The sequence below is a fragment of the Lichenostomus cassidix genome, chromosome 2 (genome assembly GCF_008360975.1).
Source record: "Lichenostomus cassidix isolate B80296 chromosome 2, HeHo_3.0, whole genome shotgun sequence".
Taxonomy (NCBI): Eukaryota; Metazoa; Chordata; class Aves; order Passeriformes; family Meliphagidae; genus Lichenostomus; species Lichenostomus cassidix.
The window spans coordinates 59,384,179-59,506,074 of record NC_139482.1 but is presented as its reverse complement, the minus strand read 5'-3'; the positions used below and the strand labels follow the sequence as shown (position 1 = coordinate 59,506,074).

The window sequence follows — 121,896 nt, the reverse complement described above, 5'->3', positions numbered from 1 at the left end:
AAAAAATCCTGGACTCCACTGCTTAGAATTAGAATGAATGTGCTTGAGCTAACTTCTGTGTTTTGAAATAAAGCTAGAAACATGACCATAAAGTGGTGCTGACAGTCAAACCAAGCATAAAGCTATTAGTATCTGATAAAAAATAAAATGTCAGAGGGAAGGCAGAAAGGAAAAAATCTTACCTCTCTTTTCTGTGCTAAAACACAATGCAGCTTTTAACTAACTTGCGGCACCATCTTTTTATGGCAAATGTTTTCTAAGGTTTCCAGTGTCATAAATAATATCCATTAGCATCATCCCTTTGGTTTCCTTAGCAACTGAGACAATCAATTCAATGATAGTTTCATCGGCACAGAAAAGCACCAGCTTTCCAGAGTTATGGACAGAAGTACTAAAAGCAGGTAGGCTGGAATCTGTTTGTCTGCAGACAAGCTTTATTTCTTTTTTTCCTCTTTCTATTTTATGAGTTGCAAGCCTTTAATCACAAATTAAGCACAAATATCTCCAGACTCTGCTGTGCTTGTGCATCAGTGATGGTTAATGCTGACTCTAAGGGTTTCTCAAATCCACTCAGCCCAGCTGTGAGAAGCTTGATATTTTAGCTTTACAGCTGGAAAATCTTCTTAATTTTCATATTTTTGATTGGGTGTGTATATATAACAGTGGTTTTTTGAGTATTAATTAGAAACTTGCAACATCAAGGTCATGTCTTGGCTTCTTTTGGTGGATAGAGTAAAGGGGCCTGGTTGCTGCTGATGCTTTCTACATTCAAAAGGGTCATATGCAGTTTGTGTTTCCTGTCACTCAGGTCATCTCTGAAGAAGAAATTCAGAAAGCAAGTAGGAGTGGCAATAGGCTAGTGTTCATAAATTGTTCTGCAGACTTCACTTGTGAAGGAAGATAATATGACTGGGAGATGTATTCTTTTTAAATGTCTATTATGGTTATATATATTTTTTTATTTTCTAGAGGAGCTTCTTTAGTGTCCTGCTGAAGCTTCAGTCAAACTCTGTATGATTCTGTCTGCAGAAAGCCTTAGTTCTCTTAATTTGCCCTACATTGTCAGTACCAGAATATCAGTAAGGAGAGAAGTAGTGCTATAATAGTGAGTTATTGGACAAGATCTATTATATTTACATGAAAAGTCTTTTTTTTTCATAATTTAATTTTTCTTAATTTCTTCAGAGTCTGACAACTGGATATATTCTGAAGAAATACAGCATGTAGGATGAAAACATGTATCAACCGCTACTCCTGAAACACAGATAAAAGTGTTGTTTTGTTGCTTTTGTTCATTTAGATACTTTAAAAAAATTATTAAACACAAGGTTAATATCAAGCCCCTTGAAGCAGGTGCAGAAGGTCCCCTAGGTTCCTGTGGGAACTTCCCAAGCTAACTAGAGAACATAAAAATTTATTAAACAATAAATTCACTGCATGCATTACTTAGTTCTGATGACTGTTGCTCCTAAAATCCAACAGTTTTTGTATCAGTTCTACCAGTCCCTAAGCCCACAATCATGAGTAAGATTTCTTGCAGGTTTCCAAGTTCAGTGTTGGAAAAATCAGGTGGACAAGTCAGGCTTGCTCACTGTCATGAGTACTGGGAATAGTGCTCGCCCCCTGAAGTAACAGGACACTGTAGGATGATTCACTGGCTTTTTTGGGATTCTGCTTTCCCCCAGATGCTTTGTGATTCAGTTCCTATAGTTGCTGTGAAGGAGTTGTGACAAGTTCAGACTGATAGCCACAGAGAACTATATTCCAACTTAACTCAGGCCATGAACTTTTTTGGAATGTAAGAATGTCATCATAGTTTCACTAATGTAGGTTTTGGAAGCTGTTTAACAGTCGTCCACCACCATTACCTTAGTTCCAGTGGAGCTCCAATGTGGCACTTGCCTGCTGGGATTCCTATAAGGATGTAAGCTCATGTGATCTGAGGTGGAAGAAGAAAAAGGCATGGCCTCTCTTAGGCATTTTAGAGTTGTTGCTCGATATCTCATGTGAGTGCTGACATTTGTCATCAGTTTTGGTTTGACCCTGGTGTAAGGTAGAAGTATTCAGTGTGTATGCAGATTTTTTTCCCCTTCCCTGAGTTTAACAGACCAACTAATTTACATCTAGTTGCATGCATGTGGCTCACCTGTCATGACCATATGTCCCTCTTGTGACTGTATAAACTTTTTTCCCATACACAACTTCTTTTTTCTTCCTCCTCCACTTTTTTTTTACCCACCTTGATGTTTTTGTCAGAACTCAACAGAACAGATCTGAATTCACTCCTTTCTACTGGTCATCACTGGGATATTTCATTGTGAATCACTTTCCCCACCTGGAAGCTGAGGTTAACAGGACTGATCTCTTTTGTGAAGTACTTTAATATCTACTAATGAAAGAAATAGGTTGACACATGGGCTGCTATAAAACTACTGGGATAAGCAGTAGTTGCAGGGAATTGCATGTTATGGATTTGATGCTTTTCTGTTCAATGAACATGCTAAGTGGAATTGCAAACAGGTTAATATTGTGAATACTTGGCTGACAAACACAGGTATCCCCCAACTAATTACCATGCCCAGAATTAGATTTTTGGTTCAGGAGGCATTTGCAGATTTGAAACTTAAAACTGTTGTTCCCTACTCAATTCACAGGGTGTGGTGGGGGGTGTGGAGAGAACGCAATTTTGACACTAAACTTACTAGGCTACAAACACAGCATTTTAGATATATGGGAGAATTTGGAAATTTGTTCATGGACAAACTGCCATGTACTTGAAAGACCCCAAATAATATTTGGCTGAGTCACTTTGTGAATGATCTCTCAAAATTCAGGGAAACTGACAAAACCTAATAATTATTTTGAGATGAGATGTACTTATCTCCATACACTTTAACCAAAGCCACCATTGACACTTTGGGTTTCTGCACTGTCCCTCTTCCACGGTGACAGAAGAGTGTAGTTTGTAGATAGTTGATGCAACGATGAAAGCAATCAACGTATGTTTTCACTAGACATACAGATACCATGGTGGTGGTACAATTCGGTGGTTGCTCCTAAGAAATAGCTAGGTATGTGTTAAAATGCATCTTGACCTTCAGTGCAATCCACATGCTCAATTAATACTTTTTAATTGCTAATGCAAGTAGAGGGTGAAAGTGTGAGCAGCACAACAGCAAGTGACTCATGCTCTATTGACCAAGTGACATAGGACTGTGTGTGTATATCTTTGTGAAAATAAAGGCTTAAAAGAACTTAAAACCAAATTAATTGAGCTAATATTTTTTTTATTCTGTTAAAGTTAGGTGGTTCTTGAGTCAACTATTACAATACGCACGACTTCTGATAATTAGGACAAACCACACATTATGAGAGTTCTACTATGGTTAGATACCTAGTGGCCTGGAAAAGAATTCAAAGGATCCAAACGGAATTGAAGTTTAAAGGACCTTCAAGGCAGGAGAAAGAAAAGATTTTCCAGAAATGGTTGTGAAAACAGCCATGATGAGTTCAAATGTGATGGCCCCAAGTCAAAAGCACATTTGGAAAATGGGAGGAAAAGTTCTGTTTAAGAATTGTTTGAACTGTCTTTGATTTTCATCATTAATGCTTGAAAATATCAACTTTGTAGAAGCTTTGTATAATATTTAATTTCCTTACATTATAAATATTTATTATATAAAAAATTACATACCACATAAAATCAGGACATATGCACTAAACTGGTCATATCAAGGGATTTATTTTCCCCTCTTCAGATGGTTTTCCCTCATGGAAATAAAGTGTAATAATCTTATACCACATAAATGTTACTGAGAATATGTTAGGTGTGCAAGGGCTACAAGAATTGAAAGAATAATTTCAAAGTGAAGTCTTTACCCAGCAAATAAATCAGCAAGCATAGTTACAGTGCTGTAACTAAAATTCTGTGTGAAACATTGTATTTAAGAAATACGAACAGCATCAAGAGATTTCATTAGCCTTTCAGAAACAGAGGAATGTTGATACTAGTTTTCATATCTTGTTCCACTCCACTAGCCTTTGTAAGCTACTTTGTATGGCACTACTTGTGTCAACCACCTCAATATAGATTTGATATTAAAACAACATCAGCCTAAGTGCTTTGAGCAGTCATCCTTATCATGAGAGGATCTGTTAACTATCCCATGAAATGGACTTCTTGGAAGCAAACAGCCTGAAATAGGGAATTAATTACTTGCCTGCCATCAGCCCTCCTTTGACAGTGTACTCAGATTGAATTCTAGTCTGGCAAAGTGTGATATAAATTTACAGCTTGCTTGTGTTCGCAGGCACTCTTCTCTGCAAACAACTCTGCTGGGGAAGAGCAGAGCAATCATCCTGCAAACAACTCTTTTCTTGTAAGGCATTTCCCATGTTCATCTATAAAGCATTCTTATTTAAAAAAGTAAAAAAAAAAAAAAAGTGTAGTGGATTTAAAAACAGCAAGAAACACCCCCCCTTTATTTTTTTGTTCTTTTTTTTTTCCCCCTTCTAGGAAGCCATTACCTGGCAAAAATTGGAGTCATTGCATTCCTACTGTTAGAAGCCTGAAACATGTTTTGTTGCCAGGTGAATGAGCTGTGCCCAGATACCAGCAGACACATCCTGTTCCTGTGCTCTCCAGGAGTGGCTGTCCTGCAATGAGAGAGTAATTTGCTGGGATGTGTTTGCTTTTAGCTTTCATGGCTTCCTTTCTATTTGTCCTGTGCCTGGGTAGACATTTCCATATACCACCCCGATGTGCTTGGGGAAGGAGCAGCTTGCCATCTCCACCACCTCTCTCCTTGTTGTGGAACATTGTGTCTGACACTTTTACAAGCACAGAGAAAACAGAGCCAGGACAGTCACTTGTTTCAACTTGTCTTGCTGTCAAAATTGGTTTTAAAATCTCCTGTCAATTAACCTCACTGAAACTACTAGCGAACGTTCTGCTAACTCTATCCTCATAGCTCTGTTAATTCATTTCTGATTTGGAGATAGGTTAGTAGAAGTGGCAGTGGCAAATTGACCTCCTAACACTGCAACAGAAAAGGTAAAATTGTGTGATGCCCCATATACTGCAGGCTAGGTAGCCTTCCCCCAAAGAAAAAGACAGGGTACTTTAAATTAATATTTTGTCCCTTGAAATCTGCATGCCATATTAATAAGACAATTTCATTGCTATCTATACAGCCTGGCCTGATTACGCAGCACCTTGACTGCCAGAAACTGAGCAGTGAGACTTTCCTTACATAATACCGGTAAAACAGATGAAATTGGTGAAGCATTCAGGCTGATAATCCAATACTTAGTCACTGCAAGATTCATCTGTCTTGGTTTCAGAGACCCTGGTTTCCTATGATACTGCTGAATTTAGCATTTAGCTTAATTCCACTTTCGTTCAGCTTCAGCCCCCAGTGAAATATCATTGCCCACCTACAGGTTCATTTGACAGCATGAAACAGCAAAATTATCCCTTTCCAGAATAAGTATTTTAATATTGGATTGCTAATAACCATAGCACAGTCATCAGTCATGATGTGATTATTTGGAAGTGCCTGTGGTCTCAGCAAGCCACAGAAACCATCAGTGTTTCATGAGTTCACCAGAGTGCTAACCTTTCCACAGGAATTTCCTGCTCACTTCTTAGAACAGGACTTCAAAGAAGACAGGTACTTATATTTGGAAGCAGGCTGAGAATGAGATGTTCTTGCTTGGGCTGTATCCGGGTTCATTCATGCTTTTGAACATCAGGGACTTGATTTGCAGAGTAACTTGAATGAAATGAGGCATTTTCCAACAGAGGTTCCTAACAGTCCTTTTTGAAATAAGTGTAGTGGCTGATGGCTCTCAGAGCTGTAACTGGCGAGGCAGTGTGTTTTAGCTAATGTAACAATGGGGTTTGCCTTTGTTTTCTACCACAAATTATCATCACACTAAAGTATTTTGTCAAGAAACACTTAACAATTATCATAAACACTGTTTAATCTCCCTGCCTTTCCAAAGAAGCTTGTATTTGTTGTGTCTGTAAAGACTGGAAATTGAACGGGCTAATGTACATGGATGTTTTTTGACTAACAGAAGAAACTTGCTTTTATTGACCATTCTTCAATAGCTTTTTCACCAACAGAACCTAAGATGTGTCTACATGGAAAATTTCTGTGAGGGTAATATGGACTTTTAGAAGAAAGAACTGCTAGATACTTCTCTGCAGTTGCCTTTTATAGTATTTAATTCGTTCTCTAACCTCAAGGCAATATCAAAGCCTTTTTCAAGAGTGTTGCAAGCAGTTGCATAAGTGCACCCTTTGAATGACAATATCTGCTGCTCTTTGTTTTGTTCCCTGTACATCTGTGGCACCCAAGAGGCAAAGGTGTCTCCTGAGGGCTGTCTGACAATGCACTGTCACAAGCATGCACAAACATGACACCCTTACTGTGCATTTCCGCATGGCATTAGACACAACACCAGAGTATGAAGAATGAAGACACTTCTCACAAGATAAAATCAGATGGGTTTTTTTTTGTAAGAGATATGGGAGATGATGTGTACTCTTTGTTAGCTTCTAATATGCTCTTGATAACTTTATATTATTTATGTAAATTATATTATGTAAAAACTAGAAAACTTGGTTCCTAAAGGCTCTGATTCCACTGCACCACAAATTTGAGCTGCAGTTGGTTTCTATAGAGTTCCTGCATGTATTACCTCCCTACATGAATTTGACATCAAGGTTGTAGCCAAGAAAGCAAAAAAAGAAAGACTACAATGTGGTAGGGAGTGCCTTGGTGTGTGGGAGGGCCAAACCATATCCTGTTGGACAAAACAAATATTTCATTGTGAATCACTTTCCCCACCTGGAAGCTGAGGTTAACAGGACTGATCTCTTTTGTGAAGTACTTTAATATCTACTAATGAAAGAAATAGGTTAACACATGGGCTGCTATAAAACTTTAGAGTGAAATTCTGCCTCAAATTAGAAGTGTTTCTATTACCTTACTTCCCTAAGTATATCAGTTCTACTGAGGCATCAGCATCTTTATAGGAATAGATATGATAGATCCTTAATTGCCAAATTGAATTTCACTGTTCCAAACTTATTTTTCCATTAGCTCAAGCACCTAGTAAACACCCAAAATGTGTTCTTGAGCAAATGAGTTCTTGGAAATTTTCATGTTGCAGTCGATGGACTTGTACTTTATTTCAGAAAGGAACAGTGAATTGCATCTCCTGAGGCTAAAAAGCCAGAAAAGCATTAAAAAAAAAAAAAAAACCAAAAAACTTTAGTTGTTTGTTTCGGGTTGGTTTTTGATCTTTTTTCCATGATGTAAAAAATGCCCCTAAGTGTTCTTTAGGAACATTTTTACTTTGTGTCAGAATAAACAACATATTGATCTGCTGTATATTTGTGGGGGTTTTGTTTTTATCTGTTTGGGTTTCCTGTCTGTGATTGGGGTTTTTTTGTTTGTTTTATTTTTTTAAGCATACAAGAATTGAACTAAATGATATATGAATACACAGAAATTAGACTTTTAAATACCAGGTAGTCATAAAAAAATGATATGAAAGGGGCATCATCCTGTTTCCATCAGAAATCTTGGTTGAGCTAAGGCCTTATTTCTTTAGAGACGTTAGAAATTAGGTCCAATGTTAACATTATTTGTGTGAATTGTATCTGTTGAACTCATACAGGTGAACAGTCTTTCAGCAAGTATAGCTACAGAGAAAAGTAGTTAGAGTAGTTGGGAGTTAACAATCTTGTCTACTAGAGCTGTTAGGGACAAAAAAGAATCAGATTAAACATATTCATAATAAACTTCCATCAGTGCTTTTATAAAGCCACAGCAAACAAGGTGTGACACAAAATCACAGCCATTTCAGATTGTTTATGTAAGAGCTCTGAATAAATGCGAACCTGAAATGCCCATGGATGTTTAAGAAACAAACAAAGGGACCTGAAAGTGTTGCTTCTATGTAGCATTTAAATGCATTAGACTTAAATTAGTTGTCTTGCAAATAAAGACATTCGTGTAGATGTTGTAATTGCTCAGATAGGGTCTGTGGTATGAAGACCCTCTTCAAAAAACTCTTATTCAAAGGAAGACCAGGACTTGGGAGAGGAGGGTGACTCTGCCTATGTGAAAGGCACCAAAATGAAAATCTAGCATGGATATGTATTCAGGGCTAATTAGAGGTCAATTAATATTAAGGTAGATGGATGACTTGTTTTTCTTTTGTGTGTTAAATATAGAAAAATGCTGACTTAGGCTTTCTTGCAACATTAGGGTTTTGGGTAGTGTTGCTGATCTGTTTTTCCTTATCAAGGTAACCATTATGTTAAGAATAAGTCTTAAACAATTTCCTAGGAAAAATTTGAGCTACCAGTTATATTTGGAAGATATGTAAATTCTGGTCCCCTTAATGAGGTTTGTTTAGCTTAGTTCGGTCTTTCTACATTCCACCAGGTTCTATTTCAATGCAGTATTTTAATATGTAGAGGCTAAACGCCCCTACCTCTGATAAATCAGGTCCAGAAGATTGCCTCAGCTAACCACAGTCTGAACTGAACTTTAATCATTCAATGCCTGATAAAACTTGACAGTATGTTGGAAAGTTTTTCTTTGAGTTTTCATGTTATTACTCAGTAAAGTGTTCAAATCTCTTTGCTGCTAGGCACGGGTAGTAATAGAAGACTTGAAGTTAAAAAACTAGTTCAATTATTTTTGTAGCATTCTGGGTCCATTATAAATACAGGATATAAGATTGTTAGATTGATTATAGCATAATATCTTTTCCCATCAGAAGCACTGGAAAATAGGATAGCTCTGGCAGTGCACATCTTGCACCAAGAAACTGTCAGGATATAGAAAAAGACTGTTTGAAAAATGGTAGCTAATTTTTAAAAATGTAATATTTTTCCCCTAGGCACTCGGAAAAGTATCTCCAGGAACCAGGTTTTTCTCTGTTGCGGTTTGGAGGATGTTGCAGCAGACTTTACCCTAGAGCTTCTCTACCCAGCCCGGTTCAGCGCCTCAGTGCTCCAAACCCTCTGTCCCAGGGCTGGACACTGCGCTCTCACCGGCCGGGGAGCCATAAGGCTAGCTCTGGTCCGTCTGCTTCCACAACCGGCGATGATAAAAGAGGCGAGGAAGGTCTATGCGTTGTGTCCATGGAAGATGCTTATTCGCATGGTGCAGCAGAGGCCAACGACCTCCCCGAGGCAGAGATGCCTCGAGGGCGAAGGCCTCACATGCACAGCCACATGTGGTGCATAAACACACGTGGAGCATAGACAGCAAGATGGCGGAGGGTAAGGGGCTTTATAGGGAAACAGAGAGGGGCAGGGACAGCACACAGGCCCAGTGACCTCTGGGTACAGGGGAGGTACAGGGGCGGAGTTAGGAGTACAGGAACTAATAGGGGAAACCCGAGGGAGTGGCCAGGGCCACGTGGGGTTAGGGTATAGGAACCAATAGGGAAAACTGGGGGCGTGGCTAGGACTGTGTGGAGTAGGGAAGGCAGGACAATAGGTGACAAGTACAGTCGTTAAGAAAGGGGTGTGGGGAACTTGCAGCCATTATCACAATATTTCCCCATTTTTTACTAAATTAAAGAGGGAAAGACTTTTCTTAAAAACTTTCATAGCAAACTTTTAAACAACAGGAAAATGGTAAAACAACATACTGTAAAGCAATGAAAAAATTAGTTTTGCTGTGAGTATGGGGAAAACGATGATGCAGCTGGCTGATTTTGATGTTGGAATTCAGTAGAGGCTGAATTTTCGGACTGCAGTCATGTTTGTAGTTTGTTTTTCTTTTGCTGGGGCTGCTAAGATGAAGGCAGGGTTTGCAGCAAACGGGGCTGTCGCTGAAGTCTTTTGCAGCTTAGGAGAGGGAGAAAACTTTGGACGCAGCACAGCTCCACTGGGTGACACACAGCTCTTCCCTGCTGTGGCTCTGCCGGGTCTGGAACAGTTTTACTAGGCTCCAGCACGGCCAGACGGCAGCACAGCTTCAGGGACTGCTCTGGTGCAGCTCCACCGGGCTCCGGGGGCAGTGTCTGCCGCGGGGAGCTAGAGGTGCAGCCCCACCAGCTCCTCCGAGCCTGCCGTGGGCAACTGGAGGTGTGGCTCCGCTCTCGGCCAGGCCATAGCTGCTTCTGGCTGAGAGGGAACACCTGAGAGGATGGGAGGAGGGGCCCGCACCGAAGAGAAACACTCAGATGGGGAAGGATTTGTAACTGAAGGGAGCGCTCACCAACACGGGGGGAGGGGCTACAACGGAACACGAGGAATGCAGGGGGCGGGGCTTCGGCAAGCCCGGGAAAATTTCAAGGGGAAGAAGACAACATGGCGTGCTTGACCATGCGGCCGGCGCCATATTGGAAAACACGTGGAGTCAGCTCGGCTGAGGTTTGGGGCACAGGAAAGGAGGTTAGCAGGGATCTCGAGTTAAAGTGATCAGTTCTAACCCGGGAAAGGGACAGGAGAGGCTGAAAAACGTACGATCAGCTGTCTCCTGAGGGACAGAGGGGGAGCACGAGCTGGTGGAGGAGGGGGTGCCACCAACACATGGCCGGCACCATGTTGGGGGATACATGCAGGGGAAGGTGCTTATTAGGGAGAGAACAAGGGTTTTTCACTGCCAGATAACTAAATAAAACAAAACACAGATTAGTTTACTTTATCTCTCGCGCTCAAAAACTTCCCACACAACAGCTGATTCCCCATTCCTTATAAAATATGTCTAATTTTATAAGAAAAACTTCTCCCAAAATGGGGGCACAAAACTTAGGTCTCCCCTTGTTAGAAGTGGGTTTTTTCTTGTCAAGATTTCACATGGAGCGCGACTCCCTTCACCTCGACAAGACGCCACCTCTAACCCTCCACCCACCCCGAGGCAAAAAGAACAAACTAAAAAGAAAAAAGGGACCCCCGTACTAAGCCGACCAGGCCTTCACCGGCTCCCCTCCCAAGGGGCTTTCCAGAGGGCTTACCAAGCACAGAGAATCAAAATAAAAAGCACTCGGGATGGTCCACCGCCGTTCGGCCGACCTCCTTGAAAAGCGTGACTTTTTTCCAGAGGCTACCGGCCGCCCCTTCGGTCTTCTCGCTGAATGCAAGCTTCTCGTCGGGGAAATGGCTTCCCAAATGCGACTACTCCCCTGCCGCAGTTGCGGCTGCAGGGGGACGCTTTCCAGGGTGGCTTCTGCCCCATGTTGGGCGCCATTTGTTGCGGTTTAGAGGATGTTGCAGCAGACTTTACCCTAGAGCTTCTCTACCCAGCCCGGTTCAGCGCCTCAGTGCTCCAAACCCTCTGTCCCAGGGCTGGACACTGCGCTCTCACCGGCCGGGGAGCCATAAAGCTAGCTCTAGTTCGTCTGCTTCCACAACCGGCGATGATAAAAGAAGCGAGGAAGGTCTATGCGTTGTGTCCATGGAAAATGTTTATTCGCATGGTGCAGCAGAGGCCAACAAACCTCCCCGAGGCAGAGATGCCTCGAGGGCGAAGGCCTCCCATGCACAGCCACATGTGGTGCATAAACACACGTGGAGCATAGACAGCAAGATGGCAGAGGGTAAGGGGCTTTATAGGGAAACAGAGAGGGGCAGGGACAGCACACAGGCCCAGTGACCTCTGGGTACAGGGGAGGTACAGGGGCGGAGTTAGGAGTACAGGAACTAATAGAGGAAACCCGAGGGAGTGGCCAGGGCCACGTGGGGTTAGGGTATAGGAACCAATAGGGAAAACTGGGGGCGTGGCTAAGACTGTGTGGAGTAGGGAAGGCAGGACAATAGGTGACAAGTACAGTCGTTAAGAAAGGGGTATGGAGAACTTACAGCCATTATCACAATATTTCTCCTTAACCATTTTATTTCCTTTTTCTTTCTCTACTTTGGTGTTTTCCAAAAGTGCTGCCTTGGACAGAGTTCTCAGTCATAAACAAGTTGCTGTTGTTAATGTATTTTTGCTATTTATGTTTCCAAAAGTGATTATTTTTTTGTCAAGACCCCAGCTATTCTCCCTATGTCAGAGGGCTTGCATGCTAGATTTTTTCTTTGTTTTGTTTTTGTTTGCTTGGTTTTTGTTTTCTTTGGAGTTTTTTTGAGAGGCTGAAGAAGGAGAAGGAATTTCACTAAGCCCTTTCTTCAGATGAATCAGGGAAAAAGAGAGAATCTTATAATGTTGCCCAATAAAATGGGATCTGGACGTTCTAACCTATTTTGAATCATTAATTAGTAGTAATTTGATGAGGATTAGTTGCCATAAACAGACTTTAGGATTTTCTTATTTATCTTTTTTTTGGATAGTATCTTTTCAAACATATTAGCCAGCACTGACTTCTATTAAATGTACCCAGCTGTCCCAATCATTTGGCTCCATCCTTATCTATGACCATCATCACACTAACAAAAGCATAATCAATTGTGGATACTATCTCTATAGGATAACTAGTAGCATATTCTCATGCCCATTTAGTAAATGGCAGCACAAAGATAGGATAAAGACGATAGTGACATAAAGATAGTGATGACTGTGGTGTGTGGGATACCATGAAAGCATAGAGGATACCACTGAAGAGGTATATCTTGGTTTAAACCACAAGTTTAGCTCACACTGTTATTACTCTTGGTTTATTTTCTGGATTTTTGATGTCTTATTAGGTGGAACTCCTTTATCCTTTTTTCTCAAATGTAAAATGTCTGTTTTGTTGTGTGGTTGGTTTGTTTGTGGGATTTTTTGGACAGTTTTTTCCTTGGGAGGTAATCTTCCAGAACTTTTGCCTTTTCCAGCTAGAAGGGTGAAAATGTTATGGGCTGGGGTGCTACTCCTAATAAGTCTTTTTAGGCTTCTGTCATGGAAGCAGTTAATTATTCAAAACCAGAATTTCACTGAAGAAATTCAGCGAGAATATTTTATTTACTAACCCAGATTTTCATAGCTGTAACCTTTTTGGTGTTAAAGTAGGAAACAGAGAAAAACAAGAAGCCAGAGTTTGAGAACCAACAATGATAGTACAAGATCATCCTTGGTACCTTGTTTTCACAGTGCTGGGAACAATCTATTCAGTTGTCAGCATCAGGGTGGCTGTGACCTGTCACGAAAGTAAAATTGATACTGCTGATAGGACACCTCTGTGCTTCAGAGTTGGAGACATGCACAGCTTGGTGCTGAGCATCTACTGGTCTGCTTTTGTGACCCGAACTAGAAATTCTGCCCATTTGTCTGCTGGGTCGTATAGACCAACTTGCTCCCAGAGTATCCATAAAGACAGGGCTTTGTGGTGCAGCAAAATTGATCCAGCATCTAGAATTGCAGCTTGACTTCTTACCTTGGTGTTTTCTCCATCCTTTGTCTCTTGGCAGCTCTGACACATAGTGCTTCAAGGAGGCCACAGATTGAAGAACTGGCCTTGGAGCAGGGTTTTGTTGCTTGTTTGTTTTAATTGTTATTTTCATTTTTTTGACAATTTCAATTCTATCCTTATAGAATTCTTGCATTATTTAGGGGTGTGTGTATCCAGAGAAGCATGAGAAAGTACAGGCTATGGGACTACTAAATGGTTGTCTTCCTGGTAGAAAATTTTTTGGGGAGAGCTACATGTGGATATGTCGTGGTTTAGGAATGGTATTCCCTAATTCAGTGTTCCCACTGAAACCATTCCAAATTACACACCACTCACTCACTCCCTGCTTCTTCTCCCTCCTATCTCAGGGGAGGAGAATTGGAGGCACAAAAGGTAAAAATCATGAGTGGAACACAATTTACTGAAAGCAGCAATGAGATAAGAAAATGAACAGGAGCAGAGACAATATTAATGACTAAAGTGTAAAAACACAAATGCTCACTGTGATACCATGCAGAGCCCGACAGTTCCTGACTGCTTCTATGTACCCCCACCCCTGTTCCCAGAAAATCATTTCAGGTGGTATTGAATAACCACTGTTTTTTAGCCATGCACACTCCTGGCTACTGCAAAAATTAATCATCCTGGCTGAAACCAGGACAGGATAATGTTATTTTTCTGCAAATAGGTACATAAGCATGCCTGATGTACTAAGTTGTCTGAAATTGTCATACCTAGCGTCACTTAAGACCAGGGTTACACTAGAAAAGGTTGGCTGGTAGACTTCTTTTCACAGAATCAGAATATTCTGAGTTGGAAGGGACCCTGAGGATCATCAAGTCCAGCTCTTAACTGAATGGAGCTTATGGAGATTAAACCTGTGATCTTGTTGTTATTAGCACCATGCTTTGACCAACCGAGCTGATCTCAGGCCTACCTTTCCCCTTTCCAACGCAAGCCATTATGTGATTCTATGATTCTGTAGCACAACTTGGAGTCAGGAAACTCTGGGCTTCTCTGGACTCTTAGCCAGAGCCTAAATGTCTTAACAAATCTGGTTTCCACTATTGCTTGGTGGTGATAGCTCAGAAAGCTAGCTTGGAAATGCTCTGCATTGGGATAGCTCTATATTGGGATAGTGCAGTGACCCCCACGGCTCAAAGATGACCACCCCCTCACTTTGGGGAGATGGAGAAGCTGACTTAGCTTCTTTTATGCTGCAACCAGCAAACACCTTTTGGTATATGCAGTCTGGAGGTAAAGTGTCCCCCATAAATGTGAATACAGAGGCTATGGTATTTAGGCTCACAATCAGGGAAGGGAACTCTGTTAGCTACAGTGCTAAGATCTGTAATTATTCTGTAACCCCAAGAGTATCCCAGGAGCAATGCTATTGACTTAATGGTCCTGATCTGGGGGCTTGCCTTTGTTTTTGGAACAGTTGTTTGTTTTCCTTGCCTGCACAAGAGCTGTAGGTGTGCACAGAAAGTTGTGACTAGAGCTGTTCAAACTAGAGAAGGAAAAGAGGGAGATGTCTAAAGAGGCAGTTAAAAAGTGCAACCCCCTCCCCACCTTCTCCTCAGATTTTCCTTGAATTGTTTGTTTCTTCCATCAGAATAGATAAAAGGCTCCAGTTGCAGGAAGAACTGGGGATTTCTAGGCATTTTATACCAGCTGAGCTCATGATGCTGTTTTAATAGCATATTGGAGATGACTCAGCCAACTCAGACTTTGTAAAATCATCAATTATTTATTTCTAAGTTTTGTGCATTGCTGGTCTGTAGAGATCATTAAGTCTGGGTAAAAAATTACTGGAGAGAGGTGGTGCCTTGCTCTCTTGCCACATCACTAAAATTTTCAAATAAAGGCTGTAAACAAGGATGGTCCTCTAGAGAAACTGCAATCTGATCATTTAAGGGACTATTCCTAATTTAGTATTCTGTGTTCTTTCTCTCTGCTTACCTAGCCAAACAGCAATGCTTGCTGTTGCAGTTGAAAAGACCTAAATTCATCCGCATGTAAATTTTTGTGCTGCATGTTACAGTGGCTTGGTTTCCTTAATTATTCTTCCCCTCTGTTGCACAAAATCATGTTACTCAGCTATGACTCACTGGATTTCTGTTCACGTGTCACTTTGCTATTAGAAATTAATTGAGATAAAATGGGGCATTCTCTCTTCTGTCTTCTGGTCTGGGCACTGTTGTGATTTGCAATTTTTAAGAAATTATTTTTTTTCTTCTATTTTAGTAGAGATTTTGCAGTTGCAGCTGTGATGTGTTTGAATAGAGGTTTGTAAAAATTACACAGTTATTTAGCTAACTGATGAAGTTGCAGTACTTTGTTTTCTGGGTGCAGTGAGTCCTTCCACAGCATCCACAAAAGCTACAAAGTAGATGTTAGTAGATGCAGAGAGTCTTCTTTTGCTGAGAAACTCATTCAAGCCTAGATCCTCTGAAGTGGAATATGCAAGAAGTGTGTGTAACACCTGTCCCTGTTCTTTATCTGCAGCTCTTTTTCTATGTATTTTCACTTTTAACAGAGCATCTGGTGTGTAAATACACAGAAATTTAATTCTACTTTGACTAAATGGGGAACAATCTACTTAAACAGTGATACCCAGTCTGCGTCAGATCTTGTCATTACAGCTAGGTCTTCAGAAACATCATCTACAGTTCACCACAGAATACTTCTGGCATTAGTTCTTGCACCTCTATCTAAGATTTTAGTTTGTCTTTGTCAATAGGACTTATACTGTAGCAGTTAGAAATACAACAGTGCCCAAAAATTATTCCCTTGGCTTCAGGATAGCAGAGGGTTTAAGGCTGAGCCTCAGTAATATTACCATATGGAACAAAAGGCAAATAAATTTAAAAAATCCCAAATTGGGGATCTGGCTTATTTTTGACTGCTGCCAAGATGAGTAGGGGATAACTCAGCCATCAAGTTTTGACACTCTATTTGGGACCAGATTCAGTTCCCATTACGTAGCATTAAAATGATACTTTGCATATGCTGGTTGTGGGTGTTTGTAAAAAAGAAGCTGTCTAGAGGATTTTATAGTACCCTGAGACTAAGAAATGTCTAAATAGTGTTATGTGAGTGATGGATTTGAAATAGGAAGATATCTGAACTGTAAATTGGTAATGCTAATGCCTGGAGCGATTTCTCCTGTACTCTTACAGTTTTCTCCTAAAGTGGGAAGGCTCTGTGCTCTCCAGCAACTTTACAGCTTCAGTCAGGCTTTGCCAGGGATGCATCTTGGTATTGTCCTAGGTCAGTGAATGTTGTAAGGGATTTCAACCTTACCTCTAAATTTTGAGAGGCAGAGCTTGGGAGCTTGAATTTCCAAATTTGATCTTGGATTTATACTATGAGGCTTTCTTGTGAAAGTTGGAGCAACAACATCAGAGCAAGAGGAGGTATTTACTTTCCGTGCATGTGCTTTTTTCCAGAGCCTGCATACTGACAAAAGCTCATCAAAATGTGTGTAATCAAGCACTTGCAATGAATCATCAAATGCCATGAAATGCCATAGTAAAAAATTATTCGTGGGACACTTGCTGAAATCATTATGCCTAATGATCTCCACTGGTAGGCATGTGGCAAAACAGAATCATGAAGTGGAACTGCAGAAGATGGAATTATATCTTGTGTGACTTCTGCTTCCCCTCACTTACATCTCCCAAAGTATTATTGTCTGTCATAAAGAAGATTGTGTTGTCACTTGTTCTTTAACTCTGCATCACTGACCATCCAGGAAGGTAGAGAAAGATCCCAGAACAGTCCTCCTAAACCAATTTGTAGAGAGAAGTTGACCATTAATACTTTTACACTGATGTAAGATTGATGTTTCATGTCATGGTCCAGATACATAAGTTGTTGCTCATAAGTCAAATAAGGATGACTTATCAGCAAAGCAAAATATTTCTGCATCAACTTACAAAAAGCTACCTGACATTACTTGCCATAATGCTCCCAATATCATATTTAAAATCAGTGTAATTTTTACAGAATGTACCATGTATGTAATTTCAAAGACTCTCAATTCAAGTCACATTTTGCTTGATTATAAATAAGACTTACCCTATTGCACAATTCATTATTTGTTTGTCTCTTATAAGAAAAAACAAAACCTCAACCCTAAATGTAACCTAGCCAGACAGTCAAGGATCAGGAACACCAAGGGAAGAAACTAGAAGGGACAAATTATGATGATGGTCTGTTGGTCCAGCATGTTCAAAATTGATTTTCATGTAGCTTTGCTGCTGGAATGCCTCATCATGTTCTCTTTGTCCTTTTGTGCTTAAATTGGTCCTCAGAGACCTGGGTGCTTGTGCAGCAGCACGCTTGCTGTGATCTCCAATGTTGTCAAGGTTTTTGCAGTGCTATCTATTTACAGGATGCAGTTTTTCATCAGTGCTGTCGTGTGGCAAAGAAACAGGGCTCTGAAGGGAGAATGGAAAGCAGCAGAGTGGCATTTTTCGTTTTCATCATCTTTGACAGCTGCTTCATACTGAGAGCAACTAAGAGTACCAATGACAGTATTTCTAGCCAATACAAATGTGGCAGCTGCCTTGGGGGGAATTCTGCATCACAATTGCTCTTCTCCAAGTTTTCCTGCCTCAGACGATCAGTAAACAAGTGATACACCATTCAGAGGGAGGATGAAAGTACCTTGTACCTTTCTAAATCTGACACCCTTACAAATGTAAAGCAACACCTGTGTGTTCAAAGAAACTATAAACAACCTCCAAATCTTTCTGAAATCCAGGCTGTATATACAAATGCCCAAGTAAAATGGCTTTGCCTTCAGTGTCCAAATTTCCCTGTATCTGTGCCCTTTCTGATTATTAGTGCCTGACCCTGCTGCCTGAGGCAGATGCTGTCAGAGGAGCTGACTGGGCAGCCTGGAGCCTGGTGGAGAGTGGCTGCATTTTATCTTCTCTTGCATTGCCTCTTGCTTCAGCTGCTGCAGCATTTCAAAAGGCAGGCTTAATGAGCTGTAAGGGGGGATGATACTCAGACAAATCTTGATAATATGCTTTGATTAATTCAAGTGCTGAAGGTAGCTGAAAAAGCTTTTTTTTTTTAATCCAAGGTGTTACTTTAATGCCTAACATTGCCCTTAATAGCACAGTGTATGTAAACACCTTTCAGTAGTGCACAAAGGAAAATGGTTAACAAGGATTACATCTTTTCACTAACTTGAAATATGTATTAGGCTTTCATGTAAAATCTGGTTTTCCTTCCCTCACAGTGGGTATAAAACAAACAATCAAAACCCTCAGCATAAACCAGTCAATTTCTCATTGTAATCAATTTGGGAATTGGGTACTTTCCTGAGGTTTACAAGCTCAAGGGGAATTCAATTATGCCTAGTATTTTTTTCCATGTAATGTTAAAAAGTACATTAACCACCCTCACCAAAATCCAGTAGAAAATGAACTCTTACCTTTCATTTTCTATTTCCTATCCCATCCTCCATTATTCCTTCTTGCTTATTTCTTTGAAGTGTTGAGGTGTATTTTTCTCAAATCCAAGGAGGAATGGGAAAAAATGAGCCCACCTTTCTCTGTGAAATGATACTATTTTTTTTTTTTTTTACCTGGGAAGACTTCTTTTCAAACTTGGTCAGACACAGAAGTGCTTTTACTCCTCTTGTACTGTACAAGTGGACCCAAATGTTTCTGGACCTGTGTGTCCAAGCCTTGTTTATGGAGCCAATGTTTTTAGTGATTTTGTGTTTGGGGGTGGCTGTCTGTCTGTTTCTCTTGGGTGGTGGCCACTACACCTCTACTTTTAGTAGTAATAGCAAAGCAGAAGTTGCCTCCTCCAATCTGAATGTCACCACAGTGGCCTTCATTTGTTTTCCATTTGCTCAGGTTTGGTTTTTTTTTTTGTTTTGTTTTGTTTTTTTTTTGGGGGGTAGTTTTTTTGGCCCAACCTACTGCTCTTTTTGTTGCTGCTTCAGTCAGCAGCTTTTTGCAATCTGAGCAAGCCTTCCATTGTTGTTCTTTAAAATACCTAATATTATGTAGATTAAAAAGAAATCTGCAAAGATCTATCTTAAGGTACTTATAAGCTGTGGAGCCATGTGATATCAGCTTGCACATGCTGGCCAATTGGCAAGCTGCTGGTTTTTGTCTCTATGCAGTTGTTGCCTTCTAAGCGATTATTGCCAATATAAATGCTGACCCTTGCTGCTCTCATTCTGCATGACCATGTATAATTCTTCTTTTGCTTTGCAAGCTCTGCTAAAGAGGAGTGGGGATATATGAACATAGAAATTGCTTTAAAGGCTCAGATTATGTTATTTCTGATAATGCTTGATGCTTTATGGAATTAAATGTAGCCAATTATGAGACAGAGTGATTTGAATTTTTTCTTGATTTTTTCAGAGGTTCACTTATGCCCTGAAAAATAGGAACATTTCTATATTTTCACCTGCTATTGAATGCAGTTTTATTTATTCTTATTAGGATTAAATAGTTATAAAACGTCTCTAAAATCTTCTAACTCTTGACTTCATTGATACCTTTTATCACCATTTTTACAGACAAACTGCACGACTTTCCACCTTGAAAAAAGCAGAGATACACAATTTCTATATTTTAGCAAGCTTATGCTTCATGCTTGCTTGAGTTAATGGCAGTTTTCCTGTACTGTATCATGTCTCTTTTCTATTGATATTTAGTAAGCCATGTTTTTTCTCCCATATGTGATTGAGGAGCATGTGTTTTTTTAGTGTTGAACTCTGTTGAATACTCTGAAGAGAAATTGTGTGGAAACAGCTTCAATTGTAAGGGATAAACAATGTGTTCCTAGCCGATTGCAAGGCTAGGCATGAGATGTTGCATTCGCCTTCAGTCAGCAGCTTAATGTGTGTCCTGGCAATGTCTCAGTCTGTCTACACCCAAATAACACAAGCATCTGTAAGGTGTATTTATATTCAGTCCTTAGGGAGGAGAGATTTAAAGCAGGTATTTTGGTTAACAAAAAAGTCTGTGTGTTACATTGGTCCTGTGGAAGTGTGATTTGACTTTTGAATTTGAAGGAAAAATAAGTACACAAGAATAAGTGGGTCCCAAATTGGCATCTCTAGGACTGAATCCTAACAAATAATGCTGAATTAATGTATTTGCTTCTATGGTTTTATGCTATGCCACTGAAGGGTAATGAGGTTGTCTGGTTTCTGTACTAGTGCCATCTGGTGACTAAATGTTATTATGGAGCCCTTCCTTCTGCAGCTGGAAGGATGCAGGATGAGCTTGGCCAAGGACTGAATTTGACTCAGTTTTCCATCAGGAGGATCAGCAGGAACCCCTCAAGAAGGTGTCTTGAATCTTTGCAGAGGGGTTAATTGTCCACTTCTGGTAAAAGCAGTGATGAGACTGACATTGTAGAGAGGCTGTGAATTAATTTTAATGCTTGAATGATTATCTGAACTACTGAAGTTCATAATCTGTCAGAGCTGAATAAGATACCTTCAAGGTAATCTGGGCTGAGATAGCCCATATATATATATATATTCCAAAATAAATTTTTGGAATCAGTGATCATCACCTTGAATTTCAGCTTTTTTTCTGTCAGGTACCAGGTTCAAAGGATAGACTCCTTGCTACAGATTTGCAGTATGTTTTTTTCACTAGGAAACAATTCTCTAAGCCCTTTCAGACACCTTCCTTCACTCATCAGTTAATAATGTACTGTCCTTTCAGTCAATAGCACACATATGTGTTTTGCTCACTAACTCTTTGTTAAAGTCAGTTTAGGGTTTCCAAGAAAAAACTGGATTTTGAAGAAGAGTTCTTTCCACAACATGGTCCAGGAATGGTTTGAAATAGTTTTAAAATAGGAGTCAAACAAAATCTCAAATTTCCCATCCTCTGTACTAAAATACTGTCTTATATTTTTCCCCCCTAAGCACTAGTTGCAGAAAACAGTTCTGTTATCACGTTGCAGGCTTGGGTTATACCACTTCAGCACACCCAGTAATTGAACCTGTAATTCCTTACTGTTGTTTCTCCTGTCTTTTCCTGTATTAATTTCAGAAAATCCAGGGCAGAAGAGAACAAGATACCTGGTGAAGTACAAGTCTAGCAGGAAGTGAAGAATGTTATAAAGTGAGAGTGGAAACAGTAACTTCTTCCTTCATCTCCAGAGGTAGAGTTTCATGCCAAACTGTTTGCCACAATGCTCAACAGACAGTGCTGGTGGTCAGTTCCTACACTCCTGGAACCTGAAATTTCCCATTCAAAGGCACAAAGAGAAGTCTGCCCTGGGCTACATTTTACCTGGTTTGGGTCTGGGGTTGAAACTGTACAAAAAACCCAAACCAGCCTGTTCTCACAGCATAACTGAAACCCTGCAGGCTTTGCTGGACAAATGAGAGATGGGTTTATTCGAACTGCTTTGTTAATCCCTTCTTCTTATCTTCAGGGAAAATAACTGATTTGGATAGCTCCAGGAAAATAAAACATACATGTGGAAGATATAGATAGATGATAGATAGATAGATAGATAGATAGATCGATCGATAGATAGATAGATTAGATAGATAGATAGATAGATAGATGAGTGTGTGATAAAATGCTCATAACAAGTACCTGCTATATTATTATGCAACTTAACAATATATTGTAAGAAGTGACACCTCTCTCCATTAAAATTTTGAGAATAGCAATTTCTTCCTGAAAAAATACTTGTGAGTTTATAGGTGTGTATTGTGCAAGTTCATACACAACTGTGTAGGAGTATGGATACACACAGACACCTAGGCAAGGCCCAGAGTTTCTCAGAAGAAAGCTTGGCCTCAGTTGTCAAGTGCAGATGCTCAGTGCCTTTTGAAAACTGCTTCTTCAAATCCCTCAAGCTGAAGAGTCTTGGTCTGCAAGCACTCAAAATCCCTGTGCTTCTGTGGAAATTCATAGCCAAGAGATCCATAGGGTCTGTGTGCCTGAACAGAAATTGTGAAAATCACATATAGTATCTTGTATTAGCAGATATGTGTTGTTTCAGCAATGTGGAACCAAAATGGAGCCTGGAAAAAGTGTTAACTGAAGAGGATATTCCCTTCTGTGCTGAGCTCAGAAATAGAAATGCTCATTTCCAAATCTAGTTTGACTGGAGCCTGGGATAATGCTATGACTGCACTAGGTTTCCTGACTTTTAAAATAATTTTTGCTAAAATTCAAAAGAGGTTTCTATTAGTTTTGTATAGTGTTTTTAATAAATCTTAGCCAATGAATGAGAATACCACTTATCCAAGAGTAACAGCATACATTTCTTACTTACAAAGGTTCTCTTCAGAAGTTTATCATCTTCCATAAACAGTGCTCACTGGATTTAATCAAAAAACATGATTTAAAAATGCATTCCAGTGAGCTTTTTAAGGCATTACAGTGGCATTTTTTATTGCACACCCTATAACTCAGCTTAGTCTGATCTTAATTTCTTTGTCCTTCTGTCTTATTTGGGTTGAAGGGATATAGGCAGAGTCATCAGGGTTTGAGTTTTGGGGGTTTTTAGCTCTTGTATTAGCTATATATGACATTTGTTTTTCAAACACAGCTCAGTTCATCTTCATAGAGGCAAAGAAGATGAGAAATGTGGGGAAGAAAGGCTGTTGTTCCTACGGAGGCAGCCACCCTTGAAGCAGCATTAATCATCCCCACCATCTCTTGGTGGTGGCAAAAGCCAGGGCTTCAGCTCTCCATGCCAGTCCTGATGGGCAGAAACAATTCTGGGGCTTGTTCTTTTTCATCCCTCTGCTTCTTCCCTCAGACAATGGCCCTGGGAGAAGAGTAAGCTGCTTCAAGTGCAGAGGAATTGTTGTGGAGGCAAGCCTGTGCAGAGGCACGGTCCTTAAGGTAAAGTCAGCTATAGGTAAACAAAGTTAATGAAAGGAAGAGGGAAGCAAAATGCACGTATAACCTTACTGTGATGCCTGAGAGCTCTCTCATACTCCCACACACAAAGCATTTAGACCTTGGAGACTCCAAATTCACAAGATTATTTAAATGCAAATAATCAGGCAGAGGCTGGGCTGTCTGAATTTGGGCTTTTGTGCATCTGCATCTGTTCCCTTCAAAATAGGAATTTCTTGCCTGATGGCCAGAGTTGAAGGCAAAGGATAGCACCAAGTACTTGTTACATTTTTGATTCAGCTGTCAGAGATTCACCTGCCAGCCTTTGCACAGGGATCTGTAGAAATGCTACTGAAGTCCACAGCTGCGCCATTTCTTAACCTTTGCAGCTGGACCATGATGTTTTTGACTGTAAGTAGCTACCTATTTATAGGAATAAGAAATCTCCAAAATAGTGTGTGAAAATGGTCATGAATGAGACTTTCTCATATGTTTTGGAAGAGGAGCAGGCAAAATATTCAACTTGCTTTTATCCAGGCTGTTTGTAACCTACTAATGAAGAACAGAGGAGCAAACAAATAACAAAAAAGCAGCTTCCTAAGCATAGTCAACTTTTAGAAATATCTTTGTCAGGCTGACAAATACCTATGACTACCATAAATATGAATGCAAAGGAATGACTCATTAGACCTGAAAATCTTGTGGGTCAGAGTAGATGAGTTGTATTTTCAAAGTATTTTCGTAGAGCTGCCTTTTTTTCTCATACAGGCCTATCTAAGACTTGAAAATTCAGACATTGAATCAGAGAACGGTTTGGGTTGGAAGGGACCTTTAAGATCATCTAGAAAGTTTTGTGTATTTGTTTATTTCTAGTTTAGGGCTTGATGATATCTTCATTCAGACAGGCCTGAACTTTACTGATGTGTTGTACGTGTGAATGGAGTGCTGAAAATGACAGGAGCAAGAGAGTTGCTGCAGCTATGAACTTTTCTTAACTGGCAGATCTAACAAGGGGGAAAATTCTTTCCTCAGAGTTCACCCAGCAGTTTGTAAGCCATTTTCCATAGCTGTTATGTGAAGTAAGGACTTATGTTGTTGGAAGCCTCGTGTGAATATTTCACTTGAATGGGCTGCATCCCTCCTGATTCCAAAGGCTCTTTGGGAGGAGAGGAAGGTGCTTGGATATGCAATTGTACATTTGTAGACTCAAGATCCATATTTTAATCCAGTGCTGCAGCAAACTAGGAGGTAGGATGTAATTTCAAACCACATATGGATAGGATGTTGCATACTGGAATAACCATTCTTCTGACAGTCGTCTCACACATTAAAAAAAACTTTCCTCTTGCACAAGTGAAGAAAGTGTCTTTTACACAGGGCTTCCTTTTGCTGTGGATCACCTTGTTCCCATCTGCAAGTGCCCAGAAATAGACAAAGCACAGAACTGTTTACATTAAAAATGAGTTGTTTGTGAAATGAAATGGACTGAGGATACACAGAAAACTGTACCTGATTACTGGCAGCAGACAATTATGCATCAGGTCCCTACCTTTCTTTTTTTCCTTTTCCCCTCTCCAACTCCTTCCCATGGCAGGGTTTACAGTCATTCTAATATTACGTGGCTTCTTACTGACCATGGATGAATGCAGAGGATGCCCTTTTCCTTGAGCATCTCTCAGTCACTACATTCAGCTGCCTGCTTTTATTAGGCTGTGTTTGCTGTGGCAATGTGGGACACAGCCTGTGTCTGTCAGATGAACTTCCTTCACGGTTCCCTGAGGAATCATCAGGTCACAGTGAGCATCTGTAACACTGCCATCCCTGCTGTGCTGACTTACCCCCACTGCTTATCAATGGAGAGCTTCAATGACAGTCAAAGGGGCATGGGGAGCTTTTGCTATTTTTAAATACTTGCAGTATAAGTGAAATGTATGAATAAATCAATATTTATACAAAGAAAGAATGAGAGCAAGGATATAACCCCAGTATTGTATGTGTGTCCCCTTCTGGGTTTATTCTTCTTTTTATCCATGCATAGCGAAATAATAACAAGGGGAGAAGCTACAACAGCCAAGAATGAAAGAGAGATACTTTCTGCCTGGCTCTGGCCAGATGTGGGGAACAGTTTTCTATGGTGGAAATGCTGAAGTTTAATCCTATTGTCTTTATCTCACAGGCCAAGGGGTAAATGTCTTTATGACCAATGCTTATGGGTGTTTCTCCTCTGTGTTATTTGGTGTAGGACTGCCTCTCATACCTGATAGAATATTTTGACACAAAATTCCTTTAAACCCAGAAGGGAATTTTTTTTTGGTTGTGTGTGGTTTTTTTTGTTTTTTTTTTTTTTTTTGTTTTTTTTTTTTTTGTCTAAAGTCTTCAGTAGGTTTTGGCAAAGTCTGTAGCTGGATAAAATCCTCCAGCCTTCCTGGATGGGTAACTAGATGTGTAAGTCTATAGACAAATTCTGCCTGCTCATAAAAGAACAAGTTTTAGCTTAAATTCAGAACTATGTTGTTTGAAAGAACTGTATTTCATCAGTTTTAAAAGTACAGTTTTATGATGACTAACTCTTAGATCTACTTCAGAGCAATTTAAAAAGTGGCAGAATGTGGGCAGGTACCAATTACCTGTCACAATTACTGTGCATCTTATTGTACATATTTAAGAAATTAATGACAGTAGGTGGTTAGAACTGTCTCATTACTACTAATTAATATCATAAGTCTTCAGTAGCCCATTGGCAAAATAAGAATACCAATTAAATGTGATGTCGATAATTATTAATTATAGGAGAACAGATATACTTGAAGTCCAGTAACAATAGTGAGAAGCTGTGCTTTCTTTCAGAGACATTTCAGTGCATCTGCTACTTGAAAAGCAAGTGTATATTTTATCTGAAATATTTATTTAAAGGAAATCATGCCTAGGAAATGCATTCAGTTGCCCTTGAATACTAGAAATTGAAATTTTGTGGCTGCTCAATAACTTTCTCATCATCCTTCCTGTATTTGCACCATTTTAATGTTGTTACCAATAGGATGGAATAGCACATATGGAGAGTTTACATATAATATGCTGTATATATATGCTGTAAGTACCTGGCTGATAAAGACTCACGATAATGTTTCTCAGTGTATCTTCAGTTATGATCTCCTCTTTTTAGTATTTACCTCCTCTTTCCCTACAGTAGCAGCTATTCAGAGTGGAAGGAACAGAAAGTCCTTCATGTGGACTTCTGGGAGAATATACATACAGATTGTATAAATTGACCAAATATGACAAAATTACTACAGAAATATTAAAAATCAGAGTAAGAACAAGGATGCTAGAAAAAAAAAAATCTGCCTGATCTGCCTGATGTTTACTGTTGGTGCCAGTTTGCACCTGCTTAACCAAACCTGGATGTCGCTGTTGAGCAGCTAGCAGAGTAATGAATGCATCGGTTCTCAGTGGCAAGAAGGAATGACCTTTATTGTTTTGATTTCATCACATTTATAGAGTTCTCAAAAGTCACCCAGATTGGTCAGTCAGAAGCCTTTCCCCAGGCCTGATTGGCCAGGCCTGCACTGCCCAAGTTCTGGGACACTGTTCCAAAACATCCAAACTTTATCTTTATTTACAAAACACAAGAAAACCTCTCATGGGAAAAACTGTGCTAGCCACACCTGGTGGTTTGATTTTCCTTGGGACTCAGCACCTACAGAGGAGGAGTGTCACAGGGTAAAGTCTCCAGTGTTTGCTGGAGCACTGCCCCTCAGCTGAGGCATCAGCCCTGAGGCAGCTCCAAAGGAAGGACACAGCCCTACAGGGCTGGGGACAGAGAGATACCCAGGGCCTCTTGCTGAGGTGAGGGCAGCAGGAGATGATGTCCTTGCCTGCACACGGTGTGCACTGATAGAAGACCTCTGCCACTACACTGAGGTCTGGAGGAGGTCAGCTTATGTGCACCACTGGGGAAGAAAAAATGAAATTGAGAGGATCTTCAGAGACGCTGTGGAGATTAGAGCCTGAACTCCCAACTGCACAGAGGAGAGGCAACTGGAAACTGTCTGGTTTGATGAAGAAGACTGGAAGGTTCGTACTTTTTTTACACAAGGAGAGTGGCTGCTTCTCTAACTGCAGGTCAGCAAGTGCAGGGCAGGTCTCATGTCCTAGCAGCTAATGAAGGGCAGAAAGTCACATCTCAGTAAGCACTGAAGTCACCTGAGACTGAGCCAGGCAGTGGAGCAAGCATTGCCAGTACATTGAGGGAAGTGATTATCTCTCTCTACTCAGCATTTGTTAGGCATAACCTAGAGTCCTATTTTCCTGCTCCACTTCAAATGTAAGAAAGATGTTGATGAACTGGAGCAAGTTTCGCATCCCTTAAGATGGTGGAGCACTTGTCCTGTGCAGCCTGTTAGAGAGAGAGCGCTTCACCAGAACCTCACAGCAGCCTGTCAATACATCTGAGGTGCTTATCAAGAGGATGGACACAGGATCTTCTGTAGTAAGTCACAGAAGCACAACAAAAAGATATAAATTGACCTCCTGATGTCTCCTCTGATCTTAATCTTTGTATGATTCATTTTCTGTGATCATAATGAACTTCTCCTCACCACAATGACCCATCTCACATACTGTGAGCTTTTAACTGATCCTTTTGCTGATGTACAGTGGGCCATGGTGGCTTTGACACTGCTGGTTTAGGAGAAAGGGGGAGAAATGTTGAGGCAGGAATGGAAGGGTGAAATAAGATGTTATAGGGAAAGGACTTGCAAACTGATCGGATTCTGGAGGTAGGAATGGAGTAGAATAGTTGAAAACCATTAAACAAGGGAAGTGTCTTGGTTTGAAAGACAGGTGTCTGCCAAGAGAGGTTGAACCCTCCCTTAGGACAGAGAATGTGATTTTTTCCCCTCCCTCCGAATTATTTCATTTTGTAAATCAAGGGCTTTCAGGCAAAGGTATGGGAAAAAAGGAATATCAATTCTTTACTAGTATCTATAAACAAACAATAACAATAATAGCAACCACAACTAGAACCAGAAAACCAATAGCAGATGATTTGTGAGCTGCTGAGCCTTTTCCCATGTGGTGTAATCACGGTTGCAAGCAGCAGGGGCGCTGTTGAGCTCCCTGCCGGGCAGAGCAGGCGTGATGACTCCCGAGCGGCTGCAGGTGGCGCTGTGGCACAGGGTCAGGTCAGCCTCAGGCAGCTGGATGATGGCGGACAGGCTGAGATGCGCGGAGGGCAGCAAAGCAGCTCGGAGCAGCGAGAAAGCAGGGCGGCAGGAGGGTAGGAGCTGGCCCTCTCTCTCCCGGCCAGCCAGCGAGGCAGCAAGGATTTCTGCAGTCACAGCAGACGCCGCGGTCTTGTGCGGCAGAGGGCGGGGGCAGGCGGCAGAGGCAGCCGGGCTCCCCGGCAGCAGCTGCAAGGAAACGCAGCCCGGGGAAACACGCCCCTCCCAGTGGGAAAAAAGGCCGAATCAAAAGCTCACCCAGCCAGGAGAAGAGAAAAACAGGGCACAGCTGGATTTCCCCCGGTGGCAGCCGAAAAAGCAAAGAGAGCAGCCTCTCCTCCCAGTGTCCGAACCACGAGAGAGCATTCCCAGGGCCAGCTCTTCCCTTACCGTGCCCTGCCCAAGCACACCTTTTGTCTTTTACAAAAGACTTGATGGCTCTAAAACACCCAACAATTTGTTGCTTAGTAACAGGAATGGGAAGAAATTCCAAGTGTACTCAACCCCCGACAGGAAGTGTTCACAGAATTCTCTGGTTTGAAAGGGAACCACAAGGATCATGAAATGCAGCTCTGAAGTGAATGGCCCACAGACAGGATGAACCCACAACCTTGACCTTATTAGCACCATGCTTTAACCAGCTAAGTGAATCCAAATGTTTCCTTTTGAGGAATAAATATTGTTAAGAAATCCTTTGGTTTCTGTGAGGGTCATAATAATGTCAGTTGTAATATGTGAGACTGCATTATTAACATTCTGCTGGATGATTGGACATGAGAGAAAGACCTGCAAGTAGCATTTCCTGGTGGAGGTGGAGAGGCTGCCCATAAAGCTGCATTCAGATGGCCTTCCAGATGTTATGACAGTGTCATTTCACGTAATGGGATTTCACTTTGCGATTTTGTCAGCTTACTTCATAATTTTGTTTTCATTCAAGAACCTTCCATTTAGCTTGGCAGCAGAGTAATCCCCCCCTCCACACTTGGGTTTCTTTCTGCACGTGGTTTTGATTGCTGCTGCTCAAATGTTGATGACTTTTGTATAAATGAGGTTTCTGCTGTGAGGGTAGCCAAGGAGCTTTTTAACATTTGATTAATTGATAATCAGGACAAAAGCTAGACTTCTTCAAAGGGGTCAGTGTATCATTCCTTTTCTGTGGTAAATTACAGTGAAGCCATTGTTATTGAAAGAGGATCAGCAGTCACCCACCAGCATCTTGAAAAATTTTCTTTACTGCTTTGACCTCAACTACCACCCTCCACATGGTAGATTTTAAATGATCTAGTTTTGCACTAGTTTTACTTTTGCTATGTTTACTTCAATCTGATGGCTGCAAATGTTCCTGAACACTTGCAGAATAGCTGATTAGTGCCATGCAAATGGTGGGAAGTGAGAGAAGCAGTGAAGACATGATTAGCTATTAGACGTAATTCTTATTCCTGTGGCTGAAAGCCCTTCCATCTGTCTGAGGCTTTGAATGTAGTTCAAATAAAGGCATCAAAGGTGGAAAAATATGACATAGCTACTGTAGCTTTTGTGATCACTCTGGAACTTCTTTCGTAATGCAAATAGTGGGGTGGTACCAGGAAACAAGGCTGGATGCACAGAATTTCAAGCAGAAAATCAAACTCAGCTGAAATTATTTCTTAATGAAGACAGAAGCCAGTGGACAGCAGGACAGGTGTGGAGATGAACAGACTGGGACAATATCTCAAAAACATTCTGCTGTTGCTGCTCTCTAGATCAACTAGAAACTAAGCAATGCTAGCCAAAATCTTTTGATTTCTTTTTTTCCTTGCTTCCTTTCTTCTCTTCCACATGCCTTCCTCCTCTTTTAACTAATCTAATGTTTTGAATTTCATACCCAAACAACAATTGGATATGATCTTGCATGATTTAATACATCACTTTCTGGGTGACGTATTACCAAATGTTATTCTATTTTCGTTAGAACTTAATTTTTTTGGCAGCTCAACTCAAATACTTAGACTGACCTTCAGACTGGGACTGAACTAGAAAGATTGTAGCAAAAAAAAGTTTGGGGTAAGACCTTCAGCATGGTGAATTGTTTGTTTTTGGGGGGCTTGTTTGTTTTCGTGGGTGTTTTTTTGTTGGTTTGGTTTAGGTTTTTTTTTTTTTTTATCCCCAAACTAAAGATTTGTGCCTGGAAATTTAGTCTTAAAAATTATCTATATGTGACTTTATTTTTGTATAAATAGTCTCAAATAGTTTCTTCAGAGGTTATATACCTCTGAACAATACTATCACATAGGATTAATCTCTTCCATATAATTCTAGTGTATATTTTCCTGCAAGTCTTGTCTTATAAGTCTGCAACAATAACTCTTCCTGATGTTCCCCAATTCACCCTTCCTCCACTTCTTCCTTACAGCTCAATGCATTTTCCAATCCTAGTAGTCAGTTAGGTGGACAACAAGGTATTTGGGAAAGGGCATTTTTGTCTCAAGGTTGTCAAATGCATCCTCGATGACAACATAAGGTGGTTCTGTGCAGTAACTTGGATGGGCAGAAAAATTATTTTTTTTAATAATGTCTAATCACAGCAAATACCCAGTAATATAAAGTCAGGGACAGTGGTACAAGTGAAATGCAGAATAGGTCTTGGTTGTCTCGTGGAATTTTTTTCCATCTTTCTGGACAATAGTGTTTAGACCTTATGGCTCTTTTTTAAAAAAAACTTTCTTTAGGGAATTTAGTATCAAATGCAGTTACATAGACCCAGAAATTATCTAGACTTGCATTAATTCACTATCAATGGGAGGAGAATAGTTAGTAACTCCCAGACTCTTTAAATACCAGACTTGCTCAAGAAAGTGGAATTGTGAATATGGCAACTGGGTCAGAAGAGGAACAGCTCCCCTGGGTTTGAAGAGAGCCAAAACCTACAGATCGTACCAGTCAACATGTACCGAGCACTCCTGCAAGGGTGGCAGTCGGGTTTTATGTCCTTTTCCCTGGCCAGGGAAAGATGAGAAAAGCTTGTACTGAATCCAAAGGAGAGGGAGGCTTGATGAGTCAGAGATGGGAACTTGTACTACTACAGATATGGAGACACCACTGAAGTGTCACTCTGTAGAGCTGAAATAAACAGGATTTATCTTCTGGAGGGGAAAGGGGAGAATGTTTTCAGGAAATGATTTCTTGTCTGGGAAGATAAACATGTGAGACGTGTGTCTAGGTAAATTCAAGGGCATACTTTCCATGCCTGGAGAAGTGAGAAAGATGCTTAGTGATGGGAGAGGCTAGGGAAACACCTTCTCTTCTGCATGAGGAGAAAGAAGGGGATCAGCTTCTCCTTGCAGCTGGCAATCTTGAGATCTTGAAAAGTGATGGCTAGTCTGGTATAGAAACAGGTGCTCCTGAAAAATGGAAAAACTGTTTGCATATTGATGCCCCTCACAACTCTATCCCAATTCACTGCAGATGGTTCTGATTTGAAAATTGGTTTTGTATTTTCCTTCTTCTCTGTAGTTTAACAGACACACAGGATGAACTCGTAGGGTGTCGCTGTTGAGCAGCTAGCAGAGTAATGTATGCATCGGTTCTCAGTGGCAAGAAGGAATGACCTTTATTGTTTTGATTTCATCACATATATAGAGTTCTCAAAAGTCACCCAGATTGGTCAGTCAGAAGCCTTCCCCCAGGCCTGATTGGCTAGGCCTGCACTGCCCAAGTTCTGGGACACTGTTCCAAAAACATCCAAACTTTATCTTTATTTACAAAACACAAGAAAACTTCTCATGGGAAAACCTGTGCTAGCCACAGTAGGGTAGTCACTTTAAGTAGAACTGTTCCTTCCCTGTTTCAACTCAGAGTGGGAGGTCTGCCTTTCTGTTGTATGAATGCAACTGCAGCCTCAAAGAGTGTTTGTTATGGCTGTATGAAAACTGTATCTGAACAACCTTGGTGCTACCAAGCTACTCTGGGCAACTCTGCTCTGTGCTGCTCTTGTCCCTCTGCTCTGTTTGGCACTCTGCTCCATAGATGCATGTTGGCTTTGTCTCCCTGCATTTTTCCTGCTTTTCAATTGTCATTGTACCTACTTGAGCTACAGCGACTGCATACAAAGCAGTGCCACAGGCTAGTTAGTCCTTCCTGCTGTCTGGAGCACCAGAATTTCCCCTTGCAATTTTAAAAAGGCATATGTCTGTATGTGTGCAACATGTAATGTCCCGTGCTGGCAGGCTCTTGTCCCCATGTCAGGACATGAGCACACACAATTTCTGGGCTTATTGTGAGCCTCTCCTAGAGAGGTCCTTCTAAGAGGCCTTCATTATAAGTGAAGCTTTTAAGCTTCAATTAAGTGAATTTAATGCAACTTCTTCTAGCATTACACTGTATTTTCCCTTATTCGTTAATTAAATACTTGCTGCCATCTACCTTTCATCACTGGATTTCTTAATTTCCTAGTATTTGGCTATGTAAGTCAGTCTATGTTCTGTTGTGTTGTATAAATTATCTTCAAATTATTGTAAAGCCTTTCCTACAGTCTGCATTGCTTTCTCTTTTCTCAGAAGGTTATTCTGTTTATAGGCTGAGTTCTTAGAAGTTGCTAATGCTCAGTCTGACCTAAGCTTTCAGTGTTTTGATTGACTTAAAAAAAGTGAAGCCTATGCTAAATGTCTAGCTAAATTGTCCAGTGATACATTATGGTTTCCATTTTACAATGTAATCCAGAAGCCTTTAATCTATTTAGCTATTTGTACTGATGGCCAGTAAAAGAAATCCCTGTTTTGCTTTTGCCTCCCATGATCTCTCACTGAATTGCAGCGCTGATATTGCAGATGCTTTTGGTCCTTGCATCCTATTATTTTGTGCTTGGGTGAAGCTGTTTATGTTTAATATAAAAGTATCTATTATGTAGAAGTGGAAAAACATATCCTGGACTTCTCGTAAACAACACATTTGTTATATAAATGAAGTGATTTAAAGGTTGTCTCCCAGGTCATCTAGGAAAGGGTTTTTTCTCTAGGTCTGTATCACATCTGTCCTATTCATGCCTGATGCTTCTGCCCGTGCAGGCTGGGGGAGTCTCACTGGCACAGAGTGACACAAGTCTTTGGCCAGTGGGTCTGACATGGTTTGCTTGGGACTTGCTGACTGGGCCAAATTAGGATGGTGGCAAGGCAGCCCAGCTCAGGGGGAGTTATCAGAGACTGTAACCACCCCTTTGTAGGGAGATCACGAGAATTTCTTCCTCTTGCCATGCACATAGTGTGACTCCTGACCCTTTCAGTTTCACAGTTTTGCCTAGTCTAAAATTAAAGACTCTTTTGAGTTTTATTCCTGTCATCAACCAAAAAATGAAATAATCCCAAGAAGGTAAAATAGTGTCAGGCAATATACTCCTCTAATGGAGTAAACTTAGTAGTTTAGAGTGGCATAGGAGTTAATTTAATTTCAAAATCCTGTGTCATACTGTTAATCATTTAACTGATGGACAAAAAAAGCTTTACTAAATTCTCCATAATGTTCTATCTTTGATAAGTGTGGGGTTTTAAAATGGGGATATGTTCTCTTGCTGCCGCCATTTTCCTCTGGGTGATTAAGAGAAAACATTAGGTTAGCATAAAAATGGGATAATTACATTAGTGTTAGCAATGAAAAATCAGTTTTTAAACAGCTTTGGAATACCTAGTGAGTTTGACTGCAGGGAAGGTGATGTTATTTGCTAAAATGTGGAAATTTCAAGTGCCTTGCCTTTGGTCTGCACATCTAGTGCTAGCCTGAAATTTTGGAGTACCTGATAGGACATGAGAAACTGAATCCACAATAGTCCCTTTTCAACAGCGCTGTACTCCAAGTGATGGAATAAAATTGAAGAATAATCTAAAAAGCATGAATATTCTGCATAATATTAACTAGTAAGTGTTGTTATCAGATTCATTTGTTTCTGTTCGTGGGGTTTATTTTTGGCATTGCTTTCCATCTAGAAGCTCTTTTAACTTCTCCCAACTCATGTTCTGTGAAGGACAAAAACTCTCACATCCTGGGCTCAACACTCGCCTTGGCAATTATTCACTGAGTAACTCTTGTAATGGGGCTCAGGGTTAAAAAAGCACTTAAACATTATTCACATGCTTGAATATTTTCCAAAACAAAAATGCTTATCATGAGCAGCTGAACTGAGAAGATAATCTTTGGTTTGCTGTCAAGCTGTCAGCACTCCATCAGCGCCCTGGGTGTGGGGGGTTTAGCTGGATTCTCAGGGTACGTTCACTCACTGAGCTCACAAATATTCTTTGGTGTTAACTTGAATGATGGCAGACACGACAGACATGGCAGAGAGCTTGGCCTTCTGCTTGCTGTTGGGAATTCACCAAGGCAAAGCTCAGTTCAGTGGTGACCGATTGGCCCAGCTGATCCTGCTGAGTTGGAGGGAAGAGGCAGGGGTGTTATCTCCATGCTGACAGCACTGAAGCAAGAACCAAGTGTGTATAACAGGTTATTGGATTCATATGGGTGCTGAATACAATGCTTGAAAAGGTTAAAATGCTCTGTTACAGGAAGGCAGCTGCTCTTAGTGCAGATGTCAGAAATCAGCCAATTTAACCTTTTCTTAGGGAGCAAGACCTGCAAACATGGACAAGTCAACTAGGAATGTGCTTCACAGGTGATTACATATTTGTTATTGTGTATCATTGGTCTTTGTGGCTTCCTGAAATTAGGAAGGATTACTGTAGGACAGGAGTCACTGTATCATTGCCAGCCATTTTTAGGAATTCTGCTGTAGATATACATGTACTCAAATTCAACACGCATATCATCTTCATCTGGTGCTGTTGTTTTTTTCATTCCTCTTTCCTTTTTTTGTTTTTTTCTATAGGAAGAAATATGAAGTTCCCAGAAAAGTAGAAGGAGATCTGGGACAGAGCAAATTAACTTCAGTCTTTTAATCAGTGGATGTCAGTCACTTCTGTATAATGTTCTTTCTTTTTAAAGCTATGTGATTATTATGTTCTAAAGTTTTCTTGACTGTCCTACTTTACTTGGAGCATACTCTTTCTAGACTGCAAATAAATAACAGGCAAAGAATACAGTCTACATGCACATAATTGACCTCTGCCTGGTGTTAATTAAAACTAGTGACTGAGCTATTGAAATACTACAGCTTATAGAATTCACATTAATCTGTTTACACTAATAGCTTTGACTTTTATACTAATAAGAGGGCAGAAGCAATTACACCTCTGCATAAATAGTAACAATATATATGTGAGTACATGTCAGAATTGTACAATAGAAGTTGTGTTAATTCTGTGTGCTTAAAAAAAATTCTTAACCTTAGAAATTTTGAAAGAAGAATTTTTGAAATTCTTAACCTTTAGAAATTTTGGACAAGAAAACTGGTGAGTTGTGACTGAATGGGGTCCTACTTTTACTGTGGCATTCACAGCTACCTCATAATACCTATAATAAGGTATGCACAGATACCTAATATATACCTATACCTCATAATAATAGTGTTTGTTCCACAATATGCCTGATATATATTCAAAAATACTAAAGGAAAAATGATTGTTTGGTAACCTTGGCAACATAAAGCCATTATTAAAAAAAGAAAAGGAGAGAGTAAAAACCCCCCAGTAGTGACATGTCTGATTAAAGGCAGATGGAAAGATGATCTGCTTTCAGAATAGAAATTTGAGAGCAGATAACCTTTCCAAATGAAATTATGTTCCTTGGTCTGGTATATTGCACCCAACTTGACTCACAAAGGAATTTGAAGAAAATCTATCTGGCAAACATTTGCAAAATGGCTGGGGAGACATGATAGAAAATGGTGAATGTTGTTGTTATTTTGACAGTAGGAACTCAATACTAACCAAAATCCATGGCAGCTCTGGGCTGGGAGCAGCTCTGTGGCAGTAGAACTAGTTGGTACTTTGCTAAGGGTGTCTTTGTTCCTGATATATATGTACATGCTGAAAAAATAGTCAGAATTCAATTTCAAGGGAGCTTTTAGCTCTGACTTTGCAGTTCTTGTCTCTCTCTCTCTTTTTTTTTTTTTTTTTTTTTTTGTCTTACTAAATGCACAGAGGAGGAGAGGTGGCAAGAAGGCTGCAGGCATTCAGGGGAAGCTCCTTTGGCTCACCCTCCTGTAGAGGACATCACTGTTTGAAAGTATTGCAGGCTGTGACTTTCATTGAGGACTTTGTCCTTGAGCAATCCAAATGCAGCTTTCTGCCATTTGAAGTACTGCAGAAAACTGTTTAAATCACACTTTTATACCCCAAAAATGTTATTCTGGCAGGGCATATAGTCTTTTATTGGATCTGTATTTGTAAGTGATTTAAGACATTTACTTTTACTAGGGGCATCGAGAACATGCACTGTTTTTAAATGCATCTACTCCTGTAACAGTAATTCCCCTGTGAGCTGTAAAACTCTTTTATTTAGGAGGTAGAAAGAATGTAAGGGCTACCATGGCAGAGACAGCCCATCCCTTCCTTTTTGATAAGGGGTGTGCTCATCGCTCCGGTGTTGCTGCTCGGGATGTTCACAGCTGCCTACCCCATTCTTGTCCCAAAAAGCTGCTTCCCTTTTGTGGTGAGGATGGACCTAAAGTTTAATTGTTGTTTCCCAAATTTAAAAAAATGGTCCAAATCTATGTGTTGTTGCTCTGGGGACCGAGCTCTTCCAGAGGCCAAGTCTGAAAAAACAGCAACTTGAATTGCTGCATAAATCAGAAAGAACAAGTTTTGTTCTCCTGTCTCAGTGTATTTCTTGTTGAAATTTGTAATTTTGTTTTTTGTAATTCCACTTTTCCTCATATTTCACTTCTTCTATTCTGCAATTCTCTGTTCTGTTCTTTCTTGTGGCCTCATCCTGCTTTCTTACCTAGACCATTTATCTCACCCTTTAAAATATTAGAAAGAGGCTGCATATTGTTTGGGTATATTTGAGCATATATGAAATGACAGGCGTCTGCAGAGACAGACCCTTTCATATGGGAGAACTTTTTATCAGTGCATCAAACTCATCCCCCAGCTTTCCTTGCCCACCCATGTCTTCCCTCTCAGTGTCAATATTACTGCTGGTGGCACTTGTCCATGCATTTGTAAATAACTAAAATCTTTTGTTTTACTTTAAGATTTTGCACAAGCCACTTCTGTTGTGCCAGTGTAAAGATTCTTTAATCTAGCATATTCTCTGAGCACACCATGTGCACTGATGGAGGTAGTGGAATAACTCAGGCTTCATTCTTTCTATTTCTTGTACCAGATATGATAGAAGCTTGTTTGACTTGCCTTGTCATGCCCAGGTCTGGTTGAATGCCACTTTGGAGACCTCCTTCAGCTTCAGTACAGACTCTGTGGCTTCTGTTACTCAAATTGCAGTTGTGTGGTCATGTGTTAAAATTGGAGTTCGGAAGTGACACACCTGCCAAGTCTGCTATGATGGGGTTTCCCCGGAGCACACTCATCCCTTTTCCTGACTCCCTTTTGCATTTGTGAGATAGGCTTCTAAGCTCTGTAACACTTTGTGACTGTTTTGCTCTTATCTGCTTTGTGTCTCCTCCAAAATGATTTGTTTTCTGGTAGCGTGCAGTACTCCTCAAATTCTTGTAATTCTGCTGCATAGTTTTACCTCTTGCTTGACTTGAAAAGGTATTAAGATAAACAAGACAGAGCAAGCTTTATGTGCCAGTTAGTATCAGAAATTAATTTATCTTGGTTTTGTTTTTCTTCCTGCTTAAGGACACAGCACTGCTCTCAATCTGTTTCTGTTGTCCTCTATGCTTTCAGAGACCTTCAACTCTCATGAAACATTTTACTGCTCAATTACTCTAATCAAGCTGTTTCCTTGGCTATGTCTAGACTCTGTGGCAGGGATATGCCTCGGAGCCTGCCTCTCAAAGTGAGACTGGTGACATGGCATGCACCATGTCTCTTGCTTGGCCTAGCAACAGGAGTTTTTCCCAGATTTTAAAAAAAGGAGTGGGGAGAGGAAGATAAAACCCATTTCTGAAGCTGACGGTAGCTGAGGCTGTTGTTAATAGATACCTTGGGGGATCTAGATTAGAATGAAATGACACTGAATGACTAGTGTTTGTGCATAAATATAAATATTTATATACATGTATGTGTGTGTGTGTAGGGTTTATTTTAGAACCATTTGGTTGCAATGGAAAGGAGGTATGTAGCCATTTTGTTATTATTATCTATAGTAATATAAAAATATAAAAATATAGAGATATCCCTTAAGAAAATATATAAGGAAAATAAAGAATGAGAAAGGAAGGATAAGAGTAGATAGTGAAGAGGAAAGATATCACCACCCATTGGATTGAGCGATGAGACTTGATTGTTGTGATTTTGATGTCTGCTGGTCAAAGTGATTGTTGCAGTCTTGATCTGTCTCGGGTGAGGGAGGCCCATGAAACACAGAATTTAGCAGGTTAATATATGTTCAGGTTCAGGTGGGAACTCCCTGGGAGGGGTGTGTGTGCTTAGCACTGCTGCAACCCTTTGGATTATGCACAGTCCTCTGGTGGAAGGCCCCAGAAATGAGTCTGGGTGCACTTTGGAGGTTTTTGATGGTTTATGACAACTTCTAAGTTGTCTGTCTAACTTCTAAGATGTGCAATTTAACCTCATCCTTCCTGCAGCAGCCCTAGTGCTCCCTGGATCCTTTGCTGACATAATTTGACTCACTGAAAGGGCAGAAAAATGCACATTATGTATAGAGCAAAGGAAAGAAGTTTTTTAGCTTATGAGACCAATTTTCCAGGAGTTATAGTATTTGAAGTACTTAAGCCTAAATTTCAAAACGTTTTTGACTTGTGTGCTTGCAGTGATAAAATTATGTGATCATATACCATGTGTTCTGAGGCCTACTGTCTCATTCAGTGGGTGGAACAGGCTGGGTGAAATAGAACCATGGTACTGCTGAACTGTCCTTCCTCCTGCAGCAGCTGTGTCCTGACTGGCAAGCTATCACTGAAAACACATACTGTCTGTTGTGTCCCCCCAAATCTGAGTTCCTTTGTAGCTGAGTTTGCTGGAAAATTGGGCTAACATTTATCACATTGTGTACCAACTGAAAGTGAGCAAAGGCCTTATTTTCCCGGCTGTTCATTGTGTTATTTCATATCTTCCATGGAAAGAAGAGAGCTGCTGCTTAAATGTAAAAATGATTTTTTTTCCGATGGATCCAGACAGCACTTTTGGGGAAATCTCAATTGTAAGCCAAGTTTCTAACTCACCTGAAAGAGATGCAGGGTATGTTTTTGCAGACTAAAGGTAGATTCAGTGCAGAGTGCACACATAAAAAATATTACCAATTCTCTTTACTTGCATATAATTTGCTGGTGTGTAATTGTGCTGATTAATCAGATGTTATAAATGATCAAAAGCAGTCTTGATATTTAAATGATAAAGGCCTTTTACAGATGTTTTGCATTTCCTATTTTTCATAAGAAGATAATTTTTATTTTAAAGTGATATATGTAAGAATATCAAAATTCTTGAGTCAGATTCATTCAATATCTCTGCTCTTTTTAATTTTTATGCAGTTTTCCCAAAGAAATGAACACATTTGGTGTTGTGGTGTATTCAGGCTTGATTCTTCTGCTATGCTATTCTTATTTTCATGGTTTGGCTTTTAGGTGTCTGCCTTCAGGAAACATTCACAATGCTATACATCTGTTTGGGTTCCTTCCACACTGCTCTTGAGGACCCTTTTGCAAACAGTGACAGAATCACCAGAGAGATTTCTTCATATCTGCCTTGTGGGTCTGGTCATCTCCATTTTCTGTAAATGCATCCTTGGGAGCTGCTCTAAGCCATGTGTTACATTCATGCTTAGAGTGACTCTACCAGAGCTCACCTTTAAAATTTAGGTATAAAAGTGTCTTGAATTGAGAAGACAGGTAAGAGACAAATTCTCTCTCTCTTCCTAACTCTCTGACTTGCTGCTGTTGTTCTCCACTCCCCACCAGACTAATTCTGGCCCTGTTCTTCCTATATCCAAAGCAACAGGAGGAGGAACAGGTGAGGCCTTGATCTCCCACACATCTCTTTGCTTTTCCCCCGCCAGCCTCCCAGCAAAGTTCTGTTGCTGTGCTTGGATCAGCAGCAATACCACAATCTGATGTTTTAACTGAGTCAGGCAAAGTGTGTAGAAGATTGTCAGTGGCTGCTTCCAGACTGTGGGGGACCACTGTGGGGTTTATTGCCTCCTTTTGCTAGGCAGAAGCTCCTAGTGCCAGAGACTCCATTGTTTCCTCACTGCAATGCACCCATGGATGCTGCATACTACTATTAGAATTGGGCAGCAGGTGGTGAATTAAAGGATTCATTTGCCAAGAAGAAAAGAAATGTTTGGTTGGCTTTTTTTTCTTTTCCCTATTGCTTTGTGTTTGGTGAGAAGATGCAGCAGGTGCTAAAGCCACTGCTGCTGCCTTGTCCTGCTTCTGTTCCTGCCTCTCCGCTGTTGCCTTGTTCTTGCTGCTTATACAGCAGTGCCTTGTGCTTTGCTGGGAAAGGGGGTGGAGGGCTGACAGTATTTTGGAGCTGAATAAAAGACAAGAAGCCTTCTCTTGTATCTGTTTGGGTTTTTTGTTTTTTTTGTTGTTTTTTTTTTTTTTGTCTTCCTTTTCACCCATATGTTTCTTCTTCTTGTTTTTGTCTTCTTCTTGTTTTTGGTGTCACTTAACTGTCTCACACTGTCCCCAGCCAAATTCATGTCCATGTTCTCTTAAGATTTATCCATCCAGACACAGTAATGCAACTGAGAAAGGGTTCTTTATTATTTTGCTTTCCCTCTGAATTAATGTCTAAATGCTAATATCAATGCAGATGCTAAATTACCAAATAAAATTCTGTATTTTTACTCCATCTTCAATACATGTTTCTACAATGTTCCCCGATATTCTAAGCAAACACTGTCTCTCCTTTCCTTTTTTGTCTCTGTTTAGGCTAATGGTTAAATTTCTGAATTCCTTCCTATCAAAGTATCTCCAGTCAAGTGTCCTAGGTTGCAATATAGATGTAGTTAAGTATTCTATTACCACCAGCTGTGGGCCATTAGCTGCTATCACCTGCTAATGACCCACTCCGGATGACAGGCAATGGGCCATCCGTTAGCTGTTATCAGCTGCTAACGACCCACCCCGAATGACAGACAATGGGCCATCAGGGACCCACCGTGTGACTCATGGACTTATCTCATCCCATTGTGGGATACTCTGCCCAGGAGGGAGGAACCAGGTGTTCCCACCTGGATATAACCTGGCCTTGGAACTGCCTGAGCTAGCCCTGTCTACTGGGTTCCCAGAGGACAAGAGCTACCACTGGATCTTCAGCTGGAGACCAGATCTTCACAGGATCACCGCTTCAACTGGACTACTTCAGTTGGACTGCTACTACCATCCTAACAGGGTGTTAGGTTGTATCTGACTTTGTCAGTGCTTTTCCTTGTATTATTTCACTTATTTTTAATTTCAGTCTTGACTTGTGATCTCCCACTGGTTTGTTTTCAAACCAAGACATCAAGTAAGAAGGCTTTTTTTTTTAAGAATAGCTGTCTAATTATTTTGGCTGGTGATAGCTATAATTAAATTCTGTGGTCAAGTGACAAGTGCAGTTAGATTTCCAGTTTCATGGTATAAGTTCATCGCCATAGAAATGAGGGAAGACTTTTTATGTGTAGGATGTTGGGACATTGATTAGAGTAATATTTTATTAAATATTTAAATGTGGCAATTCCTGTCCTATTGTTATAGCTGGTGGACACATTTATATTATAGAGTCAGATGCTATACATATTTGTGGTGGCATATTCTCCAGTACTCTTGTGGAACCTGTTTAGTTCCTAGTGATCCTTTTGGATTGGGATTTTAGGCTTTGAATGAGTTGATGTCTTACTAACATCATCTTCCACAGGAAATTATCTCTGATTAGTAGCTGGTTTAAGCCCATAAAGAAGAAACAAAGGATATCTATGGGTCTGGGGCAGAGGAATGGAAAATGACAGGAATTTACATATCTTTAGTGCTGCACAAGAATAATTTGCTGTTGCACAGAGCAAGTCTGGACTTGACACAGCCCTGTAGGCATCAAGAATATAATGCAGAATTAAATCAAACCTTCAAATAATTCGGTAGTTCTGGGATTGATCTAGATTTGCATATCAAAATTCCAGTGATAATCAAATGAAGGATTCAGCCTTTTGTGTCTATGGACTGCATTCAAAAGCAGTTGCTCTATTTCTTTTTGAAATTTAAAAGTAATAACTTTGTAAGAGCACTAATTTTTTCAATAGCTATGTTCTAAATATACCATTGCACAACATAGCCTGTGCTTTCCTTCCAATACATCACTAATTTGGGACTAAACTATCCCTTGAAACATCAAGGGAATTTCTCTAGTCTTCGCTCAATGAAAGACAGAGGAAATATTTTGGAGCCCTCTGACTTAAACACAAGGAAGTCTGAAAAGACTGAAAAGTGTATAAATACACAATATATAGTTTATTGTATATTTGTTTGTGTTTTAGTGACTGAAGTCTTCAGACCCTTGTGAGAGTGTATAACGAACCCTGAGAAAGATAAGGCCTCTGTTTCTCTGGTGGAATGAAATTTGATGTTTTTTTGGCATTGGTTTTACCAAGGTAATAGTCCTCTGTGTTGCTATGTGATGGCAAAATGAGGAACCTGAAGCCCTGCGTCCAGAGCTGCTCCAAGCTGATGAGTCTGTGGGGATTTCCTCCTGTTGCAGGGATATTGTTACTTGTCTATTCCTGGTATAATTCTTCAGAGCCTCAGCATGCCGATGGTAGTGAAATTAGTGGTTAATGACAAATTGTATGCATGAAGGATTTGTAAAGCCCTAGAGCATGATTAGACAGATTGTCAATTTTACGACTACAAAGTGATCTCTCAACATAAATGTACCTTCCTTTGAGAGTATCAGTGAAAGTAAAATACCTTTTGGCTTTATTGTAACCTGTTATACCCAGGGGAAATTAAAAAAAAAAAACAACAAAAAAACCAGAAAAGACATTATGAGCTGCCTGAGTAGTTGGGTCTGCTTCAGCACTGCTTCCATGCTTTGAGTACATGGTACAAGATGTAGGGACAATGGTAGGAACTGTTCCTCCTGTCCCTTGCTCTTGGAGTTTCTAGTCGATAAATGGAAATGTTGATCCTCATCTTCCTTCCTGATGCTTGCAATTGTGCAAGCAACATGATGGTGCTGATGGCTGGAGATCTGTTCCCGTGGGCACTGTGTGGTGAAGGTCACCTTGAGGGAACTCCTCCTGCATGCAGAGGGAGCTCAGAGGTCTGCAGAATTATAAGCAGCTGCAAAGGAATCGCTTCATTAGAAAAGCATGTTTTGATTCAAGAGTTTTTGATGGTCTGCAAAAGCCTCCAACAGTACTGAGCTCACCCACATGTGATGAGGATGGCATTTATCCTCAAGTGATGTCACAGGGTCCGGGGGGGCTGCAGAAGCTGGCTCCCCCCGGAACAGGGTCCCTGGTCAGCGTATCTCTACTGGATTTGGGGTGGGTGGCCCCTGGGGTCCGCTTGGCATGGCGTGAGTCTCGTAGCCTCAGAAATTCAGCAGGAAATATAATGGGACAAAGAAACAAACTGGAATCCATCTCTATTCTGCCAGGGAGGTTTATTTGGGGTAAGGAAAAAGGGTTGAAGGGAAGGAGGGGGAAAGGAAAGCGAGGGATGGTATCAGGGGCTAGCAGCTCCGAGATGAAGACCTCGAGTGGATGCAGACATCAGCTTATAAAGGGAAAGGAAGGGAAGGGACTGTCTCCCCTAGAGCCAGTCCCGGGGAGTCTGAAGGGAGGATTGGCAAAGGGTGCACACCAATAGGTTTTAGGTACAGCAGGATGCATATTTCAAAATGAACCAATAGCATACAGAGCAGGGAAACAAAGGGAGCACATGGAATCCTAAAAACCCACATTGCTACACTCAAGGGTCAACATTTTTCATAAAACCAAAAACGTATGTGAGCCATGTCAGTCCAAGTTCTTGGAAAAAGGCTTTTGTTGTAGGCTTAATATTTTTAAACAGAATCTAGGAAGATTTTTTTTTAATTTTAGTTTATTATTGTGAGTGTAAAGAGAAAGGTCTTTTAGGCTTCTCAGCTGCAGACCTGTGACTCAGAGATATCAAGAAAACCTGATTCCTTTAAATGTGGTGGTGATGTGGGCATGAATAAACAAGAGAAAATCATCCCACTGCAGAACGACTCATTTCGTTTTGTAGTAAATATTCAGTATTTTGTCCTGATAAATTCTGTTATTCTTTCTGATGTCATTTTATGTGAAAACAGTAAGCTGGAGTTAGCTCTATTTTAAACAAACTAAGCTACAGAGTCAAAGTGAAACAAAAGTTTTATATTTTTATCAAATATAAAGTATACAAAAAGGACTTTAGCCACTTCTCAGTAGAGGTAAGTTTATCATCAAGGAAAAAACTCCTTGAGAAGTCATTTTTGATTGATTAAGACACTTGCAATTTAATGTGCAACTGTAGCAAAATTTAAGAGCACAATAGATTGTAAGAAACAGATTGTTGTTCAGTTTTTTGGCAGTTCTGAAAAAGAGAAAAAACATTTCAGAAATGAACATTTCAAGTGCATTGCAATTTGTTTCAGGTCCATCACCACTTCTTTTGATCTGACATGGATTATTTGGTTCTGATTTTTCTCTTGAGTACTTTTAAAAACAAAAAGTGAGGTGCTTGATGTGAAGAAAGTTATTTTTTGACTGCTTCTTTTTTTTTAATATGGATGATTGAACAGAATGCTTGAACTGTTTAGTTTTGTCTGTTCAAGTGTATAAATGTATTCTCTGCTCATTTGCTTCTGTAGAGGAAAAAGGTGAAGTCAAAGAGAAAGTGATATACTTCATAGCAAGTGTTCATGGGGGATTAATTTATTCTGTGCTGGCTGTGTAAAAGAAAAGAAAACAAAAAACAAGAAAAAAGTATTTTTGTTAGATTTTTGTTACCTGTCTGAAGGCTGTTAAACAGTGCCATGTTAGAATATATTGAAAGGATCAAAGTGAGAAAGATAGAAAAAGATGATTACTGGAAGAAGTAATGCGTTTTAGGAATGCCAAAGGGAAATCCTCTCCCTAGGACAGTGGTTGCTCGTGTTAGGTTTGCAGGTCCACTCAATATTTGGCAGCTAGGGAGTTTGGGGTTTGCTCCTGAACAGAATTGGGACAGCAGTATTTTAACAGTGAATGGAATGACAGTGATCATATTTGGGTACATGTAACAAATCAGCTGATTTTTACTGCTTTGGTTTTAGTTCTGCTTAAAAAACACCAAACCCATTAATTATCTTGCCTTAAACCCCTTTACTTATGGATGTCCTGATTCTCATCTAGACTGCCCAGGTTAACTGTTGCTGAGGTGTGAGTGTCATGTATATAACTGTAGCAAATGTACTTTAGAGCCAGAAGGGTGCACAAAATAATGTCAGCATTCACCAAAGTATCTATAACATTTTGGAAACAAACTTTCTATAGTTTGTCAGACCCAAAATACATTCCTGCATGAGGCTGTGAAGAAGACATGTTGATAATCACTCTGTGTGATTTACCTGTTTTGCTCATGCCTGCAGCACTTGTGACTTACTAAGAGACAGTGAGTCATTCTGCCATTAATTGCATCTTTGGAGCGCTGTGCTCTGTTACAAGAGCCAGCTGAAATATGAACAGCTGTATGACTCTTTCACAGAGCCTCCCTAAGAAGCAAAAATAGTCAGATTTAACCACAGGTTAGCAAAAGTTATGTAAAATAAAAAGTGGAATTTGGTGGAAACTTTGGTAAGTCCAAGTGGTTTTAATTGCATTTGACACATCCATTTGGATAAACTGAAATCTCAGCTGTAGCTTTCACTATATCTCTCCACATTGCTCTGGCTGCTCAGGACAGAGGAGGAGGAGAAAGGCAGGTCCCAGAATGTCTGCTCATTAAAGGAGGAGGAGGAATTGGTGGTTTTGTAATGGTCCTGTCCCAAAAGGATGCTCATATTGCACAAGTAAGCCTGCCTATGCATATTTATATATACACACACACATTATGTATATATTTAAGAATTTATTTCAGTTGATTCCAGCTAAAAATAAACCATTTTTGGTAACATAATTTCAAGTGGGTGAATTTAAACTATATGCATACTTCACTGTACTCAGAGTATCAAATGGAAAATGTAAAATCTTCTGAAAAGTCAGTGTTACCAGTTTTACATGATTTCTTTAAAGGATTTGTGATTTCAGATGCTGGGATTGGGAAGGGGGGGAATATTTCACTGGGATTCTAGGGACAATCATGTGCAACATTTTTAAAATAGGAGGAAAAAGGGTCATCCAACTGAGTTTCCTCTGCTATCCTTTCTTTAAATTTACCTGCAGATAGTTAATAATTGTTATGTATAGTTTTAAAACAATACGTAATTCACTTACTGAAGGCTGTTTTTTCTCAACTATATTCTGTGACATTTAATTTAAAAACAATTTCAGTATAATTATTACAGATGTTTAAAGTAAATCCCTTGTAAAATTGAGAACAGATACGAGAAAATGAAGTTAAGTGCTGCTATTGCGTTTTCCGTTTGGTTGAAACTTAGCTGTGCGCATTACTCCCATGGGAGCACAGTAAATGGAGTGGAATTTTCATTTCATTTGTTATGAAAGACAGCCACTTCCTCAGATACTTCTCCATCTACAATGTCCTTTGTTTTACCAGTTGTAGCTACTCATTGCTAATAATAGTGTATTTTTTTTTGTACTGTGCAATGCAAAAATCATATTTGAGGTCAAACACACCACTGCTGAAATGATTTTTCTCTTAAAACCTGTTGTCATAATGAATCCTCTTTCTCCCACAGGGTTTTAAACAAAGGCTTAAAAACATTTGTGCCCTGAAAGTTAAGGAATTCCTCTACCTGGCTTGTGCAGTGCCATCCTCATTAAAAGACAGCTCTTTATTAGCAGGATGAGCATTTGTTCTTCTTGGTCAGGTTTTAAGTTTAAATTGTGAATTTAAATGAGTATGTTGTTGCATTGGGAAGAAATGCTGGCAGTTACAGAATTTATTACCTTCCTTCTTCTCCATAGCCTCTATAAAATGGATTCATATTTCACCTACCTTTGTGTGCTCTAATAGATGAAGAGGCATTGTATAGATGCTGTACCATTGTAGGAACAAAGCACTTTCCAGAGACAACATTATCATTCTGTACTAATGGAGAAGTTCTCAAAATTGAATGGGAAATCTTTATGGAAGGTTATTTTGTAAACACTCTTATAACTGAACAGAGAATTTTATCTCTTCTGTGGAAGCGCTCCAAAGATTTTTTTTTTAAAGGAATGAATTCTGCATAAAATTCTTAACCCTTGGTTAATGCTTTTATCCCAGTGAAACTCCATTGTCTTCAGTGGAGTTATTCGTATTTATGTTGTGATAGGGATAACTTCCTCTGAAACCCTTCATTTCTATGGAAGGTGATTAATTGCCTCTTTAAATTTGCTGGGCTTCTCCCTAAGGGGTGGAGAAAAGAGGAAGGAGTGGACATTAGTAACTCTATTTCACACTTGTAGTATTAAGATATGATGCTCTGCAGAATATAAAAGAAACATGTTCTTCATGCCTTCTCTGCCTCAGAAAATACTAACTTCCTCTGCCTGGCTGATTGTGACCTGTCAGGTACCTGCTTGGGTCAACAATACCAAGAAAGGACTGATGTGCCTTAGTATCGTGGAAGCTACCTGCTGTCTCCTTTTTCCTCCAGCTCTCCTGCTATTCTTACATATTGGAAAGGATCTTTCGTGGACATTGCTCTGTACTCTGCTGGCCATTAGCAACTAAGGTAAGCTGTGGGGATGGGGGAGAGAAAGGGGTGAGTTTAAAAGGACATTTGTTCTGGGACAGCTGCACCCACAAGTGAAGAAGGTAAAGGAAGGACAAATGGCAGAACTATTGTGGCCTAGGTGTGGCATTTATTGTTGATGATGGTAAAGATGCTTCTGTTGGGAATCCCTAAATTAACATTCTTCTCACTGAGAAACAGCACTTGTGATGGAGGCAACTGAGAAAGGAAACATCGCTTAATAAGGATGCCTTTGGCAAGAGGCCCTTTAAAGAGGGACTTCTGAAGCCTGAACCCAGGCTCCTGCTACTGTAAACATCTTCCAGTGCTTAATTGCAAAGACTAATCACAGCATGATAACCTGATGTTAATATAAATATTTGTGAAATAATTTTAATTTTTTTTTTTTATGCGGCAACTGAGAAAAAACTAAAAGGAAGGTGTTAAGAAACCATGGCCTGATAGGGATGACGAAGAGAATGGAGTTTGTTACCTAATAGCTCCTTAGCTATTTCTGTTATAGACTATATAATAAGAAGCAATTCCCAGTCTTTCTTACTTCTTATGAGAGGGAGAAATTAACCTTATTTATGTTTATAAAGTGGAAAATAATAAGCTTCCATTTAGTTCTGATAATAGGAAAGAAAACCTTCTACCTTTTTGCCTGATGAAACACTTGGGCTACATGGGGAGTGTTTGGTTGATGCCAAAAAATATTCATTATCAGGTCAGAGCAGGTGGTGGCTTGGGTCATGCTTGAAACCTTTTCCATTTCTCTGAGCCTTTCTTTGCTATCTTTGCTAGCTTGAAGTGGTTAAATCATACTTATTTGACAGCTGTGGCTTTTACCTTCCATAACAATTTGGTTGAAGGCAGAAAAGGCTGTGTAGAAAGTCTTTTAGGGAATACACATGAAATTAATTCAAACCACAAAATCTGAATAACCAACCAGAGATTCAAGATCAAACTTCTCCATCTGAACTGCTGTTTTTGTTGGGATACACTACTGCCAGATAAAACATAATTAGTGAATTTTCCTCTCAAAGTTAACTAAAAAATCGGGTTCTGTGTAAATTTTTTTCCTTTCCAACAATATTTAGATGAAATTTGGATTAGTCTTCATTTCTAGAGTCTTTCTCTGTATCCAACTAATTGGTTGATCTGACTTGTTTGCCAGATGGTGAAAAAGAGGCAGATTGTGTGATTAAACTCATCTATTTAAAAAAAAAAAAAGTTAGAAAGAGAATGGACATTTTCTGGTTTCTCAAGAAGACAAAGTAATATAAAAAGTGCCAGTTGCCTATTAGTTTTGAAAGGTGAATGCCTCACACTTTCCTGGCAGACAGAGTTTGATAATGAGTTGTATCTAAGGTTCCTTTGGCAAGGCTTGCTTGGAAAGATTATCCCCACGTATCAGATGGTCTGCACATTCAGTATTGTGCAGGTCCCTAGGGCATGGAGTTGGACACCTGGGAAGGCCTGTCAGTGTGAGCACTGCCAGTGGTGGCAGAAGAAGGGCTGTGGGAGAGGGGATACAGGCAGGAATGGTGCAAAAAAGGACATAATTCTGTGTAGAGGCTTCAGGTAACTCAACAGAGTTTGGATAAAAACTGAAGGAGGAAAACTGCCAGTTCTCTGGAAGCAAAACAACATTTTGAAGAGGCAGACTACGTGCTGCTGGGATACAGCCTGACATGAGTAAATTGCAAGCTGAGATAAATATGCCTGGAACAATCAAAAAGCGAGCTGTGCAACATGCACAAGGTATGATTAGCCATCCATTACAATTCATGACAGTCCTGCTGGTGTAAATGCTGGAGCAGCGAGAAGGGCATGCTGCTTTTGCAGTCAGTCTTGTTATGGGGAGCAAAACATAGGCAAATACTTAGTTAGTAATTTTAGCCTCTGTATATGTTAAAAAATACAAGACTTTCCCACAGTGTTGGCAATAAGGTAATACTTATTCAGGAAAACGCAACTGGCTTTTGTCCACAGTGTTGAAAACACCAAGAGAACATAGCTCATACCTTGATTCAAAATGCCTGTGCCCTGACAGGGCCAGATTAAACAGATGTGTCGGAGAGGCCGCCGGGAAGTAACACACACATCTCATAGAGATAATGGTGTTATTCCGTTTATTTCTTCTAAGACAGGCATTATTATAGAAAACAGGTACAGGTTCACGCAACAAACCGGCACTTATGATTGGCTATTTGGTCTATGCACACATCTATCTTAGCTTTCTGATTCGCTGTGGTCTTTAGGCACATTTCACTTAGCTAAAGTTTTACCAGCATAAGCTGAATTACTGACTGTGTGATTCTTTCTCTATTTTGCTTATTTCCTCTACATTGGATACAATCCTAGCTCTATTTTCTTTTCTATCTCTTGGGAAGACCATCTCAAAGTTATAGACAATAGCATCTTAGAGTTAGGAACAATAGCACCTTCAGAATTTAGAACCATAGCTGGTTTGTGCATGCTGCATCTTCTTCTGCACGCACACTTCACCAATATGGCCTCGTTCTGCTAACCATTTTCCAACACAGATGAACTTTTAGAGCAGCACATAATGCTTGTACTGTTTACATAAAACATGGCAATTTATTATAGAGAGCATCATTTAGGCGTAAGTATCTGGAAAATGATTTGGATTAAAGTGATGACTTTCACAGCTTTGCAATCAAAAGCAAATGGACTCACAAAAACAAACTGCAGAAAAGTCTTTTACTGTGTCATTATATGCCTAAAAAAGATCATGTCCCACTCTTCACTGCAGAGTGGGCTATGGCAGAAGGAAAATCTTGGGAATTGTTGCTGCAATAGAGAGTGCTGGAAAGGAATTAATGGAGTAGAAAAAGTGTCAACTGTCATCTTAAGGGAAGCTGAACCCTTTTTCAGCCTGAAATACATTTCTGCCAGACATGGTACCAACTAGACTGAGTGAATCATGGCCAATTGCAGTGTTTTAAATGATCAGTCCCTCAGATTCATTTCAGTACAAAAAGACTCAAATCCCACAGCACAGCAAAGTTGGGAGCAGGTCTTGAAAGCCCCTGGCAGGGGAGACAGAAGACAGTTTAATTCCATTGCTTTACAAATATCTCTCGTTTACTACCTCTTTCAAGTACCCAAATCTCTTCTTCAAGCAGGAACTTCAGTTGGATTAAATAGTTTTCTTTACTGGGAATTCCAGCAGCTCTGCAAATGGACAGCAGGGAAATCCAAGGTGAGGATCAAAGATGGCACACTAGGAATCTTGTGACTTCAGGAAAATGGGGCTGGATAAATGGTGGGCTGCAGATTGCCGAATTGTTACTGAAAGCATTAAATAGACGCTCAAATGTTTGGCAAATGAATCACTGTCTGGAAAATTTGCTTGTTGTGTACTCCTGCTTGTAGAGAACAGAATGAATCTTAAATATTCTCAGTGCTTTACACAGGTTGTAAATCTGCTGCTGCCAGTCAAAGGGAAGGTTTTTCAGGTTCCCTCTAGTACAGTAACCAGACACTTCAGTCTCTACACAGAACAACACAATTTTTATTCTCACAAATGGAGAATTTTTATTTTTCTATTTCATGCAGTAGTTGGATCTGAAGAAAAATGAAGATCATGTGGAAAGATTATAATAAATTATTTTTCTCTTAATTTATGGCAAACCAGATTATCTTTATTTTTTTTCTGAATCTAATGCCTACAAATCTCTGGCTATGTGTTGCTTTTGATGCAGTCTCTTATCTTTTGCTTGACCCTCTGAGATGGGACAGTATTGCCTGAAACAAACATTAAGAATTTACATTTCTTTTGCACTAGAAGAATGGTATCTTGGCAGCAGTGGATAAAAATCCGCCTGATTTCCAAAGGCTTAATGGATTCTCAGGGTTTTGGGATCACTCCAGTATTGGTGCAGTTAACCATCAGTGAAGCAGCAATAACTTCATTTTATGCAGGTGCAGATCAGATACATGTTCTTGCCTCTCAGTAGCTGATACAGGGGGCTATCAACACTGACAGAACCACTTTTATGTTATGCAAGTGGCTGAGTGCCTTACCATGTTTATCCCATGCCTAAAATGTCTAATGTTTCACAAGTCTACTTCAGTCTAGTTCATGAGCTGAAACTGGAATAGCAGGATAAGTGAAATCCAAATATAGTCTCTTATTGACCTTTCCAGTACATTTATAGGAAGTACTGGAAAAGCGATGAGAACTGACACAGTTCTCTTGTTTTGTCATATGGCTGTCCTTAGTCATGTTAGCAGTCAGGCACTGTAGGTGCTACTGTAACCTGTTTTAACACTCTAATCCTGAAATAAGATTTGCCATATGTTCCCTTTCCTCCAAATAGCAACCATTCATAAATGTAAAGCATATTTTTCTCAGCTCATGAAAAATCCGGTGCTGGCTGAGATGATATTCATATCTATGGCCCTTCTGAGAAATGTTGTCTTTATTTTAAGCAAAATTTTGCAACATGAGCACATTGCCATTTACTTACTAGGGCAGGATACTGACTTTTCTTCAGTGCCCCATGCTCTTTTTAGTACAACTTTATATTTAGAAGAGTTGAGCTCTGAGGAATCTCACATAGTCATTACACCATCAAGTTGTGAGAACAAATTTCCTGCTTTGCAATACAGGGTCCTGCTTCCTCCTCTATAAAATGGTGTTGCAAATGAGATGCTGACTTTGTGGGCAAGCCCCATGGTGGTCTCTTGCGGAGAGGATGAATTCGCTGGAAAGCAGGGATTTCCCAAGGCATCCATGTAATCATGGGTTTAACTGTGGCTGTCTGGTTTTGTTGGTGATTGTTTTGTTGTAAGGGCTACGGGGTTCAATTTATAAATAAAAACTTCAAGTTTGTTCTGTTATAATTGTAGCCAGGTAACAGGGTTGTAGCCAGGTAACAGGGTTGTAACCTGTGTGCGTGCCTGCGCTTCAGTCTTTTAATAGCCTGGCTGTTCCAGGAATCCCTTGGTTAGTCATCTGTGCAGAGGAGATAAAATGGACTGGTCTGGGACACTGAACTGATTTAAAACTCGGTATTGACTGAACTACTAAATAACTTCACAGCTAAGAATTTAGCTTATACTTAGAGTAGTATTTGACCAAGTATTTGGAGCTTTCCATGTGGACATTTCAGACTTCCCTAAAGATTTTCCCTAGGTAGCTATTCTTGTGTTTAGACCAGTTTCTTTGCCTAAATATAATTATTAACATCCTGGCTGAAGAATCTGGGTGTCCCAGTGACACCCAGGTGGTTCTTGCTGCAAAACAGACCAAATTGGGCAGTGATAAGATGCTTGTGTATGAGTAGAAACTGTTTCTACAGATGTAGAAGTGGTCATGAAGTACAGTATTTTTTAGGTAGGTAAGATAGGTAGAGGGTGTTTTCAACAAAATTTGAGACAATAGAAATGGATCATTCATGTACTGGATCTAGGCCGTGGAGCAGCTGGGGAGAAGGAATCTGCAGAACCACAGTTTGGGGAGCTTCACTTGGCCCAGGTGGAGATGTCGCTTGAAACAGACTCCCATCACTGGGACTCCCATCACTGTCCAAAGCAACTGACCAACACCTTTGACAAATTCAAATCCCCAGGTGTGAGTTATCCCATGCCAGTAGTAAACTTTTTTTCCCTTAACAAAACAGTCTTTGGGTGTCTGAGTAACAGTTTACTTTTCTCAGTGTCCTTAAATTTCTGAAATTTGGATCAAATCCACAGTTGACAAGTTTGGGATTATTTTTTCATCCTCTGTTCTTCAAGAGATTTATAACCTGTTTGTCATCAGCTTCAAAGTAGCACTGAATTGTTCTAAGCTTCAGGTGGTGAGTAATTTAGGGAGCAGCATTATACAGGTGTAGAAATTATCTCAGAGAAGATATAATAAGATATAATAGTCACTGTTTGTTTATAGAAATGCTTGCTTAAGTATACAGATATACAGGTGTCTCAATAAAAAGCATAAAGAATATGAATCCACTTTATAAGCAGGATTATTGTGCTCGCTGTTGCAGAGATAGGCATGACTGCCTAGAGACAAAAGAAGAATTCTCGTATCTACAATGAATTTTGTATCTAGACTCTAAGATATATTTTTCATGGGTTTTGTATAGTGACTTCCTTATTTAATTTATTGCAATATTATTTTTTACAATTGCCATATAAGTCTCTGTCCACTTTTAAGACCTTCTATGTCTTCCTTTTATTCTCAGAGTTTAGCAAAGCTCTGCATCATTTTAACTAAAGCCCTGCCATTCAAACCAACACACTTTAGTGTATGTTCTTATTTTGTTTTAAACATGATTTCTATTTGTCCCATTTTAAAATTATAGATACTAACCATTAATTATTTCTAGTTACTCTAAATGTGACAGAATAGTCATTACAATGGAGCTTAGCAAAGTTTTGGAAGCAGCAAGATGGAGAGTTAGTCACACAAGAAATCCAAGAGAATATGAAATCCCATCTTGCTACTCTTCTCATATGATTTACAATTCTTGCAGCAGAAAAAGGGACCTTTACGGTTTTGGCTTTTGCTAATCCCAGGTGAATTTGCAAGGACAGGAGGAGAGACTCTCAGAAAAGGCTTAGGTTTTGCTTTAATTTTCAAAACTATAAGCTACTCAAATTGGGTACAGTGTCTTCAGCCAGAGTAGTCGAGGACTTCATGTAGGGGTAGGTGGTAAGGGCAGGACTGGGCTGGAAACTGTAAATTCTGTTTCTGTGTCTTTTCTTATTGTTTTCTTAGTCAGTTGTTGAGACACTTCGGTAATGTTATGATAACAACACTTGTCTCCAAATTGTACACTTATTCTACTCTGTGAACCAAAGTCCTTGTAACAAAGGCATTTGAAGTAAATTGCGAAGAGATTGAGTTATTTTTAGAATGTTTTTCTATATGAATTGTTTGTAGACAAACTCCCAGCATTCCTGCCTTACAATTAGCAATTGTAAGGCAGATTTGCACTAGAATTTATAGGTATAGACTATCATTTTTTCCTAGCTTTTTAGTCAGTTTTTTTTTAACCATATCAAATCTCTGCTTATGATTTAAACTTAATCCCTATTTGCACAATTCTATAAGGTAGGTTTTTCTCCATAATGGGAAAATCTACCTTTTGAAACAAGGAGAGAACAAACTGATAATCTAAACCAAAATATCTCTGTGGTGGTTTAAATGTAAGAAATGGAAATGTTTCAGTCATGAATTTGGTGTGTAGGCACGTTGTTATAAAAGGACATGCAGTTTAATCAGATCAATTTTTTGACAGGAAGATATTAATTCTAATAAAACATTTTTACAAGTGCTGTGGCTGCTTCAGTGTTTGTAGCTACCTGACACGAGAAGTCTTATCTGTTAAAGATGGCATCTTACCAAAGAAACCAAAACCAAATCAACACCTTTTCTTGGCATTTTTTCATCGTGAGGCTGGGATCAAAACCTACTGCAAGTGCTAACTTTTTCATTGAAAGGGGTTTCCTTCGTCTGGCCAGTCCTGCTGAACAATTTACTGTTAGTGTAGGCTGCATTGTTTATTGCTCAGACTAGTCAGGCATTGACTCAGGGTGAGCCCAAAATGATCAAATCTGTGGAGCTGATGTCTCACAAAGGATGCATTAGTTGCAACTTTTCAAATACAGGAATTTTTATTGAGTACTATCTCCTTTGAATAATTCCTCAGAGATTCTCATCCTGTAATATAACCTTATCAACCTGTAGTGAAATTGCCTAACTGTATGAAATGCAAGTTCAAGAAAAAAGAGATATCATAGTTCTTATGTGTAGTTTTGCCTCTTCTAAAATATTTTTATTCCTATTGTGTGGGATCATCATTTTTAGCCATCTGCAAAGAGCTTATAAATATGAGGGAAAAGGAATTCAGAATAGGAAAACTGTAGTACTGCTTAGATCAAATGATCTGTTTTCAATAGAAATTAATGCTGGATGCTTTGGAAAATGTTTATGAACTTGACCAGCATATGATAGCAATTTATTGGTGTATTCTACCCGTCTCACTTTAGCCCCAGTTTCAGATTTATTCCTATTCATTACACACTCTACTATCTCCACTCTGATATCTGATATCTTGAGAAGGAATGCATCTCCAAACCAATAATGCTATTTGGCATAGTCCATTAGGACTTCAGGTTCAAGATTTTTTAATCTTTTTCTTTCAGTTGAAGTGGGGTTTTTTTGGGTTGGTTATTAACGAGTATCTTGAAATAAGGATCTAATTTTAAAGCACCATTAAATATAAGGAAATATGTTGGTGGATTCATTGTGTTTCCCCTGTGGTACTGCCATAGATGTGAGGTGGTTTTTGAGTGTTCAGTTTGACTATAGGATTATCTTGTAGTGCATTGATTTATTGCTTGCAGCCCTGGGCAAAATAGTCCCCCAGACTTGGTCTTCATTCTGTTATGCCATTTCTATTTACTTATTTATTTAAAAATCATTAGTGTTTGCAAAGTGCTTGGAGGGATGAAGTGCTATGAACTGAAAGTGAGAGGCAAGCAAGGGCACTGTTGGTGGTTTGAAATGCTCTGCTACATGTGGCAGGAGTCCTGCTTTCTTGTGTGGAATCACTTAGTGGTGTCAGAATTGCTTTAATGGTCTCAGGCTGATTTACCTCTGTGTGTTGCTCCATAGCTCAACAAAAGCATCCTTGGAAGGTGGGACTCCACATCTTACTCCACCAGTTAGACTGTCAAATGTTGCATCTACTGGTTTTGTCTTTGACCAAAATGTGAGATTTCCCCTGCTGGCAATGCAATTCCCACAGAAATGCTATCTCATGTGAGTGTCTTTTTCTAGTTTCTTTATGTAGCAGTTATTTTTCCTTCATTACTTTTTATAAAGGATTTTGGTAAATAACAATTATAAACTCATTAGTCTCATTATTCTAAATGGAGCAGATAAGTGGATATTTCTTCTGACAAGGGTGCATGTAGTAAATGCCTGATAGATGGAGTTTAGGAGAGGTTTTGGTTGAGATATTTCACAGTAATTAGTCTACCCGAGAAAATAATTTACTCAGTCGTATTGACAGGAAATTGGAAGCTTCCATTCGACAATCTATTATGTAATACACTTAGACATGTTGATTGTGATATTTTGCTTCAAGTATTTTCTCTAAGCATCTATGATTAAATTGTGCAGTAATGGGCTTAATGACAGCTATTGAAAGTGATGACCTTTTGCAGGCCAGTAAACAGAATGTTTTAACAGTCTAGGTCTCTTGACTCTTGCAAAATTAGCAGAAACTGGCTCATGGAACTAGCATGAGTAAAGGGATGTGTAAAAAATGGGGGGCAAAAAGTCTCTTGTGAAATATGGATCTGTCTTTTCTCGAACTTTGCTGGATTTCAATGGCTTTGGATAGGCCCAAAGGACAGTCTTCTCATGTCTTGGTAATTCTTCATCCTTTTAAAACATACCACAGCAACACCTCTGGGAAGTGTAAAGTCATGTCTAATCAAAGAGTAGACAGACAGTAAACAGGAGTGATAAAGGATTTTGCAAAATATCTAGCCGGGGGTGCCAGCTGTTGACAAGGATGGAAAAGATTTTTCAAGGGGGAGATAGTGGAGAGGCTATTTGAACAAACAGGCATAGGGAGTGGTCAGCAGTAGGCTTAACCCCATCACCTCCCATTATCTGCATAATGTGTGGAATACACATTCCCTTATCACACCTTGTGAGCATGTCCCTGTGGGTCCTGTATGTAGATATATTGACCTTGCTTTTAAGGCTGAGCCTTTTGGTTGATGATTTGGTTTATTTAAATGGAACTATTTATATGAAATTTTCATGAATTGGAAGCTTAAGCTTCAGAAATATAAAAGTAGATTTTTGTACGCAGGCCTGCAGTTTAATTGAATGGGATTACTGGAAATGGTTTCTACTGGAAATGAAGTACATGAAGTAGAAAAGCAAGGTGCATATTTACACTGAGGCAAGAAGTTTTCTGTCTTAGCTTTCTTTCATGGGTACCTGTGGAGCTAGATGTCTTTTCTATGTTCAACTTGAAGCTTTTAGACTTCAGTATGGTATGAAAGGTGGAATCTGGACATGGCCTGAAAATCTACAGATTTGGTGCTTTGGCCCATAGCTGACAGTGGTATAGAAGCCCAGCCAGCCCCCAGTCTGACTCTGTCCTCTCACTCTGGAGAACTGTGTGGGTGATCCAGTCAGCATTTTGCTTCCTTTGGTGAGGCTGTTCATTAGTGGTGGACTGCGGCTGTGAAACAGGCAACTATGCACTCACTCTGTAAAGTGACTGAGAAGTTGAGAGTGTGGGTAGATTTTGCAAACTGGGGAAAATGAGTGTAAATAATTGATTATAACTAAAATAAACTCTCCTGGTTTTATTTCTGACAGATTGCTGTGTCCCAAAGCAGGAAGAGAAGAGAGGGTCACCTGCTCCATGGGAGACTACCCAGGGGCAGGATGTTGGGTGCTGGACCTTGGGGAGTGCTAGCTTCTGGGAATGTCGTGGGAAGTGTTCCAAATTCACCCCTTGGGGCCCGAGGGCAGGGAGAGAGCTGTGCCTAGCTCTGGAAGCAGTTGTTTGAGTTTAAACTCTGTCTTGAATAATGGAGCCGAGTTCATGCCAAGCTTGGAATTTCTGGTTGAGGAGATTCATGGAGCAGTAGAAACTTAAGCTGCAAACACAACGTGGATGTGCTATACGAGCACATACTGCTAAAGGCACAGTCAAAACAAAGGTCCTCACACATGCTAATTTTTCCTAAACAACTTGGTGCATTAGTATTGCATGCGTTTTAAAGTGATGATGTTATGCAAAATCCCTTTACTCTAAGATAATAAACAACCACCTTTTTTTTTATTTTTTTTTAAATTTGAACATTGCTGACCTTCCCTGCAAGTGTATGTGCTTGTTTGAAATGATTGTTTTTACTCTAGTCCTTCCTGTCTTCCCATTCCAAAGGCAGCAACATGGGCTATGTAACTACATGTTTATACACAGTTTCCTGTCATGGAACAGATATTTTCAAGCTTTTAACAAAGTGATGGAAAGGTCTCCAAAACCTTAATGATTGTGAAAACCTAGGTGAATGACTTCAAACTATAACTCATAGACTGTGGACACTTCTCTTTGATTAAGTTACTGACAAGGTTAAATATTCCTAGGGGAAAAAAATATCAAGCTTCAATAACATGTAAGCAGACTGCATTTCTTTCAGTCTGAGAAACTTGTAATTTTTGGGCACTGGAAAAATAACTAAATGACGGAAAAGGAAGTATTTTTCATTCAAAACTGGTGATCTCTTTTCTTTCTAATTACATTTATAAAATTAGATACTTGAATTTTTAGTAAATTTTTATAAAGTTCTGTTTAGATCATTATAGGGAAATAAAATCAGAGCCTTTTGAGTGCATAAGTTACAGAAAGTCCTTTTGCTTGTAAGCAAACTGGATTCAGTAATGAGTAATCAATGTGCTTTTCAGGATCGTTAGAGTCATCATATTTTTGATTTCAGAAAATCATGTCTGGCAGTGAAAGTCAGAATGCCAGCAAATCTCAAAACTCCATCTCCTGAACCCCCTCTGCTGCCCCTCTGCTCTGGGAAGATAAAGGGGCAGGGGGATGGTGTTCCACTCTCTGCACCCTCTCAACTCCCAGTCTCTGGAATTCTTCCCGGCAGTGCCGCTGGATGGCAGCATTTTTCCGTGCAACTCTGCACAGAGGCAGACGGGGAGAGGCTCATTGAAGGGAAAAAACAATTAAAGAAAAGAAAAAAAAATGGGGAGCGGGGAAGGAAGATGAAGCCACGTTGAAAGATGCCACTTCGAAGACCAGCATGCATCTCTGCTTCAGTGTAACTTGTGCAAATCTCCTGTATTTGCCTCTCTTAATTTAATTCCCTGACAGATAGGATACATAAATTGAAATGAGGAATTCAAAGGCAGGATCTGACCTTCGGGTTTTTTCCCCTTTGGTGCTTTTCTAGTTATTAGGGATCTATTCTAAAGTGGGAAGCTGGCTCCCATCTCTGATAAGATGAGCAGTGTTTGTGAGTTTTCTCCATGCTCTCTTTCTTTACTGTTAGAGCCAACGCTATTTTTGACTGTTTTGGCGTGTGCTTCAGAAAGTGGACTTTATTGTCTTGTGGTTTGTCCAGGCACTTACATGCATGATCGTCAAATAAGCAACTTAGTTAATTTCCATCGGCTCTTGGGTTTACCTTAGGAATGACGTGATAACTTCTCTCCCACTCTTGGTACATAGGAAGGAAGTGATGGCCCTCTTCTTTCTTTTTGTGTCCTTTGGGAACATACACCTTCAATATGTCCTGCTTCCAGCATGCCCTTGGCTATACAGCAGGCTGTTACCAAAGATAACTGAAATCCCTCACTTAGGGTCCCCAGGAAGTGGTGCATGGCAGCAGTTCCTTCGTGGTGGATTCCTTGTTTGCCTTACAAGGCTGACCCCAGCTTCTGCCCAGCTGTATTTAGCTTTTCTGTAGGCTCCCAATCAGGTTATGTGTTGGAAGGCAGCATACAAAGTAGGACAGAGCTCAAGCTAGCAAGCTTAACAAAGGATCAGGAAAACAGGTTGTCATAAACTCTGTGGCATTATATTCCACTGAAGATTTATGAAGAGTAATATATGTAACCTACTGTTGTAAGTGTGTGATTATACATGTATACACACAGACACACACATATCTATCTAATCTATCTATCTATAGATATAGATAGATATTTATAACTCAACAATTGGTATAATTCAAAAACAATGGATCACATAAACTGACCCAGGCAATGGGAAAATGAGGAGTTAGCAAAGTTTCGTGCTTTAGATGTTTTACATGTATGCATATTGATGTGTATATATACGTATTTAATTTTTTTCTCTGTATCTTCCTGCAGGTAGGAAGATGACATTTGGTCTAGTCCAGAGGAGAAAAAAAGCAACAGTCAGATCAGTTCTGCTGGCCACGACATGAGGTGGAAATGGATGTGCCTAATCAAGGGTAAGTATTTCAGAATATGTGATCATCTCTAGCTTAGACCCAAGCAAACTCACTTGTGGATTCTTGAGCAGAATTCACTTGCTTCTCTTTGGAGAGCTAGTGCTCATGGTCTGTTTCAGTACTGCAAAAAAAGTACTCTTACACTGTTTTAAGGCTTGTTGTTTTGCTTTTGGCTTAGCTCTCCCCATCCCTCACCATGGGCTATGCTTGAAAATATTTGATTCTAGACAATGTGGTTTCATTTGGGAAAGGTTAGTGGTTTAGAGGAATGGCACTGTTTACTTCTTCAAGGGGTATTGGAAGGTCAGAGAGGGGAAATAAATTGTCCTTCCATTCAACCATTTTAATTTGATTTTTATTAATTTTTCTGTGTTCCTGTAAGTTAGCTTTGCCTAGCCAATCTCTGATACCACAAGTGTACACAACTGATTGGTGTCTGCCAAATGCTCACTCCTTTGCCATCTCAGAAAGACTCTGTTTCTTCATCATTGATACCTACCCTAATTTTAAACAAAGCTCTGCACATACTAGTGGCTTACAGGTTATGATACTTTGTCTCTTGTGGGGGACCACTGCTAGCATTATTGCTGAGCATTCAAGACTGCCAGCTTGGATTCTCAAGCTCCTTTTGTTTTCTCCTTCTCATCCTCTGGCATGAGGTATTTGGTCTCATTTCTTCTCTGCTCTCCTTGTCCTTCTCTCCAAAGATATTCAAGTTGAGCTGACCAGATGTTTTTCTACTCTGACCTTGTCTGGGCAGCTCTAGAATCACAGATAGCAGAGGGAAATCTTGCTGCAAATACCCTTGACACTGTGCCTCTTATTTGATCCTTAGGATGAAAGGAGGAATGGGTAACATAAAAGTATGGGTACCAGCTCTAAACGAAAGAAGACTGCAATGCATTCCAGGTCTTTTAAAAGTGAAGAATAGCCTGGGAAATTTTCTTTTTAATTTTTAATAAAAATGTCACTTGAGAATAGGGAAGCCTTTGAGTGATGTGTCTGCTGTGCTGTTCAACAACAATACCAAGAGCTGGGTGACACAGTTGGTGGCCCTCAGCTCCTAAAGCTCTGCTGGCCAAACAAATGCAATGTATGAGGCTGCTCCTGTGCCACCATATGACCTGGCTATTGCAGGGCATGACTTACTTTCTGAGAGACCAACCAGCTGATTTCTGAGGGAAGCAAAGAGAAACTGACAAATCTGTAGCATTGAGGCAGCTTAATGGCTCCTTGGCTGTTATACCCTTAGAACAGGGAGGGCTGCTGGAGGCAAAATTAATGATGTTTTGACTGGGCCATTTATAGACGTGTGGTTTGTGGTAAAAATAAAGCACCAAATTAGTAAGAAAAGTAAAGCTGTGGAGTTAAAAACATCTGCTTGTCTGTGTCGTGGAAACCTAGACTGTGAGGAGAAAATAAAAATTACTGATATGTCCTTGTCTTAAAGGTTGATGTTGATGTTTAGGGATCAAAATTACAAACCAGTATACTGGACGTTTTAAAAGAAAAAGAAATTGTGCTCTGTGTAGATGAGTAGAGCATTATTTCTGTCAGCCACAATGCCTTATAAAACAGGTAAATTTGCTGATAGCTGGTTAATGTTGGCTCCCCCTTCTCCTCATCCTCCACCTGTTATGTCAGGGAGGTGCATGTAGCTGCCTTGCTTGCAAGGCCACTTAGAGAAACTTAAAGCATAAAAGCCAGTGACTTCCAAAAGACTGTAGGCTTTAATTATAGCAGCACAGCTTTAGGTCTCTGAGAGAGCTATCCCTGGGAGGATGGTCTGTACATATAGTCAATACTGTCTAGACACTGTACATTAAGTACAAGTGTGATATGGTTAATATTTTTGAGGCAGACTCCTCTGCTGTTAGTGATCTGCTTTCCACCCCACGGTTTAGACAGGCTTAGTGGGATGTACTTGATTCACAGACAGCTGCCTGTTGGATTGGGTTATAATTGTCCAGCTTGGTGTCATATTCATAACCTGATGGTGTACAACACTTTGGAGCGGGGCAAAACTGGGTCTGTGTCCCCTGTGAGTGGGAGGCACTGTTTACTTCTTCAAGGGGTATTGCACACCTTACATTAGTGTGGTACATATTCTTATGAATTTTATTGCAATGAGCCATAGTACATAATTTCATTAAGCTGCACATGTCACAGTTATTTACTGTTATTCCCAAGACCTCTCTATGCAGTTTTATCAGTCTCAAACGGCAATGAGATAAAAAATAAAATAAAATAGAATAATGCCTAAATACATGCAGAGAGGTCAAGGGACCCTATATGCTGACTACAACAACAAATTTATCATCTCATTTATATGTGGGCAGGGGAAGGCAGCAATTTCTTCACTGTATTTTAATTAACTGTGTTTCACTGTGCAGTAGTAAAGATAATAACCATAACATTAGTGCAACTACTACGCTATCAAATGCTTGTCACAGCCTAATATTCTCCAACAATATAGCTTCACAATGGAAACATGCACAACAAATGAGCAGCTTGTTTTGTTAATTTACTGGGGCAATGTGTTTTTGGAAGGCCAGGATATATTTCTGTGAGTCTGATTAAAATAGAAAGAAGTGTACATAGCAGAGAGTAATATTTTTACTGGTGTGGGATTCATTTAACAAAAGTGTTCCTTCAGGAAAACAGAACTAAGATGCTAATGTTATACCTCATTTATTGCCAGCATATTCAGTGACATTTCATAATGTACATCTGTCAGCCAGAGATATAAATGAATGAGGTGAACCATGCAATTTACCCTCAGGAAGTTCCATTAGAGCCCCCAAAGTATAATATTTATGAGGTCAGAATCAATTAATCAGATAGCTGTATTTGCTTTTCAGCTCAGCATGCTCTTCTGCACCAAGCTGTTGCATTGAGAAAGTCTTTCCTGTTTGGTAAGAGGAGTCAGTTTGTATGTGCTGCATGTAGTCTGTTTTGTAAATCAATTGCTTTCCTCACACAGCTTATTCTACAAATACAAACTGTAAATTAAGATAATGAAAAATAAGTCTCTCTAAAAATACATATCAGATTAGAGGACTCAGGGGTTTCCTGCTCCTTGCAAATCTGCTAAAAATGACAAAAAGGCCTGGGAGTATATGGTGTACCTCATCCAAACATGACTCCAGTAAACAGAAAATCTTGTGGTGAAAGTAAAAAATAGTTAATTTAAAAAAATCTAAAACTACTGATTTAATCAAAGGAACTCACTCAGCTTTATGAAGAAAACTCAGTACATTTTGAGATGAATCACCAAAATGGTTTTCCTTTGCAACTGTGTTCTGAATGCTCATTACTTTAATTTTTTAATTTTTTTTATTTTTTAATAATATTTATTATTTTTAATTATTTTAATTACCAAGACTGACCATTGGTTTGTCCCTGTGGAAATGTGTGTCCCATCATTTTTGTTGTAAATTGCAGTTGTTCCCTGGGCTATTTTCAGATGTGTTGGGAACTTCTGGCACTCTGACACCAGTGGAGGAGCAGGCTCTTGGCTGCCAGAGCTCCTGGGAGGTGCAGGTGCAGCCTGGTCACTGCTCCAGGTGTGGACTCCTGATTCCTAAATGGAGTCCGTCTTGCAAAGAGATTTTTAAAAACTGAACTGTAATTTTGATCATATTCTGATTTTTTTTTTTTTTTTGAGACAACAGATGCAAAATATAAATTTTGGTAGTAAAATCTGTGTCAATATATATGCACTGTCATAACTGATGCCAAGATGTGATCCAGCATTTCTTTGAAAATGAGTTTATTTAAGATGGTTCAAAATTTGCCTGTTATCTAATCAAATTACTTTTCTCTTTCCAGAACATTTCTCAAGGATGCAAGTGAAAGCAGGAGGGGCACATCTGAAATTACTGGCAGAATTATTCCTAGAAAAGAATTAATTGGGGAAAAGTCCCAGAACAACGCTTTGCCTTCACAGTTTATAAGTAATATCCATAACAACCACCATTTTGTATTTAAAGCTTCTCATTTTGTTGTGGGAGTTTGGATATCTAATACTTCAGATTTGATATTTTGCTCTAAAAGAATGTGGTTGATAAGAGAAGGTTCGGATTATTTTCAACCAAAACTACTGTCAGAACGTGCTGTTACATCCCCAAACCAATACCTCCCAGCGTGGGAGATCTGAGCAAGAGAGGAAGGAGGCATGAGATCCCTGTGTACCCCATAGTCCCATGTTTGTAGATACTCATTTCAGAAACAAAGAGGAAATGTCCACACACATCAGAAAGCCAGGAGACCAGTTTGGAAGAGGAGCTAGAGCCTAAACACTGTGGATTGTGGTAAGTGCAGTCAGTTCATCAGGTACTTCTGGCCAAAGGGAGAGTAAGAGAGAAGAAGTTTAACAGTTTCACTATTTGAGTGTGGCAGAGAGCTATTAGCCACAGAAGAGATCAGTGGGCTAATTTATCAGGAGCATAGAAGAGTGAGTTTATATACTTGTTTTATAGATATTGGTGCCAGTGACTTGAATGCTGCCATTTCCATTCCCAAGTGAACAGCCCAACCATCCCTTGGGGAGTTTCTCCTTTCTTTCTGGGCTCTTGTGCATCAGAATAAAACAAACGACAAAACCCTGAAGCCAAAATCTGCCTGCCTGTGTGGCAGCAGAAAGCAGAGCTTGGAGTTCAGGCGTTCTCCACTGTGGTAGACATGGCTCTGTTCTTATGCAACAGCCAGCTTATCAGCAAATGCAGTATTTTTACAAGCATGGTGTGTGCAGAGTCTGATTTGTGTATATTTATTCTCAGTACCTACTTGTATCAAGACCCTGTGAACATCAGTGTGTTTCTGTTTGCTTGTTTTTATTTTCTCTGGGCTAGTGAGCACTACTGGTGGGATATCACTGACCAGCTGGAATTCATGATATTTTTCTGCTGTGTGATTTTGCTACTGAAGCCTTGTAAACAGAGGGCAAACACTTGTGGAACAAGAGTGAATACCCTTGTTTGCATATGAATGAGTATTTGTACGGGCCCTTATTCTCAGCATTTATGCAACTGCAAACTCATACACGTGAAGGAGTGTAGGAAAGGGAACAAAAAAACAGCATCAAAATGAGAGGCTGGATTCATGGAAATGTTTGTTTTCCATTATTTGTGTTGTTCCCTTCATCTTTTCTATTGCACAGGGTTTCAAAAACGGCCCACACCATGTGTGAGAGTGTTTTTGGTGTAAAGCTTTCTGATTTAACCAGATAGCAGAAAGAAAGAATAGCTCATCTGAATGGAGGAAATGTCAGGCAATTGTTTCCAGTCAATACTCCTAGTTTTCCTAATCTCCTACCATTGTAGGGCAAATAGAGGGACCAAAATCAGTGATGATTTTAGAAAAACATGAGGAGGTAATAGCTTCTTTGTCATGTCAGGCTATGGAAGGCTACTCTATGTTAATAGATAAGGAAGTTTAGATTTTGCCTTCTTCTCCTGAAAGTGGCATAGTAAGTAACTTTTTATCTGTGCAGGGGAACTCTTCTGCAACCAGCCAGGGCTGTCTCATGTTGTTGTCTATTCCTAAAGTCCCTGCCAGACACTGTCCTGCACCATGCATCTGGGAACTGCCTGGGATACTGCAGCCTGGTGAAGATTCAGGCTGCAGGGTGGTACCAAGGGTAATGTCCTTGATACATAATTTTTGCAGATAGCTGCTCTCCCAAAGTAGAGCAAGAGCAATAGAACGATCAATTAGCAACTGAATAAGAGAAGCTGCAAATGGCTATGTCTGGTATTTGCATAGTGCTTTGTGGCAAGACCTGAAGTGAGTGACGTGAGGTGCTGTCTCTTAATTTAGTACAGATCCTTCATTTCCCTCAGGACTACATATGGAGACCCTTTTAAGGTAGTTTATATGTGCCTCCCTTGGGTTTATGCACATTTATTATGGAAGCATTTATCTTTTCTTATCCAGGCCTGCCTTTTAGGTTTCCACTTTTAAAATTTTATCTGGTTTAAGTTTTCATGTTAACATGTACAGCAATTGTTTACTGAGATATTGCAGGATTCCATCTGGTAAATGAAGATATGCTTCCTCTGTTTAGATCTATTTGCCTTCACCATGTCAAAATCCCATTTGCAGTTCACATGTCCTGTGACTGGGGATCAAATGTCCATTACTCGTGTATGCCATGACCCCTTTTAACACTTAGGATTACTAGTTAGCTCCCTGTGTTACAGCAAAAGCTATGACACAGCCACCTTCCCAAATGTCCTCCAGAATCCCTCTTGTGTACTGTGAGCAGTTCCTGGTGGTTCCTGCAGACACTCTCAAGCTGTATCTTAAACTAATATTTGACTTATGAATGACAAAGAGGAGAGGAAAAAAGGAAACCTGTGTCGAGGGGGAGGAAGATGGGAAAATCCAATCATAACACACTCATTAAACAAGACCCCAGAAAAGTTAAATGATTGTATTTTGGTTGACTAAGAAAACTTATGATCTCTGTGTGGAAGGAAATCTTAAAAAGACCTTGGAAGTTAGGTAAAAATAGTATTTCTGGTCATGTTTCATCCTGAAAAAAAGAGAATAGTGCTAGAAAGTTTGTGAAGGTAAGAAAAATAAAGCAACAAAGTTATTGCTAATGAACATATTTTTTGGCCATCTGGGATGGGGAATGGTATCACAGGAAAGGAGTATCTGAAGATTGAAATCAAATAGTATATGACATCAAGCTTAAATGAGGAGTCAGGCAATTGTAAAGAACAATGAAGCAAAAGCAGGAAATCTAGTTACTACACGCAGAGAAGTAGGCTGAACGAACAAACAAAAAAGATATTACTCAAAGGTTCTTTTAAATGAGGGTAACAAAAAACCTCCTCTCTACATCTAAGGCAGTGTACAGTGAGAAGTATTGAAGTATTTTCCGTATCTATCTCTCTAGTTCTCACTCTACACTAGAGAGATGGGTAGGGAAAATACTTCAATGAATAAATAAAGATACACTCTAAACCAGAAAGGTCTACCAATACTTTTGTGGGGAAGATAATTTCTGTGATTGTTCAAAAATCAAAAATATAAGCCTAAGGGAGTATACCACCTCTTAATGCTGCTGAGGATGGTCTGGGGGGTTCTAAAAAAGCCAAACCAAAAGAAAATCACGAAAAAGAACACATGATCTGTCCTAGGTTTAGTGCTGTCCATGTGATTTGGTAGGGAAGTCAAAAGATAGAAGAATGCCTTTCCATTTCAGTAAGCATGAAGCTGCAGAAAGTGAAAACAGAAGAATTAATGAAAGAAAAAATATCTAAATGTTGCTAACACTGTGCTAAGAAGTGTAAAGACACAGCTGGAGAACAAAGCTGCACTAACATAGATCTAGCATAGATATGGGGCTTCTGTACTAGAGGCAACATGTACCTGGCACAGAATACACTGAGTCTATATGTACAATCTACAAAAGACTGTATGGATAAATCTACCTCTATTTATCTAAGATAATTCTGAAAGAAAAATAGAAGTTCTATGCAAGTTGTGTGAGGTTTCTCGCTCTGGAAAAAGTGGCGAGCCCCGAAACCCCACGAAAGAAGGCTGCCGCGGCGAGCCTCACACACGTGTCGGACCGGGCGCCGCAGTGGGTGCCACGGGGGCGCGAGCGGAGTGTTCCCGAGACAGAGGCAGGCAGGAGACACGGCGATTAAGGAGATGTAGTCTCTGTGTTCTCGGAATGCAGGGTTTATTGAGGAGCGGCGGGACGGCGAGGGTGCGCGGCGTCGGGAAGGGACAGAGGGGACAGACCGAGCCGGGTTCCCGAGCGCGCAGAGCGCACAACAAAGGCAAACACGCGGTTAAGGGGGGGGGGGGGCAGGATGGGAGGAGTTTGCATGGGAGAGCCAACCGGGACCCGAGGGATGCAGGATTGGCAGGGAAGCCAGGGAATGGGGATACAAGGAGGGAGGGTACAGAACTTTGAAAACCAATAGTATACCTCGGGTAGAAGGAACAGAGTAGAACATTCTAGCTATTAACTCCATATAGGATAAAGAGGAGGAGAAATCCAAAAACCATATATTGCATATTGAGGAAGCTGGCTGCAAGGTGTCTTGGGGGAACATATTTTTGTCACCCTGAGCTAAAGGTCTCCTCAGACCCAGGGCTCTTCTTCAGGTATATCTGCCTCCAACCTCCTCTGAGCTAAGGTCGCTGCGACAGTCGTGCAGGAAGTTTGTGTTACTTTTAAATTAAACAACACTGATTGAAATTTGTCAAAAATTTACTGTAATGTGATTAGCATATTATATTGTTAAACCAACCAAAGCAAATGTCTCTCTTATGCTGATTTATTTGAATTAGAATGTTAATTGAGTGATTTGTTTTTTATACAGTGAGGTGAGTTCAGACTAGCCTGTAGTTTGAATTTATTCCATGTTCTTTAATAATTTCCTAAAAGAATGGCCTTATTCCAAACCAGCTTAATTTTCTGAGGTAATTCCTTAGGTGAAAAAGCTTGTATTTGATTCAGTACTTTTTTTTTTTAAATTCAACTATATATGAGAATTTGAATTGTCAGAGATCAGAGCAGGATCATGAACAATGAGCTGATTTATTGCTCCTCTTCCAGTTGAAGATAATGTGAAAGGATCTGAGTAGCCTAATTAAGCTTTTTATAAAGACACAGCTTAAAGCCCATCAAAAAGCCCCATTATGTTATAGCTGGTTGAATGCATTTATTATCCTGTAAATGTAATTGTTTGTTAAGCAATCAGCTGGGTTTTCAGAGTGCTATCACCAACCACCTTTCCTTGAAATTAAGTTGGTTTTAATACATATTCTCATTTCAGGACTATCTCTCTTCTAGCTTTTCTAATGTTTACAGCAGCAGAAATTCCACTGAAATCTAACAAGCCTCCGTATTTAATCTGAAGCAACTAGCAGAATAGAACTGGGCCTGATATTTTGATGTGTGCATCATCCAAGTTCTATACAACTTGCACCATTGTGTAATACATCAAAATTCATCAGAATGTTGGTACTCCTCCTGTCTCAGAGTATTTCAAAGGAGAAGTTGATACCTGTGCAATGATGTCTTAATTAAAGATGCAGTTAATTACTTGTAACCAAGGCAGGGGAATGGGAAAGCTTCACTGAATATGGCTTTTTTTTTTGCATGTTTGGCTTCTTCTGAAACCATAAGATCTCTCTCTTTTTGTATAACACTCCTGATTGAATAATGCAGCTGGTTAGAGTCAGGTCTTATTGGCCACCGAAACTCTTTAAAGAATGTAAAATGCTTGAAAAACTTTGCAGAATAAAGATCTTTTGAGAGTTATCATATACTGTTCATTAACTGGTTTGTTTCTGATTGCTATTATATTTTAAACAATTTCTTAAATGAACCTAATATGTCCTCTACCAGAAACTTCTCATTTAACTTGACCTGTAATATATATTTTTATGTGCTACTATATGTATTTATTTCTTTCGCAAATATAAACAATTCCCTTGACTTCCTAATATGAGTAAAGTTTTTAAGTAGATGGAGCTTAGACACATGAAATGACTCGGACTTTAGGAGCAGATTCTGCCAAGCTGAATCTTCAAAGGTTGATTTAAACTGTTTACAGATTGTGGCTTCATCTTGAAGTTGAGGTGTAGCATTTGTAGTCCTTGTCTCCAGATCATGAATGTAGCATGGGTTTCTCTCCTTTGACTTATATTGAGGTGTCTGCCTTACCTAGAGCAACAGCTCCCCTGATTTCTAATGTGATTGTATGCAGAACAAAGCAGATTTTGAAAAGTGTCAATCCAGTGGGATGAGACTGTTGGTGATTTGCTTTTTGTGCAGCCTCCAAGAGAACCACCTGCCTGCCTCAGGCTCTGGAACCTGGGCTGCCACAGGATGGCATGGTTAAACTGAAAGGAGATGGGCAATTCTCTGTGTGCTGCAGTGATATCAACTACTGTGGGTCATTCTGTGGTCTCTGTACCTTGAGAAAGCAGCACATATCCTCATTTGTGCTGGGGAGGAGACTAACAAAGAAGCTGGGAGGTGATGGGTGTAGGAAGGATTTCCTGCAAGCTTTTCCATCTGGGCTGTGTGCTGAAGCCTCGGAAGAAAAGTAAATTGCCAGATGGTACACTTGTCACCATCTTGTCCTCCTTACCATCTGATAGGAAGTCTTTGCAGCTCCTTACTTCGTTGATGACAGACTCTGATATGATCCGGCCTGTTTTAAGGGAGTAGGATGTCTGGGAGGTGGGGTGTGCATGCCTGTGAGCTGGATTTTAGAGAACCATACACAGCATCCTAGGAGTATGCATGTGCAGTGCCTTTGCCCCTTGAACAGCAGCTTGGACGGGGGTTTGGTAATGTGCTGGTTTTGTCATCTAGATAAGATCACTTGCAAATAGTAATGTTGCAGTATTTATTCAATGTAGTTTCTGAAGCTTGCTTTGTGGAAATATCCTTTTACCCTCTTGAGGTCTCTGTAATTTTAAGAGGAAAATTATCCCAAATGGATGTCTGTCTAAGAGTTGTGGGGTATGTTTTGGAGAGGCAAGAGCATAAATTCAGACTTTATTCTTGCTGCTGCTATGAGGCAGATTAATACTTGCATGAAGTTTGAGACATGATACTTAATTCAGAGAGCCATACAGCAAATGCGTGAATATTTTTTTCATGCAGAGACTAGCTCTGCTGAGGCATACCATGTGGGGATGTGCTGTTGCTGTAAACCAGCTTTTGAATTCACGGTCAGGAGGTAGTAGCACCTTACAGAAGCTTGCTAGGCTTTAGGTGAGGCTGTGGGGCCATGGCTCCCCGCATCCTGTGGCAGCTGGGGTTCACTGATTCTCCAGTAAACATCTCAGACTGAGTACGAGGTACCCCATCTCCTGCTTCCTTCACTTTCATTTAGGTTGAATTGGGCAGGTCCTGCTTTATCAGATATGGAGAAGGAAAGACCTAGAAGCATGCTGAATGGTAGAGGTTCATGGAACCTTAGCATTTAAAATAAATTATATGAACATTGTGAGTGGTCTCCAGCCTTTCTAAACTTATTGGAATAAAGGTTTATGTGTGCAGTGGCTAGAGGAGGGGGTCCTCATTCCTGGCTCAGTCTGCTGTAATGCAAACAAGAGATACTAATCATGGGAAAGGCAGACTGCATGTGTTTCAGACACCTGTCTAGCCCATCCCTCACTAACCAGCTCATAAAGCTCCCCAGTGATGGGGATTCCACATGTCAGACAGGACTCTGTAGTGAGGTCCTGGATGATCTGCCCTCCTTACTGCTTTACCTTCCCATCTTTTGGCATACCTGCTAATTTTTGCATGCCAGCATTTTTGCAGACATTGTTGATTTTTCTCATTCACTCACAGGGCTATTTGATCTGTGTCTGACTTCACAGAAGACCCAGTGTATGTTTTATACTGTGTGAACAGCTCAGTGCACTTTAGTGGTCAAGATCATAGAACTCTTTTGTAAACTGAGAGAAAAAAAGGAAAGAAACAAAATAACCACACAACTCTTTTTAATTTCCTTGAAAGGAGCCCTTAAAACGAAAATAATGCTCTTAATGCATATAGCTATCTTAAAAAAAAAAGAAAGAGAAAACACCTTCTTTCTAATCTCTACTTTATCCTTGGAGTTGGATGATGAGTATTTCAAAGTGTGTTCTGTCAAAGCTTTTCTGACAAGTGGTGATATTTGCTGTGAATCTTAAACTTTAAAAGATAGGAGTATTTAGTAAATTAATTCATTTCAAAGGATTAGATTTTCACTGCAGCTGTTTTTGTCTGCCTTGTTTCCCTTGAATCTTATAATTGCATCTCTCTCCTGTACCTGCAACACATTATTAATCTTCATTTGCTTTCATCACACTCCAGTAGCTTTGGTTTGTTTTTATCAGCTGCTTCTGATAGTTTTGATTTTCTTTACTTAAATCTGAAATGGAAGCATCAGTGGCAAGGTAATATAGTAAGTGATAATAATATGCAATGATGCCTTCAATCTCCTTTTTTCTCACCTTCCCCCTTACACTAATGACATTCACATAACAGCAGAAGTAAACAAAGAGCACATGCATACAAAAAAAAGGGAAAGTTCTTTATATTTTTCTGAGCTTTTGTATTGCTAAATACAAAATTTTTCTGAGCTTTTATATTGCATATATATAGCTGATATGCTAAATGCTAAATTGATGCTGGCCTCTGTGTACATGCAATGGAGTGAGATGGAAAAGTCTAGAGATCAAAGGCTGCAATAGAGTGCTCACAGTCTCTGTAGTTTGACTTCCCATATAGCTGAGATTATATTGACATTCTTGCACCAGCCTGGAGAAGGTGGTAGCTGAGAGCATTTGTTACATTTTTCAGAGTTTTGTTTTCTAGGTTCTCATTCTGGAGTGGACAGATGCCCTCACCATCAGGACATTTGCAGTGCCGCTCAGGAGCAAAGGTGCTGCAGCAGGAGAGCCAAACACCAGCTAAGGTCAGTTCTGTATTGGTGCCAGAGTAATTGGCAGATCTGTCTGTCACATAAAGGTCAGCAGTTCCTTCACCAACAAGCACTTCAGAGGGTCCACAGATCCTGCTGTGGCTCCAGGGCTCCAGGCCACTCCTCAGACCTGGATGGGTCCTTGATTTCTCCTTTGGTTGTGCTGCCATTGCCTTCAGTTTAGCCTCTCCTTTCTGTTCGTCTTTTGTGAATTCTCTGGTGATTTCAGTGAGTGGGGTTTTCTTCCTTGGAAAAAGGGAATTTACCTCCTGTTTTCCAACCACTGGGAGATACAAGAGTAATTTGATAGGAACACTGAATAAACTGTACTATCACAATAACCTGGGACTGTGATAGTTATAAGTAAGGTTGCTACAGCACTTTGATCTTACTAGTGGATGTGTGTCATGGTTTAGGGATCATGTTCATGTTCAATACTCCCACTAAAAAAACCTGCCCTTCTGCTACAGGATGTTCTTTGAAGCTTTGCTTTGGAAGTGCCATTACCTGTCTCAGGAAAGAACTAATAAAAGCAGACTTCTTTCTGCAGACAATTCCAACACCCTTATTTATGAAAGGTCCCATTATTTATTCCTGCTGTTTTTATTGCTGTGGTTCCTAGAAGCATGGATCATTCAAAAGAAATTTAAATTTAAAGAGAAGTATTTAAACCCAGTATTTAGTTCTAAACCCACTGAAATCACTGAAAAGTTGCTAGTGATTTGGATGGGACTTTTGCATCTTCAATGCCCACCTAGCTGAGAATGGACATGATTTATGTATCCAGGCAGTGACTGTATGAGCTATCTAAAGTTATGAACATGTGGAACGTTTTCAGTTTGGGGTTTCAGGAGAGAATGGAGTTAATTTGTATATAGCAGGATATTATAACAACGACTTAACAATGCTCTGACCATGTTTCATAAAAAAAAATTTATGGCCGACAGAGAATTTACTCTTTTCTTTTGTATTGTGGTGGACTGCAGTATTCTGTCTCTGAATGGGTTGTGCTCTTTTGTTTATCTAGGTACTTGTGTTTAAACCAATACACAGGTTCAGTTTGTTTTACATGGGCAGTGTGTTGAGTAGTTAATGTCAAGTGTTAGAATAAACTATTTACAATAATATCTGAATGGATTTTAACACTATTTAATTAAGGGAGAGATTTCTTATCTAAGATACAGGGTATGCATTTCTGCTATTGCGTTGTCAAAGAGTGGATTGAAAGTTTGTATGTGATATCTCATAATTTTTTTGGCTTTCTCTGGAAAGTGGCCACTTCTCCACAGCAAGCATGATGACTAAAATATATCCCTTAAGAACTAACTTGAAGAGAGAGAAAGAGAAACAAAGGTTATCAGTCTTGAATACAGGTGAAATATAAAAGACATGTCTCCTATAGGCAAATTAATTGGATTTTTCAGTGTTAAATAATGGATGTGGCAGTTTTTATAGGGTTCGAGTGTTACTCAGTGGATTGACTTACACTGTTTTTTTATATAATAAGTGAACCTGGACTACAGAAAGCACTCATGGTGTGGTGGTTTTGATTGGCCCAAAAAATCAGCAAAGTATCTTTAACATGTAGGGGAAAGTTAAACCCCTCAGAAGCTGTTGTAGTAGGCCTGAGGAAGTGTCTGGGGGTGGGGAGTGGCACAAAGATGGCTCCTGTGTGTCCTGAGTAAAAGTTCTGGAAGTTTTTCACCAAGTCCAGCACAGCCAATCTCTGATGGCTCTGAAGGTGATGGACATGCTGCTAGCCAAGTGTGAGCCAATTAGAGGTGCTAGTTATGCCTCTGTGAAAACATATTTAAGAAGAAATCCAAACAAGGTAGGCACACACTTCTTTGTAGTTAGAGGAGGAGGAGGGGGAGGTGAAAATATGTGAAGTGAGAAGAGCATAGAGACACCAAGGTCAGTGAAGAAGGTGGGGGAGGAGGTGCTCCAGTTGAAAACTCTCTGCTAGCCATGGTGAAGGCCATGGCGGAACAGGAAGTCCCCCTGCAGCCCATGGAGTCCACAAGGATGCAGAAATCCACCCACAGCCCATGGGGAGGTGCCCACGCCAGAGCAGGTGGATGCCTGGAAGAAGCTGTGATCCAGTTGGAGTCTCATTGAAAGAGTTAAAGCTACAAAGGCCTTGCAAAGGAGAGAAAGGCTTTGCTCCTGGGATGGAAGCAGCCTGGCCTCAGCTCAGGAGAGTCTGCACAGCAACCTATGGACAAAGAGACTCATGTTGCAGCAGGATTCAGGCGGGATGTTGCTTGTGAGATTGGACCCACGCCAAAGAAGTTCCCAGAGGACTGTCTCTTGTGAGAGGGACCCCATGGCTAAGTAGAGAACCACTCTCCCTGATGGACTGACCAGAGAACAAACCCCTTACCCTGCCCCCTGTCTGTGTTTTTGGTTTGGAAAGAGGGAAGGGGGGTGAGTGGAGAGACTGCTTCTTAAGGGGGGGGGGGGTGTGAGAGCAGAGAAACTGTTTGGAGAGAGAGAGAGAGAGATAAGTAGAGATAAAGAGTATTTGTAGTAGAAAAATTGTGGTGATGAATAGATTTATGGACCTGGTCTGTGGACTGAGAAAATACCCCACACACTGCCCCCCTACCCGAACTGTTGGTTAGAAGGAAGAGGAAAGGGGGTGAATAAAAATGAGTTCGTAAGAGGGAGGGGGGTGAGTGAACAAAATAGTGTATGAAAAGTTTATTTTTGCCTCTCATTTACCCTCCAACTCAGTTAGGTAATTAAATCACTTTGCAACTTTAAATTTAGAGCCTGTCTGCCCTTTCTTCCGTGCGTCCTCCTACCAGTGTCCTATCTCACATAACTCATGAAATTGGTGTGTGTTTATACAGTTTATTTTTCTTTCCCCTCTCCTGCACGTCTGCAGCAGGAGAGAGCCAGAGTGCCTGGCATTTAGTCCAGGTCAAACCCCGACACATGGGAATATCAGTTTTCCTCTTTTTAGGATAGTGGAGGATGTCTGAAGCTGAGCAGGCAGTGGAATGTTATTTTGATTATGATGCTGTTCTCTGAAATATATCACAATAACAACAAAAAAATTAAGAAAACACATTGTGTACATTTCTTTTTTTCCATGTTGCCTCTGACTGGGCTTGAAGACTTCACTTTTCAAGGCCATGAATGTTTCAGAAACACTAGACTAATTTAAAATTCAAACAAGTTTCAAAAGGTGAATAAACACATTTGATCAGATCATCCTGTACTTCTGAGGGTTCTCTTTTCATGCCTCAGAACTCTGTAGTCAGCCAGTCAAAGGTGCAGCCCATACACACCATTTGAGTGCCTGCTGTAAATGCAGGGAGCTGGGCTGCCTCTGAGGTGCTAATGCATCTCACCCACGCATCAGTGTGACAGGTCTGTTTGGGCACTGACTCCAAGCTGTGGTCTGCAGTGCTCTAACACTGTGCTTTGGAAGTCTGGTGCTGTATTGTTTGTAAATGAAGCCTTTTGTTTGATGAGATATACAGACATGTTTGGGCAAATAAAACATTTAATTTGAGTGATCTAATTGCTGACTCTAAAATGTTGTTTGCACATTACACTGTTTAATTACTTCAGTCTAGTAGTTGTCTAGCAATGTCTCAATCTGTTTTATCTGCCAGAATTAAACGGGGGGGAAAGGAATTTATTTGGGTAGCATTCACTGTGCAACAATTGTACAAAGCCTTAAATGGAGAAGCAATGTTTGTCCATTTTAATACTTTTTGTGACAGTGCCACAATAGCATAAAATAAAGGGAAAAAAATCTGTGCAGCTTTTCTCTAAGGTTTTGTGGTACTTGACAGAAGTAATACATAGTCTGAGAATGTAGTTCATAAAGTAAATGCCAACAAAATACAAACTAGCATAGTCTCTTCATTTTTCCAACACAGCTCTTAAGATGAAATGGAATTGCATGTGAGCATAAAGGGAAGAATAAATGCAATTAGCCACATTGTGCACTCCACTCTACGTAATTCAAATTGTGAGAGCACAACTTGTATTATGTTTATATATAGCCCCATGTAACTCACAACTCTCAGCAATCCTACCACAGTTATGCACATTTTTTACAAAGGATGAAAAACTAATAAGGCTGGCTATCTTTTCAGGACATCACACTCTCCAGGATGCACGTGCTTGTGGGTTTGTAATCTGTTGTCTTCTTGGTAAAGCTTATCTAAGAAAAGTGCTGGAGTGGGAATGTGTGGCTAGCACAGGTCTTTCTCGTGAGAACATTCCACTGTGTTTTATAAACAAAGATAAAGTTTGGATGTTGTTGTTACAGTGTCTCGAGATTTGGACAGTTCAGGCCCGGCTAATCAGGCCTAGGGGGAGGTTTCTGGCTGACCAATCTGGGTGACCTCTGAAAAGTATATATATGTGTTGGATTCAAATAATAGAGGGCTTTTTTCTATGCTACGCTGAGAATCCGGGTTTTCCTTCTCTGCTAGCGGCTCAACAGCGACAGGAATGGAGTCTCTATATAAGGCTGCACATCACAGTATTTTTGGATCAAAGACTACCTCACCTTGTGGGGAAAAGTACAGATCATTACTGCAGTATTTTCCCTTTGCTATCTTCTTAGCTGTCTGTGACTATTGGATGTTCATTTATTACTTGGATCCTTTCTAACCGTTTGCACTTGTGGGAACCTGTATCTTCTTGCAAAGGTTTTGTGAGGCATGGTGCAGTGCCTCAAAGTTTTCTGGGTTTGATTGGGAGGAGGAGCACTGATTCTTTAGAGAATGCTTTTCTTGGGGACCAGTATCTCACACAGGCCATGAAGCCATGAAACAGGATTTTCCTGGAGTACCCTTGTTGCTGTCTTCTGCCATTTAATGTGATCACCATGCTGATAAGCACAAAGAGAGCCAAAGAGAAGTAGTTCTTTTTTTAACACTGATTTGGGCCTTGGTGTCACACCCTTCTCTATACAACTGACCTCTGCTGCTCCTTGGGAACTTTGGATATGACATTATAAATGCTGAGGGAACACTGTTATTTATACATTTAAGAGTGTCATGTGGCATCAGTTTGTTTTGAAAGAACTGCATGTGTAAGGTAAGCACCTGACCTTTCTGGAATTTCTCAAATCTTGACTCCCTTCTTCCCCTCCTTCCCAAACCTCATCTGTTCACAGCTGAAATCCTAGTCACAGTCTACAAGTCACAGTCTGTGTTTGTTTATGAGGGATCTTTCCTATGTAGCAAGACAAGAACTAGCAGAGATGTAAGCACTGAAGTGTATTCCCTGAAGCTTCTCTAAAATGTTTGTGCCAGTGGCAAAGATCCTGTTTGACATTTCAGCACAATGGAGTTGAATGCAAGAGCTGCAGGCGACTGCTGTGCACTCTGCTGACATTCACTTGCCTGCAGTGGTTGGAGGAGGACAAAAGTCCCACTGCGCTTGGTTTCTGCTCCTAACTTGCCAGACACTAGTCTCCTGTCCATGTTAGGCTCTGCTCTTAAACGAAAACTACTTCTTGTTCAGATCGTTTGGGCTGAACCCCAGGTAGCAGACACATAGGCACGCCTGAGTCAGTGACTTGACTGCTACTGGCTCTTTCGGCATATATCTAAATCCCCTCTAACTCTCCCCTGCATGAATCATCTCTTAACCTGTGTTTGGGGGGTATTTTCAGTTTGAGTTGGCTGGTCAGCCAATGGGAACAAAGTAATGTTTGAGTTGGGACTGGTACCAGCTACTGGTGTGACCACTCCATTCTATATATTATCCATGTTCTTCCCTTCTAAGATGTTTTTGACAGCTGTGGATGGCCTTGGATCTAAAAGTAAGATATATGCTGGCCATCTTGCCTCTTAATCTCACTTCTAAATAATTTTTCAAAGCTGTAGAAGTTTTTAATTGGCAGCGGAGCTGAAGAAATTAAAATCCCAAATCAGACCATGACCTTTCAGATATGGAAATACTGATGTCTTGGTTCTTATTCTATTAAAGACATGGAGTCTCTTTGCAAAATTAATTCTGATAAAGATGTAAATTCCAGTATTGATTTTGTTTCTTTTATTATTTCTTGTGTACTTATATATTAGTAGGACTCTGTTTTATTATCACACTCATAGACTCTTGCTGTTGCAGTGAATTGTGGTCAACTGTATTTATTTATATTGTGGTATTAGGACTATTCTTATTGGCTAAACATACTACAAACCCCCTCCCCCCATTGTTCTTTAAATAATAATTAGTTTTAAAATCTCCTGCTGTTTATGATGTGCTTTTGCTATTGTATTGAGCATAATTTTAGTAAATCTCCTCTTTGTCATTTGAGATTTTAATAATGAACTAAGATATTTTCCATTCTGAGTAGGTTAATTTTGAGGTCTCATATCCATGATTAGCAGTTCTCCTATAACTCTAGTGGTGTACAAAGAAAGCAGGTATCAAAAACTCTTTCTTTAAGTGTTTTTTAAGAGGTACCAGTAATGATTACTAGAACAATTTGGACAAAACATAAACTGCTTTGTCTTTATGACTTGCTGAATTTATTTTCTTCCCAACTATTTTTGAAACTTTAAAATTTGTTCGTTTTCTACTTTTATTTTGTGCCCCTTCTATTCTTTTAGGCCCAAAAACATCCAAGTTCTGTTTATAAAGGCAGTTGGTTTTATAAACTCAAGATTTGGAGATTTGAGGTAGTTTCTGAAATTTCTTAGATATTCAGCCACGTCCATCAAGAGAATGAAAGCAACACTAGTGGTAGCCATGATTAGTGATTCCATGTCGTAGATGAATCAAATTTGAGAAAGTGTTTATAACTGTTTTATGAAAAAGAAATGTTGAGCAAAAGAACACATTTAATTGAAAATGTTGCAGAAAATTTCCAGAAAATTAAGTGTTTAGTTTTATTTAATTAGACACTGTGGAAACACATAATGTCTCTTCCATTTCCTAAAAATAGATTGTATCCCTAATTATTCGTATTGAGTAAACATAGGAAAGAAAGGGGAACAAGCAGTGACTGATAAAAGACAATTCACAGATGTTTATTTAGCTCAGTCATGAAGCTGTTTCAATGTGCTGGTATATTCTTTGACAGTTTTGGTCAGTTTAGTGAGATTACGTGATAAAAAGGACTAAATTCAACAACCACTTTAAAAAATAGGGAAGGTTTGATTTGATTTCTTTATTAGCTGTTTTCATTTTTTGTTGTTGTTATGGGGTTTTTGTGGTTTTTTTTTTTTGTTTGTTGTTTGTTTGGGTTTTTTTGTTGTTTTTGTTTTTTATTATTTTTTGTTTGCTTGGTTTTTTTAAGAAACAGCATTTATGACATATGGAATGATGGCTTAGGAATGTTAGGTCATAACTTTTTCAGGTTTATAGATTTTATAGAACTTTATGTGAATTTAATTTAGCTTGTATTACTTGCTGCTTAGCATAAAGGTGGCAAAATATACATAGATTGGGATAAATAAAATAACTGTTCAAGCATCGATTCTGAAGTTCTGTAACCAATAGATTCAGCTGCATAACTACCATTAAAATAAATACTGTGTTATTACCTGAGTAAGGCCAGTATTCCACAAGAACCAGCACTTTGTCTCAGGGCAGAGGTTAAGTTTATATCTGGGTTATATGATTTAGGGTTTTGTGGATTGAATCTTGTACTGTTGAAATCAGTTACTTTTCTTGGCTTTCTGACAAGTAGGTCCCAGGTTGTCATCGACTTATTAATATGGATACTGCTCACACACAATGTAGGTTTTTCTGTGGAAAGACAAAGCTGGTACTAATAATTGGGCATTTTATACAAAATTACAAATAAAAGTGTTCAAGACTGTCTTGTGAAGATTTTGCTTTTGACAGCTTGAATTATACTCTCTGTATGAGTTTTAAAATGAGGGAGCAAAAAGACAGCAACTCTCACCTCTGAGAGCTTGTCAGAGCTGCTCCCTAACCTGTCAGGGGTGTGGTGGTGTGAAGATTTACCATGAGCTAAGGACGTAATTGGAAATATATTGGTGGTGATGCACTTGGTGTGTCAGCAGTCCTCAGTCACCAGCTGTGCTGTTTACATATTCCCATTGTCTACCTTGAATATTCATAAAGATAGGCTGGCATTGTTAGAGGGACCTAAAAAGAAGGGAAGGAATGAAAAAAGAGAGAGCCATCTAGTTTCAATTTTGAAATTAGTACCAAAAAATTCAAAATTTGGTGCTTAAAAGTATACACCACTGTTGAATTCCTATATTGAATTGTAGTTGATATTTAGAATGGAAAGAATAATTTGGCATCTCAAGAGTGAATTAGACTCCATAAAAGACAATTTTAGGGGAAGAAATCATATTTATAATGTGCAATTAGGGGGGATATTTTTTACACTGATAAAACAGTGAATTCTGTTGTTTTCAAACTAATAACTGAGAAAGTTGACAGCAATCAAAAACTGAAAAATTTGGTGAATGACAGGAGGCAAAAATGCCTTCTGGATGGGAAAGAAAAGGTTAATCTAAGGAATACTGTGAGGTTTTTCCATTCTATGTATCCAACCCCTTTCTCACTTATCAATGTATGTTAAAGCATCTTTTAGAGAAGGATTGTGATGTGGGCCACAGAGGTACAAAACTCCTGCAAACACCTATAGAAAGTATCTGGAAATAATGGTCCAAAAACCAACCAACCAACCAACCAACCAAAAATCCTTTGTGACACTGTTCTTCTCAGAATAACAGGGAAATAGTTTTTAGAATAATGTTTTAGCTATTACTTTATATTTGTTAAACTCTTTCTAGAATTACTCAATGTTTTAAAATCCTTTTTTTAGAAGGGATAAGCATTCACAGTTTCTATATACTATGGTCAAATTCACCTTCCCTTTTGATTTTGTGCATTATAATGAGTACATAGTACATATGTACTCATTATCATGAGTAGAATAAATTTTCCCAGACTTTAACTCTTGAACTAAAGTTTCTTCTATACCAGGACCAGCATTTGGAGCCTGTTCAGATGATATTGTCTGACTCTCTTTAAGTCTTCCTTTTAGCTGATAAATTAACAATGCAACAATTTTCAATGTTTTCTTTTTATACTTATTTTAGAGATATGTCTAGAGGGAAAACCCATACTTAGGCCTTTCCTGTACGGCACTGCAATTTCTTGCATATTTCACAGAGTTTAAAAAAAAAAGAACATTCTAAACTTACCTACAGTGTACACTGCATGCTAAAGAAGCTGTGCACTTTTTTTTTCTTTCATGGACTCACTTTATTAAGTGAGTATTGCTACCTGCTTTTTATCCAGATTTTCCTTTGTTTTGGGAGGAAAAACTCAACAGAAATTTTTTCTTTTTCATAACTTCTGTCATTGGGTGTCTTTCTCCTTTAAGAATGTGAGGCAATCATTTTAGAGATTGCTTAAAGGGTCTAAAAAATTTTACCAAGTAGGGTCTGATGTTTTGCAACATGACCTAGTTCTAATTAATTTTGTGCATCTGGGACACAGTGTTGGAGGGTTGAGCTGAATCCTGCTGCCATGAGCAGGAGGCATCCATCATCTCTGCACAAACAGGTGCAGGAGAGAGGAGTGTTTGCCATGCTGGTCATGGAGGAGTGTTTTGGTTTGCTGGTCATTCATCCCCTGAAGGTCCTGCTGTCCCCAAGCTGTCTGTGTGCTTCCTCTTGGAGCTGCTCCTGTCTTGGCTGCCGTGCTCATGCTGCTGCTGGGTACTGATGCGCCTTTAATTGTCCTTTTGACTTTCACTTAGTAAAGTGGGTGAGCGAAATGGTTCTGGCTGTGAGACCCAAGGTTTCACAAATTTCCTGGTGAGCAACGCTGGTTTTTACACAGCTGGTTTGTGTCCGTGGCTGGTCTAAGCTGCTGAGCTGAGGGAGGAATTCAGCTTTGCTATCTTTAACCGTTCACAACTTTGCTGACTCAGGTGCTTCTATATTAAGTGTGGAGAGAGATAGGCACTTCTAGTGCCATGCTAAGAGGAATGAATCACCTTTCAACATGCCAACCTGATGCCTGATGCACAATCAGCACTGATGTTTAGCTGCCAAATGAATGAAGTTTTGTAGGATGGCTCTTGTGAAGAAGGCTGTTTCTACAAACGTACATAGGAAATTCAGCATGCAAGATAGCTCTGGTTTTCTTTTATTATCCATGTAACTGCTTGTATTCAAATGGAATGACAACAACATCAAGAAGTGCAAGTAAATATTGGCATATGTTTGCCGTCAGGTGACTTAAATATGTTCCCTTCATCTTTCATGCTTTGGCACATAAACAGAAAGAGCAGAGTAATAGGAGAGAGTTAATAAAAGTTAGCTATTAGCCAGGTTTCAAATCTTGCAGATGAGTGATGGTTGGAGTTTCACTGCCCTGGTAGCTTTCTTGTGGTGCTGGAGAGGCAGGTGTTTTAAGCCAGTCATCAGTATCAGATGCAGCCTTTAAATAAACTCATCTATCATGAGTATTCATGTTTGGGCAGCAGTTGCCCAGCTGTGCTTAGACTGTGGCACTGAGCTTGTCAAGTGTCACCTTGCACAGACAAGCTCAGGAAAAAAGTTTCCCCAGGGTTGTTAATATCCTCATCAATGCAAGTCAACAGACATCTTCTGATGAAGTGTGTGCAGAGAGTCAGGGAGGAAAATGCACTGTATGAACTAATATAAATTCAGGCTGTGCAAAATCCCTATAGGCTCCAAGGGAGAATAAGTGTTTGAGGAGGATTGCAGGTAGTCCTGTGGTGATGGAGGATGAGAGGGATTCACATCTGAGCAGGTATAAAGGGTTTAGCAGATCAAATGCTCTGCTTCTGTTAAACAAAAACAAAACAAAAAAAAACCCCAACCTTTTAATTAAGAAACTACTTAATGAAGAAGCAGAGAGAACAGAAACATTAGCATTGAACCTCTGCCCCCTCACGAGGGGTTTTGAGCTTGTGTGTGTTCTTGCTTTATCTCTTCAGAACAGACATGTTTTTTTCATAGAAAAACTCTGGAGATGGGCACTGACTACATTAAAATGTCATGTCACAAAGCAGGGGCTTTAAAATGGGATTTTAACAAAGTTTTGCCCAAGCAGGCCATGAATGATAAGCAATGATATAATGCAAAAGGAGACCGTCCTACTTAAATGCAATGGGTTTCATTAGCCAGCCTCTAAACACACAAGATATGGGTAGACTGAAGTTTCATGTAGTATTTACAAGCTTGTTTCTCCTAGTAGGTAATCTTGAGTTTTCTGCTATAGATTCACAATTAATGTGAATTTCTCAGAATCACTGTAGCCTTAGATGATGAAATATTCTTGAGGGGGAAAGAGATACTCTTTTAATTTAAAGGGAAGTTTGTCTTATTGGCGTTAAAATACAAAAACAAAATTGTCATGGTGGTTATAAAAGTGACATCAAGGTAAATAAACCTGGGTCTTCAGTCAACTTTCATTTAAACAACCTGTATCTTGATGAATGTCATGCATGGTACTTCTGATCAGTTTCTGGGTTTTTTTTAATTGCACATAAACAGAAACCTCTGTGGTAGCTGCAAAAGCCTATTTCACCTGAACTGCGCTGGTTTCCAAGCTGTTGCCTGTGGAGGCACTCATTCCTGTATGTGCTCTTCCACAGACACTGTGCCCTGGGTTTATTTGAAGCTTTTGTACTATAATGTTCATATTGCTAGGCAAGAGGAAAATGTGAGATTCAGGGAAAGGAAGAGAAGCATTACACTACTTTACGAGGTGTGCCTTGCTGTACAGAGGTAAATGTACTTAGCTACCATCAGAAAGAGATTCCTTGTGACAAATTTTTAATGTGAAAATCCTAAATTGCACTTTGAACTTTTCTGTCAGTAGGCCTATTGTATGGCTATTTGTCTGTTTTTATTCTGGGTAGTTTTTTTTCTTTAGGATTTGTGGAATCTTTATTTTTTTTTTTTTATGTTTGAATATTTGATCTATTATCTCCTTTTCATATGAGTGTTTGCATGAAATATATAGGCCTGTATCTCTAAAATACACCAAATCTGGGACCATTTAGGTCAGGTCACAATCAGTAAAGGTGTCCCCAGAACTTAAATCCAAATTTGGCTTCAGATTGCAAAACATCCCCAGAATAAAACTCCCTGGAGTTTAAAACATATGCTAACACATTCACATTACTTTGAATGACAAGCCCTGTTTCTGTCCTTGGGCTGAACCTTAAACCAATAATGTGGCTAGGGGATTATTGTTAGTTGAAGAAAAAGTATCAGCTACAATTACACAGAAGACTGAGAACTGTGAAATCTAGAGGAAAAAGCCCAGTAGAAGTAAATTTTGGAGCAAAAGGGGAACAGGAAGAAAAAAAACCATTAGCAATATTAATGTATTCTATACATAATGCCACATGTTCTGTTGGCTTCTAAAGTCTTTCTCATATTCCTGCTGTTCCACAGCTTTCTCCTACCTGTATAGGTGAGATGCTCCAATGTTTTCTAACTGCAGATATCAGTTTACTGATTTCATCAGATGTCAGACAGCTGAGAAGCTGGCTCACATTACCTGTCTTAAGGTCTCTGTGGGTGGCTGACTTCCATGGACTTCAGAGAAGATCAGACCTGTACCTTCTGGAGAGTGTGGAAAACAGAAGTTCCAGTTCTTATTTTCTGCTGGTGCAAGCAAGACATACCTCCATCGAATTAGAGGAATTAACGGTTCTCTGAAGCTGCAAATGAAGTGGGACTCAAAAGCAGCTATTTAGCTACAACATAGATAATGGATAATTCAAAGTAAGACAGAGGTCAATAAAGGGTGAATTCTAATTGCACGGTCTCATGGAAACAATAACCTTTTGTGATAAATGTTCAAAGAAAGCACAGGGAGATAAGTTGCATGTCTACTTAGATATTAAGATCTTTTATTGAAAGTGTAAACACTGTAGATACAGCACAGTTTTCGTAATTGAAACAGCAGAGGGGATAAATTTCGTTTTAAGGAATTGGCAGTGATACAAATTGTTCACCCCTCAATGTTTAGAAGCTCCTGAAATTGTCTTAAAAATGAGACTTGACAAATAATCACTGTTTTCTTACGTTTGCGTTCTGAGCCATTAGATCTGGGTCACATTTTGTTTTCCCAGTTATATAATCCCTGGACTCTAGTCCTTATGTCTTGAAAAATACCTGTTATTGTCTGGCTGGCAATGAAACTGTGAGAGCTAACAATAGCCTAAAAGTGACACTGAGTCTTAAAAAGATAAACTCAAATTTTGTAGTTTGTCAAACAAAACTTTTGTTCAAATAGTGGGTCTTCAACAGAGCTGATGGTTAAAAAGGGGAAAAAATATCTTTCAATGGCTGGAAACTGAATCTGATGCTTAGAAACAGATGTAAAAGGGGAATTTTCAGTTAGCTTTCAGCTGCAGCCTGCCTGCAGCCCATCTAGTCCAGTAGCTGCTAATTCATTAGGATAACCTCTGAGAGGATTAGTCTGTGTGAGCCTGTACAATGGCCAGGAGTGGCACTTGGTGCCGTGGTGCTGCCAACAAAGGCCGAGTGACTGCAGCTGGGGCGGGTTTCCAGGGCATCCCTGGTGCCAGGGCTGCCGTCTTGGCACGGAACAAATCAGGCTTCCCTTTGTCTCCAAAAGGGCTCCACGCTGCCAGCATCACTCTAGGATAAAAAGCCTGGTACTGGCCCTCCACAGAATGTGGTACTGGCCCTCCACAGAATGTGGTAACAGAGTAAATGGTTGGGAGGCACCTGCTCACTCTTTTTGCGCCCTTGCTCCACTGAGGATGGGTATCTCCTCTCGTCCCTCTGTTCCCTCCCACACCTGCTGCTTTTTTTTTTTCCTTTTAAATTTGATTTAATCCTTCCAATATTTGTTCCAGCTTTTGGGGACTTGTGATAAATGGGAATGAAAAAACAGCTTCCCAATTGCAGCTAATCCTGGCACAGAACATGGAATGGGCAATTAACTGGTAGCTGCTGGGTGAGCGCTGGGCAGGCAGCTGAGAAACCTCTGTGCATGCACAGACCAAGTCCCACCTGAACTGTGTGGAAAAGGCAGGGATGTGCATTTGCAATGGCGATCTGTTTGCAAGTCCTGGGCAAGGTATTTTGCTCCCTGGGCTTGTGGGTGGATTTCTCCTGACATGATTAAAATTTGATCCAACTTCTTCAAACCTAATCCTTTTAACTGTTTGAAATGGCTGCATTTTGCTCACCCTGAGTCCACTCCACATTCTTTTGGATACATGTAATCTCACTGCATTTCCAAACAATATTTCTGCTGCTTTGATGTGTCAGAAAGCAGCTGTTAAGGCTGCTGAAGTGGCTGACCCAAAGTCACAGGGAGCCTGAGGCTGGCACCCAGTTTGTCTCCAGCCGTATTGCTCTTCAGTTCCCCTTGCACAGGAGAGCAGAGAGCCCTGCAGACGTGAGGCCTCTTGTGTAGCTCCTGCACCAGCAGCACTGCATCCTTGTCTTCAGTGTAGCCAAGTCACTGAGCCAGCCATTGCTCCATCTCCTCCATGCTCGTGTTGGCTACTTAGTGCCTCACCAAGAGTACAGAGTCAGCAGTTGGCTACTGATGTAGATGGGAATAAATTTCCAAAACAGAGATGGAGGAAGGTAAAAGATCTAGTGGCATTTCTTTGTCAGTGGCAGCTGACAAACTATAAGGAGGACTGAGGTTTTGAAGGACACTCAAGTCCACGGACTGTGGTTATCCATTGAAACATGGCGATAAAATAGGGAGCAGAGGGAACTCTGATAAACTGGTTTGTGTGGCCATCATGGCAGGTCGACTGTGGGGATGAGAAGCAAGAAAGTGCTGAGGGAGAAAAATGGGCAAGGAAGTGCTCATGAACTCTGAGAACAAAGTGAGAAAGGCAGGCTTTGAAGAACAAATATACTGATGGTTTAAATCTGTCCAAGCTGAGAAAAAAAGCCCCTTCACAGACATTAACAGCTCTTTCAAAATTTGGTCTAGTAGGACAGAAGGGAATTTCATTTTCATGTAAAATGAGTATGTAGCTGAGTAATCTTCTGTTTCCTGTGTTTTCCTCTATTTTAAGGCTCACAGTAGTAAAGCTCAAGAGGGAAAATTTTCAATCAAGTAATTGTTCTATTAATTGCAATGCACATTTAAGTGCCAGGGGCTGGTGTTGACTGCATAGAGTAGCAAAAATTCAGTGTGCTGAGAGGAACCCTACCGTGAGAGGTAGACGCCTGACGAACATGTAACTTTTCCTGTCTTCTGCAGCATCATGTATATTAGATGTAGTAGAACAACATTATTTTCCACAAAATATTACTGTCAAGATATTGCGCCTTGTAAATCATCACAGAAGGTGACAAACATATGCTTGTGTTGCTAGGAGAGGTTGCACAGGTCCTGCTTAGGAAAAGATAGCTCTGAAACATCTTGACATGTTTGGGAACTGTGATAAACAAGCCTGTATTTGTTAATCAAATCATTACATAATGGATAGTTCTGTGTTTGTTAATAAAATCTTTACTCTTGACTAACTGGGGGAGGAGGGGAAGAGTGCTTGTGGTTAAGCCAGTTGCTGTGTTGCAAGACGCCGCCTGGGTAAGCAGCGCCTGAGTAGGCGACATACAGAAGGAATTCGCCTGCACGGGGAAGCTCCAATCTTCCACTCGCAGTTGCCGAGAGGCAGAACAAGAGCCCAGCAACAAGTCGCGCAGACGCAGGGTACCCTAGCAACAGCACACTCCGAGAGGCGAGGGGTATATAACTGGGGGTTGAGAAAGAGAAGGGCTGCTGTTGTTGGCAGGGCAGGAGACCCTCCAGCAGCCCAGTGCTGTGTATTGCTTACTGCTGGCTTGCTTAATAAATTCTAATTGGTCCAACTGGCCTGGCTGTCGTCACTTTATTGACTCTATATTTACAACAGGAACTTTCAGGTTTTTGCATCTTGTGCAGTAAAGGCATAGTGTTTAGGGTGTGGTGCACTCTTACATGAAATCATCAGGCTTCCCAGTTCACCCTAGTGGGGATCTGGTGTTGGGATCTGTATGCTACAGCTGTGCCTTCAGCGTGGCTCTGGCAGGAGTCCCTGGCTCTGCTCAGATTCCCTCCATTTACTGATGCCCTTTTCCCCCTCTGGAGGAGGAGCTGTTTGCAGAAACAAGCTCTCTTTGCCTCCAGCCCAGCCTTTCCTTAGTCATCAGCCCTGTGAAATCCATGAACAAAGCACTGCCCGCTGATTTCAAGCCTGCTTTGTGCAGCACAGCAGCAGACGCCCTTGGTGCAAGATGTTTTAGCTCCAGCTGATAACTGCTCCATTGATTTTTACATGTGATTTGGGGAGAAGCACTGGCTGCAGTATATGTATCGTCTAGCTCCCATCATGAGCAGTGAGAATGCTAGTGCAGAGCAGCAGTGGCTGTTGTGCCTTGTGCTTTTATACCTTTTCTTTACTAATAGTAATAAATTCATTTTCAGTAAAGAAAATAAACCTGGTAGGGCCCTGATAATGGGTTTTCAATAGCCTTATAAAGCAGGACATATGCTGCTTGAATTCTTCCCACTCCAGCCCTTTCCAGCTCTTTTTCTAAGCTGTAGTTGTAATTTTCTGTTTGCAGTGCCTATGATATTCATAACATGAATACATTTTCAATAGAGAAGAGCTCCTTCACCTCCCAGTGGAATAAATCCAGGACCAGAGTGCCTTGACCACTGTCACAAGGTTGGCCATCCAAGAACAATCCATTTCTAAATGTGCTTGAACCTTGGGTGACCTGAATTATAGCAGCAAGTATTACAAGCTGGGACATCTGGTGGACAATAAAACTTTTTTTTTTAATTTGTTTTTACATGAAGCAGCTGTACTTGAGCAGATGACCAGGGGCTGTGCAATCAAAGTGTGAATAGCTGAATTAGCAAATTATATTGGGCTTCTTAAGCACTTATTTGAATGCTGCATGCTCTTTTTTAATTTTGCTTTATTAACATCTACCAAAAACACAGCAGTGTTGGCATTATGGTTATTAGTGACTTATTTGCTTCATTAAAATTTACAGCACGTTTTACATTCACCATCTGGGACAGCTTCTCCCATGTTTATGTTTAAAATGTAACTTAAATCCAGGCCTAATAGTCTAAAATAAAAGATTTTATAGATAAAACTCTTTATTTGGATGCCAGTATTACCTCTTTTTGGTAGTGTGCAAAGAGAATTCTATTTTTCTCAGTTACTGTGGTACAACTTAGTGCTAGGATACAGAAAAATATTTTATCTTTCAATAAAAGATGTGCATAAGGAAAAGGTCGGTCACATTATTACTTGGAAAGCTGCAGCTTATAGAGTATGGCTGGGGTGGGAATTAGACTGCTCAGAGAGTCTTCAGACTAAAGGACCTTCTGGGTCACTGAGTCTAAACCCCTGCTATTGCAAGTAACTACCTTGGATAATCCCTTTACAAGAAAAAGCAGTGCAAGGAAAACCTGAATGTGGTGAGAGGCAGCACATAGGAGCATGGCTCTGAACCTTGGCTAATGTCTCCAGAGTTGTGTTGCTTTGCTCCTACATATTTCAAAGCATTGCCAGCCAGAGTATGTTTTCACTTAATTGCATATGCATAGATTTTAATTCTTCCTCCCTTTTCCTGCTTTGCTTTACTGTTGAGCCGCGAGGATGGGAAACCCATTTTCTTCTTTATTTAGACTGGGAATGTGGAAAGAAATGTGTGCGGAGAGGGCAAAATGAAGGGAAATGGAAAGGAGCATTTGATATACTAGTACAATGAACTAGTACTAAAAGTATCTCCCCCACTGTTTTGAGACTGAAAAAAAATCAAATTTGAAATTCAAAAGAGTATTCTTTTTTTATTGCTCCTTGGGAGTCCAAATACTGAAAAATGTATTCACTCTCTTTTCCCCTCCCATCCCCCACCTTTTTTATTCTGCAAAGGACCTGTCTATTCTCCACAAAACACAAATTTGAAGTACGCAAAAAATTAGTGAAAATTAGAGTCCTTAGCAGCTCTGTGAGCACATGGGCCCTCATTGGGTCACAATGTGGGAACTACAGACACATTTGGGTATCTCAGGACCTTATGGTTTTACATGTGCTGTTTTGACTTTTCTCTCCTGTCATCTGGTATTTAGATGTGTATCTCATGTGCTGGAAGAATGACAATAACCTGGACCTTATGGGAAGTCCATACCATTGTGTGTTTGTGATTTCATACAGGTGCCTCATCATGAGAAATATTTGCAGATCCTTTAGATTTCAGCATTATCGTAGAAATGCAGTTATGTGAGTAGCTCTTTCTGCCTTTTCTGCTATGATTCTCTCAAGGCTTTAGTGTGAATTCCATGCAGCCTCTTTCTTTCTGTAAAGCTATTGTATCTAATGGATGGGTATTTCTTCATCTTTCCTATTTTGCCTTTCATATCACAATTAAGACTCTTCAATTAATTGTTTACAAGTGGAGCAGCCTGGAACTACTTTAGAAGGAAGAAAATGATGAATATGATTGATAAATAAAAATCAGATCAAAATTCCTGAAGGTTTTGTGTTTGATTTCCTGTCTTACTACCCTTGAAAATTCCATTACCACTGTATCATGAATAAACAAGAATGAAGTGTGTAAAATATGTGTAACATTAATTGTGGTGCATAAATTTATATGGAGATCAGGTTCAAATGTAACCTCAACTTTTCTACCTTTTGTATAAATTTAATTCTGTTGGAAAATGAATACTGAGATTTTTTGGGTTTTTTTCACGTGTATGTATTTTCATATATTTAATTCTCCAGTTAGAGTATTTGGTTATTCCCGCAACCTACAGATACATCAGAGCTATTGATGCTTCTTTGCTTTTCTGTAATTTTTATTGACTCTAAGTGATTATAAATTCAATATTCTGCTTTCAAAAATTTTCTTTAGATGAAGTAAATGTTATCACTCTTTCAACTTCTTGGTAGAGGTGCTTTGTCTCTGCTTTTCCTCTCTTAAGATTGCTAAAGGTGATTCTTGAGTTCCTAAGTAGAGTGCAAAACACTACTGGTTTCCTTTTTTTTGCCATTCCTGTGATCTTTTACATGTATTTCTTACCTTTGTCTTGAAAGTTTCTTGGCTTGTCACCTATTAATTTCTTGTGTTCCTGTTTAGTGCTCTATTTTAGAATTCTTTTTGATTTAACCCTTCCTTTCTCTTTTTACATCTACCTACCCACAGTCTTTTTTCCTTCTCAGAGATTGGAATTAGAGCATACAAAAGACACCACCCTTGTTTTCCTATTTCTCTTTTTTTACAGGTACCTTAATGCAATAGACTTGGCAAACGAGGGTTGCCTGTTTGTGTGCAGAGTTTGTTTGAGGGTGGGGTTCTTTTCTCTCTCTCGTGCTGTGTTAGTTTGTGCATTAACAGTTCATGGTTGAGCTGCTCAGGAGGTCTAAGCCCTTTCATGGATGATAAAAACAAGATGATAAAGAGTTGTTACTACAAAATTGTCTTTAAAATCCTGATGAACCTTTGATTTTTGGACATGCTAGTCCTAAATAATGGTCAACAGGTGTGTGAAGATAATTGAAATTTTATTTGTGTGTGATGTGAAGTACTACAAATTGATAGATACTTAGATGCAGTTACAGGCAGAGCTGAATGCCAAATTAAATTTAGGCTCCTGAGGGCGATAACATAGATTTTGCATTATGGAAATATAGTACTGATATATTGACCTACCTTCTGTATTCGTTCAGGCAATATTGTTAAGCGTATCTGTTTTAAAGATCTGTCTTTCCCAGGCCCGGGCAACAGTCCTTTGTAAGTCTTATGCCTCATAATCTGAGCCTCTGCCCTCCGTCACCTAGAACTGAAATTTGTCTGACTGCAGCTGAGTTGTACAACCTCTTTTTGCACAAGTTCCCATGTACTATCTGTTTCGAAACAGTTATTAAAAGAGTGGAAGACATAAAAGAGGGGGAAGAGCATCCAAAAAAAGAAGCACATAGAAAGCCAAAAGCCTTTGCAAGTATCCTTCTTCAAAGTGAAATACTTCCACCTGCCTGGGTCGTACCTATTCTTTTCATTTACAGAACAAAACCCAAAGGTACTTCCCATCTCAATGATTTTAAATATGAGTTTAAAAAAACCCCAAACCACAAGAAACATAAAGACAGAAGTTCTCAGTGAGCATGAACTGTCATTCCATCACTGGGATCTGGCAAATTAGATACTCGATAGAAGGAATGTGGGTTGGAGTGCACTAGACCATCATGCAGATGCTATGCTTGCAGGGAGAATGGTCTCATCTTGATCTCTTTGTTCCTAAAATTCTTATAATAGACATCATCATCAATATGCAGTAGTCTTCTATTAGTATAAAATTTACAGACATAAAACAATCTGGATGAGAGACTAGAGTCAAATATGAATTTTAAGTTTCATATATGAAGTGTCCCCTCTCTTTTGATTGAACACTTAAGCAAATATCTAAATTTCGATGTGTGATCCCATTGATCTTCCATTGAAATAAATGCATCTTATTCCTACTGCAACCTTCTGGCACACTCCTTGAGCTGTGACTCTTTTATTCCCTTTAAAAGCTCCAATGTGTGTCTTTTTAATACATATTTTAAGAAGTCTCTTCAGCGGATATATTAGTTTATAGATATTATTAGTTTAAATAAACTCAATATTAGTTCATTTTCTTTTCTGGACGTTCCAGAGCTTAACCTATTCAAAATCAAGAGTTTTGATCTTGAATAGGTTAAGAAAGAAGTTATGAACATATACTAACTCCAAATACAGAAGTGCCTTGTAAGAAGTTCATGTATTTTACAAAAAAAAAAAAGCCTAATCCCCAGTGCCTTGAAAATCTTATTCTTTTAGAAAGCATCAACAACTTTTACTGACATTCTGAATTCAAATAAGAAATCACTGAGGCACAGAGGCTCTTGTGGCTGTATCAAAGAAGACCTTGAGAGAAAGGGCTGTTCAGCTTTCAGAAGTTCTGAGGACTCCAGAAAACAGCAGCCGGCTCAGGGTCTAAGGTGAAACTCCACTTAAAGCCAAGTCAATGAGAATTTTGCAACAAAGAGACAACAACTAAAAATCACTGTCATCCTTATCCAGGTTTTTTCTTGAAGAAATAGTGGACTTAGCAGCAGAATCTATAGTCTGGTGCATAGGGAATACATATTTGCCTATTAGATAGCCCTGTTTTTGTCTGCCCTCTCCTCACTGTACCACTGATAACTGTTTTCCTGTTGTGGCTTTTTTCCCCTCCTTTCTTTCCCCCATTTTAGCCTTGCTGTAGGGTCTTTGAGATTGGATGGGGGAAAATAAATTGTGAGGTTCTTTGCCATTATTGTAAAATGAAATCTTGGAGAGCTTTATGGGATACTCCAGGAGCTGTTAATGAGACTTTATTAATCTTAGACTATATAGCATGAAATATTACGGTATAAATAAATGTAGTGCCAGAGCCAAGCTGCCTAATAAATGGCATGATAGAGGGGATCATGTGCCTAGGGAGTTATGACATAGAGCGTTTCCCCTCTGAGTTGCTATTTTAAATTCACCATGGGTTGGCAGTGACTGAAGGCCATTATTATCCAATGACTCTTAAACAGGCTATGTGAAATAAATTGGAGGTCTTGGTTCATTTCCTTAGGGGAAGAGGTCTATGCTCCAGGTTACAGTAATTGTCATCTAAGTTCAAGGCTCAGCACAGGAACTGCACTTGGAAAGGATGTGGCCAAAGAATGGCTCTTTTGCCTCATGCCTTTTCCCCTTGCTCAGGACTCGACAGCATTGCCATGCTGTGGTGTGAGAGTTAATACTGAGGGCTCTTGCAGAGGCTCATTCTTTGGATAAGCAAAAAGCTTTGTTTCAGACCATTACCAATAATATCCTCTAAGGGCTTCTTTCCGTACCTTGCCCTGATAAATTAATGCTATATTTAATAGTACTCTTGGTACAAATAAATGAGATAACTTAGGGAAATATGTATAGCTATGGTGAATATAATGAAGAATAAAGTCCTTTGTAATTACTAAATTCATTTAAAAGGAATAATGATTTATTATAAAGTCTTGCTTGGCAGTAAGGAGGAAGATAGGCAGTTTGTAAGTCTATTTCTAACTTTTAAGTGGATTCTCATCATCTAGTCTAATTAAATGGCATGCTATTAGTTCTTAATAACCTGGGGAAATGAAATTAGAATTGTATAAACCATTGACTAATGATTTCTTCAGCAACCCCAAGAGAATGAAATATATAAACCTATAAGAAAGCTAGTTTAAATTTTAAAAGGAAGCAAACAGCAAGGTAAACTCATGAATAGACTCTATTCAAGAAATTAGAACTAAAATGAAAATATTAGGAAGAAAAAGGGCTTTCTCTTCTCCAAACTTTGTGATTTCTTTCTTTTCACTTATGCTCACTTTTGTAATTTCTTTTATTTACAGGTAATCTATTGGCTAATGGAAGAATAGGGAGGAATGGATTTGTTAACATTTTCCTTGTGAAGCAAAGTAAAGAGAAGCTGGTTTAAAACTATTAGTTTGAAATGTCATTAAGTATGTAGATTAAAAAAAAAAAAAAAAAATCCCGTATTTGCCCTTGGAGCTTATTGCTTCTTTTTTTTTACAGGGAATAAAGTTTCATTAAAAGTACCAAGTAGTAGAAATTTGTAGATCACTTGTGCCATTAAAAATAAAATAAAAGAAAAAAAAATAAAGGAAAAAAAAGAAAAGAAAAAATAAAGGAAAGGAAAATAGCACAAGTTGTGCAGAATTGCTCATCGTGTTTACTTACACCACTCTGGGAACTGGAAGTAAAATAGTTATAAAAGGTGCCATGATGCTAAGTTCTGGTGTCAGGAGTGAGTTGTAATAGTCCTGTTAGACTATTAGATAATAGAATATTAGATATCCTCCATATATGGAGAGGTAGAGTATGATTATAGTGGGATTTTTCCTGTGCTCTCATTCTTTGGCAGATCTAGAGTTATAATATGGAAAGTAAGTCTAAGATGTACCAAGTCCTGGACTTCAAGGTCAGTTAGGTTCTACAGAGTGAACACTGTCAATTATTTTCAAAATAGGCCAGCAGACCTATTTTACAAGGTAAAAAACAATCTACCAACCTCCTCAAATAAAAATACCCACAAATGCCTCCAAATATCTGGCCTTCCTTACTTGGAGAGAAATTAAACTGTATTTATTTATTTATTTATTTATTTATTCACCTCTCCCCCTTTGAAATCAAGACTATAGACCTGAACAGGAGACCTCAGCTGGGACTTAATTAGAGGAGCTTGGACTGGGAAATGACAGTCTCAGTACTATTATGCTGCTATGCCACAGCCTTTACTTCTGTTTCTGCTGTGAATATAATTTATGCCCTGCACCTCTTCTTAATAGCAGCAGTAACTCTAGTGTGGAGACTTTATTGCTCTGTGGCCCAAGGAGAATGCTCCTGCATTTCTGGGCTCAGTGTCATCTGTCAGGCAGATTGGCCTTGTCTCTGGGAAGGGGCACTACACTCTCAGTTAAGGCAGTTGTTCCCATATGTCTTGTGGGAAAGCAATAATTTATCAGACCTATATTAGACGCATGGACTCTTTTTTTCTCCCCCCCGCCCCCCCAGTGCTTTATTGCTCTTTCTATCTCCCCATGTATTAACTGGTGTCCCATTATAGCACTCATCGTTTCCTCAGTGGCTATGGGGAATTTCCTATTATTTCTCATAGGCTACATTTTCTTCATCTGGAACACAAATGAAGGATATTGACTTCCTGATGAGGAGCAGCAGCTGTTGCAGGCCACATGCCAAGCCACTGTAAATGGCAGTGGGGCGAGGTGTGGGATACTTCTAAAAGAGCACTCTCTGTAAGACACTTTGACATTACCTGGGGTAAATTTGCCATGAAGCTCTGAGCCTCATTCCCTGACTTGTCATTGACAGGAGGTACAGGGAGGACTTCTCTCTTACCTTCCTTCATTTCCCCTCATACAGCAAGGAGAGACTGGTCAGGAGGATGGTTTGGATGTTCATGTGTTTGCTTGGTCTGTTGGGGTTTTGTCACTTCCAAAAGATGTCTCTAGCTTTGGAAAGCCTTAATGACAAGTAAGATCAAGTGCCACAGCTGCAGGTGTGAGGAGGTCTGGCAGAAGAGTAGAAGCTTTCATTAGCAATATATGTGTTTTTTGAGACAACTGGTAGGAATTACCATACTAAGAGTGAGTGGTTGTGGTCTGAGGGAGGAGTTTATTCACCTTTAAAATCTAGGGTTGATGTAGTAAGAGCTGGGCTGAGAGAAGTAATGGGTGGCTGCTTGGACAGCATCTATCTACCAACAGTGGAGCAATGCATAAGAATGCATAAGCTCTCCTCATTTAGCTTAACAGTTTTCTGTCCCCCTTCTCTACCACAACCACTGTCCAAATTCTCCATGAAAGAGCAGAATTAGTCATAGAGGCATAGCACTATTAAGGTTGGAAAAGACACTTAGGTCATTGATTCCAACCCTTAAACCAGCACTTATATCTTCACCACAAAACCAAATCCCGAAGTGCTACATCCACATGCCTTTTGAACACTTCCAGGGACAGTAACTCCATAACTTCCCAGAGAGCCAACTCCAGTGCCTCACCACCTTTTTAGTGAAGAATTTTTTCCTAACTTTTAATCCAAACCTCCCCTGATGCAACTTAAGGATGTTTCCCCTTGTCCTGTCACTGGTGTGGGAGAAGAGGCTGACCCTGACGTGGCTGCAGCTTCCTTTCAGGCAGTTGGAGAGAGTGATAAGGTCTCCCCTGAGCCTTCTTTTCTCCTAGTTCAACAACCCCCAGCTCCCTCGGACAATTTGTGACCAAGCCCTTCTTCAGCTTTCGGCATATTTGTTGTCTTTGCCTGGCTACGTTAATGTGTAATTAACATGTCAAAAGAGATAATGGTGGCTAAAAAACCTTGGCGACAATCACAATGTGTGTGCAAAGACAGGAACCATGTGAAGATGATAGGGAAACTTGTTTCTTACTTCTCTCTGAAATTCGAACAGGACAATTTTAAAATGCTTTCCCATGTATTTCTTGTTGAATGTTGCACCAAAAGGTCATCCTGAAAATGTCTAGTATTCTTGGTAGAAATGCACAGTCTACATGTAAAGCCAAAAAAAGGTCTCAATACTTAAGCTAACTAAAATATTTTTCTTCTCTTACAGATTTATTTTTCTGTGGCTCTTGAAATACCTGGGAAGTACGAATGAGCACTCTTGTATGGTAAGCCAAGATCTTCTTTTTCTGCTGGTGTTTTATGCAGTTTCTGGTGTAGTCACAAAAGAATATGGCCCTTTGCTGCTCATCAGAGTAGCATTGATAAATTCCTACTGCAAATATGCTACACATGCTACTTTAATGTTCTGTTACTGCAAATTATCAGTAGTCTTATTCAAAAGAATTAACTTTCTCTTGAAGAAACAACATATAGCACCAACTTGTGTTCTTGTTGCTCTCAGTTAATAGGAACATCCAAAATCTGAATTTTGCTTTCAGGCTGTGGTGTATATTCTTCTTCCCCAACCCCCAGAAATTATCAAGATGGTGTTTTCAAGGCTAACAGTTAAGAAACCAAAGTAGTTTCTCCATCTGTCTTTGAAGTAGAAGCAAGTTTTGTTTTTTGGAGGTCCATACCACAGTGACAGATATGCCCAAGTGTGTACAAGCCATGGAGCAGGCACTTTCACAAAGCAACCAAATTTGAGACTGAGATGCCCTCATAGATTTTCAATCATCAGCCTCTAGAAGGTACTGTTTGATGGAGGTGAGGGAATATTTATGCTTCTTTTCCCTGTACATTCCCTTTACCACACACATGTAAAGTGTATTAAAGAGTTATCTCCATGTTCTCATATTTAAATGTGAATGTGATATATTTGCACGGCTAACTCCTTCTTAAAACTGCTTGATCTGCTCATGTTGATTAATATTTATGCTTAATAGTTTCTTTACAATTTCTCCATTGTTGATTCTCTAAATGAATGATTTTAACAGTACTGGGACTAAACAAATATGGAACATTGCTTTTGAGAATAAAGGGGGGGAAATGGTCAGTAAATTAATCTTCTGTGATCTCTGGTCAAAATGGATCAAGTTTTTCCGTGTGACATTAAATAACAACTGGGCAAGACAGAAATTTTGACAAAGTTTCAGAGACTATCCAGCTGTAATGCCTCTTCTACTCTGTTAATAATTTTTCTAGAGTATTTAGTTACTTGTTTTTCCTGGTACAATCACACAATTCCTTTCAGCCTTCTATTAGGCCTGGCTCAAAGTAGATTGTCACAAAATGCCTAAATTATTAGCTTTCTTGTCTAGCAACATTTGGCTGAAAATATATGCTCAATCTGCTGGTTTTGTTCTTTAGTGCAACCCAGGAAACAGCAAGGGTTTTTTCTCAGCTGAAGTGGGGGATTTCAGAAGTCTTATCAAGACTTCTCACTCTGATGAATGTTGTTGCAGCCAGGCTTTTACATTAGTTTTCATCAGTGCCATATCCAAGCACTTGCGTGTTAAGTTTGTGTCTGTAGACCTGATCACTTAAAATACCCTCCACTGCCACAACTCAGTCATTCCTTTAGATTGATGTATCCAAGTAACAAATCACCATGAGTTTAGATAGGAATGGCCATAATGATTGTTTCCACCTCCTGTTCATTCACATTCCTCCTACAGATTATGTCCTAGCTTGTGTATTGCAGGAAAAGCATATCTGTAACAGAATTTACTGAATCAAACACATCCAGTCTGCCTAGGTATCTAGTAAATGGCATACTGCATTTTTTAAGCTGGCTTTTCTGCTCCATTTTTGTATAAATTGAGTATAAATTTAGATTTACAAAATTAGGAGGAACACTCCATGTTCTAGAGACTCATGGGTCATTGTAAAACCTTGTCAGTTTCCAAATACGAGTACTATTGCTGCATTCCTATTGTAACATTATTTACCAGTTGTATGTTGGCCATATGAATACTATAAATTTAAACTTCTTTTGAAGTGACTGCTCATAAAGAATTTTTTAGACATTTTAGCTCCTTGGTACTGATGGTAAATTAATCAGTTACTCATTTGGGCATTGTTTGTTCTGGTAGAGGCATTTTGTTGCAATTTGGAAGAAAGTGTAGTAAAATAAGTTGTTTAAACCATGTGGTTTTTTCAGTGCTCAGCTCTTCACCTTGGAAGAAGGATAGATTTTCTGTTCTAAATGAGAATGGAAGTGTTGCATCAGTTCAAATTAAACACAGTGTGCAGATGAGACAGTACTGTAGAGTCTTGTAAGAATAGACTCTGTGGGGTTTAGTTATGGGGATAAAAATAGGGACAAGAGATCTCTAAAGATGAGTTTTAGACCATGAAGGTTTATTGCGAAATAGAGTGGGGGTGAGAGGCCTGTGAGCCGCAAGACGCGACTCCAAGCAGGCCAGCAGAAAGGGGAGAGAGAGAGAGAGAGAGAGAGCAGAAAGAAGAGAGCAAAAGAGCGATTTGCCATTTACAATACAATAAATTGTCTTCTCTGTTAAATATTCAACTCTTCTTTAACCAATCTAAGACAAACTACAACTCCTACAGCATTTACATACAACCTATAAGAATCATCACATTACTATACAGGGTCATGTTTCAAACCTTAAAAAACTGCCTTTTTTGGGATTTCTACCAGGCAGGTAGGGTCTGCTCTGACCCTTGGACCTGCCTGGGCAGAGGGCATTGTTCTATCAAGAAGGGGGATTACCTTCTGTGGCTACACCATTGTTTTTTAGTTACTCTACAACTCGAACCTTATCTGCATTTCCATCTCACTCATATTTTCCATATCCTCAACATCTCTTGCAAGGTAATCATATCTATAAGGCTTTCCTATTTCATCTTCCCCAACAGAATCTGGCCGCACACTTTTAACGTAACACTCAGAGAGCTGCTGGAAAACCTGCAGAATAAATGCAGCCATAAATGTAACCAAGAAAATGGTTCCACTGAGCCCTATGGCGTCTGTGCATTGCTGCTGCTCTAGGAACACATCTCTGAGATGTCACTGTCATCTGGAGGAGCATATTCCCTCAGCAAATGCTTAACTGAAATGATGGGTGCACAGCTCCCCCTGCAGCCCAGCGCCTTCCCTTCAAAAACCATTGGGATCACAGGAAAGGATGCTCCTGGCTTTTGATGACTTTGTCATTGGAAAAGATGTTTTGCATCCGAGCCTTTCTCACCAGTGGGGACTTGTTCTTGTCTGTAATGAACTCGCAGACTGATATTTTTGCCCTCGAGTGCATTAGGGATTCTGATCTCAGTTGAGGGCTTTTTGTTTTTCTGCCTTTTTTTTTCCAATTTGGTCAGTGTCTCAAGCTAATGCTGGCTCCCCGCCTGCTGCTTATTGGAGCTCTTCCCAGGCCCCCCCCATGCTGTTCTTAGATGAATAAATTTGTTAACTTGAAAAGTGAGTATGAAGATAACTAACCCTTCTCTATTCTCTCTCTTCCTACATCGCACTGTACCCTTTGGTTAGTTCAGTCTAACTGAAATAGCACAGAGAGGATCCCCCTCAGTTTGTTTCCCACTGAAATGACAGTGTTTCTTTTAGCTGTGTTTACTTCCTGGCTGAATTCCACTCCTGTAGTTTATGCCAGCTTTTTCCCCTCCTTTCTGAAGCTTGTTTGTTATGATAGGCACCTTTTTCCAGGAGAAGAGGGTCTTTAGAAGGTGGAGGTCAAAGACAGGCATATAGAATTTGGGAATTCAGTCCCCATACAGTGATAGTGAATATCCAGGGAGCCATGTGGGAATGGAAAATTGAGAGCAGTGCTTGGGCTGCTCTGATTTTTTCATCAAGCAACCTGCCCTGATCCTGAACTTGCATATGTAGGAAAATTGTCTTGGACATTAATTCCTGGATTGTAAGGGTTTGCCTGTGCAGACTAACAAAGGTATAAAGTAAAGGTACCTTAGGTAAACAATTTTACAGCACTGTGAATCCACATATTAAAAAAAACCCCAACAAAACCCAAGAAAAATATGGCTTAATTTAATTTTGCTTAATTTGTTTCTGCAACAAATTAAACTAAAACAAATCTAGGTTGTATTTATGCTAGGCTTTTAATGTGATCCAACTAATCGACTTGATAATTCAGATGAATTTTCCTGAGTGTGCCATACAGATGAGACATGACACACAGCACCATGCAGTCCGGTTACATTCTCTCAGGAGACCAAAATATATAGTTATGGCAATGAAAAACAAGAAAAAGAAAAGAAGATCAACAGCAGGAAGAGCATTGGGAGCAAATCACAGTCAGGCGAGGCAGAGGAACAGTTGCTGTGGGCAAAGCTCCCACATAATAGCCTTACAACTTTCAAGCCCACCAAAGGGACTGATTAGTGGCCAGATATTTGCTTGCTGGAAGGTGGTTCATCTGAGAGAAAGAGCCAAGAAAGAAGGGTTTGGGGACAGATGCTGAAATCTTTATTTTGGTTGAGGGAAATCACTTCGCACAGGAGAAATAATTAAAATTTGGTGGCTGATCCTAAATCTAAATATGATGTTGGCACTTCCTGGAGGAAGAAAGTAGTTTGCAGGGCTTTTAGTTATTTCCAACATCTCCACTTCCCCTTTATCCTACAAAGCTAGGGTGTGGAGAAAACCTCAGGAACACCACCTCTTTGGAACACAGTTCTTGTGCTTTCAGCTAAAGGTTCTAAATGTAAACATCCTATTTGTGGATTGCATGCAATATATTTTGACAGTGTGGTTTGACTAATTATTACAACTGTTTCATATTTATAGATGGTTAACTCTGCTATGGAAAGGGACCAGTTTAAGCAGAGGTAGGTTACTCCTAGAAGAGGTAGCTGCCATTTTGTGAGGACCTACCAGTGTGGCCTGTCAGAGAATTATGAGAGCCATCCTGTTTACTTTTTCTCATATTTTAGGTAAGTTTTTGCCTCCTCTGCCATTTAGGGTACACTGGGAGGAAAAGAGGAAGGATTTGTATCACAGAAACAGCTGGATGAGTACTAATAGTTAATCTCAGAGAGGTGAGTGATTTGGATATCTTGCCTTGCACACTTTTTAAATTCCTAGTGAACCTCAGCACAGCAATCTCTGTGATGGATGAAAGACTAAATATTTTTTCTCTCTCTGTGTAAACTGTACAAATTTTGTTCTTCTTTTAGAGCTTTTTCTTTTCTAACAAAGGATAAAAAAAACAGAGGGCCAGAAGGTTTGCCAAACCTGTTTTGGCAGCTTCCTGGGATGCTGCTGGGGAGAGACAGGGGTCTGGAAGTCATGTGTGGCTGTGGGATCTTCTGCTGTAGGTCAACAGAAGGAGACCACTCTTTGCCCAGTTGCCAATCACGCTTGCTGGGTTGAAATGTCTTTTAATTTACACAAGTATGCTGAATGGGAGTATAAGTCTACTTCCCAATAATTCATGGTAATGAATAAAATAGGAAAGCAGGAGTTAGTCCTGCTTGCAAATAATATCTAGTTGCAGATACGTCTTAGGAGCTGGATAAGAAGCAGAGTCTGCTTTTCCTGCAGCCTTAAGTGTAACAATGTAAGAAGATAAGGCAACGCTATGTGCATGTATAATGCTAAAAATATCAACTCAGAGTCCTCAGGCTTTAGATCAGTTGTTCAATAGCAGCTGAAAGGAAATCCCTTCTCACCCTCCACCCCATATTCTTTACAAATGGGTTCTTATACACAGGCAGAACAATGTGTTGCCATGCCTTTTAGTTAAGGAGTATAAATCAAAGTCAATTGCCTTTTTCCAACCAGGTAAACTATTTTCAGTGAAAAATCTATTCAAAGAGGAAGTTACAGAGTCCACTCTGCACAATTACACAGATAAAAGTGTAACAAAGAAATAAAATTATACATGAAAGAGTTAGAACCTCTCCCTCTTTGATGCAAATACATTTTTGGTTTTTTCAGAACACTAGAAATAAATTTGAAGATAGGAAGGGCCCCAAACACTAGGCTAATTGTGTTAACCCCTCCAGCTTTTTACATTTTTTCCATAAAACAAAAATCTTTTTTCTCCTCTCTTCATTGGAATAAATAGATGCATTTCTTTTCTCTACAGGCTGGAGATGGTGGATTGAAACAACCATAATGAGAGTGGCAGCCAGAAACAAGGGCATTTACAAAGGATAATTATTGCTTAGATTATGAATATCAAATTTCTATTGACATGAAAAAATTACATCTTACAGAGATATTATAAGCATTGTCATTCACAATGAAGCATGACAGAAAAGATTTTACTCTCAGCTGCCTGTAGAATTAAGTCACATGAACCATTCTTTCTTCAGAGAAATGTGAAGCTGAAACTTAGAAGGATGCATATTTCTATGTAAAAATAGCATAATTCCCCTTCTTTGAATTTGATTCAACACTAGTGTGGAGAACTGCTATATAGGAAAGATAGGTGGGGAATGTAAAGTTCTCTGGGCATGGAAAGAATTTCCACTTTCCCACCTACTTGTTATCTTCAGCCTCATTTGATTAAGAATGTCCTTGCCAGGTAAATAGGTTGGAAACTTCCAGAACACTTCCTCCAATAAGTGACTGAGTTCTGAAGTCTCTCATAACATTTCAAGTGACAGCACCAGTGGCAACCTCAAAGTCTGAAAGACTGAAGAGGAAAAAGATGGACATGCATAACCTTACAGTTAAATTGAAAACAATGATAGTATAAATAATTTACTACGTCTTGTATATGTGGTATTTTGACACCTCTTTTTTTCTGAAAAATTAAAATAATGCATTTCCTCTGTCCTAGATGTGCTTTAGTCTTGCTGCCACTGCTTAAATAAATCCAGACTTATTCCAACCATATAGATTTTTTAAAGGCTGTTAGAAAGAAAAGAATGCTGAGTGTTGTCATCCATAGTAATTGCACACAAAATGTGCCATAAAGTTTACAGCTTCTCTTTGTTTAAAGCAGCATTTTTTGTGTGCTGTGGTCCAAAAGGCATTATAACTTGACTGTGATGTCAAGAAAAAATCTCCGAGGAAATGTATAAGCTCATCTATAACCACAAGTTAAAAATAGAGAAAGTGATAATTGAACATTCAATACAGGGTCTAATTTTGCTTAGAGATGAGAAGCAACAAAACTTAAGTGCTTAAGGTGGAATGTGATCCTTCAAATGAAAATTGAGAAATACTGGTTTTGGTTTATTTGTATTCACCACTTGCATTATTTATTTGTATTTACTACTTCTAGGGCAGCATATTTTATCATTTCCTGATCTCCAGGAAATTTAATATTACATTGATTTTGATGGCTTATTCACTACTGGCAATTTGAAGCCATCCAGAAATGGATGTATAGAAGTTTCTCTCCAGTTTGTTCTATTCCAAAGATTCTGTGCTTCTTATCCACTACTCAGAAGCCTTTGGGGTCCTTGGATGCTCAAGGCACAGAAATAACCAAGAATATATTTGCTATCTGTGTTTGGTGTGGTCCTGATGTTTGGGTTTCAAATATTTATCTTAATTAAGAAGACATACTTTTGCCACCTCAGAACTATTTCAGCCCAGCTGCTATCTATAAAATTCACCTCAGTCCTTCTGGTGACTCCACCTCAGTCTGTGTGCAATGGTAAGGAGGAATATTCTCCCTGCAACACACACATAAGGTGGGAGCCTGTGTTCTGATGGAGAATAGTGGGATCATCAGCATGTGTTGTCTCTTTCCTGGCATAATGTTTTAGAGTGCTGAAGACTGGCTTGGGAAAATACAGGCGTGGAACTATAATTTTCCTCCTAAAGGCTGTTTGTTGCAGCTCTGTTTTGTAGATTAAGTTTTATTTTAATATGTATATGTGGTCATTCTGAAATGTGAATTTCTGTAAAGGCTGGCAAATGCTTTTTCCATCCTATATATGGAACTAATTTTCTGGACTTCATGTCTATTAGCAGAAATTTCACAGGATGCAATGCTTTAAATTTGGGACAAAGAAGATCTGCTTAATTTGCTGTATGATTTATTTCTCTTTTCCCATTTTCATCATATGTATCCATCTATAAATGTTTCCTGTCTTGCCTTCAACCTGTCTGAAGTCTTTAGGGAGCAATCACTGTTCATTTCTGAATTTCTTGCAGTGAAGATGTCTCTTCCAGTTTACTTTTCCATCATAACTTTTTAACCAACATATGTTGGTATGACACAGCCTGTGTCAACTTTACCTTTTGCCTTCTTTAGGATGTTCACTTTCTTTGTTTTCTCTTGATTATTTTGTAAGAAAAAATGAAACAATTTCTTGCTGTTGGAACATCACGCTATTGGGAATTTTTCCTTGATACTGCTATGCTGTTTTCTTCTTAGCACAATTTATCACTGAAAGAATGGATATTTGTCGCTGTTGAGCCGCTAGCAGAGAAGAAGACCCGGATTCTCAGCGTGGCGTAGAAAAAAAAGCTTTATTATTTTGATTCCAACTTATATAGACTTTTCAGAGGTTACCCAGATTGGTCAGTCAGAAACCTCCCCCTAGGCCTGATTGGCCAGGCCTGAACTGTCCAAATCTCGAGACACTGTTTTAATAACATCCAAACTTTATCTTTGTTTATAAAACACAGGAGAAAGTTCTCATGGGAAAGATCTGTGCTAGCCACAGATATTTACTGAGTTGCTGGAAGTTTTAAGCATGTGAATAATAGCATCAATTACCTGCCTGAGAAGCATCACTGAGAATGGATGATTAGAGGGAGTGAAAATATCTGTTTTGATAAATTAAATTTGAACAACCCCAGAAAAAATTGCTGTGTAATTGTATTGTCAGCTGCATGTATAAATCTGGATGCATCAGTACTGTCAGTGGTATTTACCCACATTTCTAATGCATACTAAGGATACCACTGGCCTCTACATAATTAAGTACAACAGAAGTGAGCCCATGGAAGACGACCTGTCTTTCTGGTAGGAAACTGATACACTGAAGTTCTTGGAGAATGGGTGTCAAGGTTATTTAAATCTTTCTAAGCACTAAAAAAAGGCAAAGTAAATTTCAATCTTTAAAAGTTTTAAAAAATCAAGTTTTAACTTTGGGTACTTAGATTAGTATGATTCTAAAAATAGTTATACAAATTAATTAAATAAATGAAAATTAAATGAAAATTCAAGGCTCCTATTATAGGCAAAGCAAATATTTTAACCACTAGGTGCAACACTACCTCTTTTTCTTCTCTTTCCAGTGTTGGTTAAGATGATGTTCCCTGCTGTCCTCCCCACATATATTCCTGAGATTATCTGCTGTGAAAAACATCTCCTACACTTTGTGACAAGGGCCTCCCAGACAAAGTTCCTTACTGTACGTATTGTGACCATCGTGTGCATGACCTTTGCTCCTCCCTTAGTGAAACTATAGATTCAAACAGATTGGGCACAACTGTGCTGTGTTACTTTCAACTACCTCTGTCTCACTAGAAATGCATTCAAGTTGAGCTATGTCTGCAAATGATGAGAATGCTGAAATGTTGGATTACATACAAACTGCTCCACACAAGTCTCCCTTTCAGTTAGTCAAGTACATATATACATACCTTAAGGAGGAGGGACAGCTGCAGTGGAAAGATAGCAACAGCACTTCTTAAAAGTCATTGGAATATATAAAAATGTTCAACACTGAAAAAAAATGTTGCCGTGAAAGGCTCTAATGCTTGAAAATGACAATCAATAGGTAAATTAATTTTTTTTTTCCCTAAAACACTATTGAAAGAGAAAGTCAATATATTAAAACTTGGCACAAGCTCCTTCCAAGTTTATTTGTGAGTTGATGGAAGCCTTATATTTTTCATAATCCATGGAAATCTATAAAGCAAAATAGGCTCCAATGCTTTTGCTGGCCCATGGCTGAAGCTCTTTGTTACTCCTTTTACATGTATTACTTCTGTCAAAAAATTGACTTGCCTGGTTCAGTCTGCTGTTCTCAAGACTGCTCTGTAGAGCCTTGGACAGTGCCTCTCCTGCTTGTGCTATTTACAGCCAGTCATGCATGGTTCAAAAGTAACAAAGATTATTTTTTATATGTATTTCTTAACAGTTTTTATAACTTTAAGAATCATGGCTCTAAGGCATACTAGGCACTTGAATTGAGAGTCAGAAGTGCAAGTAGCAATAAGAAATATATATAAATCAGAATCCTCATTTTGCTGTACCACCTTGTAGATTTATGTTCATAAGATCCATTGCCCAGCAGACCTTTTCCTTTCATTCATATTTGAGTAATCACTTCAAAACACACTTTTGCAGTAATAAAGCAATGGCTTTAAAGTGAAAGCTAGCTTCTGTTACCTTCATGTGAATGTGAAATACCTGCATTGCATTGTACCTGGCATTGCAAAACACACTAGTGAATAATACAACGTACAACAGAATCTTGAAACAAGGAACATCCCAAACTGAGCTAGGAGCTTTCAGATCTGCATCAAATGCTTCCAAGAGGAGAAAATCAGATGCTGAGGAGCAACGTTTGGTACTCTTTTTTCTTTCCATGGAGAGGTGCTATTCCTAATAGCTCATTTGTGGTTTTTGGAGAGATGTTTAGAAAATCAGTTTTAACATAGAAAGTGAAAGCTTTTCCTGTTATGGATCAATATTTAGCACTTTGTGACTTCAGCCAGTAACTTGTTGAACAGTCTGTTTGTAGCTTCCTGGAAAAAAAAAGATCAGAACTTTTTCCTCTCTGTTTCATGCTTCCTTTTTTCCCCTGCCATTACAGAAACTACTGTCTCTGTTTCTTTCCATTCTGAAACACATAACTGAACCTAAGAAGCTTTGTGTCTAGGGAAGTGGACAGTGGGTCTGCCATGGTGTGTCTCCTACTGATGTTGCATGAAATGGAAAAAAGAGAACTGCAGTAGGAAGATGATGGAGGATAAGGTTGTTTACCAAATGGGTTTCAAAGTCAATTGCCTCAAGCCCGTCTGCTAAAACTAAACTGCTTAAAAAATAATTGGCTTTCATGACTGAGGAAGGCAAAAAGGTACTGACGTCCTACTGTGTATTCAAAATACCTATAAATAGAGGCTTTTCTAGGAATGGAGAGGAGGTTGTTTCAATTGGATGTTTTGTTTCTGCAAGATTTGTATCTAGGCCTTTAGCCACTGTAAAACAGTGAAATTCTGTTGGAATAAGTGTTTTCAGTAAAGTTATGCTGACTTAGGGAAGCTGAGTATCTGACCCAATGTAGTCTTTCAATGTGCCAATGACAAGCAAAGTATTACACTTTCCATTACTGAATGTCCACATTAAAAGATTAATTAACTTTACCAGAAAAATAATATCCTGGGAAAAAATGGTTATCAGGAGGAATCTCTCTGTGAGCAATTGCATTCTGTCCTTTGGGACACTCTTTGTTGCATGTATCCTTAAACTCTTCCAAGAAAAAAAGCCCCTTCACAACTCCGTTATTTTCATCACATAATAAAAAAACCCCAATCTTTCTCCTTCCCCTTTCTGAGAAAATAAACACACATTGAACTGCGCAGGTTGAGCCTCATTAAAAAAGAGAAAAAAATAATGTGGGGGTTAGAATGGGTTCAGATAATTAAGAAAACAGTTTTCTTTTCACTGGCATAATTTTCCAGACAACAGACTGCTTAATGTAGAACATAGATATAAAGGTCTTCTATCAGAATTTGAAATGTTGCTCTCTGCAAATCTGACATAAATAAAACCCTGCTTTGCAACCAAGTTTTCTGGGCTACATCCCAACCCTCCTGAACTTCAGTATGTTTTGGTGTTTTATTTTGGTTTTTTTTTTTTTTTACTTTTCAGTGTTGACTGTCTTAAATTTGTGATTATAATTTTCTCAAGCAAAAGGAACTTCAGTGTTGCTAAATAATTTGAATGGAAATACCGGGCAAATACAGAGTCAAAGCCTCCTGACAGGAAATCTGTCAGAGGTGGACAGGAGGAGCTCTGGGAAATATATTTTCCAGGTTTTCTGATTCTTGTTCTTTTCTCTGGAATGGATTTGAGAATCATCACAGAGTTCAAATGAGAGCCTAAAAAAATTTAAGATCTAACATAAGATTTCAGTTGTCTGAAAAGCATATTCCCTAAGTCTTACTCAATTGCCTCTGCAGCCAAGGAGGCAAATGATATTTACAAAAGCCTCTATTTTATGTGAGTCATTTTATTTGTATTAAGGTAAGCCTTGGCCAACTTAAAATTTGGTTTCCTGTTGTGTCCAGAAACACCTTGATTAAATACCTCTATTCAGTGGGAGAGGGAAATGTTTCCTTCCATTTTTTGTCTTCCATACTTGTGGAACATTCCTTCATTTTGAGAGCTATACATCAATTCCCTGGGATAGTGAGGGAGTCCTGCATTCTGGATGCACCACGCCAGAGTGTGTTCAGTAAAATAAAATTGGTCTTTTTAGGGAAGAAAGGATGTGTGTGAGAAGTTTTGTTTGGTAACTTGTTTATGAACTTGTTCTTTGTTGAAAGGATGTGCTTTGGTGGTTAAGAGTAGAGTCTGCTTCCTTCACCTGGACTGCTGCAGAATTCTGCAAAAAATACACTTGAGGCCAGGACCTGACCCAGGACCATCAATGAATATGTAAATACATTATATATACACAAATATACAGGTAAATCTAATTGCTTAGCAATAGCAGAGGAGAGTGTGGCCTGTGGTGACATTCTTGGTATTAGTGCTTATAAGCAGAAAAGCAGAAAAGAAAAGAAAATGCTCATGTCCCTGGAATTGCATCTCCCAAGCTGTTCTATGCCTAAATATGATTGCCATCTTTCATTTGGTCTTGCTCTCCTTTCTCAGGAAGGATTTTTTAACCTCCTGCTGAGCAAATGCTATGGCTCTGATGTAATTCAGGAAGTCCTGTGTCTGATGTGTGTTGGATAAACACTGTGCTGAACGCAGCAGCCAATTTGGGACCATTTAGTTTTGCATCTGTGCTTTGAGTTTTCCCTCCAGGAGATAATGCTGAAATCCATGCCCCAGAAGCAGAGCTGAGTTTGGAAAACAAAATGTTTTTCTTCTGTTCATAGCTGTTCATCACCTTGTTTTAGAGCTGCGGGCAATAACAAAAGTAGTGCAAGAAGCAAATAATTTCCCCAGAACTATAGTAAAGAGGAGAAAGCCTCCTTAAGCCTATAACCCTTATTTTCTTCTGATTTCTTACTTTTTGTTGTTTAATTTGGCAGCATCTGCTTTAAAGTTTATCAGACCAACTGTTGGAAACTGAGATTGTCTCAAGTTTTGACTTGCGATATTACAGTGTTAAATGCATCATAAGGATGAATATTGGATTAATTGAAAAATCTGTTTCTGACTGTTAAGGTCACCTAGCCTCAAGAGCTCACAGTCTTGCTTTCCAGATCTGAGTAGTGTTGGTTAACATTGAGAAGCATCATACCACCTTATGTACAAATTCCCTTTTTGCCTCCCTCTTCATGGTTATGGATAAAGCTGTCTAAGTATAAAGAGCATTGTTACATTATGTCCAGAAACTGCTATGAAGCCCATTTTGATAGGAAGCTTGTCAAAAATTATATTGTGAATCTCACCTTTAAAAGACTTTGTGTGACAGCCTAAAGGTCAGATATATAAAATACAAGTGTAATGTCAAATTATTTTACAGTTATTCTGTATATTTGGAATATTTTTCATAAGTTTTTTCATGTAAGTGGCCCATAAATAGTGGTTCTATAATTTCCATTGGAGTCCTTCAGGATAGGTATTTCTTATTCCCATTTTATAGGTGGCAGCCATAAAATATTAACAAAAGAAAAAATCCTACCAGTGTTTGTGTTTCTTTTTTTCACCAAAATGATAATGGAGTGGAATCTGAGAGAGAAATTCTCTATTTCAAGTCAAGAACAAAAACGCTTAAGACAGTTTTTGACTGAAAAACATTTTTTACCCCCGTGTCTCATCAGCTCCATTTTCCCCTTGCCTCCCAAAATTAAAATAATTCCACAAAAAAAAAAAAAATCTTTAAAAGCCATAGAAAAAACCCCAGTGTTTAGACTTCTGATTATTTTTGTAAAGATTTTTGTCTGTGTCTCATAAATGATGTTACTGTACATTCACAGTGATGAACTGTTCATTTGTTTCTGTGAAAAGCTAGAACACTTTTAGGTCATGCTGCTGCTTTACACACAGTGGCAATGATGATGGCTCTGGTACTCGTTCCCACTGTTATGCACCACCACATCTAATACTCAGAAATTATGTGGACCCTGATTTATAACTGCTCTCAATTGTAATTAGTCCCATTTGCTTCACAGGGACTCTTCAGTGTGCAAAAATAAATGTTACGGCCCAAGCAGCTGAGATAGAACTCAGTGCCCTTGAGAATGTGGAGGATTGGGATGAAATGGGAGAAGTGCCAGAAGAAAGTGAAGAAGAGATGGATTATCCCAGCAACCTCCCAGAAAAGTATTACAGATAGTATAAACCGTTATCTCTCTCCAACCACATGACGCATGCATATCTCATTGTCAGACATTGGTAAATTTAGACTGTAAATTACTTGTATTCACTTTTCTATTTGTTCTGAAAACTTGTAAACCCGCCTAGTTATGTGCCCTTATAACCTGTTGTAGAGCCTTTGTTCAGGGCTCTTCAGGTCTCTCTCCAAACTTTCTTATCCCCGATGTAACCCCAAATAAAGCTGAAGAGACCTCATCTCGTTCTCTCGCCTGAGTCGACTTCCAGAAGCCCAAATTCATCTCCTGTGTAGCTCAAGACAGCCCTTCTCCCCACTGAAAGAACTTTCCTGTGGCATTTAAAGCACTTCTGGTTATGACTTCAGAAGTAGCCGCCACAAATAAACACTTAGATTTCTACAGAATGAAGGTCTTAATATGTAGCTGCATATGACTGAGTCTGGCCCTGACCTCATGAAGGAAAAGAAACCTTATGTTAGCATGGAGCTTGTAAATATTTTCTTGAGTCCTTTCACCCGGCTTCAGTCACTGTCACTAATTTGTTTTGGTTGTGGTAAAATTTCAAAAGTTTTCATACTTTTATTTTGTCTGACTGACTCCGTGGGGTCTTGGTTGTTTTATATTACCTTGATAGTCACAAGAAAAATCAGACACTGATAAAATTATGTAAATGTAAGTGTCAATAAAATAAATTGTTCTATTTTTGCAGATGTTCTTCATCTGGACTGCATTTGATTGTGGATGCTTGTCTTCATCCATAATGATCCAAAGCTAAAGGATGAAAGTGTTGGAGCAAAGAAAACACATTCTGAATCTTTACTGTAAATTATACACTATACAAAATCAGTCCAAATTGTTCAAACCCTTGGACAATTACAGTGTTATTCTACTCACCATGATGAGTACTGTGTAATTATCATGGTTAGCAGCAGTTTGCTTGCTCCTAGTCCTGAAGGGAGATGCAAGCTTTACTGAACAAGAAATAAATGCAGTTGTTAGACCTTATTTTGTTTTCTGACTCAGCAACTGAAAATACCCACAAAATGTGGAGGATTTTTCCCCCCACTTATTTAGTTGATATAGCATTAACAAAAACAGTACTAATGATCAAATACACACTGTGCTGTACATAATGGATAGCGTGGTTAGTTGCATTACATTAAAGAATTTGCTAAGTTGCAACCTCCATCTTCATTTGTAAAAAGAAAGAAAAAAAAATCAGAGATATTGTTCCCAGAGAAAGAATATCCAATTATGAAGAAACATTTCATTGGTTTTCTAGTTTACAGGCTCACCCTTCTCCTATTAAGTCAATGATAGATTTGCTTGCTTAGTTAATCATGCAGAAAACATAGCTCACATTAAGTCCATTTGTTTTGTAGGGTAAGTTTACCCATACTCTTCGCGAAGATGATCAGTCTTCCTTACTAAAAGCTTTCCAGTTGAATTAAATTCCAAGAACTTGCTTGGCTTATGGGCCAAGATTTTGAACCTCAACAACTTCTGTGTAATTGTTGTAAGCCTTTAATCTAAATCCCAGATGCTTCTGCAAACTTTGGGTGGGCCTACTGTCCACTTGACATCAAAACTTGGAGCAAATGGATCAGGAAACCAGTAGCAGGAGACACCTTTGGCTTGACCAGCTGGAAGATGAATGTGGGATTCCAGTTGCCATCCAGTTGCTGTTTTGTGTAGAAGATAGTAATTCATATTTTCTTTCTAATCTGCCCACAAATATGCTACAAGAATATTAAGAAACAGTCTGAAAAATAGAAACTGTTCCTGTGCTTGGATGTCCTGTTAGATATTAAAAAGTCTTTCTTTCCCTGGAGAGTTAATCCCCAAGATGAGAACTCCCAAACGGAAGTGTTAGCTAAATTTAGTCTTAGCTAAATTATCGAAGTCTGCCTGGGTCTTCTGGAATGTGTTACTGGGCAGAACATGCTGCCAAAGTCAGCCACCTGGAAGACTAGGGCACTGGTCACTGTGCACATGCCCTGGTCTGAAGGTGACAGCTGAGGAAGGCAGAAAATAGGATCAGTTGCAGTCTTTCCTTGCCTTTGCACAGTGCAACACATCTTGAAGGAACTTGTAGAAACTCAAAGTGTGGCCTGGAACTGCTTCTTGCTCTAGACTGACCTTCAAAGGTATGTGAGGTCAATAGTGGGACTTCTGTTTTTCAGTATTTGAATTACTGTGATTTCCCTTGAAAGTGTTTTCATCTGGTTAAAGGACTTGCAGCTTTGACTCTATTGGCACAGATGTGCTCACCTCCTTTCCCACCTTGTCTTTGTCTTTACACAGTTCAGTAGCTCTTGGCACTGACTGCAAGTCCCACAGTTGAAGGGTCTTTCTTCTGTATGGAAGCCTTATTAATTCTAGGGATCTGATTCCTTGCTTTCCATATCTTTCTTCCTAACTTCTAAACATATGCAATAATGGAAGCCTTACTCTTCAGGGAAATTGTGTGTTCCCAACACCATTTGTTTTGGTAGGTATTTCACCTTCTCACCTAGGGTGGGAATAAAAAGGAAAGCTTTCTACTAATTTCTGTGTGCTTGGGACAGTTTTTTGATTCTGTATCCTTTTAACATTCTCTATAAATGTGATTGGGCCATTCAACTGTTTCAGTTCACTTGGGTTCTCTGTGCGATTAATTTGGGCAAACCTTCCATATGCCAGTGCAATCAAGAGCCAATTTAGGCCTTGTGGGTCACCTTTTTATCTAAGTGTGTTTAAGACGATGAGGAACACTCTTAAACAAGGTATTTTATAAGCAAGCTTTCTGCATTTTGTAACTATATCAAACAACATTTATATGTATTTACTGTAAGCAGCCTTGAGAGCCACAGATAAAAAAATACTGCATAAGAGCCTAGCATTACTACTGTAATAACTTTTTCTATGAAGCCAAGTATTATTTTGGTTTCTGGTACTTAACTGTAGTTTACAAAAAATTGAGCTTTTCCTACCTTTGATACATTCTTGTACCAAGCCAGTGAACAGGGGTTACTTAAACTCCATCCTCTACTCTTCCTTTCTTTTCTCCTTTTTCTTGACTGAGGTTATAATTTTCTTCAGATCAAAATTCTTCTTTTTCTTTCCCCCCCTTTTTTTCTTACTGTAGAATAGTCTGTAAGTGCCAGAACCACAGTGCAAAGTTATTTTCTCACGAATGTATTTTCTTTCAGTGAAAATTCAGTCTCCAAGAGGAAAAAAATATATTTCCTAGAAGAAAAAGAAGTGTTAATTGGTACCTTGGTGATATATTGACTGTATTCTGTTTGGCACTTTGTCTTGCTTAGAATAGAGGACTCTTGCTTCTTAAATGGATTTGTTTTTACACAAAAAAATGGGCTAACATTCCTGTGCTTATGTATATTTTAGAAAGAAATGGATTGAACACATACTGCTACACACTGAGTTGCTGTTGTATAGGATGTTTCCTTCAGAATGCTGCAATTAATCCTGCAGAACTGAAAAATTACTATTTTTTTACTATTAATGCTAATAATGAACAGGAAAAAAAAAGCTGCTATAAGTAGCTTTACTGCTAGGCTTTACAGGTGCAGTGAACAAAACCAGCCATAACTGCTGCAGTCTGATACTTACCCCCTATTTAAAGTAAGTTAGCAGGAAACCTGTCTATTTTCTTGAGTGGTAACTCGAATACCAGTCACTAGTCATGGGGTTTGTGTGACAAGCAAGCCCCATAGACAACCATAAGATCAGGTGGGAGCTCTTGCTCCTGTGAGGACTGCTCCTGGAAATGATGCCTGCTAGGGAAGAAAAATAACTCCTGTTAGCCATCTGAGTGTATTGTGTGTCTGAGAGTGGAGAAGGTCCTGAACTCACAGCCTCGTTTATATTCAGCACTCATCTTGCAGACACTATCACTCACTGTGAGCAGCTCTTTCACTTTAGGCAAAAATTACTCATTTAAGTCAAAGAGAAAAGTGCAGAGGGCCTCACACACACAGGGAAGATTTCCCCTAGGCTCTTAGCCCCTGCTCAGCACAGCTGCCCAGAGCTGTGGGCTGAGTGGCATCTTGTACTTAATGGAAAATACACAATATCTTGGCTGCTGCTGGGCTTGGTGCCCATCTCCACCTTTTTTAGCTCACCTTTAATGTTGCTGAGGAGTACACAGTACAGCAGAGTGTTCTGAAATGTAGGATGCAAAATTGCACTTTGTGTTGCATATTCCGGTTTTCTCTGGATGTGTGACCAGCTGGTTGCTTTTGATATGGATTTGGGAGAGTCCTGTTGAAAGATTTAGCTGAGTCTAAGCATCCACAGCTATGTAATCATGGGGGTGGCTGAAGAACTGAACTTCACAGGTACAGAGTTCTTTATTTCTTCTGGTTTGGCAGCTTTTGTCCATCTTCAAAATCAGAAATCTGTAAATGGAGCAACCAACATGGGCTTCTGCATTTCTGCCAGAAAACCTGTTGGTGTCAAATGGAGCTCAGCTGACCGGGCTGTGGTGGAATCTAGTACTGGTTTGCAATCCCAAAAAATCAGTGTTAGTTCTACTCACTTTCAGCCAGCTTTAATAAATTTGCCCAAGCTCTGCCCTCTGAGATTTTCCTATGCTACTGTACTGCAACATTTGTGCTGACAATCAAACACGTTTTCTGAGCCTTCTCACAGCATTTGGGACTGGAAATTTCAAAATGAACAAACTGCTTGTGCTTGAACAACAAAGCCTAAATTCAAACCACTTTTGAAGTCCTTTCTCCAACTGCTCAGTTGAATCATGCTCAGTGCCTTCTCAAGTTGCCTACATGGAATAAAGTGGGTTCCTGCAGAGGCACGGCTCTAAACCCAGAGATCTGGTCTACAGCCATACTGAGCACTTGCTGTAATGACATTAAAGTAGATTCTGTATTAAAACACTGAAAAGCTGATATTCAGTCATCTGCTATTGCTAAGTAAATATTATGAATGAATAAGTAGCTCCTCAAAGATGTGTCAGTGCTTCTTCTTTGCACTTTTATCAAACTTCTGTATATCTTTTTTTCCATTCTTTCCTCCTATGAGTGGAAAATATCTTCCTTCCCTGAACTGTGGGTAAGAGAAGAGCTCTGAGGAATCACATTAATAACCTTACATCCTGCATTGAACAGACAAGAACTTCTCTGTGGCCCACAGTTTCCCAAGATAATTTTCTGTTTGCTTTCCACAGTACTCTCTGGTGAATAAACATAACTGTTCCCCACTTCCCATCTCTCACAGCTCGCTGTAGGTGACCAGTCAGCCACTTGGTGCCAGATTAATGACAGAAAAGAGATTTTATTGTCCAAGTCATCTGTGAATGATGGGACTCTGTTAATTCCCATGAAATCTAACTAATCTTCCAATTGAAATACTGCATTTGCAATCCGGGCTGTCACGGGGAACAGATTTTTTTTTTTTTTTTTTTTAAAGAGCAAAACAAACCACACACAGAATCTTTTTATTGATGGGGGAAGAAGGGGGTAGGGAAATTTCATCTGTTTTCCTGAATTCTATTCCACTGAGGCCACTTGTATTCCATTGGAAATGCAAAAGCTCAGGGTCAGTCTTTCTTCTCATGGTCATGCACCAGTCTCTGCTTTCTCCTTGTCATCTTTAGCAAGAGCAAATTTAAAACTTAGAGTGGTGGTGTGTTTTTTTACTGAGAGACGGTGCAAAAGTTACTCATGTGCTGGATTCAAAGTTGGAATTAAGTGTTACATCCTTGGCAAAAAAATATTACAAAATAACCTGTAAAATTTCTAAAAATATACGAAGCAATTAATTCAGTGACCTGCTCTATTTTTCTTGGCGTTATGTATTACTTGTCTGTGCCTAAATTACAAATAACTATGCATGTAGAAATATAGCTTAAGGAATATAACCCTGTTTCAAGAGTGAATGTTTGAAAGAAAGAAAATGCTGGCCCACTACTAATGCAATTCAGACGTAAGGGAAATACTATTTGTATATATCCCTTTTTTTTCAATACTGTCATTTTTGGACATTTTGTTTTAATTTAAGGCAAAGCAACAGCATTGTTTCCAAGAGGTATTGGAGGGGATCTCAGGAAAACTGGTGGAATAGTCTTCTTTTTTAAAACATTTTTTTTTTGAGAAACAGAAATCTTTTATAACCTGTAAAGCAAAAATACAAAGATTAGTGACAGTGGAGTTTATTTCTCTTCCATGAGAATGGTTCTAGCCATAAGGCTATGAATGGAGTCCAGCTGTTTTCCATTAATCCATCCATCAGCAGCACAAGAAGAAGGCAAACGGTGACTGCCTGAGAGGAGAAGGTGGGCAGCAGGGTGAGGGGTGGTTGCTTGCCATGGAGGATCAGGATGGGAGCAGGGAAATACAGCTCCCAAAGATGACCAAGGTTAAGCTCAGCAGAAGGCTCAGGTACTAAAAAAAGACATCAGCAGAGTCCAAAGGCTTTTTCAAAAAAGCCAAATTGTAGCAATGTGGGGTTTTAGGATTCCATGTGCTCCTTTGTCTCTCTGCTTTGTATACCATTGGTTCATTTTGAAATATGCTCTGCTGTACCCCGAAATCTATTGGTGGGTTCCCTATGCCTGTCTTCCCTTCAGACTCCCCGGGACTAGCTCTAGGGGAGACAGTCCCTCCCCTTCCTTTCCCTTTATGAAGCGATGTCCAGATCAGCTCGAGGTCTCTTCCATCTCTGGGCTGGCACACCTTATCCTGTCCCAGCCTTTCCTCCCCCCTTCTCCTCCCCTGCAACCTCCTTTTCCCCGTTACCCCAAATAAATCTCACTGCTAGAACAGAGATGGAGTCCAGTTCTTCCTTAGTCTCACTATATTCCTGCTTGAATTGACGTGGTTTGAAGACTGACGCCATGCAGCAGAACCTCGGGGGCCGCTCGCCCCAAATTCAGTGGAATTACACGGACCAGGGACCCCGGACCGGGGGGGAGCCAGCCTGTGCAGTCCTCCCGGACCGTGATACTTCACCAAATCAGTTCATCAGGTTAATACATGTCATAAATTTATTTTCTATGTAATTAACTCAAAGCACATTATTGATAAATTTTTAATTACTCTATTAATAATGACAGAAGTTTCTGTAGAACATATATATTTAACAAGCTATGGATAATTACCTCATAGATCTATATATATATAATTAGTAATAATTTAAACTATAATTTCGGAAGACTGCTAATCGTCACGTAACTTCATAAGCTATCATTTTAACTGCCAATTCATTCATTTCTATTGCTCAACAATTCACTGCATATTTTCTATTAAAATAACTATAGGGGGAATTAACTGATAAACAAATGCAATACAATGATCCTTTTATCTTTAGGTTACAGCTTGCAGATCCACACCCAACTCAGTAGTGACTACAATTTGTTGCTGCAAAACAATACTGGCAGAAAAACAAGGGGTTCCCATTAATAAATTCAGGCTGATAATTAGAAGACAGTTTCTAGCCATCTGGAAAAGAAGGCAGCCTGTAGAAGGTTGTGGAACAACCTTCAGAAGAATATTGAAATGGGATGGTTGAATTTTTTGAAGATTAAGCTGGACAATCTTCTGTATTAAATTGTCCAGGATGATTGTAACAACAGGGATGGGGGTAGAAATAAAAAGGTTTATCCTGTGGTGTTCATCCTCTTGTGCAATAGGAAGGAATGAAATGCTGGTCCATGAGGATGAACATCTGTGTTATGGAGTGCAAATGATGAATGTGGAGGCCAAGAACAGGATGGACATGGATCACTTCTCCCCACTAAGCAGAAGTGAGCAGTTGCTCATCAAAATCCTGCTTTGCTGCAGTTGCAAGGAATTTCCACTGACATCAGTGGAAACAAGAAGACATTGTTACCAAGAAGCAGCTTCTAAGTGTGCCTGTAGAGATGATTTTGAGAGTCCTTTGTAATGCTTGTACTGTTAACTGCTAGATGCAAAAGGCAATTGGATTAAGATGAGCAGAGGATAGAGCTAACACTGGTAAAACAGCTGTGTTTCCCCTGATGAAGGCTGCGAGACTGGAGGGCTGTATTGAGTTGAGGGAAGTTGCGATGGTTGGCATTTACTGTTCTGCCCCAAAATGTGCTCATTGCTTATTGGTTTTGCAGCATGATTCCTTCCTCGAAACAGATTCCAAAAGAGAGTGGCCAAGATCATGGCAACTCAATCCACTGACAGCTGCTGATCATTGCCCTGAACTTTTGGCTCAGAAATGCTTAACCTGATGATTAGCAAAATTTAGAGGACAGGCAAGGCATGAATATGCTCACTAGTCGTGTACTGTACTGTCTCTAAAGGTTCACTAATACCATTTATCAGAACTGGGCTCTGAAACAGGTAGTGAACAAGCCTCACTCACTATGAAGTCCCTATGTTCATTACTGCTTTTCAAATGCATTTTTCTCTCTGATTTTTTTTGTTCTAAAAAAAACAGATTTGAAGAGTTTTGAAAAGTCAATGTATCAATTTACATTTTCAAAACCATAGCTGGTATTACCAAGAGCCATAAAATAATAAAGATGATTATTCACCTTCCTCAGGAGCTTTTTCAGGAAACTTCCCAAGAAAAGAAATCAAATGGAAAAATCTATTAATATTTTTGCTGTTCATACAATTCATTTGTTCCATGGAATATATTGTGTTGCTGGGAGTTTATGATGTGAACTGTTCTTCTAATAATTTTTCCATGTAAATTG

General features: G+C 39.5%; 3 long non-coding RNA genes across 5 annotated transcripts; all 3 read left to right on the top strand.

Moving 5' to 3' along the window:
- The first annotated feature begins 324 nt into the window (after positions 1–324).
- On the top strand, positions 325–66,732 carry LOC146441439 (uncharacterized). The gene is made up of 5 exons (XR_014850444.1): positions 325–401; positions 60,292–60,354; positions 61,214–61,317; positions 64,179–64,232; positions 65,149–66,732. It is a non-coding gene; the product is annotated as an uncharacterized LOC146441439 (long non-coding RNA).
- Positions 66,733–98,492: 31,760 nt separating this feature from the next.
- Positions 98,493–101,024, top strand: LOC146441438 (uncharacterized). Its single transcript, XR_014850443.1, has 4 exons — positions 98,493–98,703; positions 98,940–98,997; positions 99,401–99,538; positions 100,935–101,024. It is a non-coding gene; the product is annotated as an uncharacterized LOC146441438 (long non-coding RNA).
- Positions 101,025–101,661: 637 nt separating this feature from the next.
- LOC146441437 (uncharacterized) lies at positions 101,662–107,133 on the top strand. Of its 3 annotated transcripts, XR_014849918.1 has the most exons (4): positions 101,662–102,212; positions 103,557–103,597; positions 103,703–103,807; positions 104,860–107,133. It is a non-coding gene; the product is annotated as an uncharacterized LOC146441437 (long non-coding RNA). The 3 variants fall into 3 exon arrangements; XR_014849917.1 differs by lacking the exon at positions 103,703–103,807 and having other exon boundaries at positions 103,557–103,702; XR_014849916.1 differs by having other exon boundaries at positions 103,557–103,807.
- The last annotated feature ends 14,763 nt before the right edge of the window (positions 107,134–121,896 follow it).